Source organism: Natator depressus, chromosome 9 (assembly GCF_965152275.1).
Source record: "Natator depressus isolate rNatDep1 chromosome 9, rNatDep2.hap1, whole genome shotgun sequence".
Classification (NCBI taxonomy): domain Eukaryota; kingdom Metazoa; phylum Chordata; order Testudines; family Cheloniidae; genus Natator; species Natator depressus.
The window spans coordinates 24,458,923-24,577,845 of NC_134242.1; the positions used below are offsets into that span (position 1 = coordinate 24,458,923).

At 40.7% G+C, this 118,923-nt stretch overlaps 3 protein-coding genes across 6 annotated transcripts; 2 read left to right on the forward strand and 1 right to left on the reverse strand.

Annotated features, from left to right (window-relative positions):
• Positions 1-5,449: 5,449 nt before the first annotated feature.
• Positions 5,450-67,307, reverse strand: GMPS (guanine monophosphate synthase). Of its 2 annotated transcripts, none has more exons than XM_074963718.1 (16): positions 67,136-67,307; positions 54,642-54,820; positions 45,940-46,054; positions 43,692-43,789; positions 42,229-42,332; positions 33,912-34,105; positions 33,307-33,472; positions 31,833-31,984; positions 30,871-31,044; positions 26,403-26,508; positions 24,853-24,968; positions 22,770-22,895; positions 21,336-21,451; positions 16,678-16,808; positions 11,914-12,086; positions 5,450-8,917 (listed from the first exon to the last, which is right to left on the reverse strand). In XM_074963718.1, exons 1-16 carry the CDS (start codon positions 67,160-67,162, stop codon positions 8,816-8,818), a joined length of 2,079 nt encoding a protein of 692 aa, XP_074819819.1. In that variant the 5' UTR covers positions 67,163-67,307; the 3' UTR covers positions 5,450-8,815. The 2 variants fall into 2 exon arrangements, with proteins under 2 accessions (XP_074819819.1, XP_074819818.1); XM_074963717.1 differs by having other exon boundaries at positions 54,642-54,823; positions 67,136-67,306.
• Positions 67,308-78,535: 11,228 nt separating this feature from the next.
• Positions 78,536-97,790, forward strand: SLC33A1 (solute carrier family 33 member 1). The gene is made up of 6 exons (XM_074963719.1): positions 78,536-79,946; positions 83,922-84,112; positions 85,969-86,153; positions 87,521-87,638; positions 88,555-88,770; positions 91,833-97,790. Exons 1-6 carry the CDS (start codon positions 79,178-79,180, stop codon positions 91,998-92,000), a joined length of 1,647 nt encoding a protein of 548 aa, XP_074819820.1. The 5' UTR covers positions 78,536-79,177; the 3' UTR covers positions 92,001-97,790.
• A 6,494-nt stretch (positions 97,791-104,284) lies between these two features.
• On the forward strand, positions 104,285-117,879 carry C9H3orf33 (chromosome 9 C3orf33 homolog). 3 transcript variants are annotated; one of them, XM_074962940.1, is made up of 6 exons: positions 104,362-104,460; positions 105,141-105,186; positions 110,466-110,525; positions 113,752-113,905; positions 115,858-116,018; positions 116,637-117,879. In XM_074962940.1, exons 3-6 carry the CDS (start codon positions 110,481-110,483, stop codon positions 116,901-116,903), a joined length of 627 nt encoding a protein of 208 aa, XP_074819041.1. In that variant the 5' UTR covers positions 104,362-104,460; positions 105,141-105,186; positions 110,466-110,480; the 3' UTR covers positions 116,904-117,879. The 3 variants fall into 3 exon arrangements, with proteins under 3 accessions (XP_074819039.1, XP_074819040.1, XP_074819041.1); XM_074962938.1 differs by lacking the exon at positions 105,141-105,186 and having other exon boundaries at positions 104,285-104,460; positions 116,637-117,878; XM_074962939.1 differs by lacking the exon at positions 105,141-105,186 and having other exon boundaries at positions 104,340-104,495.
• The last annotated feature ends 1,044 nt before the right edge of the window (positions 117,880-118,923 follow it).

Consider the following 118,923-nt stretch of genomic DNA (forward strand, 5'->3'; position numbering starts at 1 on the left):
TTTTTGTCCATCTAATGAAAATAAAACAAAAACAAAAACAAAAACCCTTCAATTATTTAAGGAAACCTAGGCATATAAACAATTCAGCAAACAGAGAACTCTAAAAATTTTAAATGGTTTGTGGCATATGAATGCTAACATTGTCATACCAAGAACATGGATGAATTAATGAATTATTATTTTATTCTAGATGTTGAATAACTATTTACAAGTCATTCAACACCTAGAATAAAAGAATAATTAATTAATTCATCTATAATCATTCAAATTATCAGCTGTCAATTTCCCTTTAATTTCTTAATTCTTCTGAGAGCAAAATTTTGGCATTATCACACTTTTAAAAAATACATTTCTTTTCTCCGGGTATAATACACCAGTTTGCAGTAGATAATATGAAAGCTCATATTCCAAGAGAAATGAAATCAATTTTTTAATTCAATCGATCTTTACATTGCAATTGTGTTGCTTCAGGGAATATGCAAATTCCTCTCCCAGGTGTATCCAAGTAACCGTACACTTCTAAACTCACTACATAGCATCACTTTTTCCAAACTATGCACAAAAATAATAAGTAAAGCTCCATAAATTTTTGAAGAGCCAGGCAAGGTAACCAGAACCACCTTTAATCATTTTTTTTTGGAATACCATTTAAAATCTGGATGGAATGGCTGAGCACAAATTCCAAAGGTATCTCAAGAATCAGTTTCAGAATTATCAGGTTTACCTGGAACACAAACAATGCAAGATTTTAAATTGTTCTATATTATTTGTGGTTTTGATGGAGCAACAGGTTGAGCCAGATTCTTATTTACACTAAGGATCCTTGATACTGCTCTGACATTGTAAAGAAGCCTGAAAGTATAATTGTGCTTACTTTAAGGGCTCTTATTACCATCAGAGTGATGTAAAAGGACCTTAATCTGAATGGGAATCTGTTCCTTTGTCTTTTATAACAACATAAGTAAGAATTTTAAACTCTCATTCTTCATGTGCAGTTCAGACATTTTATTTTCTAGGTTGCTGGTGCATTATTCCAGAGAACCAGCCTTATTCTACAGGTCACTGAGTTTTAAATTTAGAGTCTAATTTAGACCCTGATCCTGAAAAATGATCTATGCAGGTGGATTCCTGTGTCCATATGAAGTAACACTGACTTCAATGAATCTGCATGTCTGGGATCAACTTTCATGATCAGGGGTCTTTGAGTCTACACAAATGGAACCAAGGACTTGACTGGCCAAAAAAGCAGTCCTGTTATAGAAATATTATATAAGTTGCAGTTTGACAAGGGGGTGATAATTTTTCCAGCAACTTTCATAACATTAAAAGCAGTTGCAAGTAAGGGTTGGGACGAATCAGGGAATCTTTTTTTATACCTTCCTCTTGGAACCAGAGAAATAGCTGGAAGTGAGTATTTATCAGCATTTATTCTTTCTGTATTTATTATAGGCCAGGGCTGCATTGTGCTACGTGCTGTACCAACATAACAAAAAGACATCCCTGCCTTGAAGAACTTATGATCTAATCAGATCAAAGACAACAGGTCGAAACAGACAGACAGACAGAGGAAGCACAAGGAAACAAGTACAATTTTTCATGAATTTCCTTGAAAGGTAATTTATTTCTTAAACAAATGCAGCTAAAAAGAAGGATTTTAGTATCACAGAGAGCCCTCTGTAAGCACAACAAAACAAGAGATAAGAGCTGAAGTATTTGATGAACAAATGTATTTGCTAATTTTTCTTTTAATTAGCCCAGGTTGGGGTGTGTCACCACGAAACAGTAAACATCTCCCCAACATCCTGAAGCAAAACCAGCCCAAAGTGAGCAACCTCATAAAGTCAGCAGGAAGTGCTCGAGGGCCCCAAAGCAGCCCTCTTGCACGTAGGCCTTGGCTATACTTGCACATTATACCGCAATAAAGCCGCCCAGAGCGCTCAAACTCACTCCCCATCCACACTGGCAAGGCACGTAGAGCGCTCTGACTCCCTGGCTATAGCACTGCTGGTACTCCAGGGATAAGGTTTGCTGCGTATTGGGTGAGATGCTACAACGTCAGTGTGAATGAGTGCAGTGCTCTGATTGCCCTCCGGAAAGTCCCATAAGCCCATTAACTGAAGTGGCCTTTCTTGACTTTGCTGTGAACTCCGGCAGGAATGTGGAAGTGGCCCTTTCATGTGGAAGTGGCCCTTTCGAAGCGCTGTTTAAGCCTGCCGGCTGCTTATCAGCTCCAGGAAAAAACAAACAGCTAATGTTTGCTTTGAGGGAGTGAGTGAGAGATGCGGGGGAGGGGGGGGGTCTATACTTACAAGACAAGCTGACACACTCTCAGCACCCCAAAAACCCACTCTCTCTCCCCCCACGTACACACAACACACTCCACCCCACCCCCTCCCCATTTTAAAAGCACGTTGCATCCACTTGAACGCTGGGATAGCTGCCCATGATGCACCACTCCCAATGCAGCTGCAAGTGCTGCAAATGTGGCCAGGCCAGTGTGCTTTCAGCTGTCAGTGTGGACAGACTGGAGCACTTTCCCTACTGCGCTGTACGAAGGCTGGTTTAACCCAAAGCGCTCTACATCTGCAAGTGTAGCCAAGCCCCTAGTTTCCTCCAGAAAAGGTGAAGGAGGTGGGCAGCCCCAGGCAACAACAGCTTAATGCACAGAATTCACAGTCAAATTTACATAAAGGCATTAGATCACAGCAAATAGTTCATTTGTTTCATGGGTCAACCATAAGTTGATTTCAATTATTTTCAAATGCTTACTGGATTCCTCAGGGGAAACCCCACTGGATCATTGGAATATTAGCATTCTGACACACAACACAGACCTGAAGTTTTAAACATCCTATAAAGAAAAAAAAAAACCACTTAACAATGCTGAGTTTAGCTAGAAGAGATATAAACAATATGCCCTTTCAAGTAAACAGAAAGCCTAAAGCTAAATTTTAATCTGCATACAGTAGTTGAAGATGACTGGCTTGTGCCCACAGGCTATTGACCAGGGGCATGGGCTGAATGAAATAAGGATTTAGAAACTTAAATAGCTTTTCATAAAGTACTGTTCAAAGACAAGACTAGACCATCAATATAATAAGATACCCAAAGTTTGATAACAAAAGAGTACTTCTGTAAGATTAGAGATCTATTGTAAGTTATTTTCACTGAGAAAATCTATTTGTCAAGACAGTGCTTTCCTCATTCAAATCCCTACTATAAACCCACTTCTGCAGCACTGCCCACAAACCAAGGTGCGTAAACTAAAAACCCAAACATCAGATCCTTGATATTGTCTATGTATATACTGAGGCCAGGTATGTCGCTACAGGGTTGAACCCACCTCCCCCACCCCCCAAGTGATATAATTAAGCTGACCTAACCCGTAGGATAGACAAGCCCTTGGGAACCACAATCTCACGTCCCTACCCCATGACCCTCCTCACTACTTCTTTATGAAGTATTTTAGTGCTTCACTTCTCTGTCTTTTCAATATAAATCCCTACCTCAAAGATCATGTTTCTTTTATAGCACCTCACAGTCAATATATTGTTACCCCTTTTGACCTAAGCAGCTAGCCAAAATTCAGGATCTCTTGGGTGTTTTTTCCCAGTTGGGAGGAGAAATTGGTGAGTCAGATGTTTTCTTTGGCGTATTCTTGTTTATTTACAAAGAACATACAAAATCCTGTTTCACTGAACACAGGAGGAACCAAACAACAGGAGATGGTGCTGTAAACAAGGACCCCCCAACAGCTTGCTCTCTAGGCTTTGTCTCAGGATTGTACCACCAGCTTCTTTTTCAGGCTATGTCTCCCTTTCTGCTCCTTCTCAGTCGCTCCCTCCTACTTCTCACTCACACAAACCCTTAGGCCAAACCATGCCCAGCAAAAGCCAATATGGCTCAGATTCCTGGATTCTCTCTCACACCCCCTTTGCCTTAGGTGGAGGCTGTCTCTTTCAGCTATTTTCAATTACAAGTGGAGGTCACACTCACCATTTTAAGCAATATTTAACCCAACCCACAACAATACAAAATATGACTGATTGGTATTTTGTGTGGTTTGTTTTAAAACAAAGCTGAACTTTTGAAGCATTCACAAAGAAGTTGTTTTAAGAGGGAAAAAAATAAAACAAAACAAAAAATCTCCATTTTAACAAGTCACTCCAACTATGGTCCTTGAATGTCAAATTTAATAGATAGTTTTGTTATTCTTTAGGCCACAGGTATTTCCACTATCAAAGATTAAGGGAAAGGGTTAGTTTGCAGAGAATGCTGCTGTTTTTTCATGTAGCACTGCAGCAATAAAATTAACAATTTAGGAACGCAGGCATACGAGGGTTGTGTAATACACTGGAATATTTGTAAGGAATGCTGGAGGGAATAATTTTGTGTGATCTAAGCATCAAATAGATTTTAATCTCCTCAGGACATGGTGGGGTGGTTTTTTGTTGTTGTTGTTGGTCATTTAAAGCAGCAAACAGACTACTGGCACTCAGCAAATAAATCTGAAGTACCTAGTGCCGCTGGAACTAGAGGTTCAAATCCTGGCAGGACTCTCTGTGCTTTCTTTCTTTAAGGTACCTGCATAAGATACGTTTCAGGAGTACTGGCAACACGTCCAAATGGATAACTGATATATTTTCTCATACATAAGTTCAATTATTGAGACAGATTTTACAGAACAGTTTTACAGCTGTATGCCTAAAAAAAATGCTTAATTCATTCCAAAGGGGAGATACATGATCAAATGTTCCATGTTCATTTATGCTATTAGTGCTGACAGCAAGCACTTAAGATTGCATGTGGAAATGTGTCTTGTGAGCAAAAGCATTTCAGCTGCCCTTTTTTTTAAAGCGGCAATTTATATGCAGTACTGAATTTTCAAATTAGGAAGAGCATAGGCTTATCACTATTGTAATATAGTCATAAAAGAGAAATAGAGTTTGAGGATTCATAAAACAGTACAGGTCCATCAGCTATAGTTTGTTTTTTATATTTAAACAAATGCCATAAGTATAAATGTAATGCTCTTCTTCTCTGAAGGAATTTCACATGAGAAGCTAGAGAATAATGTTATAATAACAGTAAAGGAGAGACTAAATTCAAACCTTGTATTTCACTGAAAAGTTTAGGACAAGTCTATTCTCCTCTTTGAACATTACACCCATCCTCCCACCGATCTTAGAAGTTAGGCACAATCATCAATGGGACCACTTTAAATGCATCTCACACAATATTTTGAAGGGAGGCAGCACATGGCCTTATAGAGATGCTTTCTTGCTCCTGGATGTTTCTCTAGCAAGTGGTTCAGGATTTAAGGACAGTGATTTCATCTTTTTTGCTCTTCCCTCCCCTCACCCCTGGCTCCAAAATGGACCATCCACTCAAATGCAATTCCTGCTTTAAATCCCACAAAATAAATCACACACACATTCAAACAAGTAACATACTGTATATTTTTTATTTGTGGATAAAAATTAAGGCTCACAGTACTTGATATCATTTCACAAGCAGAAAAATGTTTAAAAAATTGAGAATGATGGGAAATACCTCCTCCCCCATACAAATTCCTTTTAAAATGTTGACATGTCTCACTGAAGACCTGAGGTGAACAAGTTGTACAGGGCAGCTACACTTCTGTTTTTAGTAAACTATATACTAAATTTACTTATGACCTAATGTAAAAATGTGCTATTCTCCCATGGCATCTGGCTGTACTACATATGTTGACTCCATAAAGTACATTCAAGAATTGCTGGGATGGCAATTGATGTCAACCCCACTAAGAATAACCCAACACTTTCCAAATGTATAGTATGGGTATTGAACAAAAAGGGTGGGAGATATTTTAAGACCTAAGAATCTTATTGAAATAAGACATTCTGTTCATAATGCAATATTTTATATACCCTAAATATATTCTAATATTCATTTTTCTAGTAAAAAAGATGTGCCTAAAAATATGGGGTATGTCAAGCTCCACTTTATTAATAGAGACCTGAAAGCAAACTACTATGGTATAGATCAGATATGATGAAAATATGTACATCAAACTTCAATACACACCCCCTATACGTGTATATACTGTAACCATAGTTAAGATGCAACTCCTATGACAGTTTGACTTAAGTATCTGACATGCACCACATATGAAAAATATTCTTCCTGAATGTATGTATGTTACAGTCAATAGGGTACAATTTATTTAACCCTCTGGATGCTATGGCCAGACTGTGTATTGTATCTTCTTTTGAGTTACATCATAACTATGAGACTATATACTCCATATTTATTTACATGGATGCCAACTAAATAAATGCCTTAGAAGAAGAGTCAGAAAAATGCCAGAATTCTAAGAGTTAAAGAGATGCCCTCTAATTTCGATAACAAGCTTCAGTGCTTCATTCCCCATTTCCTCTCCCCCCTCTTTGCTCTCAAGGTCTAATTTAGAACATTCGCAGAACTGGTGACAACAGAAATAACAGCAAGTTTACGTACAGAAGCGATAAAGGCTACACAGAGAATATGAAGTATATTTATCGAATATGAAGTATCTCTACAGCTCACTGAAATGGAATTGCCCTTATCTACTTGTGATTGTGTCATTTGTGTATTATACATCTCTACATTCATGAAAGTAACTATCCTCAGTACTGTTATGACAAAAATTAAATATATAATATTAAGGCCATAATTTGATCAGGGAGTTTTGTTAAAATTGAACTATGGAAGAGGAGTTAAAATGGCTGTTTTCAATAGGACTGAAAGATGGAATATTCTTCTGTCCCAATGAATACTTGTTAACTTTTGGTGATTAAAGTTACTCTAATTGAAAGGTTTTACAGCTCGTAGTCCAACAGTAAGACTGCATTACATATAATAGCAATACTTCACTTACATAGCACTTTTCATCCAAAGAGCTCATATAGCTCTAGAAGGATGGGTATGGTAATTATTATCCCCATTTTATAAATGAGAAAACTGAGGCACATAGAGGTTAAGGTTACATGACTACCCAAGGTGTCAAAGCAGGAGAGTTAGGATTAGAAACTGGTCTCCTGACTTCTGGTCATGTGCTCTAGCCACTAGAACCTTCTGCCTCCCTACCACTAACAACATTTCTACACTGTGAGATGTTCATTAAACTTTTCAAAAAGCTGGAAGATGCTTCTGTACAATATCCCACCCCATAACTAAGACACATACTCCCAAGTGGCATAGGTAAAAGTATTATGACACTAAAAAGTGATTAAACTAAACTTTTATAGTATAAGTTTATGCAAGTAGTACTAAAAATCAAAAACATGTGGAATCAAAAGGTGGTCAACTTGTTAAAATAAATGTTTATCAGCCATTATTCCAGTTAAAAAAAAGCTATGTAATGGAAAATAAGTGATCAGAGACGGCTCTGAACTTCCCCACTTTATAACAGATATAAGGTAATTTCACAGCTGAATGAAATACAGTTTCAAAAATGGACATGATGAAAAGAATGAATCTGGATACATAATTAAGGTTCCAACTGTACAAGTATCTAGTAAAGCTGCTCAGGTCAGAACCTTTAACTGTTACAAGAATAACACTTCAAGGACTGCAGTTATATGAGATTACCAAACTTCTTAGGTGGCTGGAAATACTTGGCCTTTGGCCTCAACATACTAGAGAAATATGGGCGGTCCAATGATAACTATATCCCTTCTTGTGAGTTACCCCTTACTTAAATAGAAAACAGCAATATACAAATGACTGAAGTAATTTGTATTCTGCTTGGCTAAAGTCACCTCTGATGACAACTATATATTCAAAGAGCATAACAATCTTAAAATCAAACTCCGTACAACACACACAAATACTTCCCCTGTAAAAGGAAATCTCTATACAGTAAACTCTTACCAAGTATAAACAAAAATGCAGGGACAGGCAGTGGGATGGGGATGGGTTGTTGTGCAGGAGTTTAAAAAACAGCAAAACTGAACTAGGTCACACTAACTAGAACTGGTGGGTCTGATGCAATGAGCTGCTCAAACTTCACGCCCACTGTTACCATTGCATCAGAGTCCCCAGAGTATATACTGCCTTATATTTTATAGTACCAGACATCATTAAATGTATATTGAAGCTTATTGAGAAGTATAGATGTACGTGTTTGTTGTCCACATACATACTCAATCTGTCAAGAGAAAGTGATGTAAGAGGGAGTGAGCAGAAAAAGGAAGATGAAAGGACATTTCATATTATTTTAGCATCAATCTTTCAGAATTCAGTGTTATTGCCATCGGCTAATACTTCCAACAATATAGAACAGGCTTACCAGTACACAGCAAACAGATACACATTAATTCCACAACTCAACAGTACCCACTACTCCATTTGGCAAAATATTTATTTATAATAAATCTGTTCAAAAGCAGTTGGTCACATTAATTATTCATTTTACATTTTTAGGCTGTAACAATGATTTTGGTAAAAGTAAATAACTGTCTCTTTTTACACAGTGTACAAAAACAGAGACATTGAAATGACAGTAACGATAAAACACATGAAAACAGGAAGAATCAGTAAAGGCAAAAGCAATATGAATCTGTCTGCGCACAGGCAATGCTGCCATGATTATTTACCCGTACAAATCCTCAGCCCCACTTACAGTTATCCCCAACATAGCTCTTAACTGCAGATTTATGCTCCAGGAGAGGAATCAGATGTTATGTAGCAGCTCCAGTCACTCTTTTCACAGTACTGCATGTCAACACTGGGAATGGTTTCTGATATAATTTAAACTGCACACAGTACTTCAATAGAAAAAAAAAATTAGTTACTCCCACTCAGTAGTCCCTGGTGGCTTTGATGTCAAGTCATACATCACCCGAGAAATGCCAGGAATCTTCTTAATCTCTGTCACCATCTTCAACACAACCTATGATTAAAAGGAAAAAAGCACTTGTGACAAATTTACTTGGGAAAAACTGCACCCTATAGAAATGGAAATATTTAAAAGAAAGTTCTTTACCAGAGTAGTCTTGACGCAAACAGAAGAACAAACAGATACTATAAGTACACTGACACCAATAAGAAAATACCCCCCAAATCCTTACCTTTACCGACTTCCCCTGTTACAATTAGGATACCAATAAAAAAGTGGGAGCTAAGTACAAAGCATCTCACTTGACAAAATAAAATTATCTTGAAAACATTTTTAATTTATAAAAATGAAGCAATCATACCAAATTTCAGTGCCTCATAAAATACTACAGCCAATAATTTCAAACTAATTGGCAAAGTATAAAAATAAAAATGTACTCCTCAACATGAGCGCCACTCACACAAAAGTAACAGCCTGAAACTGTAACTCACGCTCTGGACAAATGAAGTCTATAGGAACAACAGAGAAAGAATGTTTCAGAGAAAAAGGTTCTCTATTTAGAGCCTCCTGTCTTCCAGAGTTCAAAACCTAGCTAGTGTCAGCAAGAGTGCCCCAGAACGAGTATTGAATAATAATTTGTGGATCTGATAAGAAAGTCTCATATTCCTTGCAAAAGAAGAAAGCTTGCCAAATAATTTCCACAGCTTGAAGTGCACTGACAGTGTAATTATATATTTTGTTCCAGGTATCCTATTAGTGTGTACTGTAGAGTAATATACAATTCCATATGCCACAACACTATATTGCTCTCCACAAGCACCTGGAATTTTAAATCAACTTCAGTTTACTTCCTTAGGTGTACATTTCTTCCACACATTCAATGCTATTTTCTTACAATGCTACTAATCAGCATGGATTCACTAAGGGCAAGTCATGCCTGACTAATCTAATTGCCTTCTATAACGAGATAACTGGCTCTGTGGATGAGGGGAAAGCAATGGACGTGTTGTTCCTTGACTTTAGCAAAGCTTTTGACACGGTCTCCCACAGTATTCTTGCCAGCAAGTTAAAGAAGTGTGGGCTGGATGAATGGACTATAAGGTGGATAGAAAGTTGGTTAGATTGTCAGGCTCAACGGGTAGTGATCAATGGCTCCATGTCTAGTGAGCAGCCGGTATCAAGTGGAGTGCCCCAAGGGTCGGTCCTAGGGCCGGTTTTGTTCAATATCTTCATAAATGATCTGGAGGATGGTGTGGATTGCACCCTCAGCAAGTTTGCAGATGACACTAAACTGGGAGGAGAGGTAGATACGCTGCAGGGTAGGGATAGGATACAGAGGGCCCTAGACAAATTAGGAGGATTGGGCCAAAAGAAATCTGATGAGGTTCAACAAGGACAAGTGCAGAGTCCTGCACTTAGGACGGAAGAATCCCATGCACCGCTACAGACTAGGCACCGAATGGCTCGGCAGCAGTTCTGCAGAAAAGGACCTAGGGGTTACAGTGGACGAGAAACTGGATATGAGTCAACAGTGTGCCCTTGTTGCCAAGAAGGCCAATGGCATTTTGGGATGTATAAGTAGGGGCATTGCCAGCAGATCGAGGGACGTGACCGTTCCCCTCTATTCGACATTGGTGAGGCCTCATCTGGAGTACTGTGTCCAGTTTTGGGCCCCACACTACAAGAAGGATGTGGAAAAATTGGAAAGAGTCCAGCGGAGGGCAACAAAAATGATTAGGGGACTGGATCACATGACTTATGAGGAGCGGCTGAGGGAACTGGGATTGTTTAGTCTGCGGAAGAGAAGAATGAGGGGGGATTTGATAGCTGCTTTCAACTACCTGAAAGGGGGTTCAAAAGAGGATGGATCTAGACTGTTCTCAGTGGTAGCAGATGACAGAACAAGGAGTAATGGTCTCAAGTTGCAGTGGGGGAGGTTTAGGTTGGATATTAGGAAAAACTTTTTCACTAGGAGGGTGGTGAAACACTGGAATGCATTACCTAGCGAGGCGGTGGAATCTCCTTCCTTGGAAGTTTTTAAGGTCAGGCTTGACAAAGCCTGGCTGGGATGATTTAGTTGGGGACTGGTCCTGCTTTGAGCAGGGGGTTGGACTAGATGACCTCCTGAGGTCCCTTCCAACCCTGATATTCTAGGATTCTGATTCTCTGATTCAACATTTTGAGACACCAAAGCTTTATAGCACAAAACGTGCATTTAAGATGTAAAATTAGAAATGTAAACTCCCAGTTAAAATGAAGATTCCCATGTGTGTACATTGGAATGGTTTAATATATTATGTTTACATTTTAACTATCAATATTTTTAAAATCTTTTACATAAGACTTCCTTGAGCCAAGTCAAAGAATTTATAATCATACGTATTTATGCTACTCTGACCTATGCAGGAATAATTTCCAAACACTTAAACTTAAAAAAGTGTGAATTAGGATTGAGACAATAGCAAACAGAAAACCCAAGAAACTCAAAAGATCAGATTTATACCATTCTTTACACATACCATATTTTTTTAAAATCTTGAAAGTATATGAGAATGGTGGGAATGGCCAAAATTAGCAAAACAAGTGCCTAAAGTTGGGCTCCCAAATCTGTGTAAGCCCCTCAGTATAACTAGTCAGTTTTTCTGAAGTGCTGAGCAACCACAACTCCCACTGAAATCAATGACTTTTGAAAGTTGGGCTGCTTCTAAATATGGAAGTAAGCACCTAATTCTAGGCCCTCAAAGGCTTTAACATTTTGGTCAATATTCTTAAGTAGTAGGATTTTTGACTACTGTTACCTTGTTTTATCAACCTGTCAGAACATCCTTATGGGCTTATCCTATGGCAGGGTTCCCTTTAAGTAAAGTACACTGACAAATCAAAATAGTAAACAGGAGTCAAGTATTACATAACATTTATAAAAGTTATCTTAAAGTTATAAATCACCCAAAGAACAGACAATATGAAAATCATCTTGGGTTACTAGCTCACTCCAAAAAGAACTAAAAATAGATAGATAAATAAATAAATAAATAAATAAGAACTATTACCTCTTCTGGGATCTCACTGCCAGGAGTTGCTGCAATGCCTGTCATGAAGTCACTAGTGATAAAGGTTCGAATAACCACAGATCTCTGGCAGGAAGGTTGTTTCTGTAGGGGGTCTCGGTCAAAATGCAATGGTGTCAAAATTACTGGCATCTGGCTGATTTTTCCAGCATAACCTTAAGCAAAATGGTGATAAAAGCTTGATATTAACAATGTTGTCTAAACAGATTATTTTACTCCAAATTATGCCACGTGCGTAAGATATGCATAGTCATGGAATAAACCTTTGCATCATTTTCATACCGTAGACAGACAACACAATATACAATGAAATATACTGAAATGGACAAGAAGTTTTTTGAGCTATAGTTTTGCAACCTTCCCCCAAAAGATCATGTTGCCCCTGTGAAGGATCATCGTGATCATACTTTCATATAATATTAATGGTCTATACATTTAAACTACCAGTATTGCCAAATATGGTAGGAGCCCTTTTTACATAGAACAGGGAATGCAGAACTCATTCATACAAATGGCTGACTTTCAGTGAAAATTATGCATATTGGGGGTATTATCCAAGCAACTCTTCTCCCATTTTTCAGTATCGGGTAAGAGGAAGTATGACATATCTGGCAGTGAGGTCAGGGAGGGTTTCTTCCTTCTAGCAGGGGTAACTGAAAAATATTACAGAAGGGAAAATTCAGATTGAATATCAGGAAGAGCTTCCAAGTTGTGTTGTGAAACAGTAGTCAAAGAGTAGTAGTGGAAGCCTTGCGAAGAGAGGTTACTTATTTTGTATATTCCACCAAGAGCATGCATGTGCTCCATGCACCTGAGACCAGAAGATTTTAACTAGCAATGTCGATTAGTTAGTCACCAAATCACTCTGATTAACAGCTTCCATGCAGAGAGGGGTAGATCTTGCTCCCCCTTGTTTACTCATTTAGAAAACTGTTGTCATGTAGTCTAACATCATTGGAATGTGGTGGGTTTACAAGAGTGGTTGGAATTGTTTGAAGCCCTTGCAGACTGCTTACAATTCTAGGTGGTTCATATGTGCATCCTGGGCTCTTGGGGAGTCCATGTCCCTTACACTGTATGCTCTTTTGGATAGGCATCCCACCACAGCAGCAGGGAAGCATATATGATCACTGTCTATTCATGCTTCATCCCCCTAGGTCACATGGCTTCCTGCACCTGTGTGATGCCCTTGATGAGGCTCCGCCTTTGTTGAGGCACAAATAGACTGACATCTATGGGCTCAGTCTGAGCTGGGAGACCAGATCTTTTATGGACTGCAATCTGTCCTGAGGAAGATATTCCTTGACACCAATAGAGTTCAGTGTTGCTCCAATAAACTCCATAGTCTGTGTGGGACGTTTCTGTTTACACAAAGTCCTACCAAAGAGCAGGGATGAGGCTGCTCTCTGTACCTCCAGCTGAGATCTCTATCACTAGGGAATCGTTGAGGTTGGGGAAGACTGATGAACTGTGGTGCCAAAAGTGAGCTGCCACTACTGACAGCACTTTTGTAAGTACTCTTGATGCTATTGCTAGGCCAAAGGATACTATCTGATACTGCTGGTGGTTCGGACCTACAAGGGGTGGGATGTTTATATGGAAGTAGGCATCCTTCGGATCAAGAGCTGTGAACCAGTCGTCTGAGTCGACAGTCAGCGGTGATCTAGGATGGGTCTCTATCCTCCCCCTTTCTTTTTGTGGATGAGGAAATATTTTGGATAAAAACTTTCCCCAGTACTGAGGTGGTACCACCTTAAAGCTCACTGATGGAGGAGGGAGCTTACCTCTTGCAAGAGCATCCTCTCAAAAGAGTGATCCCAGAAGCCAGACAGGATAGGTCGTTTCAGAGGGGGAAGGGAGAGGAATTCTATGGTGTAGCGGCCATCTGACATCCTCAGGGCCATACTGGTAGTATATACAGATGCTCCCCAACTTACACAAGCAATCCGTTCTGGAACGCCTTGTGTAACTCGAATTTTGCGTAAGTCGGAAACGTATCTCTGACCATTACACAAAAAACAAACAAACAAACAAACAAACAAACAAACAAACCCCCTCCTATTTCTAGCTTACGGAACTTTTTCCGTAAGTGCGGATTTGCGTAAGTTGGATTTGCATAACCAGGGAAGTGTCTGTACATTGTGTGGATGCAGCCCACATAGGTAAGTAGGTTGAGAGCCACTGTGCTAGGGTCAGATTGGGGCCTCATTACACAATCAATATGAAATTTCCTGTCTGTAGTCACATGCTTGGCAAGTTCAGCTGGGGAAGGATTGGCAAATAGCACACTTCAAAGAGACATGAGCTTCTCTGAGGCAGTAGAGACATTTTTGATAGTTGACACTGATCAGGAAAGCCCAGGGGCAGGAAATACAATTTTTGAAGCCTGGGATATTGGGCATAATAGTTGCCCCATGGGGAGCGAAGGGACAACTGACACTGCTAGCAAAATTCTTCTGATCTCATTCACACAGAGCACATGTGTACCCACAGTGGAATACAAATAGGGACCATCACTTGAAGAACAACATTTAGAACCAGACTGGACAAAATGCTGCAAAACAAAGAGTAGGAAACAATTCTGCATTGGTAGGGAGATAGAACTACATAAAGATGTGAATAAATTGTTAAGCTCTCCATTATGTCATTGGGACTCATAGATTCTATGACCAGAGGGGCCTTAATCTAGTTTGACATGCATAACACAGGCCATAGAATGCCACTTAGTAATTCCTACATCAAGCTTCACTTCTGAATGAACAAGAGATGTATCTTTTAGCAAGACACCCAATCCTGAAAAACTGAGAAGCCACTTCATCCCTTGGCAAGGGGTTCCAATGGTTACAAATGTACACCTTATTTCCAATTTTAATTAATCTAGCTTCAACTTCCAGCCAAAGGTTCTTGTAATGCCTCTGTCTGCTAAATCAAAGAGACCATTAATATCTCTTCTCCCCATTTACGTACTCATTGTCCCTGATCAAGTCACCTCTTACCCATCTCTTAGATAAACTATGTGGATTGAGCTCAAATCTCTCACCATGAAAACGTGATGGTTTTTCACACCAATTCATTGAAAGATTTTGCAGTTTCTCATATTTACACTCCTTGAGTAGAGACAATTTGCAATTGGCATCTCTCCAAGAATTTATTATCTGAATAAGTGCTTGCCATTAGTGAATCAGACTGATAAGATCTGTTTAACAACTATGTTAACATAGGCAAGATATACACTGTCATAAAGGTGTGTAATCACATTATAATGATCTTAAATGATTTAGAGTCACATTTTGTCTTTTAATTCTTAACTCGTCTTTGTTAAACATTTTCAGACCCATCTAAGTCCCATTTTTAAAAGTGACAAACACTGAAAGTCAATAGGACAGAAGAGTGTAAGTCATTTAAGTGCTTTAGAAAATTTTACCCTTTATGTTTTGCTAGTGTTGCTCTCTGGGTTTCAATGTTTTTTTAACTTCGCAAACAAAAAAGAGTCAAAGTCTTATTCCTCAGTAACTTGATTTGCAGATAATGGAAGAAAAAATATTTAGGTGAATTTGATTAATGGTCTCACATACACTTACCATGAACCTCTCAAGCTCTGACATATAACTGAGCAGTGAGCTATATTAGAAGTTAAATGAAACTGTACATTATCATATTCCCAGACTCACTCTGTAGTTTAGGCATTAGAGGAAATTAAATATTTTTTCAGTGGTAAGTGTTGATAGTGTTACTATGCATAGGCTTGCAATTGTTGGTTTTACAAATACAGTTTAGCCTTTTTATTTTAAAGTTAAAATTAAAAAAAAACTTGGTAGCAGATGGTGTGAGGATCTGTACATTTGGCTTATTCTTGAGAAGCTTCCTTGTTCTCACAAAACAATATGATCTTGGAAGAAATCTGGAGGTTTTTCTTTGCACAGTTCTTTTACTCCTGGTAAACACAGATTATTCCTGTACATATAAATCATTATTCAGCCATTTCCTTAGAAGTCTTCTATTTGAAAGCCCATTTAGAAGTTATCTAGCTGTCATTCTTTTCTGTTTTAACCAGGTTGATTCTAACTTCTTGAGATGAAATTGAAAAACTGTCATCTGAAGTTTGAGATTTCTTCAAGCTGAACAGTAGTTTTTCCTAGATTTATCTTCTTTGATGGCTTGAGAAGCAAAAAATTAATATGAAGAGATGGTTCAATAGTGAAGAGTGGGCTGAATGTGCTAAGACTTTTTTTTGCTCTCAGCAGGTCTGGCTACACTTATTCATAGGTTTCCATTGTTTAATATTTTAAATCATCTCTCAAATATTTATGTTTGGTTAAGGAATGAATATCACTACAAGTGAAAATGGTAAGAACATCATACGTAATTTCTTAACATTGTGATTCATTCACACAATTCCATAGAGAAATGGAAAGTACAAGAGGAAGAAACTTATCAGACAAACAAAGGATGAATTCATAATCAGGCACTATGTAGCGTCAGAAAATTACTTTCTGAAGTGATTTCTGTAGAGTAATAATGTTAAAGACCCTCTACATTTTACTCTATTTGGACAACATCTAGCGACTCATGCCATTTATCTCAGGATTTAAAATAAGGCTACCACCACATTAAGTAGTGATTTTTTGAAGATACACAGCACAATTCTTGTATAGTCTGGCTCTAAATCTGTAACTACATAGTGATTTAAGAATTACAAACATTTTGCGACAAGCACAAGCTAATGTATCCAGGCCAAACACTTACCAGACTCCCTGAGAATATTATGAGCCTCAAAATCAGCTTGGCGTAAAGTGCTGAGGACTCCGGTTGTGAGGAAAGTGGGTGTAACATCTGTAGGAGGTTCTTTGACTGGTGGCCCGAACACATAGACAACTCTAGGAAGATAAAGTAGATTGTAGAAAAATAAATTTTATGTCTAAAGAATTAAGTAGGTTGCTTGGAGATTGCATCTTTAGTGTTGCAATGAAGCACATGAGACCCAGAAACTATCAGAGTATGAATTTTTAACCTTGGCCCTTATCCACTACCTTGAGTTTAAAAAAAAAGACAAGACATTTCAGCTGGATATATTCTGTAAACCTGATGTACCTTTTATTTTTGGAACTCAAAAGGTATTTACTTTTATTTATTTTGGTTTCCTATGTACAGTGCCAATAGCTCTAGGCTTGCTTTTTCCTTAGAACCAAACAAAAATGCCCATTCATTGATGTTACTGAGAGGGTTTTTCACTTTTCCATTGATGACAGTGAAAGTTCATACTATTCCAATAATATTTAATAAAAATTTTACATTTGCATTCTTTCTGCTTCGCTTGGAATCTCCTTTAAAAGAGATCAAAGCCTCCTTAAGGAGGCTAATCTCACAGTTTGAGAAATAACATACTGTGACTACATGGCTCTATCGTTATTTATAAACCTCCGGTGGCTTATTATATTAATAATTCATCTTCTGAATTCAAGCTGTGTATTCACTCCAGCTTCATCTTTTTATCTAACTGTACTTTGTACTGTACCAAAAAATACAACATGAAGCTGTTCAGATTCATGAATAGAGAAGAAACTTCAGTTAGTACAGACTATTTAATTAAACAACAAATCCCTCATACACAGAGCTTCTGTAACAAGAAATGGGAGATTGCACTACTGCAGATTATAAAGACACTCCCCCTTACAATGTATGTGATAATTTAAATTTCAGTGGCAAAACTATTTAAGTTAGGACATACAGTGGACTCTCTTTTTCCTTCCTTGCTCTAGAGTTAGGTGAAATATAGGATAAAGGACTGATGGACAGGACAAATTAATACATCTTTAGGATATATTATAGTTTAATACTGTAAACACTTACTTTTAAAGGGGTTATGTCCTTGACATGCCTAACAGAGAAGTACTAAACAGAAATCTGCCATATCAAACGGAGAAACTTGAAAAGTAAAAAAAAGTAAAAAAAACCTCTCAAACAAGAGTCTATATTTATTACTAGGGTAGTTCAGAGATTCATACAGCAATAATCTTTCCTCATGGGATAGTTCAAAACTTCAGAGCTAAATTAGCTAAAAGCAATTTCTAATTTTTGCTTTAAATTTTTAAGCACGCTTTGTCGGAATGTACATGTAGACCTAAGCATCCACGTGTGCCAATGTGAATGCATATAATTTGTGAGCATAAACAAATAAATAAAATGCAAGCACACTTGTGTCCAAATAAACTCCAATTATGGGCAAGCATGCATTCTCTCAATTCTATTTTTTTGGTTATAGACTAAAATCTGTGAAATTATGAGGTTGGAAGACTGTTTTGATATACTACTCAAAAGTTAAACTTCCTCCTCTCCCTTTAAAGCCCCTATAAACACAAAGAGAAAGTTTGAGAATCATGCATTGGAAATCAGACAATGCCCAGAGACATAACAAAACTGAATGAACAGAACAGTAACATTCAGTTATGCAGTCTATAACAGAATAACATTACACACACACAAATATATTAAAGGAACATTATTAAACTTGTAAGTCAAACACTCAAAAGTTAGGAAGTGCCAGAATTAAGGTTGCTGCTGTGCAGAAACATCATGAGATAGTATGTAATCACCACTATTTTTTCCACAGGAACCCTGCCTCATTCAGTTCGTATATTTTGTTTTCTTCTTGTAGTTAGTTGTGTGGCCTTATGCCTTATTTGCAGCACACTATTCAGACCTGAATATAGAACTATTAATTTAATTTTATAGTGCTCATCACTACAGTATCAGCTTTACAAATATTTTAAATTTATCTTCACAATACTCCTGTGAGATAAGGTGATATTATCCCCATTTTACAGATGCAAACTGATTAGGCTGATAAGGCACCGAGAAATTAAGATAAACATTTTGCACTAATTTTGTTTTTCTGGTTTGACATGCCCAGGACCCAATTTTTCAGAGTACTTAAAATGTTCAAAGCACAACTCCCATACACTTCAGTTGCAGCTGTGAGCACTCAGCACTTTTGCATATCAGACCCCAGGGTATCAAGCTGGGCAACTGGAAAGTGAGAAATAAATTAATGACCCACTGTGAAAGGTTTTGTTTATGTGATTTACTCAGCATCACACAGGAACTCTGTGGCAGAGGTAGGGATAAAATCCAGTTCTCCAGAGCCACATGCAATTGCCTTAACCATGAGACAGTTCTTTCTCTTCCAGCAATCCCCTATCTCACTCACTACCTACTATGCAACAAGTGAGGCAGGGGTCCTACAAACAACGGCTTCCTTCACTGCACCACTCAGATTCACCCCCAGAGCAGGTCCATTCTATGCACAGTCCCCCCTCTTTCTTCCCCAGCCTTGGATCCTTGTCTCAGTCCCATTCTCCTTGCCTACCCAGTCCCAGTTTTATTCCTCGGGCTTCTTATCCAAGACCCAGTCTTCTTGCCCAGCCAGTCCTAGACAGCGACCCCAGTGGGGGAGTCTGAGTCCCAGTCTCTCCTCCCCACACCTAGTTCCAGTCCTTTCCCAGAAAGTCCCAGGTCTCCCCCCTCACCTGAACTCCTTGTCCCACCAAGCCCAGTTCCCTCACCATGATTTCATCTGATCTGTCTCCGCACCATGCCCCTGGCTCTCAGTCCTAGTATCCCCCGCACAATTACTTCCTCATCTCCTTGCTCTAGTCTCCTCCCTCCCTGGCTCTCTGTCCCAGTCTGTTTGCTCAGCCACTTGCACCTTTCCACCTGCACTCTACTCCTTATCAGAGCTCCTCCCCAACCCCGCCTACTGATTCCTAGTCCCAGTCTCACCACAGCTCCTCACCCGATCTCAGTTTCTTCCCCCATCACTCCACAAACTGGCTCACCCGCCTCACCCCAGCTTTCAGTCTCCCTGCCCAGCCAGTTTGTGTCAGTTTCTCCCTCCTCCTCCAGTCCCAGTCTCACCAAACTCCTTATCCCAATTTACTTGTTTTTCTCACCCCTATCTGGCTCTTGTTCCCTCTGCATTTGAATCAAACGGCTTCTACCTCCACACTACCTGGATGCCAGTCAGGGGATCATTGAGAGTACTGGAGAGATAGGCTCTTTGCTCTGAGTTCCAGTGCCTGGCTCCACACCAGCAAGGAGCAGCCATTATGGGGAAAAATCAAGATTTGTCCCTGTAGCCTTGGGCTACAGCATGCCCTTTGGGGATGGTGCATGCATAGCGTGACCAGTGCTAGGAGCTGCAAGAGGCTCAAACATGCTCAGTGAGGATGGCACTTTCAGAGATTGTAGCTGAACATGTGCGAACTGTGATTTTTTTTAAAAGGCCAGACTTGGGCAGATTTTCACAGGGACAGCAAAAAGGCACATCCTGACACAAAGGCCAAGCATCTGCCAAATATCAAATCCCTGCACCAAAGCACGGGTGCGCTAGAGCTTTTCAAAATAGAGGTCACCAGAATTTAATATGGACAAAACATATTTTTCCCTACCCTCATTTTTGGAAATGGCTGAACCACGTTAGCTAAAGTTTCCCCCCCACAAAAAACCAGCCTGAGGCAAACACACCTGGCATGGAAAATTTCATCCTGAACAGTTAAAATTAAAAGAAACTGAAAACAGGATCTTATAATGGGAAGTGTCATGCAATATTAATAACAAGCAGTGCTACCAGGTTAATTACAATATAATATACGGAAGGAGAACCAAAGGACATTTTTTTCCCTTCAAGCCACAACTATTTAAACTATTAGCTTGAATGGCAGACCTGCTATATTGCCTTGTATACATTTCTATAGTAACGTGCACCTAGATCTTCCATAGGCACTTTCTGATTAATTCCATCTATTTATCATTGATTTAATGTTTCAGACTATACAGAGAAACATGTCTTCAGACACTCAGAGGGCTATTTAACAGAGGTAGTTTTCTAACAGAGGTGGAACAAGTTGGATTATTCAGATTGCTTAGTGTTGGCCTAACACTGGTCCTATTTTAGTCAATAAGAGTTTTACAAGTGACTTCAATGACAGATGAGTTAGGACAACTCAAGAGACGTTCTAAATCCCAGCCCAATAAATCTATTCATTGTTTGGAGCAGCCACGCAAGACAGTAGGTTGCCTTGAAGAATGGGGCTTTGTACACGTTTTACTGTATTTTGTCTTATCAAGTAATCATCAAAAGGAGAGAAAACTTATTGATGAGTATTTCAAGTTTGTGCATCCTTGGAATAACTACACATCAGAATTCATTAGGCAGTGGTTACAAATAAATCTCAAAGTACATTTTATGAAGGCCATAACATTTAAAGGAAAACTTAGTTATACTAACTACTTTCAGTTCTCAGCTTCTAAACTGTAGTCTAATTTCTGCATAATATGCACAAAAATTATTAGTAAACAGATTGCCAGAAACAAAGGTAATTGCCTAGCAAATTGAGAACGTATACCTGTTAATGTTGTGGCACATGCGTGGTATGAGCCTGGCTAGGAACATAAGAGACTCCCAGTGTGGAGCATCTTTACTGGAGATCCCACATACATAGCTATATGAGCGACAGTCACCCTGGGAAGTAACAGAAAGTGAACGGATATCTCTTGAACAAAACAATATAATACTTTCCCATTTATTTTGTAGCAGTTAAAAATCAAGTTAGAGAACTAAATTTTAGTCAACAAATCAACATTTGATTAACGGTTATAAGCCCCCCAAAGTCAATGTGACTGCATGGACATAGCTGAGGGCAGAACTTGACCCTACGTCTTCAATTTGCCTTGTAATTCCTGGGTATTGGAAGGGCCTCTAAACAGTGAGCTTAAATACTCAGCAAAATTGTGGCATTCTACAGAGAATTTAAAAGGCATTTCAGTCTCAGCTTCCAGTGCTGCCATCTGTTAAATTATACCTTTGACGCGTATTTTAAAAATTCAATCTCATTCTATTAAAAATGCCAAAAACTACAAAATATCTTAAAAACATAACCAATGCCATCTAACAGAAGCTTAACAAAAAATTTGCCAAACATAGCAGAGCACACCTCCTCCCACTAAATTTAAGAACCCTGCCTTGCATAATACTCTAAGAACAGCCTATCAAAATGGAAGAAGGCATTTAGCTTGCTATGTCTGCACTTCTGTTTTCCTAATAAGTAAAAATTAATTTAAATAAAAATAACTTATTTTTAAAAACTCATTGACATTAGAAGACCACTTGCAAGGATATCCTAACTGCTATACTAATGCAAATGCAGAAAACACTTCCATTTAAATCAAGCAACCAAGACATTGTACCTTTTGAATTTGATCTCAACAAAACTAATTAGAACGGATACAATCAGAGATGCCAGTAAACCCCCAGTCATAAAACAACGTCAAGAGAACCCTTGCAGTTTCATGTCAACATAATAAATTATATTTGGAGCTTTCAATATTGTATTGTATTCCTACTGTCCACAAAATGAATTTTATTTTCACAAAAATGGGTTTTAAAGGTAAGCTGTTTAGTGCCAATGCTCTTGTTTTTTGGGTATTCTTTTTAATTACAATGAGCATATAAATGGATTGAATGGGCAGTATGAGTCTTTTGGAACAGCAGTTGATGGGTGTTATTGAATCTTAAGGACCTGAGACAACTAGATAGTCACTTTTGTAAGGCCTGGATAACCTTCCTGAGGACCTAAGATTACTGGAAGGCCCACACACCAGCAAAAAGAAGATAAAAATAAAAGTGATTTATCTTGTGGATTCTCCTTTAATTTTCTTTTCTTGGACCATGATATTTTCTTTATTTTTCTTACAGCATTAATTATTGATTATACTATATTGCAGCCTTCTATATTCAACATAAGCAACCTTCAACACCTCCACAGAGCCACTCCACTAACCTGCACTCCCACATTTTTGATTGGCAGCAAGAAGGCATTCAGTGAATGTAGGCTTGTGATCTGCATCAGCTTCTCCTGGTCCTCTTCAGTTGTGCATGCTTTGACCCTTTGTAACAGAGTGTGTGGCTGTGCAAGGGGGCAGAAAATCACTTTTCATAATTTTTGTAAAAAGACACATTCAGATAAAACTTATAAATGATTATGCAGCCAAATATTTATGTTCACTTTAAATTTATGACAGCTTTATTCATTGTAGAGCGATTTGCAATATGGTTTTCATTTAACAAAGTTCAAGCATTATGAGGAACAGTACAATTTATAAGTCTCTGTTCTGGTAACCAGAATGCATACACGCTTAGCAGGTTTGAGTCACAGCTCTCCAGAAGAAGAAGTGGGGTTTTTACCCACAAAAAGCTTATGCTCAAATAATGATTCTATGAAATCTGTTAGTCTTTAAGGTGCCACCGGACTCCTTGTTGTTTTTGTGGATACAGACTAACATGGCTTCCCCCTGATACTTAGCTCTCCAGAAGTAACAGATTGACTTCCTTTTCTTTCTAGGTTTGCTCTCTAAAGCAGGGGTGGGCAAACTTTTTGGCCTGAGGGTCACATCGGGGTTGCGAAAGGGTATAGAGGGCCGGGTAGGGAAGGCTGTGCCTCCCCAAACAGCCTGGCCCCCGCCCCCTATCCGTTCCCTCCCACTTCCCGCCCCGACTGCCCCCCTCAGAACCTCCTACCCATCCAACTCCCCCTGCTGCTTGTCCCCTGACCGCCCCCCGCCCAGGACCCCCACACCCTATCCAATCCCCCCTGCTCCCTGTCCCCTGACTGCCCCCGACCCCTATCCACACCCCCGCTCCCTGACAGGCCCCCTAAGACCTCCAACCCATCCATCCCTCCCCCACTCCTTGTCCCAACCGCCCCCTTCCAGGACCCCCGTCCCAAACTGCCCCCCCCCCGGACCCCATCCCTTATCCGCCCCCCCCCCAAACCCTCCGCCCCATCCAACCACCCCCTGTTCCCTGACTGCCCCTGGGACCTCCTGCCTTCCCCCGTCCCCTTACCCTGCTCAGAGCGGCAGGACAGGCTTATTTGAAAGTCTGGGAGGTGGGCGGGTGCAAGACATGCTGCCCGCGCGGTGGCATCTCTATGGGGGAGGGGGAACATCAGGGGAGGGGCCGGGGGCTCAGGGGCTGGGCAGGACAGTCTCGCAGGCCAGATGTGGCCCGCGGGCCATAGTTTGCTCACCCCTCCTCTAAAGGTATCATTCACTGAAGTTTCTATTTATGCTATTTCTTCCAGATGCACAAGACAGCAGCGTCCTCATAACGAAAGCAGATCTGTATATAACCTTGGGACTCCACTTACACTGGTGATCAGGAGTATCACATGCTCAGGTAATTCTTCAGCAACTTATGGGCAGGTGTGATGAACACATTGCTCTTAGTGCAACTCCTGATAGCTAATCTGTAGCCTTTTTCAGCTAGACAGAAGATGCAACTGAGGTTATCATTAAGGTAATGGCTGCAAACAGAGGGAAATGATCCACTACTAATTTACGTGGGTTCTCAGAATTCCTGCTTATGACATCTCACAAGTATATCAGACCCTTATTTCTCACATTATGATCTAGCTGCCCAATGACACTTCATGCAGGCAAACCTAGAAGATTACAACTATTTTGAGGAGCAACAGCTATTTTCTGCCAATACTATATGGCTGGAAACAGTCTCAAAAGTCCTCTTAGCATAGTAATTTTTAGATTGTTCTAGCTAAACAACTCATTCTGCTGCTGTAGAGTAGTACATAATCAACTTTTCTTTTTCTAAAAGACATTAAACATTTAAATGCAGTTTTGTTATAGCACCAATAATGCTATCTGACTACACAGAAAATCTTCAAGTTCACACAAATGAAGTACCAAACAACAGCTTTCAAACCAAGCAGCAATACTACTTGTAACAGTTACATTTTAATATACTATAAATCTCACCGGTAATTCACCAAAGAATTAGTTTTCATATTTCTTTCATGTTATTGGTTCCCGTGAAACCCACCTTTAATTCCAATAATATTTATTTACCTTTTTAACACTTGCAGAAAAATCTGCTACTATTTTCAAAATGTTGTTAGTTTCAGGGAAGTCTTTGCACACATAAGGTTCTTCAGCACATATTACTCTGATTGCTAGGCCAGGACCTGAAATGCAAAGTTAGAACAGCATTACAGTAAAGAATGTGCAAGTGAACAGTCACATTTAATATGTATTATAAGAATCTCAGAAGAGACAGCTTTATCACTAACTATAGTTTGTTCACTTTACAGTATTAGTTAGCTTAACAACATTTCTACCAAGATTGTACAATATACAAAATCTATTCTGAAGCAGCACTTTCGTTACTTAACTTGTACACTCAGACATCATTTACCTACAACCTAAATTGTATGGTTGTGTCAGGCAGTGGTTAGTGCCTCTGACGTTTTGCGACCAAGAGAGAGAAAGGATTGTGATTACAGCAATAAGGAGACAGTTGCCACTGCTGCCTCCTGTTATACAATGTATATGCAAAAGTTGTGGAGATTTGACAAAAACGTTACAATTACAAGCCGAACACATCACTGAATAATGCTGACAGCGGAACTGCCTTGAAAGCTGATTAACACAAAATTGCTTGTAATTTGGCTTGAAGTGTCCTATTGACAACTCTTCTAATAAAAGGACAGTGGTACTCCTAAACTAATTCATAATTTTATACAGTGCCTGTGCTACTAATAGGCTGGTCTGTGCAAACTGCCAGCTACTAGGCTAATTTGTGGCACCTGCCAGCTACTATCTACGGCAAGAGCTATAGGACTACTTTTGTTCCTTGCATTTTTTAAAAACAATGACATCCCTGTTAGGAGGGTTCGGTTTTCTAAAATACAATACAATTCTGAGGCTGTCTGGTCAAGAACTGTTGCTATCTCTTATAGTCCCTCATTTCTACAAAAGATAAATTGCTCCTGGGAGGGAATGACTTATATTAGTGTTCCAAGCTGGACTGTGCAAATAATATTCAGTTAGATCTCACTGTTAATAGAGTTTTTGGCCTATGGAGCCGAAAGAGAAAGCATATGAAAAAAAGCTACTGGACTAATATTTCTTTTATCACTATAAACAGCACAGTGGCTCTCTTATAAGAGGTGCTTCATCTCTAGAAAATATAAAATTTGCTTGAAATTAAAGCCATGGTAGATATACCAAGTTTCTTTCTCAACACTGTAGTAGGAACATAAATACTGTTTAAAAAATTAACCGTGTAAACGATTAAAAAATAATTTCGTTTCAACAGTTAACTAATTAAAGGGCTGGCCAGCAGGCGTGGCTTGTGTCGCTGCATCCAGGTGGTGCAGCTGGGGATTAATGCATGATTTAATGGGGGGCTGGCCAGCCTAGGGGTTAATGGTTAAGGCGGATTAACCAGTAAGACTAGTGCTCATCAGATAACCAGTTAACATTTTACATCCCTACATTGTAGAGGTGAATTTTTCTTATATTCAAATATAAAACTTATTCCGAGGATTAGAATAAAAACATTAAAGACATTTGTAGTCCTTGACTTTAATGAATTACACTGACCCTAACTCCCATACCTGGGAATGGATGCCTTGAGACCAGCTCTTCTGGGAGACCAAGTTCTCTCCCTAGCACTCTTACTTCATCCTTGTGGAAGTCCTTCAGTGGCTCTATTACTCTACCCTACATAGAAAATAAAGTAATTTACATTCAAGTTGCCATGTTCAAATAGCACCTTAGTAATAACTCCAACCATCTGCTGACAGATAATGTTGTTTTAATCAAATTAGTCCTGTGAAAAGTGCCAGTACTGGGGACTATACCTGAAGCAGAAAGGAAGGAGTGCATATGAACATTGCTTTGAGAAAATGCTTAATAGAGGGAAAATTGAATGAGAATGAATCTTCACCACACATTTAGCTTCAAAGATAGGAAAAAACCAGAAGTGTTCCATCAGCTGCTAGAGTTGATATGCCTCTAGTCAAAGCTGGTTAAATTATTTGTTGTGAATAAGCCATACAAATTTAGCCGCTTTTTCAGTTCAATCATCCACAAGCCAACCCAGAAGTCTTCAAATACATTCATTAGTCACCAAAGACTCTGGACAAAATTTCAGGTTATGGGCCAGTCACATCAACTATTTACTATATGTGTGGTGTGGTCAGTCACCTATTCTCTATAGTTCTTATATTGCATTTATCACTATAGTATCTAAGAACCTTCCAGTCATGCATTAAGCAACATGACTAACATCTGTCATGTGTTTGTTCTCTTATCCTTTGCCCGGGTAGAGAAGAGTACGGAATCAACAGAAATATAGAGCTGGAAGGGACTATGAGAAATTACCAAGTTCAGCCCTCTGCGCTGTGGCAGGACCACGTAAATGGAGACCATCCCTGACAGCTGTCTGTCCAGCCTTTTAAAAGCTGCTGTCTGTCCAGCCTTTTAAAAGCTTCCAATGACATGGATTCCACAACCTCCCTTGGAAGCCTATTCCAGAGCTTAACTGCCCTTATAGTTAAAAAGTTTTTCCTAATATCTCACCTAAATCTCCTTTGCTGTGGATTAAACCCATTACTTCTTGCTCTACCTTCAGCAGACATGGAGAACAATTGCTCACCAGCCTCTTTATAACAGCCCTTAACATACTGGAAGAATGATAAGATCCACCCTTAGTCTTCTTTTCTCAAGACTAAGCATGCCCACTTTTTTTTAACCTTATATTATAGGTCAGGTTTTCTAAACCTTGTATCATTTTTGTTGCTCCTCTGGTTTTTCTCCAATTTTTTCTTAAAATGTGGTGCCCGGAACTGGAAACAGTACTCCAGCTGAAGCCACACCAGTGCCAAGTAGAGTGGGACAATTACTTCCCATGTTTTAGACATAACAGTCCTGATAGCACATCCCAGAATATTAGCCTTTTTCACAACTGCATCACACTGATGACTCATTCAATTTTTGATTCACTATAACCTCCAAGATCCTTTTTAGCAGTGCTGCCACCTAGCCAGTTTTGTAGCTGTGCATTTGATTTTTCCTTCATAAGTACTTTGAACTTGTCTTTATTTAATTTCATCTTGTTGAATTCAAACCAATTCTTCATTTTGTCAAGAACATCTGAATGCTAACTGTGTCCTCCAAAGTGCTAGCAACCCCAACCAGCTTGCTGTCATCTGCAAATTTTATAAGTGTACTCTCCACTCCATTATCCAAGTCATAAATAAAAATATTGAGTAGTACCAGACCCAAGACTGACCCCTGCAGGACCCCATTAGATATGCCCTCACAGTTTGAGAGCAAACGATTGGTAATTACTCTTTGAGTACAGTCTTTCAATCAGTTGTGCACCAAATTTACTGTAATTTAATCTAGACCACATTTCCCTAGTTTGTTTAGAAAACTGTCATGTGGGACTGTGTCAAAAGCCTTACTAAAATCAAGATTGATCACATCTACTGCTTCCCCAGTAGGCCAGTAACCCTGTCAAAGAAGGAAATTAGGTTAATAAGTGGAGTGTCTTGTTTTAATAGTTTTAAAAATATAAATAAGGGTACGTGCATGCGCACACACATTACTATATGTTTATGTTAGGGAAGGCAAGGTTAAAGAAGTGCTCCTTGTATGTGGAGTGGAAGGTGATGAGGTTTGTGATGGTGCTGAGTTTCTGTGGGAATTCATTCTACAGTTTTGGGTGAGGCCTTGAGAAAGCTGTTTCTACCTTAAGGGTACAGCTCAAATATGAAAGAAAATTCCATTGCGACAGAGAAGTGAACTTGTTAAGCGTGGTCTTCATCCTAGAGTTTTAGAAGATCTTTTAATATCCTGGGTTCGGGCCATCAAGAATCTTGTGAAGTACCAAGATCTTGAACTTGATTCAATATTCTATGAGAAGCCAGTACAGTAGAACCTCAGGGTTAGAAACACCAGAGTTATGAACTGACCAGTCAACCACACACCTCATTTGGAACCAGAAGTACAAAATCAGGCAGCAGCAGAGACCAAAAAAAAAAAAAAAAAAGAACAAAAAAAATCAAATACAGTACAGTACTGTGTTAAACATAAACTACTACAAAAAATAAAGGGAAAGCAGCGTTTTTCTTCTGCATAGTAAAGTTTCAAAGCTGAATTAAATCAATGTTCATTTGTAAACTTTTGAAAGAACCACCATAACATTTTGTTCAGAGTTATGAGAGTTACGAACAACCTCCATTTCTGAAGTGTTCGTAACGCTGAGGTTCTATTGCATAGGAAGCGTTATGCATGTGATGCATTCAAGCGTTAAGCTGTGATGCATTCATGGCAGCCAGTTTTTGCAGAGATGTGCTGTAATGTTTTGTGTCAGTTGGAGTTTCCTAAGCAATGAATGCTTCATGCCCAGGTATACTGCATCGCTATAGTACAGCTGGGAGGTTACGAAGGTATGAGTAACCGAGGGCAGGTCACTACTTGCCAGAATGGGATGGAGTCTCCTAGCCAACAAGAGTTGGTATTAAGCATTACTCTAATATGCGGCTGTGTGCGCTTAGTGTCAATAAGGAATCCAGGAGCACTCCTAAGCCATGGACTGAATTGACAAATTTTGGGTGTCTCTCTTCAACCAAAGGAGACCGCACTGTGGTTGAAACTATTCAGAATGCTTTCCTCTGCCGACCAGCATCATCTCTATCTTGCTCAGGTTCAGCTTCAACCAGCTGTTCTTCATCCATGGGCTAATTTCATCCAAGCCCTGGGCCATCTTGATGGTAGAGTTGTAGTCATATGTGGTGAAGAATAAGTAAAGCTGTGTATCATCTGCATATTTTTGGCACTTAATCCATGTGGTCTGACCAGCTCACCTAGCAGGTTCATGTAGATGTTGTACAGAACCAGTGAAAGATAACTCATCTTTGTGGACTCCACAAGTGAGGGGTCTCATTAGTGGAGGTGCAGTTTCCCATCACTACTTATTGGATAAGTCCCTCCAGAAAGGATTCAAGCATTTTAGTGTATTACCCTGGATCCCTCCTACCTCTCTCAGGCACAAGAACACTATCTTATGGTTGACATTGTCAAGTGCTTCAGAGAAGTCCAGGAGGATTAAAATGGATGTCTACGTTCTATCCACTGATAACAGATCATCCATCAGTACTACTAAAGCAGTTTCAGTTCCATGTCCTGGCCTGAATCCAGACTGTGCTAGTCTAGGATAATAGCTTCAATTAGATAAACCAGTAGTGGCTTTCGGCTAGCTTCTCTATGAGCTTGCTCAAGAATGGAAGGTTTGACAATTGGCTGTAGTTGGGCTAGAATCAGTCTCAGTTTCTTCAGAGTTGTTTGAATTATTGTGTTTGAAGGAGAAGGGAAGATTCCTTCTTGAATGACGGTTTGGCTGTTTCAGGCCTGAATGGCACCAATTGCCCATGACTCTCTTTCACAAGCCAAGAAAGGTAAGGGTTGGATTCACAGGTTTGGGTCAAGGCTCCCTTAGAGAGTATCCAGATCTTGTTGGAAAGTTAGTGTGCTGAACTCTGGAAATGCAGGCAGGCTATTGATTAGCGACTTGCAGGCGGGATAGATCCAGGTTGTTTGGGAAGCTTATACAAACTAGTTTTCCCCCTAAAACACATGGTATTGTTTCTGCTTTCTTATTGGGAAACAGTTTTTAAAATGGGAGAATGATGAAAAGCAAAATTTCTGATATGAATTTTTGAACAAAATCATTCATGCTGAAATTCATCAAATTGACAATTTGTGAATATTTTCCTAACTATTCAGTATTGCATAAATACTCAACCCACCAAAATTACTTTAAGAGAACCAGGAATCTAGAAAGATGAAGAGTAAATTAATTACATCCATTTTATTTATTTATTTATTTTTTTACAGTAACACCTAGAGGCCCTGACCAAAATAGGGCCCCATCACACTGGGCTCTGTACAAAGCCTCCCTAGTGTCAACAGTTATATTGATAGGAAGGTATACATACTATTTGTTTTTTCACATTTAACTTCAGATTTGGGTTACACCAAAAATAAAATAAATGTGATACTCTCATTTTTATTTACCTCTTCTCTCAGCTTTCTGATCAGCTCTGTGTCATTGTGATGAGTTTTGATTACTTCAGCTTTGCCACTTGCAACAAGGGAAGCACTTTCAATAAGATCAGGTCTTAGGGTTCCCTGAGCAAGAAAGACCTCTTCAGGTTTCAGATTCATTTCTCCAATTACCTCATTGGCAATCTATAATATGGAGGGAAAAAATAAATGTTTTACATTGATCCTGAGGGATCCAAAATCATGTTGCAAACATACTTAAAGGATTAGTGAATTGCAATCCCCTCTGCTTTAAACCAACACTGATTAAGAAGAAGATTGCTCATGATAATACTCTATTCCTGAAAAGGGGAAGCCAAAAATCCTGCCCCACATTTGTCTGTTATGTATTTAGCTGAATGATTAATAAAAATAAATATTTTTTAAAAATACTTGAATTAACACTAATAGTAACAGTGCTCCTTAGCCATGTACACATCCTCCCTAAATCATTAATGATAAAACAGAAGTTAAAGTGGCTGCAAGTTGATGCAGTATTAGAAACACACCAAAACCAAGATATTAACTCAATTTAGTCATTTGCCATTTGGTAAAAGTATGTTATTTTTAAAGCTTGTGTAATGTATATTAGCCTTTATACGCAAGTTAGCCACTAAGCTGCATAGTGGACAGAATTAGCAGATCTACTCAGCTGTTTGTGACCATCAGACTATGATCTGTGGCAAACCTAATTCTGCTTCAGCTAACAGATTCTGCTTGAAGTTATGTGTTAGAGACTTGGGCTCTGGAGCAAGATGTCCTATGTTCTATCCTCACTATGTCCAACATCCACACACCAAAACATACGTGATAGCTGATGTCCTGAAGCATACATTGCCTGAGAATGGCTCTCTCGAGTGGAGTAAGACTGCATTTAAAAAAATATTTAATTGACAGTGTCCCTTTTAAATGTTAAAATAATATAAAGTGATTACCTTCACAAAGGTGTCACCAATAATTTTTCTTTTTTCCTCAGGACTTGTAGTCATATTTAAAGTCTTGCTAATTCTTTTTCGGGGAGTTCTGTCTTCATCAGAGATTGGTAGAGTTGTTGTACCATTGTAGAATGAATGGGCTGCATTTACCACTGCACAAAATACAGAAACGTATTAACAAAACCAATACATAATACTAAACAGGATTGCAGAAAATAAGTCTATTACTTGAAAAAGATCACTTGGAGGTCATATCTTTAGATACTCTGCATTTTACAGGGCTACTCAAGCACTCACTCATTTAAGGATTATCTGAGGTGAGGGTATTTCATCCACCTCCCTTACTAACCTATTCCACCATACAATTACTCTTGGTGAAACATTCGACCGACTATGGATGGACAAAGCTTAGACTATATTGGGTAAGGTTTTCCTTTTGATGAGTTGGAAGGTACAGAGGTTGCAGCTCTTTGCACTGTTCACTGCTGGTAGTTTAACTGAATGTGTTGTCTAACATATACCATGTTACCAGATGCCTTGACAATCTGAGCATTAGACAAAATAGTATTCATTGCCAGATTTATCAATATGCAAAAGCTACTCATGAATTACATGACTTTATGTAAACAGTATGAATGATGTGGTACTTCACTGCCTAACTTTGTCTCCTCCGATCCCACCACATCTCTGAGGAGAAACAAGCTGAGACCTTATTGGCCAAAAGGGATACCTTCTGATCTTTCACAATGTACTGCTTGTAACCCCTTGGGTGCTTCCCAGCCAGCTTTTCTGAAAATAGGTTAAAATAAATAAGTAGGCTCCCCGGAAGCCATCGGTACAACACACACCTCAAAAAGAAACTTGTTTATGAAAATAAATTTGAAATCAGAAAGGTATCCCACACGCAAAGTGGCTTACAAAGTTAAACAATTAAGACTTATTGAAGAGTTTAGCTCGCAGTTCTCTAGCTAAGAAAAAATGCTTCATATGAACAGGGAACTGCAACCTCTGAAGGCAACTGACTCATTTGCCAGTGGAAGAAAAGGAACTGATCATTGAGGCAGATGCCAACTGTCATACAATTCCTCAGTATGTGCCACTGGTGAAATGGTTTAATCTCTCAGTTCAGGACATCATTTTTCACTCATCTGTGAATTAGAATCTATAAATCTAAACTTATATTTTAAATTATTTGGCTCTGGGCTTGTGTTTTCCTATGCGTTTTTGTACAATGTGGCCTCAGTCCTGATTTGGATCTCTGGGGACTACCCTAATATAAATATTAAATAATTATAGTACATTTTCAGGGCTACTAATAACAACTACTTTTTGATATTTAAATTCTCAAAATTTCTCACATCAGTTTCATTAGACAATAAGATTATGATTAATTGTAAGCTTACGGATTTTCCTTTAGAAGACTAGCCATACTACCCTCATTTACATGAAGTATAAGTAACATGAAACACAGTACCTTTGACTTGAATTCCAAGTTTTTTGAGTGCCTCTTCCACAGATTGACTTTCCCTCTTGCGCATGAATCCATTATCTATGTGTACAGCTATGATTTGGTCTTGGTTTAAAGCCCGATTCAGGAGAGCAGTACACACTGTTGAGTCCACACCTCCACTGAGTAAAACCTAGGTTAGGGCCAGAGGGGGGGGGGGGGGGGGGGGGGGAAATCAAACTTGTCCAAACATCTTTAGGAGAATGATCGTTAGCTTAAAACTCGGACTGAATATAAGAATTACCATGATCAGAACAAGGTGTTCGGTTGTCCAATAAAAGATATTAACTCACCTACCTTATGTCTCTAATATCCTGGGACCAACATGGCTACAACAACACTGCAACAATAACCTACATATCACGCTATACCCAATGCTTTGGAGGAAAATGAAAAGTGAAACAGTGCACTAGGCAAATTGTGCAGTACGTGAGAATGAACTTCCTAAACTGCTAGCCCAGTTTATACCCTGAAGCATGAAAACTCATTTTTTTAAAGTAATCAGCATAACTACAAGTGTCAGTTTTATTCATAAGACTGGAAGTTGCAAAACCTGTTATAAACCTACTTACCAGGACTTTTGATGAACCCACTTTCTCTTTGATATCTTGAATACACGCAAGTTGTCTATTTTCTACTGTGAAGTTACCACTGCATCCAGCAATATCATAGAGAAAATTCTGCAGTATCACTTTTCCATTCTCTGTAAGGCCAACTTCGGGGTGGAACTGAACTCCATACAGTTTTTTAGATTCATTTGCTATACCTTCATGTAAAGAGATATGGTATTAAAAATTACAACAACATGAAAAGGCCATATATAATTGTAAAAATGTATACTGTGTCCTCTTCAATACTCTGGTTTGAGCTGGCAGATTAATTCATAGCAAAATATTTTAAAAACAATAGTCACTAGAATTAGGTTGATTGTACAGCATCCTAACACTTTTCCTTTTACACACAAAATTCATGTGTTTTAGACATTTCTGTGATGCAGTTCCTTTGCTCAATGCAGATATTTAAGCAGTAATTTGGCAGGTGTTGCTGAACTGAGACTCTACACTTTCCACATTTGGGATGAGGTGTCAATACTTAGGAGGAGGTAAAACCCCACAGAGCATGAACTGCTGCTGCTGAACTGCCTTTCCCACGTACTGGTGTTATTTTTTTGTCCTCGTTAACTTTGTTCTTTGAGATTTTAGGTGGGATTTCAAAGTGGGCAGCAATTCTTTAAGTTTCTCTCTTCGGTTTTGTCTATTAACAGTAGATCACTAGTTACTGTAGAACCCTGTTTATCCAACCCTCCCTTAACCAGGTCTCTGCATTTACTGAGCCATCAGAACTCCAGGGAAAGAAGCAGATGATCACTCCTGTGACCACTAAATGGCACTGCAGCATCTCATTTTCCCATTCTCCGGTTTATCCAGAGTTTTTGTTATCTGATCTGGCCCCAGTCCCAATTAGACCGGATAAACAGGATTCCACTATACATAACGTTCTCCTTATGTTTGAGGGTGGGTATATTTATGGGTGGATATCCCTAAAACAACTCAGAGATTAAACTATATCTGGAGGCCATTTTTCTCCTTGAAATCATTAGAATTACAGACTCAAATCTGCATTTTTGTGCTTTAAAGAGACTTACGTACTTCATCTGCTTGATTATGTTTTCTCCAAGAAAGCAGAAAGTCAAAAGAGAAGGAACAATTTAAAAGTTCCAATCACTATACTGTGACACCAAAGGTGGTGTAAAATGTGAGGGGAAAATGGTTACCTACCTAGAACAGTTGTTCTTTGAGATGTGATACAGACGTGTATTTCATGTGGGTGTATGCTCCCCATACACCAGAGCTGGAGAACTTTGCCTTACAGTACCTATAGGTGCAGCACTTGCACCCCATGGCCATAGCCTCTCCCATGTGTAGTAAGGTCCCACAGAGGATTCAGCTCTTTAACCGGTGAGTAGAGATGAATGGCTCCTTTTAAGAACCTCATTGCCATGGAGTTTGAACTGACTTCTGATGGATAGGTGGATGAAATGCCAATATTGCCACCAGGTGGACTCTCAAAGAACCAAGCACAAGATCAGAAGACTGAAGGTAACAGGTACTCTAAGATGTCCTGGATACAAGCCCGGGTTGGTTGAACTCCCTGGGCTAACGATCAACAATAAGAATGGTTTCCTCTTGGCTGAACAGGCTGGAGGCTTCCTACTGTTGAGCAAGATTTGCCAGACCTCCTCCAAACATCATTCCTCCTCCTCATCAAATCATGAAGCATCCATGCTGTAAGATGCAAGGAGCTGAGAGCTGGAAGCAAAAACTGACTGTGATGCTGACTCAGGAGGCCAGGATGAAGAGGAAGGGATACGGGAGGCCAAACTAATAACATGGGGAGGTTGGAGAACGAACATTGTCTTGGCAACATTGATGGTCCAGTGTCAGCTTGAGAACGACATGTGGGATGATTGGAATTGGAGGAAAAGCATACAAGAGTACTGATTCTCAGATCACGTGAAAAGCATCGGTCAAGGAGCCCGAAATGAGACTCCCTCGAGAGCAGAACAGATGGCACTTCTTGTTTCTCTTGTGGCAAACCGGTTGTCGGGATGCCTCAAACTGCAAAGAAGGACCGCAGAACCTTCGGCTTCAGAGACCACTCGTGATTCAGGAACAAATTCCTGACGAGGTGATCCGCTAAGCGATTAGTCATGGGGGTAATATTTTCCCTGGTGCAAAACTGCCAGAGCCTGATTGCCTCTTGACAAAGCATGTTGGAGCATGCTCCCCCCTGCTCGAGGACCAGTGTTTCATGAGAGGGGTCCCTAAAAAGGGATCAGGTAGGAGGGTAGAGAAGAACTGTGAGACATAACCTGATCTTAAGGTGCTTAAGTCTTAGTTCTCTGTTGTAAACAAGTCCCAAACACAGTAAAAGTTGGCCAGCCTGTCCGCAAACAGGGGAGACAGAGAAGAAGTTACTATTTGATCACTGTCCTGGACATACAAGTCAAAATGGACACTTGCTAGATTCTGGAGCAGTGAGAAGGGGAGGGGAAGAGGGCAGTGGACATCTGGTTAAGCCCAGAACTAGAGGACCTTCTCCTTTGAGATCTGTGGCTCTCTCTGGAGTAGTCCTGCTGCCACATAGAAAGGGCGGGGACTGGCCAAAAAAACCCAAACAATGCTGTGAGCAGTATTGCTGTTGAGGCTGCTCACTGCCATAGTGGCATCTCTTCGTGGCTGGAGTATATACTTCCAAAGCATGCAAAGTAGCTTGGGAGTGTTTAAAAGAGTGCAAGGTTTTGTCGGTCTTCTCTGAAAATAAAACCCAACCACCAAATGGTAAGTCCTCAATGGTCTGCAGCAGGTCAGACACTATGCCCAAATTCCATAGCCATGAGGCCTTCTTATGGTCACAGCTAATGCCATAATTCTGGCTGCAGCATCTGCCATGTCCAGAGCTGACTGCAACAAGGTCTTGGCCAAAATATGGCCTTCTGCAATGAATGCTATAAATTCTTCCCTGGAGGATTCCAGCAGCTTGTCCGCAAACTTAGATATGGCTGCCCAACTGACAAAGTCATATTTAGAGAACGCCTGCTGGTTCTTTATGTGCATTTGCAGGGAAGAGGAGGTATAAATCTTCCTTCCCATTACATCCATCCTTTTGGACTCTTTGTCCTTTGGGGTAGACTTATACCTTCCCTGCCAAGCTCTGTCATTTGCTGCAGTCACCACCTGGCAGTTAGGTGCTGGGTGGGAGTAGAAACTCTCAAACCCTCGCATAGGAACGAAGTACCATTTCTCCAAATGCTTCGCTGTAGGGGTCAACAAAGCTGGGGTAATTCAGGGGGCCATTGCAGGTTCCAGGAGAGCCTCATTTATCGGGAGCGCTACTCTTCCTGGACTTGATGGTTGGAGAATATCCAGCAGTTTAGGCATATTCCCCTGCAGGAGTTCCGCCAGAATACCCAAGGTAGTGACCATCAGCATCAGGAGGTCCTGGTATGCCTTAAAGTCCTCGGGCACCAAGGGAGAGGAAGATTCTTACATGGGAGTCATCCGGGGAGGACGAGGAGACGGTCTGCTGCACCAATGACAACACCTGTTCTTGTACCACAGAATCTAGTCAGAAGAGCCCAGCAAGTCCAGGGGGAATTAACTCAGTGGTCGCTCACAGCTTAGATGGTATGGGAGTGGAAGCCACCATTGGGACCAGTGATCTTGTTATGGAGCAGGTTGAGGATTGGGACCTCAGGGATCAAGGAGTGTCCCAGGGATTCCAAGGGGGCCACTGGGCATACAGATAAGAAACTGGTGTCCATAGGCACTGGGCCAAAAGCCCATCCCGATTGCAGGACAGATGCCGATCTTGGTACCAGTGATGATCCAAAGGTAATCTCTGGCTCCTATCTGACAAGGAGAGGGAAGACAACCCCAACTTGGATCTTGAGTAATCCTAGAGGTTCTGCGATAACAACATGGGAGCCAGCCCCGATGGGGCAAACAACTGATTGGATTCATCTGAAGCCCAGTAAGGTGGTGGGACCAGTGTCAAAGAAAAGTGGGGAATCGGCAATGGTGGTACTGAATGAGACACATTCCTCCCTAGTACCAGGAGAGGCATCAACACCAAGGCCGGGAATAGACTTGATGATGGGATCTGCTGCCAAGATAAAGAAGGCGCTGAAGGATGTTCCGGCATCAAGGGTGCCTTCAATGCCAGTCCTGGCCTCTACTTGATAGTCAGCTGCCCAGGTGGTAAGAGCTGTGGTGCCAACAGACCTCGTGGCTCTGTAACATAGGCAGAAGGTGCCAAGGGCACAACAGAGGACAAGCTGGCAGAAGCCAAAGCACCGGAGGACTCCCGAACCAGCAGAGGGTCCGGAATTGAGAGGTAAACCATGTATGATGCCACCTGGTATGTTGTCAGCATGGAAAGAGTTGGCACTGAAGTAATGCTGTTGGTACTGGACTCAAAGGACACCTCATGGCCAGAACTGGAATTCACAGTATGGGCCCTTTGCTGCTCTTGGTATGGTACCGGGGAGCGGCTGGATGGATCTGCTACATCCCATGTGCTGAAGGAAGTATGGTGCTGGTCAGCACTCCTCCTAGATGAGGAGTCGGAGTTTCCCTGAATCCTGGAATGATCCCAACTTGTTTTTCTGGACCTCTTCCTCACCACACCACAAGTGCGTGAACAACCCTTTTTCTCTTGGGGATAAACAGATCTGAAGACGACTGCTGATTAGATGAGGGCCTCTGTGCCGAAGCGGGCCTCATGGTCTGCTCCAGAAGGTGCTGCTTCAGCTGCAAGTCTCTCATCACCTAAGTCCCCTTGGTGAATGACTTGCAGATGGAACACCTCTCTTTAATGTGTCCCTCGCTAAGATACGACAAGAACCTCGTTTGGAGGCTGCTGTTGCAGATGACCCCCCTGTATGACAGACAATGAATAAACCCTGGTGAGGTCATCACACAAGGCAGCCAACTACTCTACTAACACTAAACTAACACAAACTAAACCTAAGGTACTACTGTTATTATATACAGAAAAGTTATCAGAAAACAGAGCAGAAATGTGAGGTGAGGACCCACACAAAGCTCCATCTCTAGCCACAGGCAGTGCGAAGGAACTGTGGGGGTTCAGAGCGGCGGTGACCTTATATGACTGGAGGTGTGGGGGATTTCCTACGGCCACTGGGCATGAACACCACCCCTATGGGTACTGTTAGGCAACGTTCTCCAGCTCCAATGTACAGGGCACACAAACCTACATGGAATACATGGCCACATCTACCTGAAGAAGAACAGACTTTCTCTTTCCATCTCTACTAGTCATTACTGCTTTTGAAGCAGTACAATTTAGAGTCCTGCAACCTGCTCTGAAGTCAATGGGACTCGACTAAAAGTGTCAGATCTAGGCTGGAAAACAATTGGACTCTGTTGGGCTTGGGTTGAGTTGGCTCTCCTCCTGCCTGTGGGGGTCAGTCGGGTGGCCACAGCATGCCTTGCTCCTGCTAGCCATTGTCACCTCACTGTGCTGTGTGATCTGCGGCCTGAGTGCGCTGCTGGTGCATGCAACTGTCCGCAGCCACCATTGTGCCAACCCCAGGCAGAAAAAGAGCAGAACACATGGGCAGGAGGCAGTCATGGCACTGACTCAGGTATGCGGGGGAAGGATTGGGGAGGAGTCAAAACTCAACTCTACCATCTCAGGCTCAGGTGGAGTGGGGTTGGGTCTGGTTCAGGTCCAGCCTAAAAATTAGGCCCAACCAGACTTCTAGTCTAATTACCTTATCAGAAAAATACCCCTAAACAAACTGAAACAGGGATCATTTCCAAAGTTTCACTAGAAGCCATACTAGCAGCTATTCAAACCCTACAGTATAAAGTTTGATGTGTTTGAATCAAAGTTGTATCTGTCTTCAGCAGAAATATACCTGGAATAAAGAACCCTAGCTGTTGAGAAAAACATGAAAAATCTAGGTGAAAAGGTTAATGAAGCACAGATGCAAAAAAATTCTCTAGAGATTTTTTTGTATTTCTTTAAAAAAGAGCTTTTTTGGATTAGAAAATTTAGTTTATTGAAAACGTTATAAAATCGACTCATAAGAATATTAGGTTTTCTAGAATCTTTTGAAGGAAAGGAATTATTTGAAATAATTTTGTGTCTGCCGAATTCCTTTACCAAATTTGACTCTAATTACATATTGTAAAAATATTCCATATACCTCTCAAATCTCCCCCATTTAAATTGCCTACTTCATCAGTGTTATAAGGAGGTTAGACTAGAAATAATAGTGGTCCCTTCTGGTGTGTGTGGGTTTTTTTTTTTTTTAAAAAGCTATGAATCTATCTTAACTCATACATTTTTAGGCCCTGATCCTGCAAACAGTTACGCATGGAGTCACTCCATTGAAACTATGTACTTGGATAAAGGTTTGCATATAAGTGTTTGCAGGATGGGGCCATAGTGAATCTGTCATCACCATGGAACTAGAAATGTATTTTGGACTATCGTATGGAAAATGATGGCTACAACACAATTTATAGATGAAAAGCTCTTTATTTGTTCTGATATTAGCAGAACTACTCAGGATCATAGAAGAAAATTGGTGGCACTACATCCTGAATTCCTGTCATCAGGTTTTCCAGCTAAGATTGTGGCAATAAAACTAAAGCTTATAAACAAAACACCTAACCACCCCAACCCACACACACACTTAAGACAATGCCAGTCTTGCTGTTAATACAATTAAGCTTAGTTAGTCTCACCTCAACTAAGATAACATAATAGTATGTAGATGGTGTTTTGAATAATTCTTTATTGCATGGCTATAAAAGGGTGACGTTCAAAAGTGATCTGATTTTTGTGTTACTCTTGCATTTTGGTGTATTCACTAACAAAAAAAAACTTCATTAAAGCACAGTTCAGACTGTTTAGCAGTACTTTGTTCCCTTCCAAAACATGGAAGTTAGCTGTCAAAAATCAGATACCTTGGAGAACCAGGAAAAATATTCAACCACACAATACAAATACTAGGAAACCAGGAAACGTAGTTAATGTCATGCTTTCCACATGATAGCCTCAAAGAAATTTCAGGCCTCATCTACAATTAAAAGTTGTACCAGTATTACTATTCTAGTTAAAAAAACCTATATCCCTAACAAATAGTTATATTGGTACCAAATCCTAGTGTGGATGCAATTATACCAGTTTTTAAAAAAAAGATGCCTTACAATGGTACGGTTTATTCTCCTTCCTGTATGGGAATAAGTAATATCAGTATAAGCAGTTCTATACAGTATATGGATTTTACAGCACTTTGGAAACTGGCTCTAAACCGAATACTTTGCTTAACCTCAACTATGATTAGGCAAGGGCCACACCATTATACAAGAACTTTTGGATGTGCTTGAAAGTTCTAGTTTTTCTTCTTTGCCCACACAATGTTTTAAAGGATTTCAAAAATTTGGGGGTGGGTTGGAGTTTCTTATAATGAGAATCTATAAAACTTGCCAGTTTCCTTTTTAGTAGTTACATAATTGTAATTTTATTTAAAAGCTGAATAAGGACTTCAGAAAAGTAATCTTGACTACTGGCTACAGTAGGTTCGCTATTCAAACTGTATTTACCTACACATCCTGCAGGTGACAGTGCTACAGATCAAATATAGCACTGTGCCTGACTGGTGGTTAATGGAGACCAGCCTACAGAACGCTGGTCTTCCAACAATTCAGCAGTTTCTATCCTGGACCTTTCCTCAAGGATTTAAAGTAAGAGTCACATGAGTGGCTTAAGATTTCACAAAGTGGCTCAGTAAACATAAGACTAACCTATAATCTGCTGGCTGCAGAAAAAGTGGTTTGATTCAGTGAGTTGCAAGCTGGGTTAATAATTTAAGTACATTTTCTAAGTTAACTTTCAGGGCCTACATCTACACACTTCCCCTGTGACCTTCTATGCAAGAGATTTGAAAGATTTCTTTTAATACTGCAATTCTTTTTACTCCATTAAAAAAAGTTAAAATGACAATAGTAAATAGTAAAAATAGTAAATTAGAGCGAACTAATTAAACACAATTGATAATCAAAACTAAAGAATTCTTGAAATCAAGTTTACTTTTCTCTGATGCCTTTTCTAACATTTCTCAACTTGAACATTTAAATAAAACTAGTCATTTCTGCATCAGTTTCAGTCTTTTTCTTTACTAGCACAATGGTGCAATGTTTGGGTTAAAACACTAGAGAAATGTAATCTTGAGTTTCATAAAAGCTTATTTTTACAACACTTAAATTCTGTGCCACAATTCACCAGATAACTTCCCTTTAAAAAAAAAAAAAAAGACTCAAGAGACAAGTGAGAATTGTATAGAATACATACCTGCTACAATGTTCCCAGATTGTGAAACGATTTTGAACCCATCAGCTACTTTATCGACACTATCACCATGAGTGAGCAGCACAATCTCCTCCTTCTGAAGGCCCCTAAACACAGGATAAAAACAGAATCAGTGAAAGTACAAACAAGAACATCTAACTTTATTTGTATAGTTAATTGTGAAATATTAAAAATTTAAGCACACCACAGATTTTCTGATACAACTTCAAATTTCCATTTTAACTTTTTGCTGACAGACATTTTAGTTCAGATTGACTCATGTTCTGATGGTTCTTTTGAATCCAAGCCTATTCTACTTGGACTTCTGTGGATAAAGGGGGGGAAATGGGCAGTGCTTAAAAAAAAAAAAAAATTAATTAACAAAGCTTCCTTAAGCCTGAATTTAGGAAAGGTGATAAGGACAAACTTGTCCTGATGGTCCTTAAACTTTACAGGATAGGGTGTGAAGCTCCATGACGCTTCTGGAAGAAGAAATAGTCACAGGAATTAGGACCTTTTGGTACAGTAAATTGATTGGATTCTTACAAGGGGCTGAAAGAGAGGTGCTCTGGCAATACTGAGAATCAAATTTTCTTTTATAGAATACTAAGAACCAAGTTTAAAGGGACAGAAGTCCTCATTAATGGTTTCAGTTTTTCCATGGCTTTCAGGAACTTGAAAAAAGAAAAGGAATACTTATGGCATCTTAGAGACTAACAAATTTATTTGAGCATAAGCTTTCGTGAGCTACAGCTCACTTCATCAGATGCTCAAATAAATTTGTTAGTCTCTAAGGTGCCACAAGTACTCCTTTTCTTTTTGCGGATACAGACTAACACGGCTGCTACTCTGAAACCTGTCTTCAGGAACTTGGATACCTATGGATGCTAGCTAATACCGAAGTGACCTACAGTACAACACAATGCTTCAATAGCTGTAGAACTTGCCTTAATGCAAAAATTCTCAGGCTGTGGTCCCTGGCACACTTTATGGTGCCACACCAATAAAGCATTCCTTGTTTAAATTAAACATTTTAAAAATGTTTTAGACTATAACGATACAGAGCACTCCCAAGTAACATGCATTAAAAGATCCAAGGGTGAAGAATATAGCCAAAAAAACCCCTTATCTTTACAGCAAATGTAAGTATAGGGTGATTATTCATTTTAAAAAGAAAACCACATAGGGGTTTGCTTGTTTTAAAAAGACAGAGACCGGAGTTCTGCATACAAATATGCATACCTTTAATTGGGCCATTAACTGCCTCAATATTTGTATGTACAACTGCCTAATTTACACGCATAGTTGCAATAGCTATATAAGCAAATGGTGGGCAATTTCATATAAGCATGGGTGAAACTCCATTTTCTACCGTATAAATCTAGCCTGTGTCTATACTGTCACTAGCTTTCAATTCTAGAATGGCATTTCCCCTACCATTTTTGTGGCTAGAAATGCCTGCATACCTGAACAGTGAGCACGTGTTATCCAGAGTAATGCTGAAAACTCCATCTTCTCTAACATCTTTTTTGTGCACTGTACCTCCAAATACCTTATTCATCATCTGTCAAATCAGAAACATTGTAATTACCTTACAGTATAAGTTCCAACAGTCCAACATAATTCCATTTAATATATTCACCTTGCTCTCCCTATAACTTTAACCTGCTGGCCAAGACAACCGTTAGTCACTGAAACCTCCTGCAGAAAAGGTCACTCTTATACCAGTTATAGAATGTTACTACTATCATACAGTCAGAATCTTCATTATTTCTCACTATTCAGTGATCAATCTCCTCTTCTGCTGGCTTCCTGGTAGCATAGCTTGGAACCATTCCTATTATAAATTGACTAAGTAAGCCACCATTAATGCTATTAAGTCAAGAACTTTAGTGGCAGGCTTTGGATTCTACCAATTCTTCTATTTCCCCTTTTGTTCTTTCAAACCAATCAATATGGCTTCTCTTTGCACTGTAGCATTCTCTTGGCCAGAAGAGAATCAAGAGGCCTATTTTCACATATACTAGATGCAATTTATACCAACATTTCAGAACTAACAGGAGTTCCATTAGTATGCACTCTGGGCTAAATTCTGACTTCAGAAACATGCACCTAGCTCTTTTTTACAACAATGGAAGATGTCCACGTGTGAGGGCAGATTGTAACGTCGTCTCAACCCAGACCTCTGTGAATAATCATGTCTACATAAATACTTACTTCTGAACATACTTTCTATGTATTTATGCTTCTTCCCCACCTAACTTCTTGAAATGAAATCATAATACAGCCTATATCACTTCTGTTGATTGGCTAGTCGGCCATTTGTGTACCATAAAACAGATCAAACAAAAGTTATGCATCCTAGGTCCCAATAATTCTGAAAGCAAGGAGCCATACATAAATGTGAGACCTTTTTGGTACTTAATGTTTAAACAACTCCTATTCTGGCTGTAAGAAGAACATAAGTAGGCTTGGCAGAATAAAATTCTTATTTTATTTTTTTATAATTTCAACAGATAATATTGATATTTAGTTTTAAGCATTTTTTAGATTTGTATCCATTTAATTTTCACAATTGCAGGACAAAATGGCGGGGGTGTAGCAGTCAGACAATAATTATTTAATGACAGTAGATACTGAGATTTAAAAAGTTAAAGCTACCTACATGGCCCTCCTGCTCTGGCATCACTATCAGTGGACTCTAATAAGTTCTCAAACAGCATTTCTCGTATTTTGCCGAGGTGTAAATTTTGATTCATCACTGATGAAAATTAAATCTAATCCTTCCAAGCCTAAATATAAGGCATGTAATAAACAGCTGACACTATAAAAGAATGGATGCATATTACAGGTGAATTATAATGTATTGGGGGGGAGGGAAGGGGAGGATCAACACTGAATGCCTAAATGCAAAGATTTATTTTTATGACTCACTGAATAATAAAAAACATAAAACACAGAACTCCTGTTCTTTCTGATCTGAAATGTTACAACAGCCTTAAAGAAGAAATATTCTGTAGTGTATATTTTCTATTACATGGTATTCTTTTTTCCTGTTCTTGCTAATTGCTTTTTCTGAGAATCAGTGAGAACTGTAATCAACCATTTTCAAGAACACACTTGATTTGGCAGTATTAGTGACCAGCATATTGGTAATATGATTAGACATTGTTCCTACTACAATATCAACTAACCCAATTTCTAGTTTCAAACAAACATGAAATCTGTTTATCTATTTTTCCATCAGTAGAGTTGCTCCTGAAAACTATCCTAAGGAGTGTTCTACATGCAAAAACAAAGGGATGAGCTATTTAAATGAGCAAACTACTCCAACTGTTTGAAGAAGAGCATTCCTCAATACCAGCTAAACTAAACAAGTTAATCGCTATGCAACTTTTTATTAAAAACATGATAAATGTATAGTAGAATCCAAAGTCAGCATAGTTAGAAAGGGAGAACATAAGTATTTCTTATGCTATTTTCACAACAGAGCCCAGAGAAGAGTATGTATATAATATACTCAGTATCTTCAAAACTACCATCATTTGCACTTTTTCTAAAATGAAATTCTGCATGCAAGGTTTATTTATCCTGTTAATTACACATAAGCTACATATGAAAAAGTTATTCTAGTAGTTAAGACTTAGATGAGCGTCAGAATTAAGACCTGGATCTAAAACAATATTTGTAGACAAACAGATCCATGATTAGCACCTGCATGCCATAGCAGATTCCAAGAACCGGTTTCCCTATTGTAAATATTGCTGGGTCAAACCAAGGTGCATCTTCCGCATACACAGAGTTTGGTCCTCCAGATATGATGATAGCCCTGCAAACAAGATAGATTAAAAAAGATTAAGGGAGTTCAAAATAATACACATTTACATTTTAAAAACTCTTTGTTTGCATTAAATGTTGAGAGACTTATGGTGATCCCTTGCATACTTACAGTTTGCCTGGCGCTTACACCCTAAAGCAAAGATGCTCACATTTCCCACACTGGGATGGGTAAAAGTGGCAACTTGCCAGAACTGAGAGCATATCAATTTGTATAGCTTTTGTACCAAAACCAAATAATAGGTGCAAGCCACCCTAAAACATGATTGTAACAACTGTGTATTTACTGAACTGGGGTTTCTTTGTTTGTTTTTTTGTTTTAAATGGTAGGGCTAGATTCACAAAGAGACTATGAGATATTCAAGCATGGGTCTCAGTCTCTCCAATTCAAGCCATTGCATTTTGTATTATAGACTTAAAAAAATAAACATGCATTGGGCCAGAGAAAGAGAATTAAAATGACTCTATAGTCCAATAGTTATGGCACTCACTTAAGGGGTGAGAGACCCACATTCAAATCCCTTCTCCTCAGAAGGCAAAGGAGTCTCCCACGTCCCAGGAGAGTGCCTTAACCACTGGGCACTCCCCACCTCCTCCTCTCCCACCAACCCATTTTGTGTGGAGCTAGGCATGCACCATCACCTTGCTCCAGGAGAGAGTTCACAGCTGTGAATCCCCAGTGGAGACAGGCACCTCTGCCTCCCATCAGCCTGGACTTTGGCAGGAACATCCTGAAAGAGGCAATGCTTAGGACCCACCCCTCTCCTTGGCATCTGCTATTGGATAGGTTAGGCAGCTCCCCACTCAACTCACTGTTTTTTCCCCATTCTCAAGCACCTTTCCCCTCTCCATTCATTGTAGAAGGAGCCTACGCACTTAACTCAGGGGTTTTAGATCCTAGATCACATTCATTAATTGAAGTGACAGTTGCAAGACTGGGGAGAAGACAGACATTGGGTTAAAGATGTCAATAAAAGAAAACCTCTCCTAACATTGCATATAGTGCCTGCAAAGGCCACATCGCTTTCCTCATTAGTTGAAAGGGGCAACACAATGCACATGGGTGACACCCATTAACACAGGCAGAAGTTAACCATGTAAACCCATTCATGCATTTGTGAAACAAAGGTCCTTTTCATTGCAACAGTTTTTATTTTAAAACAAACAGCATGTTTGTCTTTATATGTCAGATACTTAAATTATAAATTTATTAACAAAGGTACCACTTGAAAAAGTATTCTATGAACTACTGTAAAGCTACAGGCATGAGCATAACAAGGAATGTCTACAGGTAGGAGTGGGGTCTGTTCTGCTAAAAATCAGAAGTAGTCATAATGCTAAATCTGATAAACTTAAAAGCTGGCAGGGAGACCCTGAAAATATATCAGTCAGGAAATTATTGCTTTTGAATCCCTCACACAGAATTACTTGCTCATTAAGCACCACATGTACAGAACATTTTATAATATTTGAGGGAGCAAAAAGAACAGGGCCTCACAAAACTTTCAGCCTACTGAGGTCAAAACAATTAATTGCAGCCCTAAAAAACAGGGTATACTCTGAATTTTTTATTTTTCCTATTGATAAAATTCTACTGCAGGATTATTTTGTGTTGGTTTACATCAGGGTATCCAACCTGTGGCCAACTTGTGTCTTGAACAGAAAATCTGCAGTTGATTATGAACTGAAAATGTGATCCCTGAGCTGCATCCTGCAAGTTTAAACTGAAGTGATTGAATAAGCTGCCACTACATGGAGGAAATAGGGTCACTGCCATTCCAGCTGCCCTACCAGCTCCCCTGCAGCCCCTGGTGTAGCTCTGGTGTGAGCCTGGAGTGTTCCTTCCCATTTACAGCTACATAGCAGCTCCTCTAAGCAGCCTTGGCTACTTCATTGCTTGCCTCCCAATGCTGGGCTCTGGGAGACACAGATAGAGCTGAAAAGCAGAAACATGACTGCCTCTGCCTCAGCTAAAAGAGAAGTTGAGACTTTTGAACCAGATACAGCTCCTTGATTCTCTGCTCCAAGGCTGGGTAACTTCCACAAGCTGGTTACATTGCCTAAGATACCACATGCTACCTGGGGATAACCAGTTGGTTTCAACACCAATCACTCCCTCTCCCCACTTGAACCACCCCTGTGCCAAAGGTTGGGGAAGGAAGAGCAGAAACCAAATATACTGATACGACACTCAATGGAGACTCCTCCCATGTTTAAAAGGGATAAATTCAAACTGGAACAGGTACAGAGAAGGGCTACTAGGATGATCCAAGGAATGGAAAACCTGTCTTATGAAAGGAGACTCAAGGAGCTTGGCTTGTTTAGCCTAACCAAAAGAAGGCTGAGGGGACATATAACTGCTCTCTATAAATATATCAGAGGGATAAATACCGGAGAGGGAGAGGAATTATTTAAGCTCAGTACCAATGTGGACACAAGAGCAACTGGTTATAAACTGGCCATTGGGAAGTTTAGACTTGAAATTAGATGAAGGTTTCTAACCATCAGAGAAGTGAAGTTCTGGAATAGCCTTCCAAAGGAAGTAGTGGGGGCAAAAGACCTATCTGGCTTCAAGATTAAACTCGATAAGTTTATGGACGAGATGGTATGATGGGATAACTAGATTTTGGCAATTAATTGATCTTTTAACTATTCATGGCAAATAGGCCCAATGGCCTGTGATCGGATGTTAGATGGGGTGGGATCTGAGTTACTACAGAGAATTCTTTCCTGGGTATCTGGCTGGTGAATCTTGCCCATATGCTCAGGGTTCAGTTGATCACCATATCTGAGGATGGGAAGGAATTTTCCTCCAGGGTAAATTGGAAGAGGCCCTGGAGGTTTTTCACCTTCCTCTGTAGCATGGGGCACGGGTCACTTGCTGGAGGATTCTCTGCTCCCTGAAGTCTTTAAACCATGATTTGAGGACTTCAGTAGCTCAGACATAGGTGAGAGGTTTATCGCAGGAGTGGGTGGGTGAGATTCTGTGGCCTGCATTGTGCAGGAGGTCAGACTACGTGATCATAATGGTCCCTTCTGACCTTAATATCTATGAGTCTATGAGAAGAAATCATAGGTGGTTTGTGTTCCCTTTGCACCACCATAGTGGTGAGAATGTAGCAGAGTGGAATCTGTCTCAAAACACTGATTGAGCTGGAATTTTTTGAAATAATCAGTTTGGTGCTTACGTTGGACACAACAGGTTTACGAAACTAGAATTATTTTATTGATTTTGTTGAAGTATTAAAAGCCTAGATCTTTTCCCTGGCAGATTCCTCATCAAACCCAAATTCATGGCTACCATTTTTACCTCACTTAACTCTTGACCATTCCCTAACAGCAACCAATTTCCTGGAATCTAAAGGCTTGTCTACACTAAGCTATATCCGTAGGGTATGAATTTAAAGTGCTGTAATTATACCAATCTAATGCCCTGTGTGGACACTCTTAGGCTTGGTCTACACTACAAAGTTAGGTCAACATTAGCCACCTTGCATCAATGTAATTTGCATGTGGCTACCTTAAATTTGTCTCCCACCTTGTTACAGCAACGCAGTAACACCACTGCCCCAAGCAGTGTCAAGCCAGGATTTATGTACTGAGGTCGACGCAGAGTGAATATCGAAAATGTGTTAACTATGTCAACCCTAATAGTCCTCCAGCAGTCCTTCAACACTGACCTCTTTGGTCATAATTGTGAATCCACTGCCCAGAGGGTCATGCAGACCGGAACCCCCATCCCCCATTTTAAAACCCCGCAAGTTTTTGAAATGTCTTTTCCTGATTGTTCATCTTGGTGAGCACCCACTAGCAGCTCTCCATTGTGTGACACGTTCGCCTAGAATAGACAGGAAATATTGGATTTCCTGGGTCTGTGGAGAGAAGAGACTGTGCAGGCACAGCTACGAACAAGCCGTAGAAATGTGGACATCTATGAGCAGATTGCACAGGGGATGTAGGAGAAGCACGACAGGAATCAGCAGCAGTGCTGTGTGAAAGTGAAGGAACTGCAGCAAGCATATCAGAAAGGCCAACAGTCAATCTGTTGCCAAGCTGCAGACATGGGGCTTTTACAAAGAGCTGTACGCCATACTTGTCTTAGACAATGCCCCTTCTCCCCCCTCCCCCCACTTCCCCAAAGACCACCACTGACACTGCTGAGGAGTCAAAGTCACAGGCTTCTGCCTTGAATAGCAAGGATGAGGCTGTGGTGGCAGAGGAGAGACATGCGACCAGGCAGTCCAGGAAGCCAGGACCTATTTGAGACTCCATCACAATCCAGTCAGTCAAGCACAGGCTAGCCTGATGCAGGGGAAATAAACTTGGGTAAGTGTGTAAATGTATTTACCAGTACAATGATGTACTGATAGCACCCCCAACTTAACACTACATAACTATTGACTTTTCATCAATTTACTTGTACTACAGAGATAGTGGTAAGACAATGAGCGGCACAGTTGTTAACTGCTTTAGTTCCCCTGTAGAGTTGGGCAGGGGAGGTCATATGGAGCATTTCGTTTATATGCACAGGGATATCCCTTGAACCCTCCTGAAAGATCTCAATGAAACTTTTATGGAGGTATTCTGCAATCCTCTCCCAAAATTTTCTAAGGATGGCAGCCTTATTTTTTCCTCCGTGGTAGGACACTTTCTCATGCCAGTTCATGATTACTGCAGTGGTGCTTGCTGAAGTTAACAGACTAGTAGCACACGGGCCCAGGCAGCTTCGGAATCCAGCAGCAGCTGTGCTCTCTGTGCCTTTGTTACTCTCAGAAGTATCAGCTAAAATTACCACCGCCTGTGGAAAATGGTGCCAGTATTCAGTGCCATTGCCCTACATGCATCATTCATGCAACCTCTCCCCTCTATCCCAGTGGCATCTTTTCCTCCTTTGCTTCACAGATATTATATGCAGGACACAGCAGGCAGCTATAACCACTGGGATGGGGTTTTTCCCCCCACTCATATCCAGTCTTGTGAGTAAACCTGACAGAAATCCCATCAAACTACCAAAAGCACATTCAACTGTCATTTTGCCGCTGCTGAACTGGTAGCTGCATCTCTCCTTGGTGCTGTCGAGGTGGTCGGTGTATGGCTTCATTAGCCAGCGAGCAAGGGGTAAGCTGGGTCCTCCAGGATCACTTTTGGCATTTCAACATTGCCAATGGTAATCTGCCAGTCAGAAAAGAATGTCCCTGTTTACAGATTTCTCAACAGCTCTATGGTCTTAAAGATGAGAGAGTCAGGCACCTTCCCTGACCAGCCAACACTGATATTGGTGAAGCATCCCCAGCGATCCACCATCGCTTACATAACCATAGAAAAGTAGCCCTTTCTGGTGATGTACACAGTGGCAGGTTGGTCTGGTGTCAAAATAGAGATATGCACGCTATTTACTGCCCCACTGCTCCAAATCCATCCATCATGTCCTACACATTGCAGAGAGTCACAGTTTTGCATAGCAGGAGATTATTAATGGCCCTGCCTACTTGCATGACAACACCCTTCACGATGGATTTTCCAACTCCAAAATGATTTCACACTAACCGATAGCAACCCAGGTTTGCAACCTTCCACAGTGCGATCGCCACTTGCTTTTCCACTGACAGTGCAGCTCTCATTCTGGTTTTCCTGTGCTGGAGGACTGGGTTGAGCTCAGCACACATATCCAGGAATGTGGCTTACACATCCCAAATTCTGCAGCCACTGCTCATCATCCCAAGCGTGTATTATAGTATGATGCCACCAGTCAGTGCTTGTTTCTCAGGTCCAGATGCAGCACTCCACCACCTGCAGCTGCTCTGTGAATGCCACCAACAACCTTGAATTGGTTCTCGCTATGTCCCGCAGCAATTTGTCCCCCACAAAACCATCATGTTCCCCACTGATTCAGTTCTTTTTGAGGCTCTGCAAATACTGGAGGATCGTGCATCCTGTGCTTACAATGCTTATGACAACAGCACAGAGCTATGCAGGCTCCATGCATCTGTCAGAGATGGCGGACGACAAATTCTCCACAGGTTCATGGGATTTTTTAAAAAGGTGCAAAAATTATGGGCTATAGATAGAATTATGGGATAGAGAAAGTTGCATGCTGGGAAGAGGACCCTTTGCTCCCAGGCAGCCCATGTGACTTGTTTCTGCCTCACCATGCATTCCCAATCCTTCCCAAAAGACACCATGCATTTCCGATCCTTCCCAAAAGGCAGCATGTGCAAGTTGCACACTGGGATACCTACCCAGGGCGCACTGCATTGTTCATCCACACAAGCACTCATGGTGAGCACATGCAGCACTGATGCAAGGAGCCAAGTATTCACGTGCACAAGCAATATACTAACTGCAGCGGCTTTATGTGGACATCACCTGCATCAGCCAAAGTTGGAAGTGTAGACATGCCCTTACTCCAATATAAGAATGCCTTTTTCTGGTTTAGCTTGTGTTGCTTATGCCAAAATAAAAGTGTCCATGCAGGGAGTTATAGCCATATACCTACAATGGTATAACTTCCTATGTAGACAAGCCCAAAGACTGATCCAGCAACTTTCTATGATTTGCCTATCTGGGAATTCAAAGAACAGTGAAGCAAGTTTACTTACATCCCTATAGACCAACTGTTCCCACAAATGAGTTTTCCACTGCTGGAGAGTGGGCATCTTGTTGTTAATAGTGGATGCATGAGATTTTTTTTGAAAATCTAAGCAAGTTATGTGCTAAACTCACTTAGGCAATTTTGAAAATCCCATCCAGTATCTTGCAAGGTAGACAAATCCATTGTCATCTTGAAGATCAAATTTGCAAGTTTTGCTCTTCTCTCTTTTAAGATGCCCTATAGCCACGGAATAATTACAATTTAAGCAACAGCACTGACACATGCTTATTTCCCCGACTTAGAGTCACAAACAAGTATATCTCTCCTCTGCAACAGGGGACCAACTTCAGAGGTGAGGACAGCACAACTTCTATGACCATTCAATCCAGAGAATGTCAGCAAGGAAGACAGATTATTTCCACCACAATTGACACTCGGTCATCTAGGAACTAGAGTAAAACCACCAAGTAATTTAACAAATATCATTAGAAAGCCACAAGTGACTACTTTCAATCATTGCTAACATGATCCAGATTTAAATGAATGTCTGTAAAGGTAGAAAGCTTTGTATCCTGTTACCAGTTACCTAAAACAACCAATAACCCTGACATTGTAGATCTTCCTCAGCCTTGGAACAGTGATCCTTTGAATGAAAGTGTTTTGCCAAGTTTTAAAAAGTAATTATTTGCAGTGCCACAAACCTGGTAGCTGACAACACAACTATTGTATCTCATGACAGAGGTTCTGAAAAGACATCAGGTTGTGTGTTGGAAGGAGATTTTCTTTCTTTAAGATAAGAAACACAATACCTGTGGACCCCAGGGACTGCCCACACAGTTCCATGCTGGACTGAGACCATAGATAGTGAGTTTTAAGATACCACACTGGAAACAATATAACATTTTCTTTAAGTTAATTTAATGAATAAAAAGTTTTTGAAAATAGACTTTAATAGGTGTCCACTTTTCAAAGATTTGATTGTGCGGTCTTAAAACAAGATAGTGCAGTTACAAGTATTTTCCAGCTGCAATTCTAAAACGGAAAGAGTTGAGTACACGTCTATATTAGGTATGCAATAGTGCAGTTATGTCTACTATAGCATGCCACCTGTGTTTTCTAAAGAAGTGTAGTGAATTCAGATTTTTACAGACTCATTAAGTTATACTGGCATTCTACTAGAGCAACTACAATCATTGGCTAGAGAAAAGCAATACAACGAAGCAATTTCTGTAGTGTGCTACTTCCAGTACAGTAGTGGGATGTGTGTGTGCTGCATTCTTGAGATTTTTACTGGCCTGGCATTATGGTACCATGATACTAGATACTCAAGTGATTTGTATAAATCTGTAAGACAGGGATAGCAATTTTTTCCTTAAGAGAAAAGGACATACATCTGTAAGCTCTTTTTTAAAAAGCTAAAACAAATGTGTAAAGCATTAAGCAAATTGCCAAAAAAAATTATTAAATAAGCACTATCAGATAATATTTTACTCACCTCCCAGAAAGAGTCTGGCATGATATAGCATACCATTTCCAAGTTATATAATTCTTTGATGGAACTACAAATATTTAAGTGTTATGTAATTTTCTGTAAAAGGAATGATGCAAGATTTCTTATTTACTATCACCAGTATTACTTAAAAAAACCCAAATGTATTTTCCTGTTGAATGGCTATCCAAAGGTTAATGTTAGACTTATCACAAATATTTTACATACAAAAAAGTTACCCCTCAAAAGACTTACATAACAGAAAGTGACCTTAGGAAATCAATATGCTTTAACAAAATTAAACCAAATGTCAGAATATGTAGTAAATGAAAGCACTAGGCAAGTCCTTGTGCTAGTTTCCCCAATGAAACTCATGTGTCCCTGTTAAATTAAAGACAACATAAGCAGTGTTATCACCACAGTGAATCAACTAATTTTGTTGCTGAGATCCACAGATTTATTTGCAATTAAAAAAAAAGGGAAAAAAAAAGAGCCTACCGGAATCCTTGCTCCTTGATTGCAAAGGCTGGTGTCTCCAAAGGAAAGATCTCAGATTGGACAAACAATTCTCGTACTCGACGATCTATGACTTTTCCATACTGAGCTCCAGCATCGAGTATTACCACTGCACCCTCATAGTGATATTGGCCATCCTGGAGATTTCCTCCAGCATTCTCCTGCTGCAAACATTATTGACATAAGCACTTTATCAAAACAGTTAGACTATTAGCGCAGAGTAAAGACAACAAATCAAAAGCAAGTCTCTTTAAAAAGAACACTGATTGGAAAGTTAATTATTAAGGGCACAAATTCAGCCACCGGGTGTGGAAAGTTCTTTAAAGGAATTCTTTAAGATGTAAAATAGAACATTTACATTACATTACAAAGGAAAAACATTTTAATGAAAAAGCCTTATTATAGACTATATACAGTAATACATGAAATAGCAGGCTATAGGCAACCTAAACACCACATGGTAACCCATGTGTGCCATTTGCATGGATGACAATTTTATCAATGATTAATATAGGGTGCAGCCGTTTTCTCCCCACCCACATCTGCTCACTCACCATGCCAAACCCTGGGGAAGAAAGGATACTTCTACCACATGCTTCCACTTGTAAAAGTGGTGCACATGACCCACCCATCAATACCGTCATTCCAGCTTTTGGAGCAGTGGAATTTCAGAGAACATAAAAATAGCGTTTCATAAAAAGCCTAAAACAGAATATGGTAATTTTAAAAGTGCATGAATTGAGCCCTATTAAAGAGGTACTGAACTGACAGCCCTAGAGACTGAAAGGATAACCCAAAGTCAGTAGCAATACAACTTTTCCCATACCATCCCATTATGTATTCTCAACTCTGACTAGAAGTGTCCACCTATAGAAGGTGAAAAGGGTAGTTCACATTCAATGCTTATTCAGTCTGATCTATCTACTAAGCTTGCCAGAAGTCACAATTCCAAAGTTGCCATTTTGATACAACTTTCCAAACAGTTTGCATGTCACTTTTGTTTCAGGGGTAGTTTTTTTGACATTTTAATTACATGTAGCTTAAGAAACCTGTTCCTTGTTGATTTTAGATTGGGAGAAGGAAGAACTGAAGCCTTTCAGCGTATTACTCAGGCAGACATTACCCAAAACTTCATTCAGACAGCAACCCTCCTTAACATTTTATGTTTTCATGTAAGTGCCAATTTATACAATTGTAAAGTAATTGTAAAGATGAACCAATTACATAAATAGTAGCTCCAGAGTCATTCTGGGAGAAAAATACAGTATAAGCTCAGACTTACGAACACCAGGGTTACGAACTGGCCGGTCAACAAACACCTCATTTGGAATCAGAAGTACGCAATCAGGCAGCAGAGACCAAAAAAAGCAAATACTGTACAGTATTGTGTTAAACTTTAAACTACTAAAAAAAAAAAGGGAAAGTTTAAAAAAAGATTTGACAAGGTAAGGAAAGTGTTTCTGTGCTTGTTTCATTTAAATTAAGATGGTTAAAAGCAGCATTTTTCTTCTGCATAGTAAAGTTTCAAAGCTGTACTAAGTCAATGTTCAGCTGTAAACTTTTGAAAGAACCACCATAATGTTTTGTTCAGAGTTGCGAACATTTCAGAGTTATGAACAACCTCCATTCCCAAGGTGTTTGTAACTCTAAGGTTCTACTGTACTTTGTGTATTGGGACCACTGCAATTCAGGATTATAACTGCAGTGCAGTGACCTTTCCCTTAAAATCACTGAACGTATATCAAACATGTATTACCAATACTACGTATTTATTACTTAAAAACTTTTACTGATAGTTAAGCAAAAGTGGCTTGTCAAGAGCAAGAGAGCTAAGCTACTTCGTTCAATGGCCTGCAACAAACCTCACAGAGACGAAAGGGACCAAACACAGAGATGGTATTAATACTATGTCCTCTTTCAGACATCAGCAGCCTTCAAACAAGGGAATCTCCCCTTCAGCTTTACAGACAGTGCTACCATTTTGGGTATGAAAAGTTCCTCTCCTCCAGGTCCCACGTGGGATGTATTCCCCACGAGTGAAGATTCTATCTACTGTATTTCCCTTGTATTGCTACTGTGAGGCAAGAATGTTCTTCAGCTTCTACGGCAACACAACATTCCAAAGACAATTGAGATAAACACTGAAGCATCTTTTACTTGTAGTCTAGCTAGCCCCGAATTAGTTTAGAGTGGAAGATGCACAGGAAGGTTGTACGGTGATCATGGCTCAATAATCTAGAGCTGTAAACTTTGCTGGTGGTTGCTTGAATTCCCCTGTAAAGAGAGTAAGGAAAAGAAAAAAGCTAAGACTTTCTATACCCTGTTTCAAGGTTGGAGTCTGTCACTTAATTTCTCTCATTAATAAGAACACCGGTGGAATTAAAGTGGTAACTGCATCTCTGAGAAGAAGCAGCTAGTACCATGGTTTCTTAGTCTTGGGCCAGATAACTAAAGTTACATTGCGTGTACATAATGTAGTGAGGCCTTACTGGAAATCCTGGCACATGGGTGGGCGCAAGCCCGCCCACTTCTAAAGGCTCCCCTCCCCACCCCCCAGCCTAGCAGGAGGGACCACTGGACCTGGGTTCCAAACGAAGACTGGGGACAACTAATGAAAAACAGGGTCAGGAGTGGTGGTCAGAGGTTCAAAACAAGGGTACCGGATGGGGAGACACCGAGCAGAGGACCCCGGACAGCGACCACTGCTCCTCAAAGGTGTCTAGGGAGCCAGTGGACACTGCCCAGTGGAATTCTGCCCGGAGCCAAGAGACTAGGGAAGACCGGAAATAGGCCCCACAGTCGTAGAGCACCTCCTCGTCCAGCATCCTCCTCCTGGTGTTATAAATGGCAACCTTAGCTAGGGCCAGGAAGAGGTTGACGAGGAGGTCTCACAACTTTGTGCGGCCACGAACAGTTTGTGTGAAAATGAACCAGTGTGGGAAAAGTGCAGCCAGAACCTAAGCTGCAACCTGGCGCATTCAAGGTAGGCATGCCCCAGGTTCTCCCTCATGCCACAGAAGGGGCAGGCCTCAGGAATGGGGGTGAACCGCGCTACGTACATGCCCACGCTCATGGCTCCATGAAGGAGCCACCAACCGATATCCCTGGCAGGCTGTGGAACCAAGGTGGAGTAGAGGCTGGTCCACCGGGGCTTTGTACCCTGCACGGGTAGTAAGTAGTCCCGCCATCTGGTGTTGGGACAGGACACGAGGGTGAGGAAATCCAACGTGTGAAGTACGAGCGTGTACAGTTGGTCCCTGGGTGCGGTTCAGAAGCGAACCAACTGCAGGGCACGCAGCCGGCTCGAAGTATGGGAGTGGGGAAGCCGGGGAGCTCGGAGAACAGGGGCCCGATAAAAAGGTCCGATAGGCCCGGGGTGAGGAGCTCCCTCTTGCATAGTCCGCTGTAGGAAAATGAGAGAAGTGGGCGACAAGGCAACCCCCACCTCTTGGAGTAAGTGCAGGGGGGTTAGGAGGGTGGAGAGCCCCATGCGTCAACCGAGCACACGGGGATCTACCTAGTCCCCCTTGTTGTGGTCCAGGAAGTCTCTGGTTCTGGTGTTTTCTGCCAGGACCAACGAAGGGCGCACTGAGGGGGACTCCGCCACCTGCACACGTAGGTTGGGGTTGTGTAGCAGGGGCTCCACGAGGAGGTTTGCCCCCCTCAGTGGCCACAACAGACCTGGTCGCTGAGAACAACTTCCAGGTCTGGAGGAGGTCCTGGTAAAAGACCGGCAGCTCGGAGAGGTCTCACGGAAGACCCCTCAGGTGGAGAAAAAAGAGCTGCTGGTTTTATCGGAGCCCTTGGAGGCGGCGGAGGAAGGTGTGTGCCAATGTGCTCCACGCCGCACCATAAAGGAGTCTCTGCAGGGCCTGGAGGCGGAAGACATGGACCTGGCTGCGAAGGCAGACCAGGCCCTGCCCTCCCTCCTCCAGGGGAAGACTCAAGACCCCTGCAGAGACTCAGTGCAGTCCTGGCTTGAAGAACTCCAGAGCTACCCTCTGCAGCCAGGCCAGGATCTCCGGAGATGCGCTCAGGGTGTTGAGCCAGTGCCAGAGCATGGACAGGACTAGTTGGTTCAGTACCAGTGCCCTCCCCTGCAGGGAGAGGCACCGGAGGAGTCCTGTCCATCTCTGCAGCCACTCACCCACCCTGTCCTGCCAGTTCCCCGGCGAAGGATGTGTGGCAGAAAGGTAAACGCCAAGATAGAGCAGTGGACCCGCACTCCACCAGATGACTTGAAGCACGGGTGGGAGGGAGCTCGCCTGCCATCCATCCCCAACCACCAGGCCAGAGCTCTTGATCCAGTTGACCCGGGTGGAGGAGGCACCAAGTAGATGGCTTGGCAGGCCTCCACCCCCACCAGGTCGCCTGAGTCCTGGACCACGAGGAGCACGATGTCGACATACGCCGACAGCACCAGCCACAGCTCCGGCTCCTGAAGCACCAACCCCATCAACCTCCGGCGGAGGAGACAGAGGAAGGGCTCAATCACCAGAGAGTACACCTGATCCAAGACGGGGCATCCCTGCCGCATTCCCCGCCCAAAACTGACTGGCTCAGTCAGGGTCCAGTTGAGCTTGACCAGACACTCCGCGTCAGCGTACAGTACCTGGAGACAGCCCACGAACTGGGGCCCAAAGCCGAACGCCCACAGAGTGCCCAGGAGATAACCATGGTCCATCCTGTCGAATGCCTTCTCCTGGTCCAGGGACAGGCGGGCTAATGAAACACCATCCCTTCACCCGAGCTCCAAGAGGTCCCAGGCCAAGGACAGATTATCAAAGATGGTCCGGCCCGGGACAGTGTAGGTCTGGTCAGGATGGACCACATCCGCCAGCATGGACCCAACCTGCAGCGAAATGGCCTTCACTACGACCTTGTAGTCCATGCTGAGGAGCAAGACGAGACGCCAGTGTCGAAGGTCGTGGAGGTCCCCCTTCTTCAGCAGTAAGGCGAGTATGGCTCGCCTGCATGACAGAGGGAGGACCCCGCTCTCCAGGGACTTGGCCCAGACGGTGCCGAGGTCCGGGCCAAGGACGTCCCAGAACACGCGGTACAACTCCACAATCAGCCCGTCCATGCCCGGGGATTTGTTGGTGGGCATGAGACAGAGGGCTTCCGAGAGCTCAGCAAAAGCGAGAGGCAGCTCCAGCCGGTCTCAGTCACCCACGCTGACCGTTGGAAGTTAGGTCCAGAGCACCCTGCAGGCTTTGGCGTCAGTCAGGTCCGGGGAGAGGAGGCTGACATAGAAGGCCCTGGCCCTTCCACTCATCTCCTCCGGATCCATGATGTGGGCATCATCCTCTGCCAGATGACATGCTTTTTGGCCCCCCTCTTTTTCTCCAGGGCATAGAAGAAGTGGGAGCCACGATCCATCTCCCGAAGGAGACGAATGCAGGATTGAACAAAGGCACCCCGGGCCTGATGGTCCTCCAGGGCCCAGAGCTCCTCCCGCTTCTCCTGGTACACTGTGCAGAGGGTTGGATCCTCGGGGCCGGAGGCCAGACACCTCTCCAGCTCCAAGACCTCCCGCTCCAACTGCCCTATCACCGCATCCCTCCACCGGCTGGTGCCCCCAGTATAGTCTCGGCAGAACAGTCGTGCATGCACCTTCCCCACATCCCACCACCGCCATGTGGAGCGAAAGGCGCACCGCTGCCCCCACCAGAACTCCCGGAAGGATGCCACAAAACCCACATCCTCCAGCAAGCTGTTGCTGAAATGCCAATAGGCCGGCCCTGGCCTCATCGAGCTGAGGAAGGCCATCATGGTCACCAAGTATTGATCCGAGAACGGGGCTGGCCAAATGCTGGAGGTGTGGGTCCGTGCCAGATGGAAGCGTGATAAATAAATTCGGTCCAACCGGGAGTGGCGCGACCAATCATCCTCCACCTGGACACAGGTGAAGATGGTATCATCGCCCGGGTGGTGGTCGCACCAGACTGGGCCAACTATGACAATTACCCTCCCAAATCATCAATTTAAACACAGTACTACTTTAACTTCTTTTGACAGGACACACAAATTACAAGAGAAGTAGATTATTAAGAGTTCATACACCAACATATAGCGCAAGAGAAAGTGTTGAAGACAACAGCTGTTGCTGGAAGAAGATAGGTAACACATGCACAGAGGCCCAAACAAGAACTTTTGTTTCTTGCTGACAAACTGCACAGATCTTGGAAGATCACAGATAAGACTTCTGGATCAGATAACATGCAGAAGAAGTATCAGTCTGATGTCCATCTATCTGGGTACTTCTATAGCTCCCTGTGAGGTAATGAAGTATTATCCTCATTTTAAAAATGAGGAATTGAGGCACAGAGAGATTAAGTGACTCACTCTACATCACACAAGAAGTCTATGTGAACTGAATCAAACACACCCAAGTCCCAGTTCAGTGCTTTACCTGCAAGGCTATCCTTCCTCCCTAGGAGCTAAAAAACCCACTTAATATCTGATGCTTCTACTTTGCTCAGTATTATGTATTTAGAAGTCAATTTCAGAATAACACAGTTTAGAATTTAAATTGTGGTGGGAATGTAAATCTGTATTTCCTGCAGTTTTGGAGTTAAAATGTCATTCTTAGAATCACAGAAATGTAGGACTAAAAGGGACCTCAATAGTTCATCTAGTCCAGTTCTCTGCTCTGAGGCAGGACTAAGTATTAACTAAAGCATCCCTGGCCTTACCTGTTCTTAAAAACCTCCAGTTACAGATTCCACAACCTCCCTAGGTAATTTCTTCCAGTGCTTAACTACCCTTACACTTAGGAAGTTTTTCCTAATGTCTAACCTAAATTTCCCTTGCTGCAATTTAAGACCATAATTTCTTGTTCTGTCCTCAGTGATTAAGGATAACAGTTCATCACCATCCTCTTTATTAACAACCTTGTATGTATCTGAAGACTTATGTCCCCCCTCAGTCTTCTCTTCTCCAGACTAAATAAATCCAGTTTTTTAATCTTTTCTCATTTCTACATCTTTAATAATTTTTGTTGCTCTTCTCTGGACTTTCTTCAGTTTGTCCACATCTTTCCTGTAGTTTGGTGCCCAGAGCTGGACACAATATCTCAGCTGAGGCCTTATCAACGCTGAGCAGAGTGGAAGAATTACTTCTCGTGTTTTGCCCACAACACACCTGCTAATACCTCCCAGAATGATGTTCACTTTTTTTGAAACAGTATTACACTGATGATTCATTTTTTGTGATTCATTGTAACCCCCAGATCCCTTTTCTGCAGTAGTCTTTCCTAGGTTATCATTTCCCATTTTGTATTTGTGCAATTGGCTATTCCTTCCTATGTGTAGTACTTTGCATTTGTCCTTATTGAATTTCATCCTATTTATTTCAGACCACTTCTCCAGTTTGTCAAGATTATTTTGACTGCTAATTCTGTCCTCTAAAGCACTTGCAACCCCTCCCAGCTTGGCATCAGCCACAAACTTTATAAGTGTACTTTCTATGCCGTTATCCAAAATGTTTATGAAGATATTGAACAGAACTGGACTCAGGACAAATACCTGTGGGACACCTCTCAAATGTATCCTTTCACCTTGACAGTGAACCATTGATAACTACTCAAGAGTACAGTTTTCCAACCAGTTGTGCACCACCTTATAGTAGGTTCATTGAGGCTATATTTCTTTAGTTTATGAGACGTTCACATGAGAGAGTATCAAAAGCCTTACTAAAATAGAGATACATCACATCTGTTGCTTCCCCTTATCCACAAGACTTGTTACCCTACCAAAGAAAGATATTAGGTTGGTTTGACATGATTTGTTCTTGACAAATTCATGTTGACAGTTACTTACCACTTTGTTTTCTTCTAGGTACTTACAAATTAATTATTTACCCTATTATGTTTCTGTGTACCAAAGTTAAGATGACTAGTCTCTAATTCCCTGCGCTATCCTTATTCTTTACAAATAGGTACTATATTTGCCCTTTTCCAGTCCTTTGGGATCTCTTCTAAACTCCATGAGTTCTCAAAGATAATTGCTAATGGCTCGGCGATCTCTTCAGCCAGTTCCTTACATATTCTAAGATGTATTTATCTGGCCCTGCTGACTTGAAGAAATCTAACTTGACTAAATAATTCTTAATTTGTTCTTTCCCTATTTTAGCCTTAGATCCTGCACCATTTACACTGATGTTCAGTATGTTAGTCATCCAATCACTGCTAACTTTTTTTGTGAAAATGGAAACAAAAAAGGCATTTATTTAACACTGGCCATTGCTGCGTTTTCTGTTATTGTCTTTCCCTCCTCACTGAATAATGGGCCTACCCTGTCCTTGGTGTTCCTCTTACTTCTAATGTATTTATAAGATGTTTTCTTGTTACTCTGTATGTTCGTAGCTAGTTTAATCCCATTTTTTGCCTTGGCCTTTTCCATTCTGTCCCTACATGCTTCTGTTGTTTTTTTTATATTCATCCTTTGTCATGTGACCTAGTTTCCACTTTTTGTATGACTCTTTTTGAGTTTCAGGTTGTTGAAGATCTCCCGGTTAAGCCAGTGGTCTCTTACTATACTTCTTATTTTCCCCATGTGTTGGGATAGTTTGATCTTGTGCCCTTAATAATGTCTCTTTAAAACCTACATTCTTATATATATTCCTGTAGTATTTGCATTTAACATACATGCAAAAAATAGAAAAGCAGCTTTAGGCCTTTGACAGGTAATTCTGAATTCATTAAGCAACTGTACGTAGCTCTAATGGGGTGCAAATCTAAGTTAGTCTAACTCACATATTAATTCTAAATATGGCACCATGACAGCAATGGGACTGCATGTGTGTTTAAGTTAGGACAGAATCTTATTCATTGATTTACATCTTGGCTAAAAATAAGAGATCTCAAATACAAATTAGATAAAGGAAGCTTTAGTTAATAAAACAACAGAAAAGCATGGGGAGGGTGAAGAGGTAGTACAGAGCAAAAATACAACAGGGCCTTTTCATCTCTCTTGGGATATTAAATATTTCTATTCTACTAATTTAAGTCACAAGAGTTCATATTAAATACCATATCATATGTGGAAAATGTCCAGTTATCTGGGGCTATCAGCCAAACAGGCCCATTGCCCTTCTACAAAATAGTCGTCTTATGACTTGAATTTGCTGGCAGTTTCACAGACAAAAATCTAAGAATTCTGAATCCTAAGACATTCAAAAGTTGAAATTCAAAATCCACATATTGAAATTACATTATCACCAGTCACAGCCCTGTGAAGTTTGATCCCCTATCCAAACTGCCTTATATTAACTCTCTCATGGCAGTCCTGAAACAGTCTTTGTTCTATTAATTAATATTGTGGTCAATTTTTTAAATGTAAACTAGCCTTGCAGAAAACATGAACTGCTGCTTAAGTACATAAATATATATACAAATCAATTACAAATGTCTTACTCATCAACTTCTCTCAATTTCTGAATATTGTTCGTAAATATATATACACATACACACACACAAACACCCCAACACAGTGTTAAAGTGTGTAATGTTGCAGAGACATTTTATACATATACGCTATATTGCAAGACTTCTATTAACCCAGTTTTAAGTTTATGCAGTACTCAGCAGCAAATCTGAGTAGCTCAGACCAAAGAATTCATACTTGAATGCCTAAACTCTGGCACTTGAATTTATATTCAGGTGCCTAAATAAGTTGCCTGACTAATCACAGGTTCTAACACCCACAGCTCCTATTGAAATCAGGGGCTTAAGCCAAAACTGAGTTTTGGACGGTCTTTTCAAGCTAGTGTAGGTTTTATTTTGGTTAAGAAAGCTATAAAAAATGTATCTGGACTTTTACAAAGTACAATAGAAGAGCACCTATCCAATGTTCTTGTCACCATTGAAAATCTTTTTAAAATATACATAAATGAAACAGACCCATCAGTTACCCCAAATCAAGTCAACTAACCCAGTAACAACATTAATACAACAAATTAATCAACCCCACACTTACCTCCCCAGACCCAGGCCACCATTACCTAATCCTATGCTATACTTCATTTCCTCATAGACAAGGGATAAAAGATGGGCCTTGCATAGGGTGACCAGATGTCCCATTTTGCCTGGGACAGTCCCTTTTTTAAGCCCTGTCCCAGCCATCCCAACTTTTTTGGCAAAACTGGGCATTTGTCCCATTTGCTCTTGCCAAATGATCATCAGCTGGCAAGAGCAAACTGGAAAAATGCCCACTTTTGTCAAAAAACTAGGGTGTGACCCCTAGTAGGGAATAGAGGAATGTGCAGGGGAGGGGAGCATAGCAATGCCCTTTGAGGCTGTCTACAGCAGAAACTTTTGCTGCTTTATCTACACTGGTATAAAGTGGCAAAAATACTCAAACCTAGTATGGACACAGTTACACCAGCAAAGCTTATTCCGGTTTGGAAACTAAAATAAGATGTCCCAGTATAAAGTACCTTTATAACGGTGTACCTGTGTCAGCAAAAATCTCACACCCTAACAAATATAGTTATACCCCTAAAACTTAAGTATATAAATGTGAATCCATCAGTAGAGACAAAACCAAGTAAAATACATTTTGACTTAAGCTCTCTTATGTACATTACCTGAGCATGAATTACTGTCTGTAATACGCTACGCTGAATATTATTTATTGTCGAAGTGTGGTCCTGAATCATTAGAAAAGGCACTCCAATCATGAGAACTCACACTCCCATCCCATTGCTGCAAATACAAAAGCCCTGATCTCCAAAGAAGTCAACAGGGCCTCCACAGGCATCTCTCACATGGATCTGGCTGCAGCACTGGGACCAAAATTTTTAAAGCATTATGGGATTCTTCAGGATCAAAGCACTATACAAATATAAAGTATTATTAATAGAACTGTCTTGTTTTCTAGTTAAGACAAAATAAAATTAAAGGATCAAAAAGAAGAAATAAGGAAACTTTAATTATATAGTGCTAATGTGCTTGTGATAGCTTTAACACACTTGGCGGAAACAAGTAAGCTAGTTAAAAATAAAAAAAAGGTAAACTGAAGTAAAGCTCCTCTGAATTGGAACTGAGCTATAATGAAGTCACTGTGAATCTCCTGCCCTATACATCCTCAAGGCCTATGAGTAATAGAAACAGCAGAGGAACCAGGCACATGCAGCTCTTTACATTCACAGGTTTGCAGCAGTACTGTACAGGGGGCTCATAAAAATCTGATAGTTAATTCCCAATCCCTTCATGAAGATCATGGGCTACGAAATACCAGACACTACCCCTCCCCATTAAGCCCCAGGGATCACAAAGCATCCACTATATTCAACGTTTTCTGCTTTATTTCATAGATTCGTAGAGTTAAAGGCCAGAAGGGTCCAAGCATTTAATCTGGCCTCCCACATGCCATTAAACTGCAACCATAGATACCCCTGCACCAAATCCAACAACCTATGCCTGACTAAAGCATAACTTCACTGTAAATTAAGGTTGGGCACCACCTACAAAAACTGGGAGAGCAAGGGGTACCCTTCCCCCAGGAGCTGGGAGGAGTATTATTCAGTCTACTTGCTATGCTAAGGGAGCAGCAGCTTTTGGCTCAGAAAACTGAGAAAAGACTATTTTGTCCCCACTGTGGGATTATCATTTGTACAAAGCTATTGAGCAAACAGATATTGGGAAGGTTGGAGATGGGGATGGGGAAATCTGTGCTCTTTTCCCCAGTGGAAGGATGGAGAAAGGAAAAGACCAGGACTCTTGGGAGCCACGCTCAATCCAGCAATGGGGACCCCTGCCTCAAGCCAGCAACATGGGGAAAGCACTGGAGGCAAGTGTGCTGTTCCCCCCATCCACTGCGTGGGGCACCCAGACTCCACCACACTCAGGCGGGGAGTGGGTGTGCTGCTGGCACCTCTACTGTTCTCATGCCAAATCCCTGGGCTGGACAGTGGAAAGGCTCAATGGCTGGACACTTGCGCGGCTTCCCCCAACCTGCAGCTAACACAGCGGGGGCACCAGTGTTTCTCCTTCTCCCCTTTACCCCGCCCTCATGGGGCACCTGTGGGGGGCAAGCGGCAGCAGCGATCATGCAACGCCCCGGCCGGGGGAGCACATGGGCGCTGCGCAGGGCAGCTACAGCCAAATGTCCCCTCCACTGCCCCCTTCCCCCAGCGGTGCTGCTGCCTGCGCTGGAGGTTGCGAGCGCCAGGCACGATGCCCCCCCCCGCTGCCTGTACCATGTGCCCCGGGCGGCGCTTCCTCCCGCTGCAGGGAGTCCGGCCGGGGACTCATATCAGGGTGGCAGCGAGCTCCCCGCGCTGGGGGCGGTCTCGCTGCGGGTGATCCTGGGCGGCAGCCCGAGGAAGGGCCTGGGCGCGGAGCGCACAAAGCGCCCCGGAGGAGGCTGGCAGGCCCGGCGCGGGGAGTGTCCTGGGGCGAGCGGCCGCGCGGCCCGGGCTGCAGGGGGAAAGGGGCAGCGCGCTCGCTCCGGGGCTCCCGCCGCGGCACTGACCTTGGCCTCTCCATTGCACAGAGCCATGGAGCCGGCTGGGGACGGGCCGCCGCGCCTCACGGCCGGGGACAAGGAGAGGGCGCCCGGAGCAGGACGAGGCTGCCGAGGAGCCGCCGCCGCCGAGATGAGCTAATCCTGCCCGTGTGCGCCTCCGCTCCCCCTCTCCCGCCACTGGGAGGAGCCGGCCCCAGCGCCGCCCCGCTCCCTCCTCCTGCTGCTGCTGCTGCTGCTGCTGCCGCCGCCGCCGCCACCGCTACCGCCTCCGGAGGGGCAGGGGAGGCGAGGCGAGGTGGTCCGTTCCGCTCCTGCAGCGGGGGGACTGAAGGGGAGGAGCGCGGAGTCCCTCGTTCGGCCCAGCGGCGTGAGCGGCTCGGCTCCGCGTGGGGAACGTTAACGGCTGGTTTGGGTTTAGCGGACCGAAGGGTTGTTGGCGAGCTGCCTGTGCACAGCGCGGCTGCCAGCCTCTCGGCGTTCCCTCTAGCTGGGGTCCTGGGAGGAGCTGCCCTGGCACCGTAACCCCTCAGCCCTCGCCCCCCGTCTTCCCTTGGCCCTGCCTCCTTCATCCCGCCTGCCTTTCTAGGCCTCATTGCAGAGGTTTCCCTTGTCTCTCAGTGTGGTCCCACCGTCTGGGCTGACGGGCTTCATTAATCCCCTACGCCGGGCCTCTGCGCCTGCTAGACCAGGGGCCGGGGTGCCTCTCGCAACAAGCGCTAGTGATGGAGGCGCCATCTCACTCCAGACCCCTCTACCCCGCCTGAAAGCCCAAGTACAGGCGCGCGCGGGCCTCTCCGTGCCTCCAACTTGGACAGACCTGACTAACCAGCGGTGAGTGGCAAACCAGGGGAGACTGACCACGCTTTGGAGGGCTGTCTGCGCCGGGCTCCACGCACCGAACCGCTGCAGAGCTGAGCTCCCCGACAAGCGGCAGGTAGAGGCTCTGTTGTGCTGCTAGAAGAAAAGGAGTACTTGTGGCACCTTAGAGACTAACCAATTTATTTGAGCATGAGCTTTCGTGAGCTACAGCTCACTTCATCGGATGCATCCGATGAAGTGAGCTGTAGCTCACGAAAGCTCATGCTCAAATAAATTGGTTAGTCTCTAAGGTGCCACAAGTACTCCTTTTCTTTTTGCGAATACAGACTAACACGGCTGTTACTCTGAAACCTGTTGTACTGCTGTTGCTTCTGTGTACAGCTAGATAACTTACAGATAGGAAAAGGAAAAGAAGAGAGACTAACGAAACTGGAAACTGCTAGGTCCTGAGCGTGGCTTTTAATGGACTGTCTACAATTGTCTAGGCGGCGTGGAAGAGCTTGAGGGCAGCAAGGGAAAGTAACGATCAGTTAAAGCACATGTAAAAAGAGAAAAGTGGGGGGTGGGAGGGGGCATAGAATAAATGAAACCCTTAGAAGTCTTTAAAAATTTCAAAATACATACCAGATGTTATGGGTCTTCCCCCTGCAATCAGCAGTATATGACAGTGTATCAGATTTCAAGATGGAAAAAACATAGAAACTAATAAAGAAAAGGAGTACTTGTGGCACCTTAGAGACTAACAAATTTATTTGAGCATAAGCTTTCGTGAGCTCACTTCCTCAGATGCGTCTGATGAAGTGAGCTGTAGCTCAGGAAAGCTTATGCTCAGATAAATTTGTTAGTCTCTAAGATGCCACAAGTACTCCTTTTCTTTTTGCGAATACAGACTAACACGGCTGCTACTCTGAAACATAGAAACAAATGTTGTTAGTCAATTTAACAAGCATCAGTATTCTATTTAAATATAAATTAGCTGATGTGGTGATATCTATGTGATAACCTGCATTTAACATGGAACTTTGCTTTCTCACCTGCACTCAGGCCACAAAATACCTGCTGCTATTTCTAACATTCCAGAACTCTCAGTAACTTCCAAGGGCTGCCATTTTCCTCCAAAATCAACCTATCACAAAATGTTTCCTCCTTTTCCCCTGGAAATAAAAATTTCTCTCACAGTTCACACCAGTTTGTAGTACAGGATGGGCCATATTCAGTCCTGGAATGCTGATAGCTGCCTCATATGGAACAGAAGAGCTCTATGTAGCTCAAAAGCGTGTATCTTTCGCCAACAGAAGTTGGTCCAATAAAATATATTATCTCACCCATCTTGTGTCTCTAATATCCTGGGGCCAACCTGGCAACAAAAACACGGCAAACAGATATGTTCCACACATTCTAGCACATATGGTCTGATATCTTTCAACCTACAAGTTCTAAACGCAGAAACATATACGATTGTTACAGGGAGATTCCCAACTACATCTGGCCAAAGTTTTTTTTTTTTTTTTTTTAATGAAAAGTTTTCTTTGTTGAAAAGAAAAGTGAAAGTTTTTTATTTTTTGAAAAAATGCTTTTTTGATATTTTTCAAATGGTAATTTTTATAAATGTTTTGAAAACTATTTTTAAATATTCATAAAAACTTAAAAACAAACAGGTGGCTCTATTTTAAACACTTTAAGATGAAAGTTTAAAGTGTTTAAAATAGTTTAAAGTTTAACTTTTTTGGGGAAGATGAAAATAAGTTTTTAAATTTTTCATCCAGCTGTATTTCCAACTTTCCAATGGATATGCAGTACTTTCTTCTATCCCATTTAGGAACCTAGGCCCAAATCCTACAAATACTTAGGCACAAATTAGCCCTCACTGACTTCAGTAGGACTACTCAGGGCAGGAAAATTAAGCATAATCAAAGTATTTGTAGAATCAGGGCCTTATTGTGTAATAATAATAGTAGAAAAACTATCTTGGGTTATTTTTTGAGGTTATTTATTTGTATTGTGGTTAGTACTAAGGAGTACCATTCATGGTCCCAAGGCCCCGTTGTTGTAGGTACAGTATGAACACTTTTTTGTGTAATGACAATATGCTGAATACATAATGTGTTATAAGGGTTTTATTGGCACTCATTTGGGGTGACCTATATAACTCACCCTTTGCTTCACCTCTTGTGAGTAATAGAGCCATCCCAAATTCTTGTCATGCTTTTATACCATAACATCTTATCCACTCCCTCTGCCTCCAGTATTATACATTAATGCTGCTTTTTCAGACATTTCAGAATAGGCATAGTAGTCTCATTGGCTTCAGCAGCACTACTCACAATGAGTAAAGTTAAGCACGTGCCTTTCAGCATTGGGGCCCAAGTTTGGAGGCAAGAATTCTATTGTCCATGGTCATCCAAGAAGTTCCTTAGGCTAGCATGTCTTATTGCTTAAGAAGTGCACTGACTAGCTGTGCATAAATTAAGATTCTCTTTCCATCTCAGGTTTTTCATGAAATTTACAGACTACTTGAGCATAATTGACGATGCCATCAGAACCTCCTCAATGGAATTACATCATCATTATGCATATTTGGGGTACATTGTTCCTCATATTAATAGTAGTCTGTTGCTAATAACATTTGTAATTAGTATGTATTCAATTACTAGTAAATAAATGTTAGAATGCATACTAATTACAAAGCCTATTAATTATAAGTCCTAGCATTGTATTTGCTTTGGACTCTCTTATTTCTAAATTTGCTAAATATTTTTATTTATTGATTTGATGCTTGAAAGGAGCCCTTTTTTTCTTTTTTTGTTTTGTTTTTGTTTTGGTCCGTTTACACATTCCATGTCAAATTCTGAATTCAGGCTGTTTCTGTGCCCCCAAAATGTGGTGAAGGAGAACTATGGGATGCAACAGTTGTAACTCAATTCTAGCTCCCCCCAAAAACTTCAAAGTCAACTTTTCTCAAGCCCGTGCACTGAGGTCTGAACCAGAGTTGTGGGACAAAAGGTATTTCCACACATTGCTCAGACCCTGCAACTTCTGTGCACACTCAGCAATGTGGGTTACTTATGTTCCTTGCACAACTAATCTACATGGAAAACTGAGTACTCCTGGCCTGCCCAAAGCAATGATAGAAATTTAATACAGGCAGTGTTGCCAATTCACACCATTTTATCATATGTCTTCTTATATTTGGTGCTATTCTAAAATCTCCAGCTCCTGGAATAATTTGATTACATGAGAATCTCAGCCTTCAATTAAAATAAATAAATAGAAATCTAGCCCTCATAATTGTGGAGAATAGTTTGAAAACATGACATATAGAGAAAAATATAAAGAATCCAAAAATAATTTTTAAAATCAGATGATTTTAAAGCCAATAGTTATATTTGACACTGGCTTACGATTTTTCAACTTGAGGTTGACATTACTTTTACCCTCAAAATGGGCTCAAATTAATATAGTAAAGAGAGGAAGACTTTGGTACTTTAATCAATAGACAATTTTTCTGGGAATCTCTTTATTAAATACCCTTTTAGAAAAGGACTTTCCCCAGTCCTCAAGTATTTTTCATTATAAGAACTTTCACTGGTACACCATCCCAGAGAGAAGATTTAATTACTTTTCATCTTTGGAGATTTGGGGTAAAATCCTGGCCTCAGTGAATTATAAATTAGAATTAGCCTGCTTTTCTAACAGAATGCAAATAATATCATAGATTCCAGTAAGGTTTTGTTATAAGGATCATAGTATAAGTTTATTTTACCCTAAATATTTTAATCAGGTCATGCCAGCCAAATATATTTTTCACAAAATCCACAGAATTTAAGAATCGGAGAAGAACTGATCTCAAAGTAGCAGTATTAGTCAAAAGAGAAGTAAAAAGCAGTAACAACTTTAGCACTAAAGTTAGCAGAGAGAAAATGTGTGTTTGTGACAGTTTTGTTAACGTAACAGTATAAATTGAGACATACAGATAGAAAAATGAGGTTAGCTGAGTGGACGGCAGGTTTGAGCCACTAGCAACTAGCAAAAGTGGCCAAACTGAGGGCTGCCAGTTACTACTGTTACCTGTCTAAATATACTTAGAAATTTCATTTGAACTTTAAAAAAAAATCTTGCTAATTTTAAGAAAAAGAATCATGGTTAAAAATCAGATTAAGGGGGGGAAGCCATAAACCTCAAGTTAAAGTGTACTGATTAGAAGCCCAATCCTAGAGCTACAGCCCCCATTACTCGTTGCAGCAGCCCAGCACCTCTCAGGGTCAGGCTACAGACCATATGACTAAGCTAGAGCAAAGCAAAGAAAACCTGACCTTTTCCATGTTGTGCATACAAGTCATGTAGTTCTATCTTTTATTCACTAGAGGTGCCTAGTTGCCCCCCCCTTTTTTTTCTTGTATTCATTACAAGGAAGTAAATCTTTTCCCTCAAGAAATCTCTTCAAGGAGTAAGTCATCTTCATAATTTGCGGGAGGTTTTTTTTCAGATGTTTCATGTTAAATATTTCTTTATTCTGATAATTTCCTTTATATTTAAAGTCCCTCTAGTTAGGGGCTCTGTGGTCTTCATGGGGACCAAAAGTTAGTTTTGCCTAGAAAGTTTGAAAAATGTGGAAGTTACCCCTACAGATGAACCAACCTGGGGGCACTGATAGCCTTGAAAATATAAGTTGATATAAAATTATCAAGAGGATTGATATCCACTTTAGATGTTCAAATCACAGCTTCCATTGACTTCAGTAGCAGCTGTGAGTGCTCAACACTTCTGCCTATCAGACCCAAGGTATATCAAGTTGGGCCCCCAGAAAATGAGGAACACACAGTGTGACAGTCTCTATCCCTATGTTCACCCTTTTTACAAAACTATGATAAATTTTGTACAAAATGTACCTTGTGAGGTATCATTTGAAAACTCATAATTTGCTGATCATTATTGTCCCGGTGAAATGTGTGGCAACGTTGTATGTAAAGTTATAAAATTCTACTGGCATGACATTGCTGAGATGTGTTCCAAGTTTAGAAAAGCACGCACAAACCAGTTCCTCAGAGACAAAAGGCAAACTGACACCTCAGCCAGGTGTCAACAAAATCAAATGGACTGGGACCTGGTTAAGCAGCCATTCTTTGGCAAGAAAAAGGGTGTGAGCAAGAAATCTATTTTTTGACAAAGAAACAGCTGGAGGTTCCCAGCACCACAGACTTGCTGTCTCCTGAATGTCAGCTGGCGATGATTTTCAAAGTATACGAAAAGGGAACAGATGTTCCAAAAGTGCTGTCCCTTCATCTCTACTCACGCATCGACAACACTTGAAGAACACAAGAAGCATAATTGGACTGGGGAGGGATCCTGGCAGAAGAAATTCAGCCAGTAATAGTGCCCAAACATGGTGAGAGAGACTTTTGCTTTGAAATCATTTAGCTTGTTAAGTTAGGTGTGAGTTGCTTTTTACCTTTTATTTCTTTGTAACCAGTTCCGACTTTTATGTCTCATTACCTGTAATCACTTAAAATCTATCTTTCTATAGTTAATAAACTTGTTTCATTGTTTTATCTAAACCAGTGTGCTTGGATTGAAGTGTTTGGGAAATTCTATTTGAGATAACAGGATTTGTGCATATTATTAATAAAATGACAGACTTTATATGAGCTGGAGTTGTCCAGGAGAGGGCTGGGCAGTACAAGATGCACATTTCTGGGGGGAAGCCTGTGGCTGGAAATTTGATTGTGTTGCTCTGCAGCGCAGTACAAGAGTGGTTGGTCATAGCTGAGAATAATTTACATACACTATAGCTGTGAATAAATTACATGATGGAGGCTGTGTGTGAGCAGACCAAGGGTGGTTACTCTCACAGTGAAGCAATGTAAAAGACACTCCAGGTTGGAGAACTGAGGGGTCACAGCTGTTCAACAGTCCAGATTGCTTCCCTTGAAAGGCTGTTCCAGAACTGTATGAGTACCATTTGGCCTTTGGATTTAATAAAGGAATGTATGGTTAAATTATTTTCATGGTAATACCCTGCACTAATAATACCAATGCTTGGGAATCTTGAGTTCCATTCCAAGTTCTAGAAGGGGATGTTCTCTAGTAATGGATGCATACCCTCCTGTCCTAAGTTCCCTTTAAGTTGTGTGGCTGCGAAGCTGCCTATTAAGCCCCGCCGGCCCCAGCATGGACCTGCCCCGGACTTGCCATCACCATGGGAGAGGCACCCCAACGCAGACCTGCCCCGGACTTGCTGCAGTCGGGGAAGAGGAACCCCTCCCTCAGCCCAGCCCAGCCCCACTTGAGCTGCTGCAGCCAGGGAGAGGCGGCTCTCCCCTGGCTCCAAGCTGCTGCAGTGAGAGAGGGCTGGGGGGAGTCCTCTCTCCTCACCGCAGCCCCTGGACAGCTTGCACCCCAAACCCCTCATCCCCGGCCCTACCCCAGAGCCTGCACCCCCCTCCATCCCCATGCATTGCAATTTCCTGTCTCCTTGTCTAACCAGTTTCAGTCATCCCCGAGCCCTGGCTCCTCTTTCCTTTCATTGTCTCCCCCACCAACTGGTTCCTAGTCTCCCTACCACATTTTCTTTAGTGGCTCACAGTCTTCCCCCCCTGTGGCTTCCAGTTCCAGTGTCCCCTCCCCCATCCCAAGCTCAGTCTCTTTGCCCAACCAGTACCTGCCTCTTTTCTCAGCAAGACCCAGCTTCCCCTTGCCATCCAGCCACCGTCTCTTTGCTCAGCCAATCGCAGTTTCCCACCAGCACCTGGCTCCTGGTTCCAATCTCCTTGCCCAATTGGTCCCCATCTTTGTTCCCAGTCTCACCAGGCTCCTTGTCCCAATCTATTCTCCACCTCCATTCCCTGAGTCCAGCTGTTGTCCCCTTTGCTTTCAAGTCAGTTGGCTTTCTCCTCCACACTGACTGGGCACATAACAGGGAAGTAATTAAGACCACTGGAGAGACAGGTTCCCTGTTCTTTGTTGCCATGCCCAGCCTCTCCTGGCTGGAGTTGTGAGGGGATGGAACATGCTCAGTGAGCAGTCTTTATTTGCTAAACTCTAAGGGTATGTCTACACTTCGAACTGGGGTTGTGATTCCCAGCTAGAAGAGACATTTCCATGCTAGTTCTGATTGAGCTAGTGCACTAAAATTAGAGTGTAGCAACGTTGGTATGAAAGGCGGCAGGGGTTAGGCACCCTGAGCAGTACTTAGCATCTTGGATGGGTATGTACTCAGGGTGGCTAGCCTCTCCTGCTGCCCGTGCCATCATGGCTATGCTCTGTTTTTAGCACACTAGCTCTATCAGAGCTAAGACAGGTATGTCTCTTTGAGCTGGGAACTGTAACATTCCAAGTTCAATGTGTAGAGGTAACCTAAGAAATCTCTACTGAGAATCTGAAAAAAAAAATCTCAGTTTGCAAAGGCTTATAACTTGGACAGCTTTTCCCAGGAACACCAAAAGGCACATTCCTGACACAAAGCCTCTTTGCCAAATTTAAAGTCCCAGCTACAAAATATGGGAAGGCTAGAGCTTCTCAAAGAAAAAGTTGCCAGATTTATTAATTTTTTTACATTGCAAAACAATGTATTTTTCCCTAGTTACACTAGTGTCATTCTCGAAAACAGCTGAACCATTTTGTCTGAGGCTTAAAATAGCAGCCTGAGGTAGATACCATCATGGAAAACTTCAGCCTGAACAGCTAAAGTTTGGCAAAGTTGTAAGTCGCTGAAAACAGATCTTATAATGGAAAGTTTCAGGGAACCTTAATAATAAGTGATGCTACCAGTCATATAATTTTGGTTTCTATCACAGATTGATTAGCTTGGGTTAGCCATATCTTATATCTTGTTTATCCATATATAGACATTCCTAATACTATTCTATATGCCTTTTGAGGCTTCTAAAGAAACAATTGGAAATGGGTCCCATATGTATCTATGGAGTAGGCATTTCAGGTTATAAGATCCACTTGATAAAGATGGAGAGCCTTCATTCACTGTATCTAGTTGCAAGACAAGATTTGTAGTAAGGACTGTATAATTAGTATGTAAGAGGAATTCTACTTTATAGTTATCACAAAATCTGGGCCACACTCTAGTGTTTATTATGATCTTACAGTTTTGCTAAAATGGGAGGCAATTAATACTTAGCACTTATTTAAGTTACATTTGGAAACATTAACAAATTACTCTACTATGAACCCTGATGTAGGTAAGTTTTATTAGCTCTGTGTTACTGATGGTGGCCCAGAGACCCAGATCCTCATTGAAATTAATGGAAGTTAGAAGCCTAAATACCTTTGAGGATCTGGGCTAGAGAGGTTAAGTGACTTGGCCAGATTAACAAAACAAGTCAGTGGTAGAATAAAGATTAGAACTCAGGAGTTCCTAGCTCCCCATCCTGTGCTCAAACTCCCTACAGCACACTTCCCCCCAGGCTATGACTCCATGTGTTTGCAATGAATGGCAGCAGCAGGTCTTGATAGATTTGCCTAACACTTTATTAATTAAATTGTTTCCATGTTACACCCTCTCCCGTAGAATTTTTCCTTTTTAACTAGTTACCTGACATCACAAATGTAGTCATATTTTTAAATATCAAGAATATTTATCTTAGAAAAAAGATTTCAAACATCCTTCTTCAATGACTGACATACACAGCTCTTCACAGAATGAAGAAAGTAAGTAATTTGATTTGGTTCAGCTACAGCTTTCCCTTGACATCTCTATATGAAATGTCTTTTTAGTTCTTATTTAATTATCAGTTTAGTGATCTGCCTACAGAATATTATTACTAAACTTTCAATGACTGTTTAATAACACATAATTTTACTATATTATTATAAATTAGGTCTAGCTTATCTTTCCTTGCTTAATTGTAGCAATTTATTGTGTGTGGGAGATGTTACATACTTTTGATCATACTACTGTATATCGATCTAAAATGTTTAAAGATGCTGTCCTACTAATCTCTTCTTGATCAGAGATCCTTAAAAATATAATTTTATAACTGCTTTTTCTGCTCCTCATACATGTCACTGTATTACAGATTTCTAACTTATTTCATGGTATATGCATACTCTGGGAGCAATGTTCAGTATTGTTTATCTGCCTTTTAATACTAGATACCAGTATATTGAGTCATTTCAAATTACAAGGTTCTGATATATTCAGTTTTACATGTAGCTGCATGGTTGAAGGACAACTAGGTGAAATTGTATCTGTTGAGAAATTCCTTGTCTCCTATATTAAAAATGAGACACTGGAATACATTATACAAATAATATGAGTGATATTATTAGAAAGTGGGTGTGTATTCACATAATGGCCTCACCAGCAGAGAGACTGGCAGTCCCCTTGCACTTCTTAAAGTACCCTTCTGACTACTTTTTTTTATATCAATATCCAGTTCTTAACCAGTCAGATTGTAATATGCCTGTGTTGGCTCTTACAATTGAATTGTTCACTATTTCTTTATTTTTCATTGATGTGCCCCCAAACAGAAACCTGCTGTGGGGGCTCTAGAAATATTCATAGCCAGACTTTGCTTAGATGAAGAACCAGGCTCCCCAGGGTGCGTGTCAGCATCTGTGGCTACTGGTCACCCATTTGCATTTGGTTATCAAGATCAGGCACCAACCAAAGATAATGCTCTTAAGGGCCAAGTAGGATCTTTTCCGAATTCTAAATTGGCGGGCTCCTTAAATACATCCAGGCTCTGGAAGCCAAATTTGATCTATTTGGTAAATTACAACAATTCTGGGGGTTTGTGTGCCCAGGAAGCCTAACTCTTCCACCAGTTCTCCGGTGCTCAAGAATGTTCCTGCCCATGTTTGATTGAGACTTCCCCATAGCACAGGAAAACCTTGTGGGGTTGCACTTCCTTCCCATAATCCTCATGCCCCCACCCCACGCCCAGTGTTTGGCCACATCTTGTCAGTATTATAGAAGGTGATATCACTTCTCTGGAAGACCCCTATATCCGTGATTATTTTTAAGGTGGTTTCAGGGAAGGCAAACACAATCCCTTGAGAAAGGGACAAGGTCTGCTACTTCCCCCCCCCCCCCTCCCGCAACGATGGGATAAGTAGGGGACAGAGGTATCCATGATGGACCATGAGAAAACAGAGGCCTCCAGGGTGGGGACTGCAGGATACTGCAGAAGCTGGGGCAGAGGAAGGCCTTGGACGGGGAGCAGCTGGTGGGGGTACCTGCAGCTGCAGGAAGCGTTGGGAGGGAAGCCCTGAGGAAGGCTGGAGTAAGGGTTAAGGTCTCCAGCTGTGGGAGGGGAGGGGAGGGAGAAGGAGGAACCCCAGAATGGCGGAGTGGGAAGCTGAGGCTGGGGATGTAGGGCGGGAAAGAGAGGGGCAGCGCCTGCGAGACCAGGGAAGTCCTACTGGTAGCAGAGCTGTAGTGGGTCCTGGAGAGGCTGGCGGGGGCGCTGCCGCAGAGCGCGGAGTAGTTCCCGCAGACGGCCAGAGACAGCACTACTCCGTGGCAGGGGGTTGAATGCTATTAAACAAAGCGGCCTCGTTTGACCCAAACGTCACCCACCTCCCCACCAATGGGGTGGGACCACGCCGGCTAGGCTGCGCAGCCGCGAGATTTCCTTTCTTGTCCCCTCGGAGGAAGCGTTGTGCTGGCGAGTATTTCCGGAGCCATTATAGGACGGACCCAACGGGACAGGGGAGCCGGAAGTACTGCGCTGAAGCCCATTGATAGCACCACAGGGATGCTTGGTGGACAGAGAGCGGCCAGTGCCGGACGGGAGTGGAGCGGAGCGGCGACTCCGCGAAGACGCCGAGCTAGGCGAGAGGAGCCGTAAAGGGGAGCGACATCCGTCTCGCGCGGAATACGCTGACCAACCCCGCCCCCCTCCGGCGGACCGGAGGGCCCCCTCGCAGTGCACACGCTTCCCGGCAAGGGGAAGAGCTGAACTTCCTTGTGCCTTCTCGACATAAAAGAGGTGACCCAGGGAGTGGAGACTTGATCACCCCCCCAGGCCTGGCGAGCAGAGGGCGCTGAAACTCCCCTGCTCTGTGGTGGGCAAAGGTGAGCAGCCCCGTCCCTGGGAAGCCTGGGCGTGAGTGGAGTGGCGTATGCACATCCCGCGCTGGCCTGCGGTGGGCGGAGCTGGGAACTTGCGTCCCAAGTGAGTGACAGTGGGCAGGAGCTTCTCTTTGCCGTTATAAGGTTGTTGGGGAACAGTGGAGCCCCCCTCCAAAAAAATTCCGGACTTCGTGTGCAACATGAGCCCAACCATCTCTTACAAGGACAGCAGCCGGCAGCGCCGGCCTGGCAGCTACCACCAGTCCATGGACATGGAGATTAAGCCTCCACCACCAGCTCTGTGCATGGATAATCACACTGCGAGACCAGGAGAAGATGACACAGAGGCACTTCTTCAGGGATTTAACTCACCATCCTACATGGTATCCCGGGGATATCGGGCAGAACTGGGTAGTATCCTGCTCCTCCTTTTTCTGTATGTACTACAGGGTATCCCATTGGGGCTGGCAGGCAGCATCCCATTCATCTTGCAGAGCAAGAATGTCAGCTATAAGGACCAGGCTTTTTTCAGCTTTGTCTTTTGGCCTTTCAGTCTCAAGCTGCTCTGGGCCCCATTGGTGGATGCAGTCTACTTCAAGAGCTTTGGCCGCCGCAAGTCCTGGCTTGTGCCCACTCAGTACATCCTGGGGTTTTTTATGATGTACCTGTCCACACAGGTAGACTTCCTCTTAGGCGATGTGGAGGGCAAGAGTCCTGATGTGGTGGCCCTCACTGTGACTTTCTTTTTGTTTGAGTTCCTGGCCGCCACACAGGACATTGCTGTGGATGGCTGGGCACTGACTATGTTGTCCCGGGAAAATGTGGGCTATGCTTCCACTTGTAACTCTGTTGGCCAAACAGCTGGTTATTTTTTGGGAAATGTCTTGTTCTTGGCCCTTGAATCTCCCTCCTTCTGTAACAAATATTTGCGGTTCCAACCTCAACCCAAAGGAATTGTTACCCTTTCAGGTATCATCTATACTATATTGAAATTCAAATCATGATAGTTGTAATGGATTTTGGAACCTTCGACCTCTGTTTGTTTTAAAAGTGAATGTTATCCAGGTTGAAAATGACTGAAAATTGTTTTTTTAGGTGAAATGTGGGGTCTTAAGCTAGGTCCCAGTGGATAAATGAGTGCAATTGGCAATCTCTGTAAAGAGGCTAAGAGGGATGGTCACTACCCCTTAAATTTAGAGGTCATCCTTCTAGCTCAGGGTTAAGGCATGCAGAATGTTTTGGGGAAACTTTGAAGTGTCATTACCTGTACATTTATAAGTATAGAGGAATTTCAGTTTTCAGAGCTGTCAAGTCAGCACTGGTTTGAATTTTAAAGGTTCATTCTGTTTAGATCAAAATAATTTAAAGCTATTTTGAGCTGATCCTCTTTTAGACGAACATCATCTTTTTCTTTCTTGCTGTTTTTTCCCAAGATTATAAATCATATTGTATTTGCATGAACAGTGTTATTCCTTTTATGGTAGCCCCAAAAATATAAATGTTCAGGACTAGATATGCTAAGAATCTTTCCAAGCCTTATTAGTGGAAATGTAAATAACAATCTTTCCTGAAAAACAGTATCCCTGAATCATGGCATAACAGTCTGTGGTATTGTCAGTCACTAGGCTCTGCGTTTTTGTTCTTGGGTATATGTAGGCTGTATTTATTACGTATGTTGCCCAGGTATTTCAGAAGTTGTTAAAGCATAGATGTTTTGTATGTGCTGTGACAAGCTTGAGCATTGGCAACTAAACTTCCCAAGGAACTTGGATAGCTCAGAGGATCCGAATCTGAGCTATCCAGCTCAGGGAACCGGGAACTGTTCCAGGTCACTAGTCTAGTGTGGTCATGGTTAGTAGTGAACTGAAACTTTTAACATGGGTTGGCTATTTGAGTTGGATGGTCACTCTTCATTTGTGGCTATATCACAAAAACGCCACCACATTTGGCACCCCATATGGCAGCCTCAGCAGAGAGGCTAAAGAACCTGAACTCTCCTCTTCTCTCTAGGGGTGGGCTTCCCAGTTAAGAGTTAACAGAGGTTTGTGCTGTCTGTCCACATGCTGTCCGTGTTCTGTGGATAAATGGGGGACTTCAGTCTGCAGGGTGTCAAGCTGGTCCCTTGCCCAGGCACTAACATTCTCATGGTTGGTAGGTAGGTAGGTATGGTTTGTTCATGAATGCTAATTTATATAGGAAAAATACTATCATATAGTGACATTACAGCTCTGGGTGTTGCATACATGGCAATAGGCTTGTGTGTGCATTTTCCAAATGGAACTACATATCCAAGGTTTGGCGCTCTATCGTTTTCCACCCTGCAGCTTCCTTGTTTCCCCAGTTCTGACACTTTCCTGGCTCCTTCCACCATGATTTTGTGACAGGTTGTTCTCCTTCCAACAGTTGCTGGATAAGGTTGTGTGCTCCTGCTTTGCTAAGGAGGTTCAGTTCTGTTTCACATACCCACAATGTTCAGGTCACCTTAGTTTACATGAATAGTATTATTTACAAAAGAGATCTGTGACTATCACAGAGACATTCATAAAAAAAATAACCAAACCTGTTCAACCTGTCCTTAAATGCTAAACTGGATGATGGTGGGAAAAGCAAGTTACCTTAGTACACTTAATCATCAGCTAGGGAAATTTACATTTCTTTATGTTCAATCTCTCATCAAAATAAAATTTACACTAATTTAGGTTTAGAAATAACACTTCTTTCATTAGTGTACTTACTTGGAAGTAATCAATGTCTTAAATGTTGGCACTAGCAAGAAACCTTAGTCATTTATTGGTTGGACATAATTTTAATGACTGTAGAATAGGATTCATAAGGATGATTAGGTTAATAACTGCTTAATTGCCCCAATATGTTTCACTGAACTTTTATCATTATGGAATACTGTCACTAAGTGTAATTCATTTATGTGCTCTCTTAAATACAGGCTTATTAGCCTTTAAGTGATATTTTTAAAAAGATTTTTCACATTTTCCCCCCCTCTGCATACTGATCAGTAGTGGACATTTTGGATGGAAGAATAGGTTGCTTTTACCAAGTTAAATTTAAGATTTCCAATCTTAATTAACAGTTCATTGATTTTCATTTGTTTCTGCATACTTTTCTCAGCTAAACTAATCACTGCAGCTGGTGCAAATTGACTTGATTAGAAGCATGTGTATAAAATAGGAATATCTTTTGATTACAGCTTTGAGCATTATCTCAATCCTAGTAAATTGGTCTAGCACTGCAATAGCAACTGTCTGCCCTGTGGCACCTTTTTGCACTAGTACCACAGTGCAGTTTTTGTACATGCTGTCAAATTGTTGTACATGCTGAGACCACTATTAGTACAGCACAATGAAAACTGATACTTTACATCATATAAAAGATCATTTGAGGCCCCTATGTTTTTTTTTCTGGAGGAGGAGGAATCTAAGAAGTTGGGACTAACTAAATCAGCAATGTAGGCTTGTCAAAGCACATGGCCTTTTCCTTTTTATTGAAATATTTGAAGCATTATGGAGGGAAACATTATGGAGGCAGCAAATAGGAGAAACAGTTTAAATGATCTTCTTCTCTCCCCTCTGACCCAGAAATACTAAGATGTGGTAAAGATGTGCTCTAGGCCCTTCACGCTGTGTACTGTCTAGTTATATGCCAGGGGAGTTGTCCAGAATCAGGAGGACATAAGGGTGGCTGAAGGCTGCCTTACCCTTTTCCCTGGCTATCCTACACCTTTAAAAGGCACAGTACAGATATCACCCTAGGTGAATTAATTTCCTGTACAGGATTGTTTTAGTAATTCAGAAAGTTACCAATCTTTTCCTTCCTTTTAAAACAAAATCTATTAATATAATTCCCCCTCCAGTGACAGTGCAATTATTGTAGTATAGTGAATTTTTAATTGACTGTTTTGTACCATCTTTCATCTGTGGATCTTACACACTTTAAACTTCTTATGATATAAGTAAATATAATCCTCATTTTGTTGGTGTAGAACTGAGGCACAGAGAAGTTATACTGTGTATCCCCTTGAGTTAATGTCTGTGATAGAACCGAGAATGACATTCAGAATTCTCAGATTTCAGAGTAGCAGCCGTGTTAGTCTGTATTCGCAAAAAGAACAGGAGTACTTGTGGCACCTTTAGAGACTAACAAATTTATTTGAGCATAAGCTTTCGTGAGCTACAGCTCACTTCATCGGATGTGAAATAGATTTCCTGAAAGTTGAGTATCCTCACACCTTCTTTTCAACTGTCTAAATGGGCCATCTTGATTATCACTACAAAAGTTTTTTTTTCTCCTGCTGATAATAGCTCATCTTAACTAATTAGCCTCTCACAGTTTGTATGGCAACTTCCAACTTATCTGTATGTATATATATTTCTTCTTACTCTATGTTCCATTCTATGCATCCGATGAAGTGGGCTGTAGCCCACGGAAGCTTATGCTCTAATAAATTTGTTAGTCTCCAAGGTGCCACAAGTGCTCCTATTCAGAATTCTCATTTTCCCATCCTATTGTCTAACCATTACACAGTGCTTTTTCCTTAAAGTATTTTGAGATGTTTGAGGATAAAAGGCTGTATATACATTTAAAATTCCTTAAAAGCTTATATTTTAATTTCACTTTTACCCCAGACTCTTCTCCCCAACATGCTCACTGAACTAACAAATATACAAACATCCTTGTAATGACACCAGTTAGCCATTTTTTCCTGCAGGTAATGTGGAGAACAAACAGTTGCAGAGTTAGGAACATTTTATGTCAGTTTTTGGGGGGTTACATGAGTTTTAATGTTATTGATACTCATGATTGGTATGATTGTAATTCCCATCTACTAAGGTATTGTGTATATTCTTGAATATTTCCCATATTGAGCTGCTAATTAACAAAATGTAGACAGTGATATATTTGAATTATGATGAGGTAATTTAATTTCAGATTTCCTATTTTTCTGGGGAGCTGTCTTCTTAATAACTACTACTTTAGTTGCCCTCTTGAAAAAGGAAAACAAGGAAGTAACACCATCAAAAGAAGAAACAAAAGGCATTACTGATACGTACAAACTGCTCTTCTCGATAGTAAGAATGCCAGCAGTTCTTACTTTCTGTATCCTGATTTTAACAGCAAAAGTGAGTAAACATACGTATGAATAATAATTGATAACATGTGGGCCATATTTTCAAACTGTGTTCCCCTTTCATGGCAGAAATTTTTTTTTCACTGTTTACTTGTTGCAAATTATCTAAAGTGTGCGTAATTCTTGTTTTTAAGTAGAGATGTACAAAAGACTTGCATCTAAACCTCCCTTTTTAAATGATTTGATATGAATTAGGCAGGAAGACTCGATTTTAATCATGGTTTTCTACATAAGAGTGCATTCTTGTTGGTTATTATAACTTGAATACATATTCTTCACAACTTTGAGATAAGATGTAGGTTTCATTTTTAGAAGGTACACACTATACATTTTTAAACCATGATTTATTTTGAAAACTTTTCAGATTAGTTTTACAGCTATATCAGAAAATGAATGATTGTTTGGTTATTTCATTTACCAAAGGTAATTGAAGCAGATATTTATAAAGTCCTTGGGAGGTGAACTATCTCCAATTCAACAGATCAATCATTAGTATTTGGAGGATTTTCTTGCCATGGTGTATTAGGAGGAGAACATCACCAGACAGACATTTAAATTATTTTATTTAACTAAAACAACAACGTTAAGTATTCTGGAATTTTTTTCTTCTACAGCAAACATATAATATTTTAACAAAACAAGCGTATGTCCATTGCTTCTCACATTTATCTCCAGACTTCTTCTCCTTGTCCAGATCTATTCCGCCCCCAACAATCTTCTATTAATTGAACTTTTTGAAACTTTGCACTTTTAGAGAGGAGAGGGATTGACTCTGAGTACATAAATTTGCAGAGGGACAATAGGGTTGAGGTCTGTTATTTCTCACCTATGTATGTATGTATGTTTAAAAACGTTTTTTGCTGTTAACAAGCATGTTACCTCCGGAGACTCAAATCCACAGTTTGAGAACTGCAAAACTAAGCATCTCTGATGGTATCGTCTAGACTGAGCACTGAGTCCCATTGGTTGGATAGAAAGATTAACCTAAATAATCTATACAGAAGTCTGTGGAACCCCATAAGATTGGGTCCCTAATCCATGAACTATTGGAATTTATTTACAAAGCTTTTCTTAAACATTACATTGTCTCATACTATAGAATTAGAATTTATTATCCCTATTCCATAATGAGATATCTTTGAGCTATAACGTATCTTAAGTAAAACTATTTTTAGATGCATGTTTTCCTCAAAAAGCATTTTATCAAAAAAATCCGATTTAAATAAAATCTATTTATTTATTTATTTAAAATCATTGATTTTTCTCCACCCTGGAATTAGGTACATTATTTACAATATGTAAAGACATTTTTTTAAAATTAGAGTTGCAGCACGATTTTCTTTGAGGCTTGTGTGAACTTTTGATTGTATCTCCAGTATATTGGCAAGGCTGTTTCCTCTAATTTGGAATTCTAAAATCTAATCTGCAATTTGGAGAATGCTTGAGTATTTGCAGGGTCTTTGGAATTCTGTGGCACTGTCGATTTAATTTCTATTGCAAATAAAATTGTGCAATGTACGTTTCTTTAGTTTTATATTGATAGTCTTCATTGTTACCTGCAGCATTCATATGACCAGGAAATTTGTTGCTGCTTTTAACTTTCTCAGTATGGCCTTGATACTACAATAAGCAGTGTGCATGTGCAGGAGTCCTCCCATGCAGAATTTGCAACAGGATTGGATCTATATTTGGAAGTGAACTATAGGGGGGGAAAAAGAAAATTGTAATTCCTTTTAAGTGCCAAACTACTCAGTATTAATGAATATTTGGAGAAATTTAATTTTGATAGTCTAGCAAAGTTTGTCATTGGCTTTCAGATTTTTATTCTCTTTATAACTTACATTGCAGGTTGGCTTCTCAGCAGCGGATGCAGTAACAGGACTTAAATTGGTGGAAGAAGGAGTACCTAAAGAACACTTAGCTCTACTAGCTGTTCCAATAGTACCTTTACAGATAATATTGCCTCTGATCATCAGCAAATACACAGCAGGTCCACGGCCACTGAACACATTTTACAAAGCCATGCCTTTTAGGTAAAAAAGTAGATGATAGTGCACGTTTATACAATGTATTTGAATTGTGTAGTTTGAATAAATTAATATGATGTGAAGGTTGTACTTTTCAAACATACAGACATAAAGAATTATGCAAGTTAAGATTCTCATAGAAAACTTGCTCACGTTTCAGGGCACATTTTTTACCTCCAATACACCTGTGCAACTTCTGTTGAAGTCAGTTAGTGTTGGACATGAATATTTGAAAGCAGAATTACGCTGCTTTTGCTTTAAGCAAGGTGTACATCTGACAGTACAGGGTGATATTCTTCCACCCTTACTCGAGTAGTACCTTACTCTACAATTAGTTTCACTAAAGTCAGTGACTGTATTTGTATAGCAAGGTACTTCTCAGTGGTAAGGATGGCAAAATCTGGCCCATAACTAGTAATCCAAAATATTTCATCTGCTAAATCCTACTTGATATACTCATGCTAGTAGTCCCATATACCTCACTGGGTTCAGTTGTGAGAATAAGGGAAGTGGTAGTCAGCCTATTTATGCAATATGGGTGCATCAAGGATGAGAAACTTAATATTTGCATTTTATGTCTCTTAAATGTCTAAAATTGTCACACAGTAGTCTAGTATTTTAATACCTCTTTAAATTGTAGAAAAAGGGAATTTAGATTCTGCTGATTTCACTGTGTACTTCCAGGGTTGCAGTACCGTCAAACAAATGGAACTCCACAGTGATGCAACAGCACAAACCCCATCTATGCAACTAATATCAATACTGTGTATTTGTTCAGTAATTCAATAAATAGTAAAATTTCAATTTTCTGAATATAAAGTTCAGCCATTTTTTCAGGATACATATGCACAAAAGTCTTACTCTTTTTTCCTGCAGTTTAAAAAAGGTATTTCTTTTGCTCTTGCATAACTGAAAAGTGAATAAGTAGTCTCTCTTTGCTCCAAATTTAAAAAAACAGACCCTTAGCTAAGTTGTGTGGTTGTTTTCACCCAAAAGAGAACTTTCTGAAAGTAATGAGCATTTGAAAATGGAGAGGGTTATTTCTGGAGACTTTCCATAACCTTAGCTATACCATTCACTGCCAAGCAAAACTAGCTTCGTACAAAATGTTTATAACTTCAGTTGATTATATATATACACATACACACAAATGAATTTAAAAACAGTTGGTGTCCATCTTAGAATCATTTTTAGGTATATTTGAAATAAGTTTTTACTATAATCTTTCAGATAAATGGATTCACATCACTAACTATTTTAAAAAGCATCTTTGCTCACACATGAATGCTATAGATTTTGCAAGATATGCAGTGATTCATGTCCACGTATTTAAATTCAGAAGCTAAAAATTAGTCTTTTCCCCTTTGTTACAGGTTACTGATAGGCTTGGAATTTGCTCTTTTGGTTTGGTGGACTCCTAAAGTACAACATGAAGGAGGATTTCCTATCTATTACTATATTGTGGTGTTGCTGAGTTATGCTTTACATCAGGTAACAAGTTGCTACATTTTGTTGTCATAAAGATAGTCCATTCATGCCCCCTGCAGAAAAATTCTATCTTAATTATATTTTTACAAGAGGATAAGTTATAATCTGGCTTTGTCCTCATCTTAATTATACTGGTGCTTTTATAATGGGAGACTGAAATAAAGTTATGAAATGGAGTTAACTAATAACTCCATTTTATAATCCTAGTAAACTGAATAACAAAACCGATACAGTAGAACAGATCAATCAGCTTGCTCAGAGGATTTCTTTTTGCTCTAGTGTGGTTCATCAGAGATTTCTTGCCACATTTTTATTCACTAGATCAGCTTTTTTTTCTCCAGCAATTATTTTTCTGAAAGTGAGCTAAAGAAACCCATTTGAATGGGAGTCAGGGGAACCATTTTCCTTTGAGTCTGACCAACATGATGATTATGTAGTTCCATAAAAGTACACAGAAATTCATGTGAGATCCCTTCCCTAAAAAGCTTATAAAGTTGCATTTTATTGACTGTTAGAAATAGCACAATGGGTTGAAAACAAAGCCTGTTGACTTCAGTGGGCTTTGAAACGGGGTCAGTGTTTGTGAAGTGTCTTTGAAATAATCTGATTGACAACTCTGTATTTATTAAAGCATATTCAATCTGATCTATCATATCTGAAATCTATTTCAGATAATTCCAAAACATCTGAGGCTGGGTCTACATATATATGAGCCAAACCAAATGGCAAGATTTCCTAGTGTTGTTGAATGTAGACAAATCCTGACCACAAAGCAATTTTTCTAGTGATTAACCGCACAGATCTCTGGAAGAACTGCAATAATATAAAATAAATGTTACTATATTTCAAGTAATGTGTTTTTAGATTTAAAAACAGTTAAGAATAATTGAATCAATTTTATTATTTTTTCCCCCATCAGATTACATTATACAGCATGTATGTTGCTATAATGGCTTTCAATGCCAAAGTTAGTGATCCATTGATTGGAGGAACATATATGACACTTCTAAACACTGTGTCGAATCTGGGAGGAAACTGGCCTGCTACGGTAGCTCTTTGGCTTGTTGATCCACTTACAGTGAAAGAGTGTATAGGCGCACAGGAACAGAGTTGTGGAACTACAGCTGCTGCAGAAGTAAGTTTGGAAAGTGTGATGGTCTCCACTCTGATGTGTCTAAATATTATAATGGTTTCTCTTAATGTGTCTTGCACATTCAAAGGCCTTCAAAATGTCTCAGAGAATCCTAGATTAGGGTTAAAAGAGACTGCAGGAGGTCATCTAGTCCCCCCTGCTTTCCCCCTGCTTAAGGCAGGACCAATCCCCAACTAAATCATCCCAGCCAGGGCTTTGTCAAGCCGGGCCTTAAAAACCTCTAAGGATGGAGATCCCACCACCTCCCTAGGTAACCCATTCCAGTGCTTCACCACCCTCCTAGTGAAATAATGTTTCCTAATATCCAACCTAGACCTCCCCCACTGCAACTTGAGACCATTGCTCCTTTTTCTGTCATCTGCCGCCACTGAGAACAGCCTAGTTCCATCCTCTTTGGAACCCCCCTTCAGGTAGTTGAAGGCTGTTATCAAATTCCCCCTCATTCTTCTGTAGACTAAACAAGCCCAGTTCCCTCAGCCTCTCCTCGTAAGTCATGTGCCCCAGCCCCCTGATCATTTTCGTTGCCCTCCGCTGGACTCACTCCAATTTTTCCACATCCTTCTTGTAGTGGAGGGCCCAAAACTGGACACAGTACTCCAGATTTGGCCTCCAGTGCCGAATAGAGGGGAATAATCACTTCCCTCGATCTGCTGGCAATGCTCCTACTAATACAGCCCAATATGCAATTAGCCTTCTTGGCAACAAGTGCATAATGCTGACTCATATCCAGCTTGTCATCCACTGTAATCCCCAGGTCCTTTTCTGCAGAACTGCTGCCTACCCAGTTGAAGGCCAGCCTGTAGCGGTGCATGGGATTCTTCCATCCTAAGTGCAGGACTCTGTTCTTGTCCTTGTTGAACCTCATCAATTTTTTTTTTTTGGGGGGGGGGGGTGTCCCAATCCTCCAATTTGTCTAGGTCACTATGGACCCTATCCCTACCCATGTCCAGTTGCTTTTTATATTCCACTAACATGAAGTTTCATTTTTCTACTGAATCTACTCTTCAGTTATTAAACACACACATATGCTCCTGTTGGAAAACTACATCTTCACGATGTTTACTTCTTTCTTTATAGATGGCGGGAAGGGGGAGGAGACAGGAAAATGAGAATAAGAGGCTTCTCAGGGATGCAGTGAAGGACTGGATTAGTAGCAGGAGTACAGAGGATGTGGTTACACCCCTCAAGCCTGGGTGGATCAGGATTTTGTAGTTTGAAATGTTGTGATTAGGTGCTTTTTAATTATTTTTGGCAGGATATTTCCCCCTTCTCCTCCTCCTTTCCCCACCCCTCCCCATTGCTTTTCCTCTCTTTCCTCCTCAGTGGGTTTTCTGTTTTATCACCTTCTGATTCTTTCTTTCTAATTTTGACTTTTTCTTTACTTCCCCCATTTTTGATCATCCCATCTTCCTGACCATATGATGTTTCACTGCTTCTAGAGCAGTGAAATTGGCTCCACTCCCCCTCTCTCTAATGCTCTTGTGGATGTTCTGGAGAATAGAACACGCTGTGCTATTGCACACAGGGCAGAGCAAAACAGCACAAACAAGTAAAGAACTTTGGGGAAATGAGGGCTTCAGATTCACGTCTTTGCTGAAGCAAGAAATAACTGGCATCTTATGACTCACTTGCTTTAGTCAAACCCCTTGTTGCTCATGGCTCAAACGTCTACATACATAAGAGCATTCTATGGTGAATACTGTTTGGGCTGTAGAAGCACACTGATTGCACAAAGCATTCTAGGGATATAAATATTGGATCCAAACAATAGGTATGGAGCAAAGCAGGATTTCTTTAAACCAGAGCAACTCTCCATTCTGGAAAAAAATTGATTCCAGCCCTGATAAATCTAAGATTCCTAGGTATACCTCTCTTCATTCCTGTTACTAATTAGATCTCCCATCCACTCGCCCTCCTCCCTGAAATAGGTGAGTGAATCTCTTCCTCCTCCAGTCCGTTTCCATGTCTCCCCCACTTGTATCGTTTCCTTTTGCTTCCCTGTCCACGTGTTGCTGGTCTGGACAGCACTTCAGAAAAGGGGGGTTGCTTTCAGTACTCTCTCGCTCCTGTTAAATGCATAGTGACTGCAATGAATTTGCACTATAAACACTTTTTTGGGGGGGGGGGAGTGCTTTTTAAAAGGTATAAGGAAATATGCTCAAGATGTGCTTCGTAGGCATAGTCATAGATACCAAGAATAGTTGTAGACAAAATGAATACATAATGTTGTAGATCTGCAGACAATATGAGAGGTCTGTAATACAGTATAATGCAAGAGTTTGACTTCTAAAAATGAGTCTAGGCTTCTGAAATATGAACATTTTTTCATGGGCTTTGGAATACTGATTGCAATTTTTCCATCTGTATGCAATGCACAAGCTAGGCATAGTGGTTTTTGGTGTTTTTGTTTTGTTTGTTTTTGGTAACTGAATTGATCCCCAGGCCCATATGCCCCCATTGCCCAAAGCACATGGGGAAAGAAGGTAATTTAATACCCTCTGTAGGGTTGTTGACCATCCAAGAGGAGGGAGTGAATAATGAAGTGGAATCCAAAGATCTGTGGGTAATGAAGCCCCCAACCAAGAAGATCATAGTTGTTACTCAGGGTTAGCTCACTGCCCCATAAAGAGGGATTCTCTGACTAAGGTTTCCCCTCTGTGTTCCTTGTACTCATGCTCCCATTGAATGCCAATCTATGGCTGCCCTCTGTGACCCTACTCTGGAGGTGGAAACACCGATAACTGTGGCAGTCTTGGTGTAGGTACTTTATTGTATTGGACAAGATATACTTCTTTGTGTGGCTCATCTCCCTGTACTGATTGTTTTTCTTCTTGGCCAAGAAACTAATGTTTGGGGGGGGAAGGGGTAAAGGCAACTATGAAGGGTAGCATAATTGGGAATCTAAAATGTGTGCTTGTTTAAAATATACTTAGATAACAGCAAAAGTCCTTTCTATATTTGAATTTTAAGCACTTGTCTCACTATAAAGAAATACTGGGCAAATGTTTCAATTTGTTTAATAAATATGTTTGTTTCTCTCACAGCACTGTACAAAACTTGGTGGTTCTTGTGTTACGATGCTGGATGGTTATTATGTAGAATCCATAATCTGCGTTGCTCTGGGATTTGTCTGGTGGTTCCTCCTTGGGTCAAAACTTAAAAAGCTGCAAGATGAAGGACAATCTTCATGGAAATGCAAGAGGACCAACTGATGTAATTTAAATACTGGATGGAACTAGCAAATTGTTAGAGCTTAATTTTAGTGCAGAGACATTTCATACTCATTAAACAGGAGTATACATATTTTTAAAATGCCAAATGGCTGGGAAAACTAAGACCACTAAAAGTGGCATTTGTGTATGCAATACCATTTGCTCTATGTGAAAATCTAGTTAAGGTCAGAAAAGTAATTCTCAAAAATGGCAAGTTTGTACTACACATTTATGTCCTCATGGCTGCCTTTATCTGTTTAGACAAGCAACACTTAAATTGCAGTGCAGTAGCTATAGAAGAGCAAACTGTTCCACACATATACATCTCAAAATCAGCATTTTCAGCAAAGTTCTGTGTTCTCTTTATATTAAAAAAAAAAAAAAGTTAAGCAGAAACAATTTTGGCTTGATCAATTAACAAGTTGGCCTTGGCAGTGCTGTCATTTAAAAGAATATTTAATTTTGTAAACTAAGCATATATAAACTAGCAGTGATTGAGGAAGAATAAATGTAGAACACCCATGTCATTTTCTTATCACTTTCCTGACCACAACCACACTTCAATGGATGAAACTGTGTTTAAAAGCCTCTTTTAAATGTATTTTCTGGCTTTTATAAGCTTTAAAGATTTATAAGAAACATAACATTTTTTATAGATTTGAAAGTTATGGCTTTTAATTTGTCTCCTCTTGTTTCAAGGCACTTTGTTTCAAAAAGTAAATCAACTGGTTTTTTTTTCCTTTTCAGTAAAACTAGTATGAGGTGGGATTTATGTGATGAGTGCCGCACAATGCCCTTAGTAAGCCTTGAGTGTTGAAGGGTCAGATCGAGTGTTGAAGCTTTTGTGTGTTAAAGGCTAAGCTTCAAAATAATAAAAGCTGGCGTAATCCTTACTGGGTTCTGTTTGCATTTGTGAGGGAGAAATGTGACTAGCTGTATCTCTCTTGTATTACGAGAGAATTGGAACATACAGATTAGAAAATGAGTGAGAAGTCATAAACATTTATGTATAGCCCAAAGAGAAGGGTGAACAAAAGACATTCAGTGCCTTTGAAAGATGTAGTGTGTGGTTGTGATAAAATTGCTCATTACAGCACATTAATCAGTTAAGAAATAGGTTGTAACTAACTGTACCAAGCAAGATATGTTGCATCATCTACAACAATTCCTTCAAAAACTCATAAACTGGTACTTTGTAATTGAGATTTGCTTGCTACATTCAGTATCAGATGAATCCGCTTCTTGAGTGCCTTAATGACGCACAGTGTGCTGTATATCCAATGAAAAGGCACTTATATATTTTTTTGGATGTATGTTATACATCATTCTTCAATTGAATGATATTAAAAATACCTTGTAAAGGTATGACAGGTTAATATCTGATTCCTTATAATACACAATTAAATATCAGATGTTCCACCTGTCTTGTGTGCTTTTAATATTTTTAAAGGAAACTGTTTTTTGCTGAAATATAAATTAACATTAATTCTTGATTCTAATTGAATTACGAGTAAACATAATGGTAGGGTTTTTGTTCAGGTCTGGGGAGTAAAAGATGATTGGTAACAGTTGGGAGGGAAGGTTTGTTTGTTTCAGTACTAAAGATTGCTCCCCTACCTCCTCTCACCCTCCTCGTCACCTCCACCCACAATAAAAAAATAAGCTTGTATTTGGCTGGATGTCATCAGAGAACACAGAAGCGCAGAATTGAGACATAGCTGGAGTTATGAACTCCGGTTTCCTCTTGCTGCAGTGTGTTGGTCCAGTTTAGCAATAGCACATTATCCGTATTTTAATTCTCTTAAAATAACTGATTAAGAAATCAAGCCGACTTACTTGAATATAAAAGCACAGCTCTCGCATGAAATATTTTCATTTTCCAAAATCTTTAAGATAGAGCTTAAATTATTTGCATTAATTTCAACCCATTACTGTCTGCTGGATAAGTGCAAACAGAACATACTGCCGGGTTTAGTAGCATAGGAAAACAGTTGTCGGTTTTCAGCCATGACCAAAAGTCCTCTAATGGCTTGAATGTGGCTTTTACTTTTTGCCTGCTTTTACAAAAACTTATGGACTGCAGAATATATACAACTAAATGCAGAAATTTTTACAGTTGGCCCTCCTTTTGCAGTTCTGTATTACTGATTCTACATGTGCCAAGGTGATTCTTATTAATAAAATGTTTTGTATTTGAAGTAGCTTAATCATCAGAGCACCTTTTCAATTTCTAAATAAAACCGAAAACCAAAATCAATAGTAAAACAAAGTAAGGTATTTGAAATGTACTTTCTTTAGGTAAAAGACATAGTTTAATAACTACTTGCAATGTCTGGTCTGTCAAATGAAGGACTATCTTGTGCTGTGTTTTAACATTGCTTAAATTGGAAATGCTGCAGTTATAATATTTGAGTGGCAGATTGCTAAATGATCCTGTTAACGGTACATTTTTTCTCTCTCATAAAGAGGAATAAATTGTTGTTTTGAAGGGAAGGAATTAACATCTAAAAAATATAACACCAGATCAGAGATGCTAAAAATGGTAGCTACGTTTTATTAAGATCTAGATGTGCACAGATTTCAACTGGAATGATAACTTACTATTTAATATTTAAATGGGAAATTGGGGAAAGTGAAGCACATTCTAGGTACTATTATGTGGAAACATTGCATAATGTAAACGGGTAAATATATTGCCTCTTAGTCAATAGATGTTTTATGGCACCAAGTAAATAAACTTTTTTCCACAGCACACCTAGGGAGCAGAATGACTAGTGATCTTTGTACACAGGCACATCTAGCTCATTAGTCTGAATCTAGTTCTGGATTGCAGTGATCAAAAGTCATTATCATTTATCACCTATAATAAGGATCTCAGCCAAATAAGTTGGTGTTCTCAGACCCTTTCTTAGTAGGTAGGTGGTCTTGTCATAAATATCAAGCACTCTAGTTTAGCAGTCACAGGAAAGAGCTGAAGGATTGATAGGCCATGTAAACTGAAGTTATCTGCTTTGTTTCCAGGTCTCTCCAGAACAGAGTTGAGGTGCATTGGTTGGGCAGTGTGGGAATGTTCTTGTATTCATATTGTAAAGAGATTTTTTTTAAAAAAATTCTAATGCTGTCAGTCTATTACCCTTTCACAGTCTATTACCCTTTCACAAGCATTTAAACCTTTTTCCCTTTTAAATCAACAATTAGTGTCTCAAGTTGCTTAGAAATACTTTATTCTTAACTAGCACTCAAGTAGATTAGCCTAGTACCAACTTTTGTGATGTACCAATAATAGCGAGTTTTCTGCAAAGTTTTAATATTTCATTGTAGTTTTGTGAAATTACATTGAAAGCTACCTGAAAACAAACAACCAGTGATCTGAAATATGGTATAAATATATAAGTGACTGATAAAGGATGGTGTAGAGATCTCGAGTCTTAATAAAACAGGACAGGGAGATGTTAGACTGGGGGATCTCAACTTTCATGAGCCAGGCCTTCCCTCCTCCTGCCCCCCCCCCCACCCTTTTTTTTAATATTGAAGCCTTGCTTCACAAAATGGGATTTTCCAATGTAATCAGGATGGAACTGGACCTATTAATATATTGATTTCTAATAAAGGAGATGCTACTTTACATAAATCAGACAGCAAGATCAACAGACTAATTGTGCATAGGCTAGGAAACCTTGTAAACCTTAATACCCACAAAGTTTTCAGGGCAGTATTTCTCAATGTCAGCATTAAAGAATGCTAGTGGGCTCTGCAACCCTGTGTGCCAGGTCACATTGCCACTTCTTCAAATTTGGCCCAGATGACCCTCTGTTGTGATGGAGGGGTGACCAACCCTAATTTGAGTGGCTGCAATCCTGTGCGTCAGGACACAATGTTGCTCACTCCTGTGGTCGTAACGCCACTCATTCAAATTTGGCCTGGCCCTCCCCTTTGTCGTGATTGAGGGGTGGCCAGGCAAAATTTGAGTGAGTGGCACTGTGAATGAGTAAGACTTGCTGATGGCCCCACCCCTATGTTGAGAACTGCTGTCACACAGTCTATATTACAGAATGGATCTTATTGCATTAATCCAACAAACTTGTTAGGATTCAGTCCTGCAAGGTGCTGAGCACCCTCAACTCCCATTTGAAGACTGTAGGAGTTGAGGGTTTGTAGCATCTTGCAGAAGTACGCAGAATCTTGCAGGACCAGTCAGAATTCTTAACATAACCATTTTTGCACATCATCTAAAGCTACGGCAAAGAGATGCTTTGAAGGCTGTCTGTACATGGTTGGGTGTGTGATATTTTATAACTTATTAAATATCATTCTGATATAAGTCACTACCTTGTAATTCTATCATGGAAAAATCCAGGTTTAGAGGATTTATATTTTGTGAACTCAACTTGATTTTTTTTCCACTACAAGTTAATTGAAATGTTGTAAAATGTTCAAACGTAACACAAATTTCAAAGAACATTTTTTCCAGCGAAAATCCTATAATACATGGTTACTTCTAGTTTGTTACTAGATCTGCAAGGCTGAAATCTGTTGTGTGAAACATTTTAAGTTTGAACCCTCTACATAGCATTAAAAGTTTCTTGATACAGGAACACGAATACTCTTTTCATTGTTGCCTTGGTTTATAAGTTTGACTGAACTCTGTACTGTATCTGAAATGTCATGACCATATTGGTATTGTCTAATATACTGCTTTTTCCTGAGAAGCCTAAAACTGGTAATTTGAGATAGACCTGTAAGATATAAAAGTGGATATGGCCATTGGTGTGGTAATGATTACTTCTGTACTGTTAATGAAAGCTGGTAGAATGTACTGCATAAATTAACCTCTTCATATTTAGCACTGGGGAGACGTGATTTCAGCAGTTGGCTGATATCCAGGAACTCTGGTTAAGAATGAATTTATTATGAAATTCAGTTACTGTTGAACTAATATTGGGAAAACAATAAAATAGTATGTGTATGCTAGAATATTCCAAAAACATTGTTTTTCTATTAAGTGTACTGTCCTGGAGATACATGTTAATAAATGGGGAGATTTAATAATTCTGTGCAGTCTGCTTATGATACAAGAGAAATAAAGCACACACTACTATTTTAAATTATTATTGTTTAAAGTAAATTAAAGTGAATATTAATCTTGTTAAACTGGAACAAAACTACAGTGGAACCATAACTAACATGCCCAGGGACCATTGTAAATGGCTGATTTTATTTAAAGTTACCTCCAAATTCATTTTGCTAAAATGAGAAACTATTGTTTTAAAAAATATTTTTGTTAAAGGATTCATTATTGTTTGTAGTGCTGTAGCTGTGTTGGTCCCAGGATATGAGAGAGACAAGGTGGATGAGGTGATATCTGTTCCTGGACCAACTTCTGCTGGTGGAAGGGACAAGCTTTTGAGTGTCAGAGTTCTTCACTCTGAGGAAGAGCTCTGTGAAGCTTGAAAGCTTGTCCCTTCCAACAACAGAAGTTGGTCCAGGAAAAGATATTGCCTCACCCATCTTGTGTCTCCAAGTTTATGAAGTTTGTTCTGGGACTCTTAAAATCGTTCACTTATTAAAGTGTGACAAGACACCAGATGGTTACTTCCTTGCTCATCAGTAAAATGCTGAATTTATGGAAACATTAGACTGGAAGATCTTTCGATTAATTTGTTCCACTTATTTCAATAATGTGATGCTACAATTTAAATGGTTTTTTAGGTATTTTGTGCATTTCACTTTGTTTTGCAATGAAAGCATTCCTTGAAATACTTTTTTTCTTTTTCAAATAAAGGATAATTAAATGCAGACTTGCTGGTAACTGGTATTGGACCCCACTGAATAGCAGAAATTGGCAGTACAAATGCATTTGTACTACATACAGCGTTTGTTGTGGGGTCTTTCTAAGACTCTATATCTCCAAATTGGCAGAAAGGATTTTGGCAATCTCTCTGAGCTTCAAATTATTCCTAAGAAGATTTCAGTTCTACTTCCCTTCCCCTAACTTGTGGATGGTTGGAGAAAATTAAAGGACTGTTACTTACAATGATGTTAATCAAGATTAACTTTGAAATCAATGAAGTTGCATTGTTGTAAAAACAGTGAGAATAACAAAGCCCGAACTTCTGAATGCTCTGTAGCATTATGCTGGTTAGGGGAGCAGCCACTATCTATCTGTCTCTAGTTAGTACATACCTACAGTATCAGATTGCTTTTTTTCCCAGCTGGTGGGTAGATTCTACTTTTTATACTATTACTCTAAACCAGTGGGTCTCAGCCTTTTCAGACTACTGTACCCCTTTCAGGAGTCTGATTTGTGTACTCAAGTTTCATCTCACTTAAAAACTACTTGCTTACAAAGTCAGACATCAAAATTCAAAAGTGCCACAGCACACTATTACTGAAAAATTGTTTACTTTCTCATTTTGTCTACTGAAATTTTAGTTCTGACTTCACAAGTGCTCTTACATAGTCTGTTGTAAAACCAGGCAAATATTTAGATTGAATTGATGTACCCCCTCAAAGACCTTTACTTACCCCCAGTTGATAACCACTGCTCTAAAATTTACATTCTTCATAGCTCTTCCAAAAGCAAAGCTATAGCTTTTAAAGATGACCTGTGATGGAAGAAAGTGGTTCTGTGCCCCTTTTCCTTTTTGTTGCTTTATCTGGTATACAGGTCTGAGAGGTATTTTTAAAGCTCTTTTTCTTCTGCTCGTTTACCATAGAAGTATAAGGAAAAAATTATGCTCTTGAGTTTTGTTGGAATTGTTCTTGGACCAGAGAAGTGGAGTGGGAGTTTTCTGTGCTTAATGGACAAAGGTGGGTGGTGGTAGATGCGTGGGTGGAATCTCTGACAGAGTAATCTTTCAACAGTTTGTCCAATGTTTGAGTTAAATAAGCATTAACAAAAACAAATAGTTCTAAATATATGAAATATCCTGTTCCTGCAGTAGTTCACATCTCAGTTCCTTGGTTCCTGAGATATCATAATGCTATTATTTCTCCAGTCCTGCACAGAATCTCCCTGGAAGATAGGATAGACAACATTTGAATTTTTGTGTGTGTGGCGGGGGGAGGGGATATTTTGGTCTCCTTTATAGAACCATAGGACTGGAAGGAACTTCAAGAGGTCATCTAGTCTAGTCCCCTGCACTCATGGCAGGACTAAGTATTATTTAGACCATTCCTGACATGTATTTGTCTAACCTGCTCTTAAAAATCTCCAGTGATGGAGATTCCATATCTATGTATTGTAAAGATGCCAAAAAAGGACAAAGATGCTATAGATTTCTCTACAGGTAACTTTAAAAGTAGCTGTTTATACTTTGCATTAGGAAGCTGGAATTTTTCTGTAACCCAGTATCTCCCACAATGCTGGACATCTGGGCTGCGCCTCTTCTTTCTGCAGCTCTTGGAGGCAGCAAAGACAGGGAAGGTACTAGGGCTATGGGGGAAGTGGCCCAGGGAAAATAGGCAGCAGGAATAGGAGGAGGAGGAGGGGCAGTAAGTAGCTGCCAGCTATAGGGTCCCTGGGCCTGGGTCCCCCTTTACCCCTACTTGCCAATGAGGAGCATGACCTAAATCTAGACTACAGTTTGCCCTTGAAGCCAGGGGCTAGACTAGAGACTGTAGTTGGCCACTGAGGCATGTGGAAGGACTGAGGACTGCCTGTCCCCCGAAATGGAGGAGACAGCAGGCTGGGGCACAGCTGGAGGGCTGTGTCCTGAACAGGACACCGTGGTCTGGGAGCGATGCGGGTCTAGATAGTAGAGACAGTGGAGGAAGTGGAAGTAATGGCGAGTGAGACACCGTTAGTAAAAGGCGCTCTGGTGGTCTGAGACAGAATTCCCAGCACGACCAGCAGGAGGTGCTGCAGAGGTGGGTCTGAACTGCTACAGGGACAGAGTAGGCCGATTACTCAATGAGGGGTGAAAGACAATAGTAGAAAACTCAGCAATGTCTGAAGTGTTAAATGCCTTTTTTGTTTGTTTCAGAGTAACAGCCGTGTTAGTCTGTATTCGCAAAAAGAAAAATTGGACTTGTGGCACCTTAGAGACTAACCAATTTATTTGAGCATGAGCTTTCGTGAGCTACAGCTCACTTCATCGGATGCAGTGAGCTGTAGCTCACGAAAGCTCATGCTCAAATAAATTGGTTAGTCTCTAAGGTGCCACAAGTCCTCCTTTTCTTTTTTGTTTGTGTTCACGAAAAAGGTTAGCAGTGATCGAACGACTAATATAGTGAACATCAGTGTAAATGGAGTATGATTTGAAGTTAAAATAGGGAAAGAACAAATTAAGAATTACTTAGGGCAGGTCTCTGCTTAAAACACTGCATCAGTGCAGTTGGACTGATGCAGTTATGCCACTGTAGTGCTTTAATGAAGAAGCTCTATGCTGACGGGAGAGAGCTCTCCTGTCAGCATAGTTAATCCACCTTTGCAAGAGGTGGTAGCTAGGTCTTTGGGAGAAGCTCTGCTGCAGATATAGTGCTGTCTACACTGGCGCTTAGGTTAGTGTAACTAAGTTGCTCGAGGGTATGGATTTACCCTTGAGCGACATAGTTACACCAAAATAATTCTGTAGTGCAAACCAGGGTCCAGCTAAGCCAGATGTCTCTAGATCAGCAGGGCCTGATGAAATATATCTTGGGCAATGTACACTACCGTGGGATTGACACTCTAGCGATCGATGAACTGGGGGTTGATTTAGCGGGTCTAGTGAAGACCCACTAAATCAATGGCAGAGCGCTCTTCTGTTGACTCCAATACTCACCTTACTCCTCTCGTTCCCAGTGAAGTTGGCAGGAGAGCCTCTCCCGTCGACCCAGCATGGTTTAGACACTGCAGTAAGTCAACCTAAGCTACATTGACTCCAGTTACATTATTCATGTGGCTGGAGTAGCATAACTTAGGTCGACTCACTGTGATAGTGTAAACATAGCCTTAGAATACTTAAACAACTGGCTGAGCAGATCTCTGAGCCATTAGCGATTATCTTTGAGAACTCATGGTCGATGGGAGAGATCCCAGAGGACTGGAAAAAGGCTAATATACTACCTATCTATAGAAAGAGGAAAAAGGACAACCTGGGGAATTATAGAACACTCAGCTTAACTTTGGTACCCAGAAAGATAATACAGCAAATAATCAATTTATAAGCACTTAGAAGATAAGGTGATAAGTAATAGTAGTCATGGATTTGTCAAGAACAAATCGTGTCAAACCAACCTAACAACCTTCTTTGACAGTGTAAGGAGTCATGTTTTGGGATAGGAGGAGCCTATACAGGAAGGATGGGCTCCACCTAAACCAAAGTGGATCCAGACTGCTGGCACTTAACATTAAAAAAGTTAGAGCAGTTTTTAAACTAAGATGGGGGAAAGCTGATTGCTGCAGAGGAGCACGTGGATCGGACAGAGACTTAGAGGAGAGTCTAGTGATAGAGATTCTCTAGGTTTTAGTCAGGAGGATAGGATGGAAGAAGATAAAGTATGGGCCAGATCAGACGAGAAACATTCACATAAAAAAGAATCTGACACCTCACAAAAGGGCAGACAAATAAACAGTGACAAGTTTTTAAAGTGCTTGTATACAAATGGTAGAAGTCTAAATAACAAGATGGGTGAACTAGAGTGCCTCATGTTAAAGGAGGATATTGATATAATAGGGATCACAGAAACCTGGTGGAGTGAGGACAATCAATGGGACACAATCATTCTGGGGTACAAAATATATAAAGGACAGAACAGGTCCCACCGTGGGGGGAAGGTGGGGGAGTGGTACTATATGTGAAAGAAAATGTAGAATCAAATCAAATGAAGTAAAAATCTTAAATTAATCCACATGTTCCATAGAATCTCTATGGAACATAATTCCATGCTTAATAAGAATATAACAGTAGGAATCTATTATCGACCACCTGACCATGTCAGTAATAGTGATGATGAAATGCTAAGGGAGATTAGAGAGGCTATCAAAATAAAGAGCTCAATAATAGTGGGGGATTTCAATTATCCCCACATTGTCTGGGTACATGTCACCTTAGGACGAAATGCAGACAGAAAATTTCTCAATACTTTAAATGACTGCTTCTTGGAGCACCTGGTACAGGAACCCACAAGGGGAAAGGCAATTCTCAATCTAGTCCTGAGTGGAGTGCAGGATCTGGTCCAAGAGATAATTATAACAGGACTGCTTGGAAAGAGACCATAATATAATAACATTTAACATTCCTGTGGTAGGAAGAACACCTCATCAGCCCAACACTGTGGCATTTAATTTCAGAAAGGGAAACTATGCAAAAATGAGGTGGTTAGTTAAACAGAAATTAAAAGGTACAGTGACTAGGGTGAAATCCCTGCAAACTGCATGGACACTTTTCAAAGACACCATAATAGAGGCCCAACTTAAATGTATACCCCAAATTAAAAAAACACAGTAAAATAACTAAAAAAGAGCCACTGTGGCTTAACAACCATGTAAAAGAAGCAGTGAGGGATAAAAAGGCATCTTTTAAAAAGTGGAAGTCAAATCCTAGTGAGGTAAATAGAAAGGAGCATAAACACTGCCAAATTAAGTGTAAAAATGTTATAAGAAAAGCCAAAAAGGAGCTAGCCAAAAACTCAAAAGATAATAAGAAAAATGTTTTTAAGTACATCAGAAGCAGGAACAACCAGTGGGGCTCCTGGACGATCGAGTTAGAAAATGAGCACTTAAAGACGACAAAGTCATTGCAAAGAAACTAAATGAATTCTTTGCTTCAGCCTTCACAGCTGAGGATGTTAGGGAGATTCCCAAACCTGAGCTGTCCTTTGTAGGTGACAAATCTGAGGAATTGTCACAGATTGAAGTGTCATTAGACGAAGTTTTGGAATTGATAAACTTAACAATAACAAGTCACCAGGACCAGATGGCATTCACCCAAGAGTTCTAAAAGAACTTAAATGTGAAATTGCGGAACTATTAACTATGATTTGTAATCTGTCCATTAAATCAGCTTCTGTACCCAATGACTAGAAGATAGTTAATGTAACGCCACTATTTAAGAAGGGCTCTAGAGGTGATCCCGGCAATTACAGACTGGTAAGTCTATCGTCAGTACCAGGCAAATTAGTTGAAACAATAGTAAAGAATAAAATTCAGACACGTAGAAGAACATAAACTGTTGGGCAAAAGTCAACATGTTTTCTGTAAAGGGAAATCATGTCTTACTAATCTATTAGAGTTCTTTGAAGGGGTCAACAAACATGTGGACAAGGGGGATCCAGTGGACATAGTGTACTTAGATTTCCAGAAAGCCTTTGACAAGGTCCCTCACCAAAGGCGCTTACGTAAATTAAGTCGTCATGGGATGAGAGGGAAGATCATTTCATGGATCGAGAACTGGTTAAAAGACAGGGAACAAAGGGTAGGAATAAACGGTAAATTTTCAGAATGGAGAGTGGTAACTAGTGGTGTTCCCCAAGGGTCAGTCCTAAGACCAATCCTATTCAACTTATTCATAAATGATCTGGAGAAAGGGGTAAACAATGAGGTGGCAAAGTTTGCAGACGATACTAAACTGCTCAAGATAGGTTTCAGAGTAGCAGCTGTGTTAGTCTGTATCCACAAAAAGAAAAGGAGTACTTGTGGCACCTTAGAGACTAACAAATCTATTTGAGCATAAGCTTTCGTGAGCTAAAGCTTATGCGCAAATAAATTTGTTAGTCTCTATGTTGCCACAAGTACTCCTTTTCTTTTTGCTCAAGGTAGTTAAGATCAAAGCAGACTGTGAAGAACTTCAAAAAGATTTCACAAAACTAAGTGATTGGGCAACAAAACGGCAAGTGAAATTTAATGTGGATAAATGTAAAGTAATGCACATTGGAAAAAATAACCCCAACTATACATACGATAGGGGCTAATTTGGCTACAACTAATCAGGAAAGAGATCTTGGAGTCATCATGGATAGTTCTCTGAAGACATCCACACAGTCAGAGTTGTGGGTGGTTTTGACCCAGTGCTTTGTCCAGGTGGCAGCCTTAGCATTATTACTGTAGCGGGTAGGTGCTCCCAGCCAGGGTCAAGTCCCCATAGTGCAGCGAGGCACTGTACAATCACGAGAAAAAAAGAGGCTCTAGGGCCCCAGTCCACTTTCAGCCATGGTGTGGGAGCTGTGTTTCATAGGCGACATGCTCTTGTGAGGCAGAGACAGGAGTGCAGAGACCCTCCACCGCTGCCCAGCCCCTGAGGAGGACGCACGGAGGGGGAAGGGCAAGGGCTCGCTGTCAGCGTAGCCATGCGCTACCAGGCGGCCCTGGCAGGTGGCGCTGCGGGCAGGGCGAGCGGAGCCGGGGTGCCAGGCCGCGGCCCTGGCGAGCCGCTGAGCGGGAAGCCGAGGCTGGGCCATGGCTGAGCCGCAGGGAGAGCCTGGGAATTACGTCGCTCGTATCTCCGAGTGGGCGGACTCCCACCTCACCGTCCTCCGGGTACCCTGCGGGGAGGGGCGTGCGGGGCAGACTAGGTACAGCAGGGCGGTGGGGGGTCGTGGGCCAGGGGTCTCTTGTGGAAGGGCCCCGGCAGGGAGGCTCCCTCAGAGGCCGCTCCGCCCCGCTGTTCCCGGCACCGCCCGTCCTCGGGGCCCTACCCAGCGCTCAGAGCCTGGCGTTCCGCGGCCCGGGGCGCTCAGCACCCGTGAGATCCCAGCGCAGGCAGGAGGCTGCTGGCAGGGCCCGGCTGGCTCCTGGGCGGATGGAGCGGAACACGTTACACGCCCCGTCCTGGGGAGGGAGGAGCGATGCCGGTGCCCTCCCTGCCACTGGCCGGATTAGCTCCCTCTGCCTTGCGGCTGGGAGCTGGCCTGGGCGCCTCCGAGCCCGCTCCCTGGGGTCGTTCCCCTTCGCCGCCTGCCTCGGAGCGTTGGGGGCCGCCCCGCACTGTTCCGGGGGAAGAGGGCGCGCGGGGTAGTTAGCGGTGGCGGGCACAGGCCGGGGCAGTTGAGGTGTCCACCGCTGAAATGGCTGGGACCTAGCTGGCTTGGAGCTTGTGAGGCTAGGCAAAGCCCACCCGTTCCCGTGACAACCGTCACCAGATGCACCATTGCTCAAGGTTCATCCCTCTTTTTCCTCTGCTATCTCCTCTGGCTTTGAATCGGTTCACTGGTCATCAGAAGATTATGTGATGACAAATAAACTAGCGATGTAAAATGTTAACCGGTAAGCATTAGTTCAACCTGTTAACCCGCCTTAACAGTGAACTCCTGGCCCCAGCTGCTTAATCAGTTAACCATTTAAATGAAATATTTTAACTGTTAACTTTTAAAATGGTATTTACATCCTTAAAATAAACATAAATAAAACAAGATTAAATAGAGCCCAGGAAAATAAATTGCAACATAACAGGCAACCCCGCAGGGAAGGTATTAGGCTGTTCTTGAGCACTCCTTTCTCATAGACTCATAGATATTAAGGTCAGAAGGAACCATTATGATCATCTAATTTGACATGCTGCACAATGCAGGCCACAGAATCTCGCCCACCCACTCCTGCAATAAACCTCTCACCTATGGCTGAGCGATAGAAGTCCTCAAATCATGGTTTAAAGACTTCAAGGTGCAGAGAATCCTCCAGCAAGTGACCCATGCCCCATGCTACAGAGGAAGTCGAAAAACCCCCTCTTCCAATCTGCCCTGGAGGAAAATTCCTTCCCGACCCCAAATATGGCAATCAGCTAAACCCTGAGCATATGGGCAAGATTCACTAGCCAGATACCCAGGAAAGAATTCTCTGTAGTAACTCAGATCCCACCCCATCTAACATCCCATCACAGGCCATTGGGCCTATTTACCATGAATATTTAAAGATCAGTTAATTACCAAAATCATGTTATCCCATCATACCATCTCCTCCATAAACTTATCGAGTCTAATCTTGAAGTCAGATAGGTCTTTTGCCCCCACTGCTTCCCTTGGAAGGCTATTCCAAAACTTCACTCCTCTGATGCTTAGAAACCTTCATCTAATTTCAAGTCTAAACTTCCTGATGGCCAGTTTATATCCATTTGTTCTTGTGTCCACACTGGTACTGAGCTTAAATAATTCCTCTCCCTCTCCGGTATTTATCCCTCTGATATATGTATAGAGAGCAATCATATCTCCCCTCAACCTTCTTTTAGTTAGGCTAAATAAGCCAAGCTCCTTGAGTCTCCTTTCATAAGACAGGTTTTCCATTCCTCGGATCATCCTAGTAGCCCTTCTCTGTATCTGTTCCAGTTTGAATTCGTCATTCTTAAACATGGGCAACCAGAACTGCACACAGTATTCCAGGTGAGGTCTCACCAGTGCCTTGTATAATGGTACTAACACCTCCTTATCTCTACTGGAAATACCTCGCCTGATGCATCCCAAGACCGCATTAGCTTTTTTCATGGCCACATCATATTGGCGGCTCATAGTTATCCTGTGGTCAACCAATACTCCAAGGTCCTTCTCCTCCTCCGTTACTTCTAATTGATGCTTCCCCAGCTTATAACTAAACTTCTTGTTATTAATCCCTAAATGCATGACTTTACACTTCTCACTATTAAATTTCATCCTATTACTATTACTCCAGTTTACAAGGTCATCCAGATCCTCCTGTACAATATCCCGGTCCTTCTCTAATTTGGCAATATCTCCCAGCTTTGTATCATCCGCAAACTTTATTAGCACGCTCCTACTTTTTGTGCAGAGGTCAGTAATAAAAAGATTAAATAAGATTGGTCCCAAAACTGATCCCTGAGGAACTCCACTGGTAACCTCCCTCCAGCCTGACAGTTTACCTTTCAGTATGACCCGCTGTAGTCTCCCCTTTGACCAATTCCTTATCCACCTTTCAATTTTCATATTGATCCCCATCTTTTCCAGTTTAACTAATAATTCCCCATATGGCATGGTATCAAACGCCTTACTGAAATCTAGGTAAATTAGATCCACTGTGTTTCCTTTGTCTAAAAAATCTGTTACTTTCTCAAAGAAGGAGATCAGGCTGGTTTGACATGATCTACCTTTTGTAAAACCATGTTGTATTTTGTCCCATTTATGATTGACTTCAATGTCCTTAATTACTTTCTCCTTCAAAATTTTTTCCAAGACCTTGCATACTACAGATGTCAAACTAACAGGCCTGTAGTTACCCGGATCACTTTTTTTCCCCTTTCTTAAAACTAGGAACTATGTTAGCAATTCTCCAGTCAATACGGTACAACCCCTGAGTTTACAGATTCATTAAAAATTCTTGCTAATGGGCTTGCAATTTCATGTGCCAATTCCTTTAATATTCTTGGATGAAGATTATCTGGGCCCGCCGATTTAGTCCCATTAAGCTGTTTGAGTTTTGCTTATACCTCAGATATGGTAATATCTACCTCCATATCCTCATTCCCATTTGTCATGCTACCATTATCCCTAAGATCCTCATTAACCTCATTAACGACTGAGGCAAAGTATTTGTTTAGATATTGGGCCATGCCGAGATTATCCTTAACCTCCACTCCATCCTCAGTGTTTAGCGGTCCCACTTCTTCTTTCTTTGTTTTCTTCTTATCTATATGGGTATAGAACCTTTTACTATTGGTTTTAATTCCCTTTGCAAGGTCCAACTCTACTTGACTTTTAGCCTGTCTCACTTTATCCCTACATGTTCTGACCTTAATAAGGTAGCTTTCCTTGCTGATCCCTCTCATCTTCCACTCCCTTTATCCTTTCTGCTTTTTCTTAATCACCTCTTTGAGATGCTTGCTCATCCAGCTTGGTCTACAACTCCTGCCAATGAATTATTTCCTCTTTCTTGGGATGCAGGCTTCCGATAGCTTCTGCAGCTTTGACTTGAAGTAATCCCAGGCCTCCTCTGCCTTTAGATCCATAAATTCTTCAGTCCAATCCACTTCCCTAACTAAATTTCCTTAATTTTTGAAAGTCAGCCCTTTTGAAATCAAAAACCCTAGTCACAGATTTATTTTTATTTATCCTTCCGTTCAGTTTGAACTGAATTAGCTCATGATCACTTGAACCAAGGTTGTCCCCTACAACCATTTCTTCTATGAGGTCCTCACTACTCACCAAAACCAAATCTAAAATGGCATCCCTTCTTGTCTGTTCAGCAACTACTTAATGAAGGAATCCATCAGCTATCGCATCTAGGAAAATCTGAGCCCTATTATTATTACTAGCACTTGTCCTCCAGTCTGTATCTGGGAAGTTAAAGTCTCCCATGATCATGCAGTTTCCATTAGTATTTACTTTATTAAAAACATTAAAGAGGGCTCTATCCATATCCAAATTAGATCCCGGCAGTCTATAGCACACCCCAAGCACTATCACAAGGGAGGCTCTAGTAGTTTTCTTCCCCAATGTGATTTTTGCCCAGACGGACTCTGCCTTATCCATTCCATTGCTTCTTATTTCTTTACATTCTACCTCATCATTGATATACAATGCTACTCAACCACCTTAACCTTTATTTCTGCCTTTCTGTCTAAAACTATTGAGACTTTTAATGGTGTTTTAATTATAATATACAACATCTGGAATCACGAGCATTTCTAGGAAGGTTCTAGACCAGGGGTGGGCAAACTTTTTGGCCTGAAACGACATCGGGGTGCGAAACTATATGGAGGGCCCGGTAGGGAAGGCTATGCCTCCCCAAACAGCCTGGCTCTGCCCCCTGTGCACTCCCTCCCACTTCCTGCTCCCTGACTGTCCCCCTCAGAACCCCTGACCCATCCAACCCCTCCTGCTCCTTGTCCCCTCACTGCCCCCTCCTGGGACCCCCCCCAAACTGCCCCCCCGGGATCCCACCCCCTATCCAACACCTCTGCCCTCTGACAGGCCCCCCGGGACTCCCACGCCCTATCCAACCCCCCTATTCCCCAACCCCTGACTGCCCCAGAACCTCTGCCCCATCCAACCGCTCCCTGTCCCCTGACTGCCCCCCGGGAACTCCTACCCAACCCTGTCACCACCGCGCGCCGCTGCTGCCCCCTTACCATGCCGCTCAGAGCGGCAGGAGCTCGCAGCCCCGCTGCCCGCATGGCAGCATGGCTGCGGGCGAACAGCAGGGGAGGGGCCGGGGGCTAGCCTCCGGGGGCAAGAGCTCAGGGGCTGGGTAGGACAGTCCCACGGACCGGATGTGGCCCATGGACCATAGTTTGCCCACCTCTGTTCTAGACTGAGGGCCAGAGCTAGCCCTGACATAAGCAAGGAGGGCTGCCTGCTCTCTACACTTCTGAGTTTTGCTCTAGAAATCCAAATGGTAAACCCTTGCTTCTGGGTGCCAAGAGGGGATTTATTAGACTTGTGTTAAAAATGCTATTTTTAGTAATGGTACAGCAATGTATTTAATGCAAAGGTCTACAATTTAGAGGACAGTTAGAAATTGTAATATGCTTTACTTTCTAAAATCAACACATTTATCATTGTGAAAAGCAGGCACAGGTACTCTAGCAACATAAGAAATTACATCTATTTAAAGGAATATTGTTATGGGATTCAGCACTTAAAAAGAAATACCAGCACCTCCTGGAACAGACTTTGCAATGAGGGGTGAAGTCAAATAGTACTAAAATAGCTGTACAAAATAGGCGCAATTCTTATGAGAATTCGTAGTTTGATTTTCTTTTCATCTCACTTTTTTTTTTTTTTTTGAGAAGGTATCGCATGAAACAGGGCTACATTCAGTGCTTGATTACGACTGTGAAACATTTACTTTCCATATTGTAAGCAATGGCAGCATTTGGGTTAGTGAAACTATAGATCAAGATATCTCTAACTCTGGAGAAGTCACTTGTAAAGAATTTTACAATCTGTATCCTGAAGATTCCATTTTTGAGATAATTAGTATACATTTTATTATTATTATTTATTATTACATTAATTATATTTATTATTAAAACAGCAATTGTAATTTGAATGGGCCATTTTGCCTGCTTTTTTGGGAAGAGGGGGAGAATGGAGCTAAAAGTAATACAAATAGTGGGATTTCCCAAGAAAATGCAATGTGCCTTGTTGGATCGTATTAGCTGGATCTAGATGTCATGTTATGGAAGGTATTTTTAAGTACTCGATGTAGCTCCTCTGCTGAATCTTCAGGTAGACTTGAAAATTTCCTGCATTTTTCTGTAATGTGTGTTTTCTTAAATTCATCTACTATCATGAGCAACTTGCATTATTAACGTCTTAGTAATTTGTATGATCTGGAAAACTTCTGTCGGACATATTTGGTTGTGAGCGAGATCAGTTTTATTATTATGTATTATTTATTAAATCATTTGTACTCTAGATTCACTAAAATATAAAACAGAGAACTTGCCCAAGATCCCCCAGTGAGTCAATTCATATTAGAACTTCGTGATTGCCTTTTACCTCTTCGGTTTTATTTTATTTTTTCTTTAATGTTTTTAATCCGATGAAAATAATGAGAGGTGAAAAAAATTAAGGATTTAAATCTGTTTTTTGCAGAACATTAGCACTGGAATGGCAATAGCTGGAGTCATTTTATTTGCAAAGAGTATTAAATTGGTAAGTTGTGAATAATTTGTTAATGAGCAGTCTTTATACCCTTTTGTCTCGTTTAGCTGAAGATGTATGGGGTCAGATTGTGTCGCTGTTCCATCTTCTTTGTGTCACTCTGGCATAACAAAACAGGCAGACAGCTAGGGTAACTGATCAGTTGGGGGTGGGGGGGGGTGTTGCCTTGGCATAAGAGAATCTGGGAGGTGACACAGGGCTGGCCTGTAGAGGAGGGGATATGAGAAGGGTGTGGCCAAAGTGCTGCTGAACTCTATTGATCCTCCAGAGACGCTCCTTTAGAGTCATTGCAGCTGGAGCAATTCAGATCTGCTTGAAAGTATTCTCAGTTGATTCTCAGAACTGGATCAAAAGCCTGGGCATCAGTGGGCTACAAATGTTGCCAACAGCCATCTTTGTGGGCTCCACAGGCAATTTGTTCTGGGCAGAGAAGACCTACTCCCTAATAGCTTGCACAGTATGTTTATACTGTTCTTATTTCAAATGTTTCTATAAATGAAAGTTTGTGAAAACTTTACATTAGGGTTAGAGAGCAATTGAAAAATAATCCCTATTTTTAATGATCTTTCATTCATATTTGAAAAGGAATCTTGAAGTGGTTGGTCTGGTGGATTGGAAGATTACAGGCAGTCTGTAAATTCTCTCTTCCACTGGTTTAATATTGCTGCGACTGTACTGAGGTTGTAGAAGTGGTTCACAATCAAACTGTGTAATCTCTAATTGACAGAAGAGTAACTTTAAGATTTCACATGTATTTTATTGTACTTCATCTTCAAAAAATCTTTAATTATATGTAGCAATAATAAGATGTGATAGGTTTTTGGCAACATAATTACACACACATCTCTTGACCTTTCTTTACTTTCAAACTAAACTTTACTTCCGAGGCCAAAAATCTTGTCAGCTTTGACTTCAGATTCCCTCTTACCTCCTATGTCTCCCTTGTCTATAAACCTCTTTCACCACTTCCAGAGCATTGCTAGAATTCCTCCTTATTTTGACTCAGTCTGCTGAATTTCTTATTCATCCTGTGATCACATTCTGCCTTGATTGTTTCATTTCTCTTTTTTGCATTTTCTAAATCTTTATTTTCTTAACATTTGATGATTCAAATGCTGCGCTCAGGCAACTTTTCCCCTGGAGATTGGACTGCATCATCCCTGTCACCTTCATTCATGTCCTGTTCCTCTCCAGTTCCATTTTGCCCTCGTTTTTTTTAAAAAAAACTTTCCATAGACTTGCTCCTTCTAGTTCCTGTGTCTTCCTACTATATCTTCCTACATTCTTCTAGATAGACTCCTACTCATCTGTCTGTCCTTTCTACTCTTCCAATCTTGGGACCTTTTTCAGTTTACTAGTGTATGTAATCCCAGTTGAGTCAACAGAAGCACTCTTGTGACTTGAACACTGATGTTTGTTATCTCTGTTCCTTTCCCATAACTCTTCATAGCAGGCAGTTACTCGCCACATGTTGTTCTACTTCCTGAGCTGTGATATCCTTCCTTCTCTTTATACTCACCCTAAAATCTTCCCTCACTCGTATGACTGACACACCGGGCCAGCTCCTGGCATTTCATAAGACTGCTTTGCACCACATTGGCAATATAAAGCAGATCTTAACATTGTTCTGTCTGGCAGTTAGCTGGTGTAGAAGTGGCATAGTCAGTTGAATTCCACTCTCTCCTTACGATTCCGAGAACCATTTTCTTACAGTTTGCAATATATCTGCCCAAACAGCTCACAAGAGCACTTTTTAATGCCAAAAGGCAATTGGGGTTGCAGTTGTTTTATGCAGGAACTGAAACTATAATGATTCCCAAAGCTAATTTTACCTCATACTTTGGAGTCTGAATATGCCTAATGTTCTCTGAATTCTTGTTTGGTTATTAGTGGAACTGTATTCCGAACTGATCTTCACATGTCCTAGAACTCTATAAGATTTTAGATGTAATGTTAATGTGAAGCAGTACTGAATAGTCTTTACTGCAGTCACTGCTTTTTTCTCAAACCTGGGTATTTGCGTATGATGGTATTTAAAAAAAATTCAAGTCTTTGTAAATACACTTTAATGGCTGTTGGACCTTGGAATGCAAATTAGATTTGACTCTGAGCCACTTCTCAACCCCATTTTATTTTATTTATTTACAAAACCTTCAAACTCTCTGCCTGCAAGGTCCCATATTTCTCAATTCCTAGTTAGGGGACCTTGCAGACAACAGAGTGAAGGTTTAGTAAATAGAATAAAAATGAGATGATGGGATGTTCAGTTGGCTTTTTTAGAGCGTGATGTGTCATTCAGTGAGAGCAGCATCAATCACTTAATAACTATGTGAATAGATTAATCTGAATATATCCTCCATATGATCTTAAACAATAGGGGCTTTAAAATTAAACATTGATAATAAAGTTTCTTCATTACTAAGATTTGTCTTTTTCTGTCAGTCCTCACACCAAATCTCTAGTTTATGCCCCAGTTATATCCCACTTTGGTCCCTCCCAAACACACACATTGTCCTCCTTCAATCCATACAAAATGCTGCTGCTAAACTCATTGCTCATCAGATTGATCATGTAACCTCCCCTTTTTGAATCTCTCAATTGATTTCCCATCTGATGTCAAATCAGATTTAAATTTCTGTCTTGGTGTTCAAAGTTCTACATAACTCTGCCTCTCCTCACATATACTGCCTTGTCAAGCCTCTCCTGCTGCCAGCGTTTCCAAAATTGTCCACCCTTGTGTGAGAATCTGACAAAATCACTTATGTGCCACCTTTCTTGCACCCCTGCACCATGCATGGGATAACCTCTCTGAGCTCATCTGCAAGACTCCTACCCTTGTTGATTTTTAATCTTCTCTTAATGATGCACTTCTGCCATTCTGCATATAGTGAATCAGATTGACTTGTGTATAAATTGTATATAAAATGGGTATTGTTATTGTCTTTCCCCTGACCTCTGTCTACTTGCCTGTACTTGATTGTGAGTTCCTTGGAGTGGGGACCATTCTTTTTAATTGTGTGGAAAATGTCTAGCAATAGCTACAACAAATTAATAATAATAATAAAGTTCATTAGTATAATGTGTAGTTTGTAATTTGCAAGATTCGTCTTGACAAAATCTGGGTTCAGTGTGATTGCATTTTTTCAAATAATGTGTAACTGCTGTTTTTATTTTTCCTAAGACTTTGTCTTACTCTTCTTTCCTCCTGTATCAACAGACAACAAAATTTACGAGTGCTTTGGATATACCAGTAGAATTTATAGAAAAGAATGTGAAACTACGAGGAAGGTTATGTCACATAACTGAGAAAGGACTAGAAGTTGAACATGTTCCCATTAGCCTTCCTTTCCTGTCATCATTACAGAGAAAATGTAAGTAAAAGTTCAGGAAGAATGAGACTAATCATGACAAAAGTAAATGTCCTCAGTTGATACAATTGATATCCACTAAATGAGCAAAAATCTGCAACATCTGAATTGTTCCTTTAAAAACTTTTTTAGTTAATGTAGTGCCCTTAGAAAGCAGCTGGAGAGACAGCTCTCGAAAATGAAGTTCTGTTCACACACAGAACAGTTACTGTATAAGCAGTGGTAGAGGAAGGGTTGGGAGTGAAGAGGGCCTGAGTTCTAATTCTGGCTCTGGCTCTGGCACTGACTCTGTGTGTGGCTGAGGCCATGTTATTTCACCTCTCTGCTGAAGTTTTCCCACCAGTAAAATGAGGTAATATTTATCCAAATACTTTAAAAGTGTATTGTAAGGATTTATTAATACTGTGAATTGAATATGCATCTGTCTAGACATCTTATGTATTCATGTGGTCCCTATTACCATAGTATCTGAGTGCCTCAGAATCTTTAATGTATTTATCTTCACAAGACACCCATGAGGCAGGGAATTATAGTTTTCCCACTTGATGGCTGGGGAACAGAGGCATGAGAGACTGAGGCCTCGTCAATATTAGAATCTTTCGTAGGCATAATAATGTTTAAGGGTGTGGGGTTTTTTTTTTGACACTTTTATACTGACAGAAGCCCCAGTTTAGTTTGTTATATCCGCAAAAAAGTGCTTTTGCCAGCATAACTTATTTTGTTCAGGGAACTAGTATAAGCTATATTGGCAAAAGCACGCTATTGCCAGTATAAGCTGCACCTACAGCTGCAGTAGGAGGGTTTGCCGGTATAACTGTTCAGAGGGATTTGATATAGAAATTCACTGGGGTTTGAGCACCTAAGTCCCGTAGATTCCCTAGAATATCCTAGCTAGTACAGATAATGATAATTTCATTAGATAGAATTTAAAAAAGATTGGAAGGGCTATAAACTGTGATGCTTCAAGGCACAAGCCTATTTTTAACTGAAGGAACATAGAAGAAACTTCCATATGGGCAGGCTGTTCTATAATTGTCCATGTCAGGGTTTCTTGCACCTTCCAGAAGTAGATGCTATCAGCTGCCATTGAAGACAGCACACTAATCTAGATGGACCACTGGTCTGACCCGGTTATGCAGTTCCTATGTTCATAACTCCATTGATTTCTGTGAGGTTGTATAACTCCATTGGATCATAGTTGAGTGTGTGTTTACTGCAAATGCTGTCAGAAAATGTTAATATTTAAAAAAAAAAAGTCATTCATACATAGGGAAGATATTTATTCAAACCAGAATATCAAGTGGACACACTAAACTTTTGATGATGCATCTTCCCTCTGCTGGGCAATTACTTTTATATGTAGTTTAAATAGAATTATCTTTGTTGGATAAATCATGCTGTAACCAAATGTGTCATTGGCTTTAAAGACACTGTAAGAGGTCTGGATTTCAGTCTTCTGAGTACATCATCGATAGGTTAAATGTCAACAAAATAAAGACTTGGGCTTGATTTTAATTGCACACAAGTTTCACACTGTTGTAGTTCAATGTACTTTAATGTAGTTACTCCTGACTTATACTGGGGAGAAAGAAGAATCAGGCTTTTTTAAGCAGTGTGATTCTCTAAGAAAAAAAATCTGACATTAGGCATTACAGTCTGATGTCTTGGAATCTCTTTTCTTAATGTGTACATAAATTTTCTAGGAAAATATTTTCTGACAATTTTTAAGCACATTATTCTGAAACAGGAGATAAATATCATGTCAGAACGTATGAGACTAGATCCTCTGCTGTTGTAAATCATTGTTGTTCCAGCGACTTAAATAAATACTCCATGTAAGTCAGTGAAGCTACACTTTTTGCAGACACTAAGGATCTGGCCCATTGTGTGGAATTGGATCTTTTTTGATCATGTCGTAGTAAGAAAAACGTTTTTTATATATGTAATATATTCAGGGCAATCAAATGGTGTTTTGCTGGTCAGACTTGCTGGAGTGGAGCTGACACCGAATGCTATGGCCTGGTTACAGAAAGAGTTAAAACCTGCACAAATGATGTGGTTCCAGCTTCTTGGAAGGGAGGATTTGGTGCTTGATTGCCTCATTTTAGTAAATAAGGTAAACACAGTAACAAGAAGGACTGACAGTTCTTTAACTTTTATTTATATCCTAAGATTTGCAGTGATTATTGCTGTTACTTGCTTAATATGTAAGATATAATGGTATTATATTAAATTAATATATTAAACATTTATGCAGACATTTTATATGTTCAAATTGGAGATAAAATAAATATTTATAATTTTGCGAACTCACGTAAAATGTTAATGTAGCTTTTGAGTGGCTAGTTAGCAATTCTCCACGCAGTCATGGTTTGTGGCATCTGAAAATACAGTGCAAGCTAGCTCTGTAGTCTAGTGCTCTACAATGTCTTAAGAATTTTGATTGATCGGTATCTGGTGTATTAAATATTGTTCCACAGATGCCTGCATATTTCGTGTTTTAATTAATAAATGCTAAAAGCAATCTGAATGCTCTACAACTTTTAACTATTTCTGGAGTTCCCAACACCAAAAGGGTATAGAATTGGCCAAAAAGAGGTCATTCCTAACTCATAACATTCAGACAATTCACACAACAGATTAATTGAAAATGTACTAATAGTTTTAATATCCTTTGTAAATGGTCAAGTGAATACATAATGTGAAATGCTGTCTTCACTTAATCTTTTTGTAGGGTAGATTTTTCAGTGTGTGCCTGAATGAAGAGATCTTGAGACAAGGGCTTGGCAAAACAACTCGTATTGAAGGACTATATCATGACTCTCCATTATACTGGAAGCTTCACAAAAGACTACTTCAAGCAGAACTAAAAGCCCTGAAGAAAAATAAGGGAATATGGAAAGAAGAAAGTTATGTTGAAAAACTTAAAGATCATATAAGTAATAATAGATTTGTACAGAAGTTGAAACAATTTGCAAACTGGCTACGAATACGTATTTAAAAGTGAAATGGGAAGGACTTAGATGGAAAAATGCTATTTGGACATCGATGAGTGTCTCTTTGGTGTGTGCTTTTTATTAACAATGAGCTTATGAAGGAAAGCCTGAGCCTTGATTTTTGAGGCTCCTTCCTCAAGGAAAAATATAGAAAATAGTCCTAGTATTTAAAGAGATGTTTAAATATAGTATAATTCCTGTATAAGAATAAACTTCAGCATGATGATGCCTGCTAAAGTGTGTGAAGGCTAACATTATTCAAATATAGGAGCCTAAAGTTATGCTTCTAAATCCTTAATTTAGGCTCCTAAATAAGTGGTCAGATTTTCAAGAGTGCTGAACACCCAGATGTCCTTGTTTACCTCAGTGGAAATGACTGAAGATCCTATTTTTGAACATCTAAAATATTCATGTCACACTTCACTTACATTGCAGTGGAATATAATATGTAGGAGGACTGCTTGACAACTTAATATTAATTATTAGATATCACCAAAAGAATATAACTTTCCAATACTTCCGCTTTCTTGGACCTTTGTTGTACATAAGTATTTTTGTTTGAGTCCGATATAAGGGAACACATATGTACTGTGTTTACTATTTGTGTGTTTTAAAAGCTTAACATGTTGAATAACTAGTTCTACTATGTAATTAATAGAAAAGGTGAATTGACACAGCTGATCTTAAAAAGAAGAGTGTATAGAAGCTCCTAACCACAAGAATTTAAATTTTGAAACACAGTAGGTGAGCATAAATTAGTATATCAATAAACTACTTATTCGCTTGTAGTATAAATACATTTTTTTATATATTTGTAAAGAATTGCACAATTTAAAGATTATAATCTGGTGGAAGTGACCTTTTGAATATTCATTGTTTGTTTCTGTATCTAGGTTAAATCAAGTGAATTAGACATGTTTTGTAGTCAAGAGCACTAAACTCTGTGCAACCTTAAAAATTAAACATGGCACATTAAATGTCTTCTTATCCTCTGTTCTTATTCTTAGCTGCAGTTTTTTAAAACTGAGGACACTTATACTTTTGAAGGATGAAATAGCCAAAAAACCTATTATGAGAGCAGTATACTTGTGTGTGTATTGAACTTTTATGATCTTGATAATAACAGTTTGCCACCAGAACAGATCTGACATTCTGGCTTTATGAAAAGGTGTATTCCTTTTAAGAGTAGGGCAGGCTGATCACCCTTTCTAGGATATAAAATAATTAGGGCAGTCAAGCAATTAAAAAAATGAATTGCATGATTAATTGCAATGTTAAACAATAATAGAATACCATTTATTTAAATAGTTTTGGATATTTTTTACATTTTCAAATATATTGATTTCACTTACAACACAGAATAAAAAGTGTACAGTGTTCACTTTGTTTATTTTTTATTATAAATATTTGCACTGTAAAAAACAAAAGTACTATAATAGTATTTTTCAATTCACCTAATACAAGTACTGTAGTGCAGTCTCTTTATCATGAAAGTTGAACTTACAAATGTAGAATTATGTACAAAAAATAACTACCCTCAAAAATAAAACAATGTAAAACTTTAGAGCCTACAAGTCCACTCAGTTCTACTTCTTGTTCAGCCAATCACTCAGACAAGCAAGTTTGTTTACATTTGCAGGAGATGATGCCCGCTTCTTGTTTACAATATCACCTGAAAGTGAGCACTGGCATTTGCATGGCACTGTTGTCACTGGCATTGCAAGATATTTATGTGCCAGATGCACTAAAGATTCATATGTCACTTCATGCTTTAACCACCATTTCAGAGGACGTGTGTCCATGCTGATAACAGGTTCTGCTTGATAATGATCCACAGCAGTGCCGACTGACGTGTGTCAATTCTCATCATCTGAGTCAGATGCCACCAGCAGAAAGTTGATTGGTGGTTCGGGTTCTGTAGTTTCAGTATCAGAGTCTGGCTCTTTTAAGACTTCTGAAAGCATGCTCCACGTCTCATCCCTCTGTTTCTGGAAGGCACTTCAGATTCCTAAACCTTGGATCGAA

Excerpts from the sequence above, each read along its gene's own strand:
- SLC33A1 (XM_074963719.1), top strand. The coding sequence starts at position 79,178 with ATGAGCCCAACCATCTCTTACAAGGACAGCAGCCGGCAGCGCCGGCCT. Across the intron at positions 84,113-85,968 it reads TCCTGATTTTAACAGCAAAA|GTTGGCTTCTCAGCAGCGGA; the intron begins GTGAGTAAACAT and ends CTTACATTGCAG. Across the intron at positions 88,771-91,832 it reads GAACTACAGCTGCTGCAGAA|CACTGTACAAAACTTGGTGG; the intron begins GTAAGTTTGGAA and ends TTTCTCTCACAG.
- GMPS (XM_074963717.1), bottom strand. The coding sequence starts at position 67,162 with ATGGCTCTGTGCAATGGAGAGGCCAAG. Across the intron at positions 34,106-42,228 it reads ATCTGGGAACATTGTAGCAG|GTATAGCAAATGAATCTAAA; the intron begins GTATGTATTCTA and ends CTTTACATGAAG. Across the intron at positions 24,969-26,402 it reads CTCAAGGCATCCATTCCCAG|GTCCTGGCCTAGCAATCAGA; the intron begins GTATGGGAGTTA and ends TTTGCATTTCAG.
- C9H3orf33 (XM_074962938.1), top strand. The coding sequence starts at position 104,380 with ATGGCTGAGCCGCAGGGAGAGCCTGGGAATTACGTCGCTCGTATCTCC. Across the intron at positions 104,461-110,465 it reads CCCACCTCACCGTCCTCCGG|AACATTAGCACTGGAATGGC; the intron begins GTACCCTGCGGG and ends TGTTTTTTGCAG. Across the intron at positions 113,906-115,857 it reads GTCATCATTACAGAGAAAAT|GGCAATCAAATGGTGTTTTG; the intron begins GTAAGTAAAAGT and ends TAATATATTCAG.